The following is a 137,010-nucleotide window of genomic DNA, read 5'->3' as shown; positions in this document are numbered from 1 at the left end:
TGCTTTGGAACTCTGCTTCCAAAGCCATTCCACACTAGTAGGTGGCCGTGCTATTTTGGATGTATGAAAGCACTGCAAGGCTTGGAAACATCCATCTCATTCCTTGACAGTTCAAGCAGAAATAAGTGGCTTGACAGAAGGTAAATGGAAAAAAACCAAAACCCTCACGTTCATTCTTCTAGGAACTGGGTTTAGTGGTGATTTCAGAGAGTCATGGAATCACAGAATGGTTTGGCTTGGAAGGGACCTCAAAGATCATCTGGTTCCAACCCCCTGCCATGGGCAGGGACACCTCCCACTAGCCCAGGTTGCTCCAAGCTCCGTCCAACCCGTCCTTGGACACTTCCAGGGATGGGGCAGCCACAGCTTCCCTGGGTACTTAAGGACATCTTAGGAAGCAGCAGGGATACAAAGGCAATAGAATGGCTAAATAAGACTCTGCATGAAAATGGGGCAAGTGCAATTTGTTATCAAGTGCCAGCAAAGTGGTTCCTCCGGCTGTGAGGACAAAATAGAAGCCCCACAACAGATGAGGAACGTCGAGTGGGAAATTAGGAGTCTAATTGGTGTCTTAGGAGCCAGATGAGTGAAATGACCTTTGGGTGCTGGCAGCACCAGTGTCTCAGAAAGCACTGATGGGTATTGGCCCTCAGCAGCAGAACCAGGATCCTCCCCAGTCCTGTCCACCAACCCCAGGGATTTGCTGGGCTGGATGGAAGAGGCTGTGTGAGACTCATGCAGATGAATCACCCACACAAACCTGAATCCCCACCTCGCACACGGACTGAAATTTAAAACAGACAAGAGATTATTCCCAGCCTGGTTTGGGAGCCCTGCTGACACACAGAGCCTTCGGAGCGGCAGGAGGGAGGAGAAGAGCCTGATCCAGGTGGGCTCCAAGCTGGCAGCTCCCAGCAGTCCGGGTGCCTCCGAGGAGCTCTCCTGCTCCTCGGGCAGCGTGGGCTGAGGCTTTGCCACTCCACACACCTACTTCCTGCAATCCTGGCAATTACCAATCGTGTAAAACCCAGTTCCTGACGTGGCTGACTCAGCAAGGGCTTGGCTCAAAACAAACACATCCGAGCAGGAGCTGCAGCCCGGGAAGAGGCGACGGGCGGCACATGAAGAGACAGCGGCGGCGGCGGCTTCGGGGATTTTTAGCATTCTGGGTCCAACCTGGCTGAATTCCCGAACTCCCGGCTCAGCTGTCCCCAGACTCTCTCCTTCATCCTGGTGGGCGTGGCAGGCACGGTTCTCCGAGTGCTCCAGCAGCTTCTCCTCTGCGCCCTCGGACCCGGGGCTGCTCCGACACGGCGTAAGTCTCCTTCGCATTCCGTTCTCCCGGCATTTGCCTTTCACGGCGTCGCCTTCTACATCCCCCTTCGCCTCTATTTCCTTGGCTCCTCCGGTGGGACTGAGTCACCGTCTCCTTCCCAACCACCCACTGGATTTTCCGGCGGTGCCCCTCCGCAGAAGGTGGCTGGTTACCATGGCACCCGGGTGCCCTTCTGTTCTAGATGCCAGATTAGATCTGTTCTCATGGTGACTGTGCCTTGCTGTTCCTCACCAGCACACGTTTAACGAGCTCAGACACCGTGTTCCTTCTCCACTCAAGGAGGAGACTCCTTAAGATCCAAGACGAGCCAACTGCTCCTTACCACAGCGTGGAGTCTGCATTTCCTGCACTACCAGCCTCTCTGTTTTCCTTCCAGCTACGGGAACGGGGCAGGAAGAAGCTGTTCCTGCTGCGTGGCTCGCTGCTGATCCCGTGGCTCAAGTCCAGCACCTGCCTGTGAGGAGTCAGCAGGTCCCTTCTCCTCACTGCCTTCCCTCAGCATGGATACCTGGCGCAGAGGGTCCATCAAGTCCACCACGTTCTTCAGACGTTTCTCCCTCAGGAGGCACAAAAAGCTGGGCAACCAAGTCATCATCCTGAACCAGAACAGCCACACTCTGGACACTGACAGCCAGAAGAGGGAAGGCTTGAGGGATCTGAAGGACAAGTCTGACTACCTGTCGTGCCAGAGCGAGCAGAACCTGGCCAAGGCACAAGCCCCTCCCAAGCCTCCCCGGCTGTACCTGGACAGTTCCAGCTGCCCCAACATCATCGACCACACCGACTCCCACTCCGACATCTCCTTTTCCGACGCCGCTCAGTACCACAAAGGCACTCAAACGCACAAGGACCAGGCTACGGACCACGGGACCTCAGAGGCAGGTTCCCAGAACGGCACCACTCTTCCCGACCTGGCTGACCCCTTCCTGTCCTTCAAAGTGGATTTGGGGCTATCGCTCCTCGAGGACGTCCTGCAGACCCTCAGGAAACAGAACCCAAGAGATTATGCCATCTGAAGGTATTTATCATTCACCACATCCCATTTCCCCGATGCTGCTGCCGGTTCCTCTGATCCCAGCGGGAGGAAGGATGCTGGAGCATGCCTGTCGTGTGTGGCCTGTTTTGTTGCCCTCGCCTCACCCACCACAGACCATCCCTGTCCTTGCCAAGGAATCCTCTGGAGCAGAGCTCAGGTGAGAGCACTGTTTCCACTCTTCACCCCGGGAATCTCCCACTCCGGACTGTGCGTCTCCTCCTCAGGGAAGAACGGCACCGTTTGGGAAAGACTTGTTATTTTGGGGATGTGGCTGTGACACTGCGGGGCAGGGACACCCAGGGACTTGGCATGGATCCCTTGTGGGACAGCAGGCAGCCTGCAAGGAGACAGCAGCACTGCACCTCAAAGCCACAGGTGTGGCAAGGGCCGAGAGACGGGAACTGGGGGTTCTTCTCCCACCGTGTCTGGATGTGAAAAATCAAAGCTGTTCCTCTTCTTTTTTTTTTTCTTCCTCCTTGTGGGTTTCTTTTTCCCCAGCTCCAGTGCAGTTGGCACTCCCAGCCTGGAAACAGGTAAGCATCCACTCGTGCTCGTGATAGAGCACCAGCAGTGGGTTTATCCTCCTGGCAGGGGAGAGGAGATGTCTCCACACACTGCTGCCTCACGCATGCACTGAGCTCCCAGCTGTACAGACGTGGAAGAATAAATGTATTTGTGACTGGAAGTGTCTGGTTGCCTCATTTAGTTGGTCAGAAGCCACAAAAAGCCAAGGCACCAGGAGCACAGGGTATCTGGAGTGGCCCAGATCCATCCTCCCCGGCACTGCAGGTTTTTCTGAGGGAGGGGAAGCAGCGTGGCTCTGTTTTTCTGGGCTGGGGGAAGGAGAGAGCTGCTGGGACTTGATTTTCCCCAAAGGAGAGCTCACACAGCTCAGGGCAAGACCCGGTTCTCCACCCCTGAGCTGGAGAGCAGGAAGGGCTCTGCCAGGCTGAGAACATTTCGGGGCAGCATCAGGGCAAACTGCTAAAAGGACACTGCAGAAACTACTGCAGTAGTCACCAATTCTCACCTTTCCGATAGGCTAGATATTAGGGCTCTTTTAAAAAACAACAATAATAAAACTTCCATGCCCCCAGATAACCAGGAGCTTTGGAAGTGGCTACAGCAAAGTGCAGGGACATTCCAGAGCCGGCACAGCCGGCTCTCACCCTGTCAGATTCACCTCTCAAAGCCTGGTAATACGAAACAAACCCTCTGAAACCTCCAAGGAGCTTAGAAAAGGTGCAAGGATGCCAGGCAGGAGGCTTTTCTCAGGGCTGAGGAGCGCTGGCAGGGAGATCCTGCTGAAGGAGCAGGGAAAACCTTCCCAAACCTGAGTGCTCCATGCCGTTGTCGTGACAAAACAAGCTCCTCACTGCGCTGCACGGCCACTGTGTGCTCTGAACCACCACACAGGCATTGCTCTCAATGGCCTGGAGTAACACTGGCCAAGCCACAGCTTTTGTAATCCAAGGGGAAGTCGCCTGCTTGGCTCCAGCAGCTCTCCAGGAACTGCTGGACAACGTGCACCCGTGGCCGTAGGAGAACGAGTAGCCTGCGACTCACTGCCTCCTCCCAGCACAACAGTCAGCCTTGCTTCCACACGAGAAGCACTTCCAAAACCCCTGCTTAGGGTCTGATTGTCCTTCACCTGCAGCTTTTGGCACTCAGCATCCCTGTCCCAGGCAGGGAGCACCGGGATGACCGTCCCAGAGGACGAGCGGCGAGCGCGTTGCCAGGAGAACGCTGCGGGTCTTGGGCTGTTTGCTGAAGCAGAGCAGGGAAGGAGCTGCCTTTGCACGGGGTGGGAACAAAATGGGGGTGGATTCAGACAAAACCAGGGGGGAAGCAAATAGGAAGCGAGGGCAGCTTGAATCGGAATGAGGTTTGTGCAGCTCGGAAGCAAGAATGTGGAGTCTGATGGCTGGGTGTGAAAGGAAGAGGCAGGAGCAACAGGGATCTGGAAGCTCATCCTGCACAGCCCAGAGCTGGAGAGGGCAAACTAAGTCAGCTGCAAGCAAAACAGCCAAGAGGAGCTATTAGCACACTAATCACCCTGTGGAAACATCCTGGTGGATGCAGCAGGAGCAGGATTTTGAGGGGGTCTGGAGCAGGTGCTGGGAAAAGTGGGAAGCAGAGCAGTTTAGAGATGCAAGGCTGCAACGTAATCCCAGAAACTGCAGTTGCTTACAGAAAAAAAAGCAGCAGAAAGGACAGCCAAGCATCAGCAGTGCAATTCCTGGGAAGGATGCATGGCCCTGGCAGTGACTCCTCCCCATCCTGAGAACCAGGATGGGATTGAGGAGGCTGTGCTGGGCAGAGGTGGGTCACCATGAACCCCTCCTGCTGCTCTCCCTGCTGCCCCAACCACACTAATCCTTCACCACAGGCAGACACTGCACTTCCAAAATAACAGCCTCTGGGCATGGAAACAGGCCAGGATAAACTCAGGGATCTGAACCCACACAGGCTGGAATCCACCACCAAGCTCCAACTGCAACAGCAACACCCTTTGGCAGGAATGAGCCAGTTCTCACTCTCTCCTAATGAGAAATTCTCAAATAAAGTGGTTTGGAATCCTTTTTTTTGCCCCAATTTCCTTTCTACCACTCTGGTCCCCTCTCTGAATCTCCCGTGGCTGCAGGACTCTCCCAGATTCTACATGGAGAGAACAACAACCAGGCATTCTGATGTATAAATGCCAGTACTATAAACAAAGTACTGGCAAAAACGTCAAGAGTGAACGTACTGAACAATCTCACAGGCTTAAAATATTTAGGGAGTGAACACACAAAAGGCTGATGGAGACACACAGCTTAAGGGCACCTGGACAGCACGAGGCAGGAGCCCTCTCAGCAATGAGATTTCTGAATCTTTATACCACAGGGAAGGAGGAGAGGAGGGTAAGTGTCATGTGAAGTTTGAACCAGGTCCCTTCCCACCTTCCCAGCCAAGGAACTGGCTAAGTAAGCCAGAAGACATGCAGCTTGCACTCGGAGTAACCACACTGGTGTGGAGGACCAAACCCAGACAATGAGGTCTCTAGAAGGGTATTTAGCCTGATATTGCTTTCTCCTCCCTCCTGCAGACCCTAAAATTAGAGGTTTCCTTCCATCACTGATATTTCCTTCTCCTGTGAACGCAGTGAGTAACCAAGACTGCCTAAAAAAACCTTCATTTCAGCAGCTCCCAGCCAGAGAATTCCCACAGTTAACACCTATTAACAAATCCCAGCAGAATGGCATTGGAGGCTTTGGGCTGAGCAAGGAACATCCTTGTTCTTCACTTGGAAGACAGTGAGTGTGTGAAGATCCAGTCATCCAAACAGCTCCAGTTCTCTTTAAAAAAGCCACTGGTCCAGCACAGAAAAGCTGGTGGGAAAGCCAGGCCTGGCATCAAGTGTTTCTCTGCAGCTCATATTTGCCCATAAGTACAAAGCACACTGAAATTTAGGTTGCTGTAGCAACGAATTTAAATACCACAGCCCATGTCTCCTTACCTGTGAGGTCCTGGGCTGGCTGGTGCTGTCAGAGAGGACAGTGCTGGGGTGGCTCCGGGGCTGCCCCTCCAGCCAGGAAATCTTCAGAGGGTTGTTTATCAGGCCAACTTCATTCTTCACAGCCATCTCCTAGCAAGGAAAATATCCTTCCATCACCACCTGAATTCCAGGCCCCGCTCCCTCACAGGTCCCTAAGGATCACTTTCCCATCTCAGACCGGTCTCAAGGCCAAGTGGGGCACAAACAAGGAAGATCCATCCCTGGAAGTGTCCAAGGCCAGGCTGGATGGACCTCTGAGCAGCCTGGGCTAGTGGCAGGTGTCCCTGCCCATGGCAAGGGGTGGAACTCGATGGCCTTTAAGGCCCCTTCTGTTCCTAAACCCTTCTGTGACTCCATTTGTTAAGATCTGTTGCAATCAGATCATCTTTAAGGCACTTTTATGGTCCTTCTCTGCACTGAGCACAGACAGAACATACCCCTGCCAGATCTTCAGATAAACAGGTCACACACAGTTCTGGGCTGGTTTTCCTTTTGATCTTTTGGATGTGAGTGAAAGAACAGGTGACAAGGAACAGAGGCTCCTGCACAGAGTAAGTTAATGGAACTACTAAAATTAAGGGTAACTGATGACTTCTGTTCCCACAACAATAATTCACAACGTGAATTATTGAAACTCACAGTGAGCCAGGACACTTTGATTTGTTTTTCACTGCAAATGCCTGGTATCTCCCCTAAAACACAAAAGCCCAACTCCAAGGTAATTCACTTTCAGTGGGAGCTGATTAAATGCTTGGTGCCTGATTTTTCAGGCACTGCCTCTTCCCTCAGCCTGTTCCACGCACAACCTGTTTATGTGCCTGGTCTGCTCCGGGTCTGTGCCTCCAGCTCTGCCACTCCCTTCATCCCTCTGTGCCTTCAGACTCTCATTAGCCTTCTCCACTGCCTTAATGACCTGGGCTGTCACCCTGTGACCTGTCCCCTCCTGTGACATCCCCCCCCCACCACACCCAGCTGGGGCTCTGCACGCTCACCGCCGCCTTCACCGCAGCAAATTCCACCACTGCACTCCCAGTCTTCCTGCTGGAGATCACCAAATTGAGCACATCCCCATACTGGTAAAAAGAAAGAAGGGAAAAAAAAAAGTTAATTACATACCCAGGAGAGACGTGGAGTTCATTTATTAAAGGAACACAAAGAGAAAACGTGTGTTTTCACAGGCATGATGTGGAGCTGTCACCATTTCTGTCCCACATGATGCTTCCACCAACCCCAACCTGCCATAATTTCTGTCCCTCCAGGAAACAATCCTAGAGAGGCACAGAGCAACACACTTGGCTTCCAGCAAGCCCCAGTGCAAGAGGGATGCTCAGCTCTGAGCCAGAGCTACAGGAGGCACTTGCAGGGAGGGAAAATAAAGCTGCCACGCTGGGACTAATCAGATCAAAGGCTTGTCTGCTCCTGTCTCTGCACTTCCCACAGCAGGGCAGAGGTGTTAGCTGGGAAACAGCTCCCAGCTCACAGATCAAACTTGGTTCAAAGGTTGGAGCTGATGATCTTGGAGGTCTTTTCCAACCTAATGATTGTATGAACGTGTTGATGGTTTCTGAAAACTGCATGAGAAAGCTGAACAGAGGCAAAAATCAGCCACCCCAGTTTATATCTCACAAGGGCCTGGAGGGACAGGACATGGGGGAATGGCTTCACACTGACACGGAATAGAGTTAGATTGGGAAAAAATCCTTCCCTGTGAGGGTGGGGAGGCCCTGGCACAGGTTGCCCAGAGAAGCTGTGGCTGCCCCATCCCTGGAAGTGTCCAAGCCCAGGCTGGACGGGGCTTGGAGCAACCTGGGATAGTGGAAGGGGGGTGGGACTGGATGGGCTTTAAGGTCCCTTCCAATCCAAACCATTTCATTGTTCCATGATTTTATGATATGCAGCTTCCCAGAATTCATTATCCTTATACCAGAGAGCAGGGGAAGACCCAGCAGTAGGAAAGTGAGTGTGAGACAGGACCTTTTGCAGCATCTGCAGCAGCACATCTTTGGAGTATCCCCCTCCCGTCTCATCTTCTTTCCTGCATTTCCATCTGAGCTGGGAAATAAAGACCAGGAGTTAATTTTGTCTGCTTGAATGCACTGCTGTGCTCAACGCTGCTCCCACCCCCTGCACATTCCCCACGTCTGCTATTTACAGCCACACTCCCAGGACTGCCAAGACAGTGATCTCAGCACGGGAATGAGCACAGGGAACAAACTGTTTGGGGAACAGGGAGAAACTGTTGCTCACTGGAATATAAAAAGATCACACTGAAAGGATGCTGATGGCTCTGTCAGGGTAATTAGCAGATGTCCCCCCGTGCTTAAAGCAAAAACAACTCAATTTCAGGCTCAGAAATCTGGAGCAGAGAGAGGAAAGGTGAGGGAGGAAGGGATTCTAAGGGCAAGGACAAGAGCTGTTCACTTGATGCATATTCCACAGGGGAATTTCACCTCCACTGTAAAAAGGGATGAGCCAGCTCAGCAGGGTTGAAGTGTCCCTTCTGTTTTCCATCATGTTCTGTAAGTTTACACCAAAATCCAGCTTTTTAAGAGTGTCTTACCTTGAGTTTAGGAGTTACTTTGCCTTCTGCTCCATTTCTTTCCTGCTTGCCTAAAGAGGGGAAAGGGAAAAACACAGATTGCAAGGACATGGGCGAGAAAATTCCTCGGCATTTAGCACAAAATCTTCCCTGAGATCATACATATGACAACAGCAAACACTTCTGGATTTCCACCAGACCATTCCAGCCCCAAAAGTCCTGTGCAACAGGAACTGCAGCACAGACTGAATATTCCATGGCAGCGTTTTTCCCCTTCTTGCCCAGATCAAGGCAAGAAACGATCAAGGCAAGAAACAGGTAAGTAAAAATACAAGCAGGAGACCTGGTAGATTCTGAGACATTTTTCCCTGCAAAAGGAAGTTGTCCTGGCGGGAACAACTGCGGAAAAATTAAGGGTAGACAAAAAGCAGGATAGCACAGCCTAGGAATTTAATTTGGCCCTGCAATTAAATACTTTATAATGGTACATTTATTGCAAGGGATCTCAAAGTGGCTTACACCAAGCAAATTCTCAACATCCTCCCCCAGTTTGCGAAAATTGAAAGAAAAATGAAAAAAAAAAATTAAAAATAAAAGGGGGGAAGAAAAAAAAAGATGTGAAATGAAGTTAGGAAAGGCAAGAAAATACAGGAAAAGCCTGGGGACCCCAAGGAGAGTTTCTGTCTCTGGGGCTCTGGTTGTTTTGTTGCTTGAACTTGCCAGATCAGGATTTTTTCTGGCCTTGTATGTGAGGGCTCCGAGCTGCCCTGTGCTCACCTTGGCTGTGCTGCTCCCTTTCCAGCCGGATCTGTTCCCTGATGAGCCTCTGCTGCTCCTCCAGCTGCCGGGAGCCCTCCTCCCGCAGGCGGATTATCTACGGCACAGGGAACACAGCACGGGACACCTGAGGCAATTCCAGGGCTGCTCCATGCCAGCAATCCCTTGGGTGTCCTGGGACACCCCTCCTGGGACAGCTCCAGCACTAAAGTGGGATGTTCCCAGTGACACCATCCCTCCCAGCCAGCAGATAACCAGGCAGTTGTTGTTGTTGTTGTTGTCTGCTGTGCAAAAGGAAAAGGGCAGGAAAAATAAACTCCCCAAATCAACACGTTTGCCAGACTGCCACAAAATCCCTTCTACCTTCCTCTTTTTCCGTGGCCAGGTTGGAACAACCTGGTCCAAAGGAAGGTGTCCCTGCCCATGGCAGGGGATTGGAACTGGATGAGCTTTAAGGTCCCTTTCAACCCAAACCACCCTGGGAGTGTGTGATTCACAGAGCCCCTTAATCCCAGAGCCTGAAGTCCTGCAACCCAGAGATTTGCTGCATCTCATCCCATAGATTTCATCAGGAAGGGAAAGAAGACTTGCAGCAATTTTTCCTCAAAAGAAGCAGAGAAACCTAAGAATGAATCATTACTTCTTCTTCTAATGATCTCGTTATCCCGATCTCCTCCTCTTCGTTCTCCTGGGACTGGGCCTCTCGTTCTCTGGCTTCAAGATCTGCAGAGAGGGAATTAAATAAAAAATAAATCCATTAATAAAATGCAGAACATTTAACAGAAACTAAAGCAACCCAAAGAGAATTTTAATTTTTCCCTGCTGGCCAGGGGAGGAGGGAAAGATCACAAACGTGGCTACACCTACACTGATGTCCTGGTGTCACTGCTACCTCTCCTCTGCCCCCACACATCAAAAGGAGTCTAACAGGCATCAACCCCCCAAATTCCCAGAGCAGGACCTAATTCCTTCCTTCCCAGAGCAGGGCCATCCCAGCCATGGCTGTGGGAGGAGATTCCAGGTGGCTCCTGCATTGTACAGGGCACAAAGAACCCAAAGCCATCAGACATGGATGACAGCAGGTTGATCACTGGGGGAGTTCCTGTGGGAGAAGAAATGCAAACACCCAGTTCAAGAAAACGGGAAGGTTTGGTTTTATTACCAAGCTTCACTTTCTTCCTCTTCTCATCGAGCTTCTGTGTCCTTTCTGCAGCCTGTTTCTTCGCCCTCCTCACCCTGTCATATGCTGCCTGCCAAGGAACCAGCACAACAGGGTGAAACTACAGGAACAGGGAGAGAAACTGGAAAGCAGGGAACAAAAATGACATCAGACATCACCCCTAGAAGTGTTGGAAGTTAACACAAATATCCTGAAAACACGAGAAGAGGCCCGAAGATCTCCAGATGGAAGGGTGAGAAAGTCCAGGAATAACTTCAACGTGTACTGGAGAGAACTCTGACCCATCTTCAGAGGTGGGAAGAACATTTTGGTTCCCTGAACATCCCAAAAGCATCTTTAGGGGCACTGGTGACAGCCCAGGTTGGCTTTGGAGCACAGTTTTACAACTAAAAAAGGTCTATTTGACATGAAATATTTATTCACGGACACGTCTGAGGTGCTATGAATGTATCAGATCAAAGAGCACCCAAGATCCTCAGCAGCAAAAACACACCAACATTAATTCAGCACTAGAGAGATCTAAGAACTGGGGTGAACTGGCAATTTCACTGACACCTGTTTAAACCAGTTGCTAATGTGTTCCTCAGCCTGCACAGAACCTCTGTGTAGGAGGTGAGCACAGACTGCCTCTCATATTACCTGCAGTATAGTTGTACAACTGTTTTTATCAACTGGAAAAAGCTGTGATTTTCCCTTTTTTTTATTCCCTTCCTGCATGGCAAAGGTTTGCTAAACAGTTTTTCCTTTTAAATATATAGAAGACCAAAAGTTCTTGGATGCCCAAAGCTGAATTCCCCCTTGGAGGGGGGGGATTAAAAGCTCTGCCAGTGTTTGAAAAGAGAAGTTATTTCATGGTTGTAGCTCTTATCACCTGAAATCAGCACACGTCTCTCTTCTGAGCTTATCTGCAGAGAGTTACTGGTTCATTTTTGGTCTGTTTTTATGAAAAGCTTGGAGCCTCAGCAATCACATCCAGGTATTATTCATTTGTCAGCCCCTGACTTGGAGGGAACTGCAAATGCACTGTTGCCATGGGAATTTGGTGTCCCTGAATCAGGGGTGGTTATCACTGATGTTATTAAATGGGATATGCTCCAGTCTAACATGTTATTAAAGACAGTATCTCATCCTTGGACAGAGCATCTGATCAGAAACAGAATGTTTCTCCCAGCTTTTGTTTGGCACCTAATATTTGATCTCATGGAGAAGCACAGGGAATGACAGCTGAGACTTGTATTCACAGATTCTCCACTGGAGAACAGAGCAGGACAGACAGGAAGAGTTTCCACCAACACCCCAAAATCCCACCCTTCCCAAGGGATGATCCTTACCCTGGCTGCTGCATCTGTGAGCACGGCCAAGGCCTGGGACAGCTGGTGGAAGATTTCCGCTGGGAACGAGAAGAAATGAGGGTAAGATGCAGGAAACCATGGGAGGCATCTGGGAAAGAACAGGAAAGACAATTCCTTACGGGAGAGACCTGCAGGAATGTCTCTCCAAGAAAGAAGAATCATCTCTCCAAAGCCAACCTCTGCCAGGGTCACCTCAACCCAAAGGGCAACATCTGTTACATCAGCCTGAGAGCAAATAAGGAAACAAAACCTGGGATTGTTTCATTTTAAGAAAAATCTTGGACACATGAACCTGATTTTTCTTACTGATTGTTTTTATCACGGGTTGCAATGTCTCCTTCATGGCACATTTAGCTGGAGCTCATAGTTTTCTTCTTCCTCTCAGTGCTTTTCCTTTCACTTCCTCTTGTTTGTGTACAAATAAATCATCAAGAATTCCTGCTTATGTCGTATTGGAAATTGTTATGTTATATTACAGCCATCTAGCCTTTAGAACTCTTTCCTTTGTCCTACTATAAGCACTGGGAAATTATATTTATTTTTGTGAAGATGAATTATCAGCAGTCTCGACGCACAAAAAAGAAACTAATTGCTAATTATGCAATTTCCATCTACAACAACCACTCCCTCCCTCACTGCAGGCAGCTGAAATTCCCCCTTCCACACAAATCCTGCCTGGCACATCACCACCTTTCCAGCCCGAGATCCAAACTTTTCATCTCACATCAACATTGCTGCTCCTCCTCCTCCAAGGTGACACAGATAAGCCTGAGGCTTCCCCACATCCTTCCCATCGCTCCTGCAGGCATCAAACCTCCCAGATTTCCCCTCAGTGCTGCTATTTTTTTCCCCCCACAGTTACTCTGGGAAGCAGGGCAGCAGCAGAAGCCAGACCTTGCTCAGCCTGGGTGAGCTCAGCTCCACAGCCGGGGCCCTTTCCCCGACAAAAACGGGCCGTGCCCACAGATAACGTGCTGCTGAAGTTTGGACTGTGGGAGATATGGGTGAAACCAGTGTCCAGCCAAAGGTCTGGGTTCAGGCACCACGTGGGAAGATTTTGAGGGGTGCAATTTGAGAGGTGCAATCCCAGTGCCAGCACTGACTCAACGCTGATGCTCCCAAACCCGACAGCCCTAAAAACCGGAGTTAACAGCAACGACAGCAGCTCTGAGCCCCGTGTGTGTGCGTGTTCCAGGTGACAGGCACCCAAGTATTCCCTCAGGGACACTGCTGAAGGGAAGCAGAGCTGCTTCCAGGAGCCTGGAGAGGTGAAAACTCCCAGGAGGAACTGCTGCTGGCGTCTCACCTGCCCGGGGGTTGTCCGGGTTCTTGTCCGGGTGGCACGTCAGGGCCTTCTGTCGGAACGCTGTCTTCACCTGCAGGGGCCACGCTGGGAGTTACTGGGGTGGGACTGGTTTGGGTTTGTCAAAAAGAAAAAAAAGCAGCTTGGAAAAAACAAAAAAAGTATCCTTGAATTGAAAGGGAATGGGCCCGGGACACTCGTAGGGCGGGAAGGTGGGTTTGGGGTGAGTCTGAGCTGAGGAGAACAAAGGGGAGAGGGAAAAAAAGGGGAAAGGGAAAAAAGGGAGAGGGAAAAAAAAGAGGGAGAGGGAAAAAAGGGGAGAGGGGAAAAAAAGGCGGGAAGGGGAAAAAAGGGGGGGAAGGGGAAAAAAGGGGGGGAAGGGGAAAAAAGGGGGGGAAGGGGAAAAAAGGGGGGGAAGGGGAAAAAAGGGGAGAGGGAATAAGGGGGGGGAGAGGGAATAAGGGGGGGGAGAGGGAATAAGGGGGGGGAGAGGGAATAAGGGGGGGGAGAGGGAATAAGGGGGGGGAGAGGGAATAAGGGGGGGGAGAGGGAATAAGGGGGGGAGAGGGAATAAGGGGGGGAGAGGGAATAAGGGGGGGAGAGGGAATAAGGGGGGGAGAGGGAATAAGGGGGGGAGAGGGAATAAGGGGGGGAGAGGGAATAAGGGGGGGAGAGGGAATAAGGGGGGGAGAGGGAATAAGGGGGGGAGAGGGAATAAGGGGGGGAGAGGGAATAAGGGGGGGAGAGGCAATAAGGGGGGGAGAGGGAATAAGGGGGGGAGAGGGAATAAGGGGGGAGAGGGAATAAGGGGGGGAGAGGAGGAAAAAGAGGAAAGTGGAAAAAAGGGAAAGGGGAAAAAAGGGAGAAAGGACAAAGAAAGGAGAAAGGGGGAAAAAGGGGAGAAAGGGGAAAAAAGGAGGGGAAAGGGGAAAAAAGGAGGGGAAAGGGGAAAAAAGGAGGGGAAAGGGGAAAAAAGGGGGGAGAGGGAATAAAGGGGGGAGAGGGAATAAAGGGAGGAGAGGGGAAAAAAGAGGAAAGTGGAAAAAAGGGAAAGGGGGAAAAAGGGAGAAAGGACAAAGAAAGGAGAAAGGGGAAAAGGGGGGGAAATGACAAAAAAGGGGAAAGGGTGAAAAAAGGGAGGAAGGGGGAAAAAAAGGGGAAGAAAAAAAAAGAGGAAGCCGTTCTGTCCCAGTGCCAAGAAATTTCCTGCTAAAACGAGTGGAGAAAGTTGTGTCTCGGCCCCACCTGGCGGACAAAGCTCGAGGGATGGGAATGCACAAGGAAAGCGCTGCAGGTGACCCAACCTCCCGCATAAGATTCCAGGTGAGGGAGAGACAACTCACTCCCAAACATCCATCAGCTGCCCAGCTGGGTGGAAAGGTCTTTCCTCGCCCCTTATTTCGTGCTACAAAAAAAGCCTTGGGATCATTTCAAGTATTTCAGATCAAGGACTGGCGCCCCGAATTCCATTTGCCGCTTTGTAAAGCCGCGCCGAGGCCATCCAGCTGGGAATTCTCTCATCCTCCCCTGCAGGGATCGGCTCAGCCGGGAAATAACCTGAGCTCACCCCGAAGCCTTTTCAGCTCATCCCATCCCTGGATTGTTCCCGTTGGGTGCTTCACTCAAGGGGAATTTCCAGGGAGCGGGTCGTAAACCCCCCAAAAATGAACCAGAAGCCTTACGGGCACCGACAGCACCTGGACTGACCTCTAACAGCTGGATTTTCGGATAAACACCGCCACTTTCCTTCTGGAGGCACGTAAATAACAAAGCGAGGGGAATAGCGGTCGCAGACCAGCTCTGCAGCCCTCCCTCTCAACCATTCCCTCCTCCAAAGGCGGGACTGAGAAGGCACAAGGGCAAACTGAGGGCAGTAACGCCAGTATCGGTAAACCCGGGATAAAATAAACGCCAACACCGGCAAACCCGGCCTTTCCGCACGATTTCACGGCCCCGGCCCCGCAGCAGCGCCCCGGGCAGCGGGAGCGCACCGAGAGCGCTCGGAGCAGCCGCTCAGCTCCGCCCCGGGCAGAGCGCGGCACCGGGAACATCCCGTTCCCGAGGACGCCGGGACAGGGAGGGAAGGGGCCCGTCCCGAGCCGTCCCGCGCCCACGACCTCCTTCTCCGACGCCTTCTCGCCGACCCCCAGCAGCCCGTAGAGGTCCAGCTCCAGCAGGTCCTTATCGACCGCCATCTCCGCGTTCCCCGGTGCCGGTCCCGCTCCCGGTGCCGCTCGTTCCCTTTCCCGGTGCCGCGGCCGGGCCGCGCCGCTCGATGGGTAACGTAGTCCCCAAGCGCTGCCGCGCCGCGCGCTGGCCCCGCGGGCGGACTACAATTACCGTGATGCACCGCGCGCCCCCGCGGAAGGGCACGTCTGACGGGCGCCGCGCGCCGCGTGGCGCGCCGGGTGTTGTAGTTCCTTTGCGGCTCCTGTGAGCGGGAAAAGGCGGGAGGAAAACTACAACTCCCGTCGGGCTGTGCGCGAGAGCCGGCGCGCCCGTGACAGCGACTTCATCGAGGGAAGCCCGTCCGGGACTTGGAGTCCCAATGTCCCCCCCCACCGCTGGCCATGTCCCCAAGTGCACAGACACATCCACGCGTTAGATCCCTCCAGGGGTGGCGACTCCATCGCTTCTCCGGGCAGCCTGTGCCAGTGCGGGGTGCTGCGAGCCCAACTACAGCCCGTTCCCAAAAGCATCCTTGTTTTTGTTGTTCCCAAAAAGCATCCATCTCAGCCCAAGGCACGGCTCCTTCGGAAATTCCTCTTGTCTTCTTATTGACCTAAAATGCCTTCCTTTTTTTCCACGCAGTTCTGAGTAGGAAGCACTAGTCTATCCAATTATTCCATTACATAGGAGATGGAGTTTTTTCAGTCTTTATTCGATTATTGTAGAAGGATTTATGTCCTTGCTGGCTGAAGGACTAAGAGCCTTCAGACCATTTATTTTAATCAGCAATATTAACAGACCTGAGATCATGAAGAAAACTGGGTAAATGTGAATCCAGCAAAGTGTATGTTTGGGAGATGTTTTCTAACCTAGCAGTGCAATGAAACCCAAGAATTCTGGGTCTGTCTCCATGGAGCTTCACCCAAGGAGAGAAGGAGCCTTACTTGTCATAGACTCATAGAATGGTTTGTGTTCAAAGGAACCTTAAAGCCTGTTCAGTCCCATGGGCAGGGACACCTTCCACTATCTCAGTTTGCTCAAGCCCCGTCCAACCTGGCCTTGGACACTTCCAGAGATGGGGCAGCTGCAGCTTCTCTGGGAAATCCACTCCAGTGCTTCAGCACCCTCACAGGACAGAATTTCTTCCCAGTATCCCATCTAACCCCACCCTCTGGCAGTGGGAAGCCATTCCCCCTTGTCCAGTGACTACAGTTCCTGATGAGTCGCAGCCCTGGGTGTGCTGAGGGCACCTGTGGCCATCGTGGTGCCACCTCGGGGACCTCCCTCTGGGGCTCCATTCTGGAGTCCCCTCCTGTGACACCATCTCACCCTCGAAGACACAAAGTCTATCTGCTGACACGTGTCCCCAAACCCAGCCACAGCACCCCGGCCCTTCGGGGCTGTCCCTTTGTGACACGGGCGTGTGACGGGGCCGACCTCACCCGTGACACGGCGACATGGGCCGTGTCAGAAAGGGCCGTGTCCCAGCATTCCATGGAATCGGGATGGGGGCACAGATCTTCAGTCAACCCCGTGGGGAGACTGGTGGGCGGCAGGCCCCGCGTGACAACACCGCTGCTGAGGTGTGGGACGGCTCCGAAGGGACGAGGCGCTGTGGGATTTTTTTGAGGGACGCGTGTGCGCAGAGAGCCTTTGTGTCTCTTGCAGGGCGAGATGTCATCGAAGGAGGACTCTCCAGAGCCGGGCACCTCTGCTGCCAGCACCAGCCAGGAGCCACGGGATGGCAGCGAGGAGAACCCCGCCTGCCCGGCGTGCCGGGACATCGACACCAAGTGCTCCAGCTTGTGCTGGCACTGCTTCTGCCGCTTCTGCCTGTGGGACTGGAGCCTCGGCGACGCCGCGTGCCCCCAGTGCCAGCGGCCCATCCGCCACACGTACCCCCAGCACGTGGCCCTGTACCACGAGGTGCAGGACCAGGTGTACGACAGCAAGCAGAGGCAGCTCGGCCGCTCGGAGCAAGGCACGTGGAGCCACTCAGGACACAGTGGCAGCAGCCACGATGAGCCCCCGGAGCAGGGCCAAAGGAGGTCCTTGAGGTGGAACCGTGACGGCCACCAGTGGTCTCAGCACGCCCAAGGGAGCAGCTTCTTGAGAAGGAGGAGGCGTCGGCGGAGAAGGAGGAGGCGTCAGTGGAGAGGGGATCGGGACAATGTGCCCGGCGAGGGTCGAGCTCCAGGGTCCGAACAGGACACCTCAGACTCCTCGTGGGGGAGGCGATCCCGGCATGGGTCCCGCATGCCACGGAGCCAAGATCAGCAGGGACAGGCACGGGGCCGCCGCAGCAGACAGAGGTGGCGGAGGAGGAACAGGGAGCGATCCCACGGCTGGCGCAGGCAATGGAGCAGGTCCCGCAGGCAACGCCGGGACACCCAGACATCGTCCTCAGGAACGGAGCCCCACAGTGACTCCTCGAGGCAGAGGCACTGGAGGAGCAGGAATGCTGGTGAGCAACGAGCTCCAAGGCACCAGCAGCACATCCCAGACTCCTAAGGGAGGAACCGGTACCGGTGCAGGACCCAGAGCCATGCAGGGCACAGGACCCAACAGCCCACCCTCCCAAGAGGGGAAAGGCCACGCTCAGTCCTGGCACAGGACAGCCCAGAGTGTCCAGCCAGCCTTCTGTGATCTCCCAGCATGGAGCCACCAGATCCTCTCTGGGCATCCCGTTCCGGGGTTTGACTCCCTCCGAATAAACAAATGTCACTTTAGCCAGCGCTTCCTTTATTTCCCTTTGTGCTTTTTGCTGTCTCAGGAGCCTCCACAGGTATTTTGGAGCACCCCAGGCCGTGGGGGTGCCTTGGGTTGCCCTTATGAGCCCTATCCTTTCCCTCTCTGTGCTCCCTCCAGCCCCATCATGTGCCTCTGTGGATCAAGGAAGGAGCAGGGGGTTCTCCCCACATCCCCACGGGCTCTTCCCCTCTCCGTGCCCCAGGATTCCACAGCTGAATTTGATTTATTTGGAATTTTTTTTTTTTTTTGCCTTTCCTCCAATTTTATCCGGGGAAACTTTGCTGGGAAAAGCTGGAAGCCCTTAGCATTTTTTCAGCGGAGCCACGCCTTGGTACAGGAACATTTTCCACAAAAAAAGGTGTAGCTGATGCCACTCAGTGCTGGAGGTGCCCGAGCCCTGCCCCAGGGCCAAAACTTGCCCTTCACTTCCCTCCCAGCTGTCACCCAGTCCCTGTCCCTAAATGCCAGCCTTTGGAATCACCCCAATAACCTGCACTGTCCCATTTATCCCTAACTTGGGATATCAGTGTAGTTGATAATCTCCCTAAATGCACGTTCAGCACGTGGGACATGGATTTTGCCAATGGATACGTCCTGTGCTGGATGGAAGGAGGCTGATCCCACTGGATCCCTCTTGCACTGCTAGAAATAATTGGGAACAGAAGCCATAAAATTCAACAGATGGTGAAAAACAGGACCTGGGGCTCACAGGGCTCAGTGCTGAGCTCTGGAGCTTGTGGGCAAGGATCCTGGATGTCCACATCATGCTCTGGTAGAGCCACTCCTTTCCTTGAGTGAATTTATTTTTCTTCCACATAAACCTGCTTCAAATAGATCCGGAGTTCACCCATTTTCCCAGATTATCCTCAAAGGGGGGCTCTTGCTACCAGAGACTCCTGGCAAACACACCCAGTGTCCGGTGGGAGAAGCAAGGAATGCCGGGCACAGGAGGGGGCCACGCACAGGAGCAGAACTATCCTGTTAATTTTTCCCTGGATTTACTTTTCTCATTAAATCCCAAACTTCCCATTTGGTGTAAGCTGAACAGAGCTGTCCTGTTTAGTTTTCCCTGGATTTACTTTTTTTTTCACTCAGTACAAAACTTCCCATCGGGTATAAGCTGATGTTTGTTTATCTCCCCGGAAAATCCACTCCCTGGCCAAGGCAGCCTCTCTGAGCACCTTGCCAGGGATCTGGAAACACTGGATGTGTCCACCTAAACGCACTCACACAAATATTTCAATGGGAAAACCCTGGAAAGATACAGGTGAGCATTCATTGTGGGTGGATGGTGGTGGCAGAGCCATATTGCTGTTATTTTCGGATAACAGCGAGTAAGAAAACTCAAACAATTTTTCCTGAAATAAAAAAAGAAAAAACAACAAAATAAAGGCTCTTGGAAAAGTGCAAACAGTCTGGAAGTGTCAGGGAAGAGCCTGTGGCCAGCGCTGCTCTCCGAGGTCACCGTCCAGGAGCTGCCCAGGCTGGATTCAGGAGGTCTTTACGAACACGGGCACCTCGGCCAGGCTGGCAGAGTAATTCCTGAGGATGGTGCCTCCATCAAACACACGGGCAGAGCTGGTGTCCAGCCAGAGGTGCCCTTCTCCAGGCAGGAAGACATCCCTCCACGTTTGTCCTTTTTCTGTTATGGGAGCAACCAGGACCTGCAGTGAAAAAAAAAAAAAAAAGAAAGAAAAAAGAACTTTAGCAGGTGGGATTGGGCGGGATGTACGTGTGGGGATGAGATGGGATTTCCAGGGAATCCTGGAATGGTTTAGATTGGAAGGAACCTTAAAGCCCATCTCATTCCACCCCCTGCCATGGGCAGGGACACCTTCCACTATCCCAGGTTGTTCCAAGTCCCGTCCAACCTGGCCTTAAAACTATTTTCCCTTGTTTTACGGGAAAAGCGGTATCCAGCATTCTGAGACTATTGATTCCTGCTAAATGATTTCACTTCCAAAGCTGAAAGAGGTTTCCAGGGCCCTGAATAAGAGTTCTGTGAAGAAAGCCAAGCTTTTCCAAAAAGGAAAAACCCCAAACCCACATCAACCAGCTGCTTTGGCTTGGATTTAAATCTGCTTGACTACGAAGCTCCGGTTTGTGTTTCGGCAGAGCTGGGCTCACAGGATGGTGCAGAATTCCCACCTCATCTCCAATGAGAAATTCATCCTCTATGGTGAAGGCGGTCGGATCCGTGGGGCTGAGCCACCAGGCTGGACGGAAGATGGGGTGTCCCAAACTCTGCCACTCCTCGCTGTATTTGAGGAGGAGCGGCAGCACAAAGTCCCGGTGCCTCTGGATGCATTGGCGGGTCAGGTTCAGGACCTGCAGGGTCAGAGGGAAATCCATGAGGAGTCTGACATCCAGGAAACAGCAAAGCAGGCAGGGAAAAATGAAAATAAATAAATAAATATTTTTTTTTTTATATATATATTCCCTTGGGAAGAGAGGTGACTGAATTCCAATGTCCTGATCAAGTTATGGCAGCCAACAAGGTACAAACAGGGCTGATATTGGATATTAATTTATGTGGGTATAAATCCATTGATAACAGGTTTAACTCAATTGATAATGCATATGAATCCACTGGATTTAAATGGTTTAAATCCACTGATAGTGGATGTGAATCCATTTGAATTAGATCCATTATCAATGGATATAAACCCACTGTATTTAAATTTTTTATAATGAATATTAATTGGATTTTAATGGATTTAAATCTATTGATAATGAATATAAATCCATGAGATTTGAATGGATTTAAATCCATTGATAATGAATATAAATCCATGGGATTTGAATGGATTTAAATCCATTGATAATGGATATTAATTAATTGGATTTAAATGGATTTAAATCCATGGACAGTGGATACAAATCCAGTGGATTTACATGGATTTAAATACACTGACAGTGGATCTAAATCCATTGTATTTACATGGATTTAGATCCCTTGATAATTGATATAAATCCTTTGGATTAAAATGGATTTAAATCTATTGATAATTGGTATAAACCCATTGGTTTTAAATCTACTGATAACGGATACGAATCTGCTGCATTTAAATTGATAAAATCCATTGATAATGGATACGAATCCATTGGATTTAAATGGATTTAAATCCATTGATATTGTATATAAACCCCTTGGGATTGAAATGGATTTACATCCATCGACAACTGGATATAAATCTGTTAATTTAAATGGATTTAAGTGGATTTAAATCCACTGATAATGGACATAAATCCTTTCCATTTAAATCCCTCAGATTTTCCTCATGAGAGAGCCGGTGTCATCCTGGTCAGGGTCAGGGATACACACCCAGGAGTCACAGCAGAGCCAGGGTGGGGACCCGAAGGCCATCACGGGCAGGAAGGTGACGATCTGCAGCCACCGCACGAACAGCTCCGGGTCCCCCGTGGAGTCACCGGCCAGGCTCCCTCCTGCGGGAACACAGGGCTCAGTGGGGCTGCTCAGGGGCCTCCCACGGGAAAAGGCAGCTCTTGGGAACACTTAGAGCCCCTTCCGGCGCCTAAAGCCCCCCCTGGGAGCCGGAGCATCCCTGGGAGCCATCGCTCCAAAAACCTGCCCCAGCTTCCCTAGAAACGGCACGAGCCGAGGGCTCTCCCAGCCACCCACGAATGCCCATTTCCCCCAGAGGCTTTTCCCAGCTTTTGCAGCTCTCAGAATGTTGGGACACAACCCAAGGGGCCACGTGCCCCAGTAGCAAACACCCCAGCCCTCTCCATGCAGGGGGACCTGCGCTCCCGTCCCGCTTCCCTGGAATAAGCCGAGGGGTTCAGCGTCCGTCGGGGTGGGAACTGCCGTGCTGGGATTGCCTGAGCCACATTTTCTAAGGAAAACAGGCTAAAAATAGAGGCCAAATTGAAAAAACTGCTTCCAACCCCTATTTAGGGGCTGTTATTTAGCTCCATTCTCCAGGTCTGAAACCCCGTCCACTCCAAGAAAAGGGGCAACAATCCGCTTGGCCCTGATTAGAGGTTGTTTCTTGCCTTTTATAATGTGTTTATTTAAGGATTTCTCCAGCCATTGTGCTTTGGGGCAGAAAGGCAAACTTGGAGCAGAGCTGCTTGAGCTTTAGGAACATCCACTCCCCAGCCAGGAGCCTGGGGATGTGGATCCTGGCTAAGGGCTCCCTCCTGGCTGTACCGGGTGGGATTTAGCCCAAGCCAAGCCCTGTGGGGGTGGGTTGTGGTGGAGCTCTGCAAAGGGCATCCCCAGAGACCCGGCTGCTGATGGGGCTGCCTGGTAATATTTACAGCATGTTCTTTTGTTTTTAATTCCTCAGCTGATTCCCTGGCAACGTTCATCCCAACCAAACCAGCGGAACAGAAAATCGGGCAGCAAAGTGCTCCAAGCCTTCCCCTAGCACACCTAAGGTGCAAATGCACCTCCTGCCTCGAAAAACTCCGCAAAAATCACCGAGGAAAAGGCAGAAATAGGGAAAAAAACCAAACAAATCCTTACCTACAGTGTCAGGGATGAAGAAGTTGTAGCCCAAGAGGCTGTAGTGCAGCACGGAGGGGATCAGCCCCTTCAGCCCCGCGTGGCTCCAGTCGGAGCGCAGGGGGCTCATCTGGACGAACAGAGGGAGGTGACTGGAGCTGGGGAGACAAAACAAACCCTTAGAGGTGCTTGGAGGGCTCACAGGAGCCGAAATTCCACGATGCCTGGCTGGCTTGGCAGTCACTGGGGTCAGATAGAGAATCCTGGAATGGTCTGGGTGGGAAGGGACATTAAAGCCCACCACCCCCGCCATGAGCAGGGACACCTTCCACCAGCCCAGATTGCTCCAAGCCCCATCCAACCTGGCCTTGGACACTTCCAGGGATGGGGCAGCCACAGCTTCTCTGGGCAACCTGTGCCAGGGCCTCACCAACCTCAGATCCCACACGGATCATCGACTCCAACATGCTGCCCTAGACCACCCTCCGTGCCACTTCCCTGGGTGCTGAGCACTCCTGGCATCCCAAGGACATCCCCTCAACCATCCCCCAGGCACTCACACACCCCTTGGCTCCGTGTCCTCGGTACCCACCCGGCCCCGGCGCTGACGACGGTGCCATTGCCCAGTGTCGCCAGTGCTGCCGCCAACACCCTGGTGTATCCATCGCCTGCCAGCTCGGCGGGAGGTGGGACATCCTGCTCCAGGAAGGAATTACCCTCGACTCCCTCAAAGGCCACGTGTGTGGCCCCCAGCGCCTGCCGCAGGCGCCGGGCACGTGCCAGGTACCAGGCCAGCGCCGCCTCGCTGGTGACGTTCAGGCGGGCACAGAGCTGCCCCTTCCAGGTGGTCAGCAGTGGGATCTGAGGATGAGGACGGAAGTGGCTGTTAGATCCATAAAATATCCTGCTTATTCCAGGGTGTGAGGCTGGGGGATGCCGCTCTGCCCCCGCGCTGCGGCGCAGCACGTGGTGTCAACCCTCCCTCAATTCCCCCCCAAAAACCCCCCAGTGGGTGGAAACGTGGCTCATCATTAAACTGACCACAAAAACAACAAAAAAAAATGGAGCTGAGGGATTTTCTGAACATGGGTAACTTTTTAAAATCTTTTGGAAGTGTGGGAATTTCCAAGCTGCTTCCGTAGGAGCCAGGAGAGAAGCTGCTCCCCACAGCACTGCTGTGCCCCAGCACAGGGGCACTGGGCTGTTCCCCCTGTAAGTAATAAACCCGAGGGGGTTTATCCAGTGCTAATTTTTGGGGTTAGGGTTGAGGGGGGTGCTGTATCCCGTACCGTGCTGCCCCCAGGTCGGGGCTGGCGGCTCAGCCAGTATCCCGCGGCCTCGCCGCGGTGCAGGGATTGCAGGAAGAGCGGGGAGGTGATGCTGGCGTAGGGGGACAGAGTGATGGAGAGCTGCAGAGGCTCCACCAGGGCCGGGTCCTGCCTCTTCCTGCGCTCCGAGGGCACGTGCTCCTGCGGGAGGGAAAGGCAGGGAGGGGTGGTCGGTGGGAGCGGCGATGCCGAGCTCTCCGTGGGCGCGGGGCGCGGGGGGACGCTCTTACCGCCGCGGCCAGGATGGCGGTGCCGCGCTCCCCCAGGGCCACGACCCCCTCCTGAAGGCCGTGCCGCTTCAACCTCCTCACCAGCGACCTCAAACCTCGCTTGATTTTGGCGGCGGAACCCTCCGGGCCGTGGTACCGCCACATCGGGGACCTGCGGGGTGGGAAAAGCCGGGGTGGTGTCGCGGTTTTGGGCCGGAACAAGATGCTCCGGGCAGCGACCTGGGGCTCCCGGGAGGATGCCCATCGCCGGGAGGAGGGAACACCCACCCCAGGAGCGCCGTGTCCGGCCGTGCCCGTGCCGGCCCCGCCGGGGGGTTGCCCCTGTGCCGGTGCGCGGCCGCCACGTCGGTGCCGATGCAGAGCAGGTACCGCAGCGGCTCCGCCCGGCCCGCCGGCGTCTCCAGGCAGAAGTGCCGGTGGCTCTCCAGCGACAGGAGCAGGGGCACGTCGGGCGCCACCGTCACCGTCACTCCTGGGGGGAGGAAAGGGGGAATTCGGTGTCTCGGCGAGCGCCCGGCTCCTCCCAGTCCTGGCACTTGTGCGCTGCCAAGACCTCCCCGACTGATCCCACCGCAGATCCAGCCATGCCGACCGTCCCCATTCTGTTCCTGCTATTCCCTTGTAGCCTCCAAAATGCCTTTCAAGGGCTAGATTTCTCCCATTCCTGCCTTTTTTTGCTCAGCATGCAGTGGCTGCAGCAGTTCAGGGTGGCTGCAGCAGTTCAGGGCAGCTGCGGGTCACTGGATAAATTTGGGGGAATACCCAAAGTTCAGTGCTCTGCAGAATAATCCCAATGTCCACCCAAAAACGACAACAGCAGCTGAACTCCTGCCTGAATCCAGCATCCCACAGCAGCAGCAGGGAGCTGTGAAGCCACTCAAGCGGAGATAGAGGAAGCAGCAATGGGCACAGACTTAAGAAAAAAAAATCCCAGACACGTGAAGGGTACAGGATGTCCCCGGGGTGACCTGGACCGTGCCATCCTCAGGCACTCAGGTTCAATATCACAGCCTTTCCCACAGGGATGAGGCGGTGTGGGATCCAGGCAGTGCCACATCCTGCTGCCGGTTGTCATTACGTTTGTAGGGTATTTAATTCTCGGAGGCATCTACGCCGCTCTTAAACCAGCTGCTTTAGAGGTGAGGAGGGGGATGGGGAAGCACAGGGATTGAAGCCATAGGACAGGGGACAGGGAAGGCTGTGATTACCTGTCGAGCCCAGGAAGTACCTGTCCAGGACAGGCCCAAAGCCGTCGGGGTTGGCGCCGAGGTCTCCGCTGACGAAGGGCTGCGCGGGGCTCTCGGCGCCGTTGAGGGGCCAGCGCTGGGCACGGATGCTTGGCCCGCCGTACCAGGAGACATTGGCCATGGAAAAGCAATCCTGCAACCGGGAGAGCATCGTTAAAGAGCAAGGAACGCTCAGGGTGAGGAAGAAAGGTCAGGTTGGGTGAGGCCGGGAGCAAACTGTGCTAGTGGAAGGTGTCCCTGCCTGTGGAATGGGGTGAGCTTTGAATTCACCTTCAGGAGCCCAGCTGGGAAATCTGTTTGGGGTTTCTTGGTTTGTTTGGGGTTTTTGTTTGGTTGTTTTTTCTTTCTTTGGTGCTTTTTCTTTGTTTGCTTTACTTCTAAGTTTGTTTTACTTTTAAGGGCATTAACCTTTCTATCCGCTTTTCCCAGAGTTTCTGGCACGAATTTACAGCTGCAACTGCCCTCACCTGAGGGAGGCTTTAGCCCTCACCTCGATGGCACCACGGCATCCCTGGAGGGACACGTGCTCTCTCCCAAGGCACAGCTTCCCAAGGGCTCATAACAAGAATCTCCCTCAACGAGACTCAGTTTGGGGGATTTGGGACACTTCTCATAGGGCTGACAGGACCCTGTGCCCGGGGACATCCCCATCCTTGACCCGCCTCCTGCCAGAAACCATCCATTTTCACTTCAAAGCCTCTAAAACTTTCTCCTTTCTGCCAAGTCAAGGGATCAGCAGGACTTAAGAGTCCGCGTGACTTCCCAGGCGGGACGGGTTTCCCCGAAATCCCGAGGATTTGGGGCCGTGGAGGGAGGCTGGGGCAGGCAGAGGAGACCTGAAGAACCCCAACTCAGCCCACCCCCTGTTTATTCCCAATCCCAAGGCTTCAGAGCCTCCTGGAGCCCTGAGCTTGGGGCACAGAGAGGTTAAGTCTCTCCAAGAGGTGGGGAGAGGAGATGTAAATTATTAAAGTGGAAACCCTGGAGGCTCGGAATAGATGTACCAGGTGTCAGCTGAACTCATTACACCAGCTGGAAAAGAGGGAAAAACAGCCTGTCCTAAACTCAGATTCCTCTGGATCATATTTTCCAATGGTTTGTTTTTTTTAAAAAAAGTGGGGAAAAGCCTCTTCTGTCTTGCTCATCCTCTCGTACACCCCACACCAACGCCAGCAAAGGGGACCCAGCCCCGTACGCAGGGGTTGTGCTCAGGCAACACCTTCCACCCACCCAAAATGGTGCCAACAGGTGATTTACGGCTAAAGGGGAACAATCCCCTGTCCCACACCGCCCCATCCTGCTTTCCTCCCTGTCCTGGGGGCTCCCCACAACCGGACACCTCGCTCTGACAGGGTTCCTCCATCCCCTCCTAACTCTCCCTTTCAGGGCCTGCTTTCGTTTAACCGAGGGACAAAACAGGGAATGATACCAAAAATAAAGCCCCCCTCAGTGGGTTATTCCCATCCCATGGGAGCTGCCCATTGTGTCTGCGTTGGAATGGGCCTTCCCGAGGTTCTCGCCAGCATTGTCTCCAGCAGTTATTTACTCCATATAAACAGTGTCTCCATATAAACACAGTGCTCCCACCCTGGGGTCACCAACACGGCACCACCAGGGCCCCCTGGGGCTTTGGGGGGCTCAGCATCAGGTCACGATGCTGCCAAAAGGCTTTTCCCACCCAGTCGCTGGAGGCTGTGGGAGCTGGGGAGCTCCATGGGAGCTGGGGAATCCTGCCAGGCCAGACCCTGCTTGCTTTGGCTCGTTGGGCCCCGAACGATGCCGAGCTGGGCAGGGGGGTCCCCGTTACCTTCAGCGTCACGTCGGGGCGCAGGGGGGTCCAGCGGACGCCGTAGCACTCGGTGCCGGGGGCCGCCGGGGGCTCCAGGGAGAGCCGGAGCTCGGCGTCCTCCTCCCAGGAGTAGCAGAACTGGCCGCCGTCGTGCCAGCAGTGGTCCCGCGGCGGCGGGGGCTCGGCGGCCGGCACGCCGCCCACCGCGATCGCCGCCACCGCCCGCCCCGCCGGCAGCGCCCGCAGCACCAGGGCCCCGCGCCGGCGCTCCCACAGCATCCCGCTGGCCCGGCCCCGCAGCACCCACTCCTCCGGGGACTGCTCCAGGGCCTGCCAGGAGATGATGCCGATGGTCATGGCGAAGAAGACGGCCACGCCGAGGCAGCCGACGGCGCCTTTCCAGGGCTCCGTCATCTCCCTGAAGCCCAAGGTCCAGTTGGACTCTGGGATTTGGCCGGTGTGGCGGGAGAGGGGCATGGCGATGCTCCGCTTCTCAGCCCTCCTGCAGCGGCACGAGAAAGAAAAGCCTCTGGGGTTGCTCCGAAAGATTCCCTGGGACCGCTCCAAAAGCATGTACGAAAAATTAATTCCATTAAAAAAAAACGGTTTAAAAAGAAGGAAAGCTGCAGCTCTGTTCTCTCTGCACCGATCCGAGGGTAAGAGGGGTCCCTTCCACAGCCTCCTCTGTGGCAGATCCCGCTGCTGGGCTCGGTGATGGAGACTCAGCTCCCAAAGCCTGTCCTGGAGCCAGCTCAGCCCCTTGGCACGGCTGACAGCACCCACACGGTGACACCAAGGAGGAGGACACGCGTGGCCCAGAGCCCGGGAGGGAGATGGGGCCATGGCCGGTGGGAAGCGGGGCTGTTCTCCAGCCTCTGCTGATCCCTGGGGTTTGGCATCAAGTCACTGCTCCATTTGGAAGCAGCAGCAAATAGCCAGGGGTGCAGGAAAATATCACAGGATGGTTGGAGAAAAGGGGGGGGGGATGCAACATCCTCTTTCCATCTCTCTTCCCTGGAAAAGTATTTGGATATTGCACAGAGCAAAAAACACCCATGGGCAAGGTCCAGGTGCTGGGTGAGCCCAAGGGAACGGGCACCTGGTGCTCCCCCAGGTAAGGGGTCACCTGTGGTGACAGTGTCATGGGGTGGCACTTGTTGTTCCTGCACCTCAGGGTGCCCCCCCATCCCGCTGCCCGACGGCAGGTTGGGAATGGTGCCGTCCCCCCTGGCACAGCACACCCACCCCTACACCCCCCACCGCCCCCTCCCCACATTTCTTTACCTGAAGGCAGGTTCAGAGATGCTGTTGCAGCCTCTCAAGTCTCCTCAATGATTTTTCCCGCCGGTTTTCCCGCCGGCAGCAGGTTTTCCTCCTGTTTCCCAGGGCAGTTTTCCCTCCTGGCTGCATCCGAGAGCCGAGGCAACTTGATCCAGCCTAACCCAAGAGCGTTACTTAAGACCAGCTCCCTCCCTCCCACCCGCTCCCCTGCAGCTTGCACGTAGCCACAGGTGGCTGCTCATCAGAGACAGGGGCAGGAAATTAAAAATAATAAGTTTTAAAGGCTTTTTTTACAGGGGAATAATTTTAAAGGGTTTTTTTTTGCCGAGTTTTCGAGGTGGCTCTGGTTGAGCCTTTACCACGCACCTGTGAACCCACACGTGAGAAGCCCTGGCAGCGCTGAGAACTCCTTGTTCTGCTGCTTTGGATTTTGTGCTTGTTATTGTTATATTTTTGGGGATTCTATCCCTGTTTTTTACCTCACAAAAGCCACTGGACACCCCTCAGATCATCTCCGAGGCTGCCAAAACGGGAGCTGCAGGTAAGGGTGCTGCCTGCACCCCAAAGCAGAGGGAAGCAACTTCCTGAGACACTTGCAATCCCCATCAGTGCAAAAAACTGGAAATCTGGGATTTCCATCCATTTTCCATGCCCCAGTCACCGTTCACGCTTATCCCACCCTGCCTACAGGTGATCAGGGAAGACCTGGGTTTTCCAAGCAATATTACAACCCGTTGGCTGCCAAGATATAAAAAAACCTGGGATTTAAAAGCAATTCCCCATCGTGCATCCAGGCCAAACCCCGACAATCCCAAGCCCTGAACCCCAAGGCCAAAGCTCTGCTCACCTCTGATGTTGTTGCTCTTTGGGAAAATCCCAGGACAGCCAAATCCACCAGGAAAATTCTCATCCGTGGCTCAAGTAATTCCCTGGAGGGGCCTTTCCCCATCAGGATCAACTTTTCATTCCAGCTGGGGCAACATCCAGTGTGGGATGGAGGGAAAATGGGTGGATGGTGTCAGGACAAGCCTCTCCCTGGGCCTCCAGAGCAGGAGAGAAGGATGGATCCAGGATAAGGAGTAAGGATGAGTCAGGCTGCCCCAAAAACTTGGGTGTGAGCTGTGAGACAGTGATGTCCATCCCAAAGGAGCTGGGAATCCCCTGGGAACACGGATCAGGAGGGGTTAAGCAAAGCTGTAGGAGGTAGAGCAGGGCTGGGTGAGAAGCACTAACTGAGGAGGTCACAGATCCCGTGGGACCCTAAAACAAGTTAAAATTAAGGGAAAAACATCCAAAAAAGAAGGAAGAAGGGGTTCTCCTTCCACCAGGGGAGTTACAGGCACTCGGGGTGCTCAACACACCCCACGACCTGGAAAAGGGGAACAAGTAGAAGTGAATAAACCCCATGGTCATTCAGAGCTGTTCACCCACGGCATCATCCGGAGCTGATGGAATTACTGGTGTGGGATTTGCCACCATTTTACGAGGCTTTATAGGTCCATGTGCCCCAGGCAGGGATCAGTTTGGCTGCAAAACCTTCAGAAACGGGGCAGAGGAGAGAAAAAAAAATAAAGATCTTTGTGATGACCTGGAGTCCTGGTGCACTGGGAAGGATTAATCCTCTGTCCAGGGGAAAGAAGGGAATGCAGCAGCAGCGTCCAAAAGCTGCACAGGGATCTGCAATTCCCTCTTTCCCACCCCAAAACGGGCTGGGGGGGGGCGACTAACGGTGGTGTTTGGCTGCAACAGCTCAAGGCAAAGCTCTGTCACATGGCCCACGATTAAATCACATCCATGGGATGGCAGAGGGGCCCCCAAGGTGGGATTAGAGAAACCCCGGGATGGGGGGTGGTGTCCGGTGGTGCGGATGCAGCGGGATAAAAGGGGGAGGGGGAGTGTGGAGGGGCCAAACCCAGGTGGGATCTCAGGAAACAGGGGGAGATTTTTTAAAAAGCTTTTCTTAAAAAGCATCTCAAATCCCGGGGAAAGAATCCTGCTGGAGGTTTCAACAAAATATTTGGCCAAGTTTGGGCACACACCCCCCCCCCCCCCCCCAGCGCTGCACGTGGGCAGGGTTTGGGCTGAGCCCTCTTCCCTCCCAGAACTGCCGTGTTTTGGGAGGAGGAACAGTTTAGGGAGTTTTCCTGCCCCTCACAGATCGCAGCACGAGGCGGCTCCCGCGAGCAGCAGGAAGCCTCCCTTCATCTTCCTCACACTGCCAAGGAAAACCACTTTGCCTTGGCCCGTTACAGGAAAAAAACACCATCACTTTGGGGTGGCTCCTGGATTCCAGGAGAGTGTCCTGCCCCCCTGCTTCCATTAGTTGGAGTTTTGTTATACACTCTTAAGTCTCCTCCTATGCAAAGTGGAGCATCTTTCCTCCTTTCCTGACTTTGCAGGGCTGAAAGGACCTTAAGTTTCCCTTTTAATATCCCCCGGGGCTTTCCAAGCTCCAGGGATGCTGAGGGGTTGTGGGCAACCTGGATAGTGGAAGGTGTCCCTGCCCGTGGCAGGGGGTTGCAACTGTATGGGTTTTAAGGTCCATTCCAAACCAAACCATTCCAGGATTCTGGGATTTGCCAGCCCTCGAGGCTGTTTGGGATGCAGCACCAATAGGTTCCCGGGGAAGGATGGAGTGGGAGGCTTGGAAAGACATTTAACCCACGAGCACCAATAAGCAGAGCTCGGGAATCCAAGCTTTTTTTGGTGAAACACCCAGAAAACAGGGATTAAGGGTTATTCCCCCTGGGATTTAGGATCAGCAGCCCCTAAGAGAGGCTTCCTTCACCGTGTACCCTGTGGATCACACACCACATCCTTTAAGAGTCCTGTTGTCACCTTTCAGTCTGGCTGGAAAAAGAGAGACCACGGAGAGCCACAGGGATTTTCCATGTGTGTGGGGTTGCACTTGGGAAGGACCAGCCCTTTCCATCAATATTTTCCTACAGCCTTGAAGCACCAGAAATTACAGCCACAGCTTCCCAGCAGCACGGCCAGACCCTCCAGGGGAGGCTGGTTTGGGGTTTCATAAATATTAATGTTTAAAAAAAAAATAATAAAGGAAAGCTGTGTGGGTTGGCCAAGAGCAAAGGAAAACTGGTGGGAGCAGCAAAGCCCTCCAGGACTTGGCATCTCTCCTTGACTTTCCCCAGTCAAGTGGAGCAGCCTCATCCCAAACCCTCCCTGGGGGGATGGATTCTGTGGTACCAAAAACCCCACTACTCCAAAGCCCCACTTTTTATCCATTTTCCCATGATATCCAAAAGCTGGGAGACACAGTGGTGAGGCAGGGTGGATTACCTGAAGCTGGAAGCATGGATGTACATGGATATACTGTCCTCCTGCTCTCCCAAGGTTTGTCTCATGGGAGACGATGCCTTCAGAATCCGTCCCGGGAATAAACCAGCCGATGTGCTGGGGTGGGTGTTCTCCGTCGGTTTTCCTTCCCCTTGCAGTTCCCAGTCTTTCCTTTCAGTGCCAGCAAAAGCCTTTGGCTGTGCTGGAATTCTCCACGCCTTAGGAAGCCTTGTGCTTCTTATTCTGGCTGGGACATTTATCGCTTTAAAAGCAAAAAGAAGCAAAAAAGGGTGATACGGCTCCAAAACACCCAAATCTCAGCCCAGATTTCCTCCTGGAAAACAATCCCAGATTTCCATGAACTCCACAGCTATTCATAAAGCAACAAATGAGCAGCAGGACTTGGAATGACAACGGAGCTTTACCAACAGGAACAGCCCTTGGAAGTGACTACAGGACGACTGTCCCTTCCCATCCCTATCATGTCTCCCAAACCAGGAGCACCTGGATACAGAGGGGCTCTTTGTGTCCATCCACAGCCCATCCGTGCTTTCAGGGAAGTCTCACATGGAGCAGCAGATTTTAGGGAGAGGGTGGTCTGGGGGACAGCCCAGAGCACCCACAGTCACCCATGGATGGATAATTTTCTAGTTGGAAAGTCCAAAGCTCCAGCTGCCAACTCTGGTTGGTGCTGATGGGATAGGAACAGCCCCCGTGTATCCCTTGTCCCCTCTCCCTCCAGGCACAGCCCGATATTTTGGGGATACCCAAGACGGTGAGATGGAGGCAGGGACCAAACCCTAATGCACAATATTCCCTAAACTTGCTAATGTGGGGAGAGAGGAGCCCGCTGTGCCGAGGAAAACCCCTCCATGGAGCACTCACCCCTCTTGCACTCCCAGACTGAGCCCAGGCATCTTAAATCAAAGGATTGTTGTAGCATTCAGACACCCTCAGTGTTCCTGCTCTGAGCTCAGATCCCTCAGAGTGGGGTGGAGGTGCTGATTTGGGGTGTCCAAAGGCAGCACCTGCTTGGGAGGGGCCGTTGGCAGCTCCACTCTCCCCATAACCCCAGGAACGGGGCTGGAGCTGCGGCAGGGCCAGATCCATGTGCTGCTCCTCCAGGAAAAGCCTTCAAAAAGCCTGAACCATCTATTTTTTTTCTTAAAACAAGGCACAGCTGCTGACAAAAGCTGTGGCTGCCAAGAGAAAGCAGCTGCACCCCATAACCTCAGCCCGTGATTTCAGTCTTCCAAAATCCCTTGGTTTTCCAGCAAACCCTTTGGCAGAGGGGTTAAGTGGGGATAATGGGGAGGCTTGACATGCCAGGGAGCTGCTGGAGGTGACCACAGGCGAGGGAGCTCTTGGAAAGGACCTTTCTGCTTCATCTGCCTCTCCCAAGCTTCCTAGAAACCTGCTGAGCGGATTCGCAGCCCACGTGCTGCCAAACCCAATCCCGGCCCTGGAGATGCTGTCTGGGAGATGAGATCAAAACTCTTCCTGTGGAGCTGAGCTGGAAAGGTGCAGGACAGCCTTCCTGACACCCACATGTCCCCAGAGGAGTGACACTTCCCAGCTACACACAGGAACACCCACCCAGGGGATCACCGTGGGATACCCCGGCTCCGTCCATCCCTCTTCCCTGGGGGGGTCATTAGCAGCCCTGAAGCCCTGTGCTCCCTAAGGACAGTCGTGGTTCTTTTGGGAGAGCTCCAAGGCACACCAAACCCCAGCCCTCGCTCCCGGCTTCCATCCCAAAAATGCCCTGGGGTGTAGTTTTGGTGGCACAGCCCTGCTGGGCAGGGAGGAGGCTGCAGGTCACACATCCCCACGGAACCAGCGGCTCCAAGGGGCTGCAGGGGAGCTCTGGGCTCCTCCTCTCCAGGGAACTGGCTTGGACTCACCTCCCCGGGGCTCTGAAGCTGCAGGCTCTGCTCTGAGGAAGGCACAGATCTTCCTCTTCCTCCCCTTCTTTGTCTTTTTTTCTTCCTCCTCTTCTTTGTCTTTTTTTTCCTCCTCCTCTTCATTTTCTTCTTAGTTCCCTTCTTTTTCTTCCTCCTCTTCTCCATTTCCTTCCTTGCCCAACTCCTGCACACCCCCCACCCCACCCATTTAGGATTTATGGGGTTACCCCAGTGCTGCCCCCCAGGATCCACACAGAGGGAACCCCCCAGACTTGTCCCCACCCATCACAGATGCTGCATCCTGAAGATTTTATACCCGGAGGGGAATCTCCCCCCTGGAGAGCCAACCAGGGGGGCTTCCAGTAATTAGCAATTACCAGCCCTGACGAGCTCCCCTGGCCTCTCCCAAAGCAGAGCCCGGCACTAATGAGGTTTTGTGCTAATTATAGTGGGCAGGCAGGGCCAGGAGTCCTGGTGAGGGGCTGCAGCAGCTTTTGGCTGGAGACCTTTCTGGATTCCTTGGGATATAAAACACACTGGGGTTAATCCAGGACAGCAATCCCAGCCGTGCCCAGCGCCCCTCCATTCCCAGGAGTGCTGGGGGTGCTGTTCCAGCACTGGCCCTGCTTCCTGCTCACGAGCTGGTCCTTTTTCATCCATCTCTTGGAATAATTCCTGCTGAATATTGCAGGATTCTGCCGTAGCTGGCATTGCACTGACCTGGAGATCGAGCCAGCAAAGGGAAATCCAGCCCTTTGGACAAACCTTGGGGGGATATTTGGGAACTGAGCAACGTGGGTGAGGCACCCAAAGCCTGTGCAATGACAGACTTGAGCATGTGTCCAGCATCCCAGCAGGGTTTAATCCTTCTTAAACTCTTCTCTCCCCATCCCAGCAGCTGGCTCAGCACTTCCCAAATCCCTGCCAGGGCAGCAACACCCACCCCAGCTGCCCAATCACAAACCTCAGCCCAGCTCCCACCATTCAGCTCCCTTGGGAATGCTATAAGCTCTCTAAAATTAAACAAAAAAAACCCAAACCTTGTCCAGCTCTCCCCCTGTGCAGAGCCCTGAGCGAACTTTAATTCCCTAGATTAAACATAAATCAATAAAAATTGGGATTTTAATGAAGGTGCTGGGAAGGAGCAGCCACAAATTACTGTCCTGGCTTGGCCCCCTCATGAGGCTCCTTTTCCCCTCAAGGTGTATGGACAAAGGTGGGATTTAACAAACCCCTTGGAGGGAAGCCCCTCAGACAGACCCAGGAAACACTTTTGGAAGCTGCAGGGTGTCCAAGTGGGTTCCATGGCAGGTTGGGGATGTGGGATAAGTGGTTTCCCAGGCTGTGATGCTCCAGGGAAGCTCTCCCAGGCACGCATCCAGCCATTCCCATCCCTAGGGATGGAGGGACCCAGGACAGCTCGTGGTGCTTGGGCATGGGTGGAGGGTAAGGGGGATGCCCAGCCCTAATTTAAGGTGATCCCACAACACTCACCCCTTTGCTTCTGCTCCCTGAGAGGGACCCAGCACCCTAAAAATAACCCATGGGAGCATCACAGGTGCTTGGGAACTCGGCTTTTATTGTCACAGGACGCAGCAGCAGACAATGGGGTCGGTCACAACAGGGGGGACAAGGGAGAGGTCACACCACAAGGTCCCAGCACAGCCACCCTGAACAGCCACAGAGCCCCAGCACCGGCAGGGAGGGAGGGAAACGTGAGCTGTGACCTGGATCCTTCCCATGTATTTCCTGCCCCATCCCTGTGCAAACAACAAATTATCAGCCCGTGGTGATTCTCCCTTTGGGAACAGGGAAATTAATGAACAGACACGGGGGTCCCTGCAAGCAACAGCATTTGTACCTCCTGGAGTCGGCTCTGTCGTGTCCTTGCTACTGAGTGGCAGGGCATCAACGGGAGAAGCTGCCCTGGGAATGCTGCTCTTCTGGGATGGAGAAGTGGGATCTGAGCCTAAGGGCTCGGTGTGCATCCGAAATCTGGGCAGGTCGATTTGCCTCCCCCAGAGATGGGCTGCCCCGGCGAGGTGGAGATGTCAGGCCTGGGGTGACTTGGAAAGCAGGGAGCAGGTGGTGGATTCAGCAGGGATGGAGCATCTGCTGCCCTTCTTCCAGGGTTTATTTACAGTCTCACTAGAGGAGAGCAAGCCAAGGGGCCTGAAGTGTTAAAAAATGGCTTTTTGGAAAAGCCAGGGATTAAGAGGCTTTTCCCCCCTGCTGTAAACAGATCCCTGTTTGCTGTAACGTGCTCGGGGTTCCAGCCGGGTGCAGCCGGTCGGGAGAGGGGCTCCAGCAGCCCCTCCACAGCCGCCTCAGTTCACAAATCCAGGGGAAAACCGGGATGGAAGTTCAGCCCTGGCCTCTGGCAGGGGCTGGAGATGGGCAAACTCAGCTGGCCTGGTTCTCTGGGGGACAGCAGTGGAGGCAGAGAGGGACACAGCCCCCTGTCACCCTCCTCCGTACGGTGCGAGGGTCTGGGGGCACTTAGGGGTGGGAGTGGGCAGGGATCACCCCCGGAGCAGCTGGATGGGCTGGCAGGGTTTGAGAATCCAGGGGGGTTTTACCAGCCACAGCGGGCAGCAGAGGCAGCAGGGTCCATCCCCAGGGCAGGGACAGCTGGTGGCATTCCAGGAGCCAGCGCAGCCCTCAGAGTCACCCACTGTGGGGGCTGGATTTGGGGCACAGACAGACACAGCCAGCTTAGGGCAGTAAGGAAAGACCCCCTGGATGTGCCTGTGCTGGATCTGAGCCTTGCCAAAACACAGCTGAGCCTCCAAAGGTCGGCCCAACATCACTGAAGTCACCATGGGCCAAGGTGCTGCTGACTGCAGCCATGCAGGAGGGGGAAGAGGGAACAAAGGGGTCAAAGGGATGAAGAACATCTTCCCTGCTGGCACAAAGCCTGTTTGTAAGAACCCACGGGCTCTTGTATCCCAATCCCACCCTCCCCACTCTCCACCTTCCCCTTTGGGGAGCCGGCACAGCCCCACCAGCCTCCCTTGACCCTGGGGCTGGAGCAGCAGGATGAGCCGTCCCGCCGTCCTGGAGCCAGGACACTCACTCAGGGATGTAGTCCCTGAAGGAGTTAAAGCTGAGGCTCCGGCCCACAGAGTTCAGGGTGGAGCTGGCCTGCATCTTGGGAATCTTCTCCATCAGCTTGGACACTGTCCTCCTCTTGAAGGAGCCCGGGGAGAAGTGCCCCTGCCTCAGCAGCTCCTGGTAGAGGCTGCTGAACACGGCCACCGGCTCCTCGTAGCTGTCCCGGGTGGAGATCTCGTAGAAAGGAAGCTTCAGGGCTTTGGAGAGGTTCTCGCCGTCCTCCGTGGACACCATCCTGTCGAACTGCAGGTCCTTCTTGTTGCCCACGATGACGACGGGGGGCTGCTCGGCGCCGCCGCTGCGCTTGGGGCTGGCGTGGAGGTGGTTGATGAGGAAGCAGAGCCGCATCACCTCGTCGAAGCTGCACCGGTCGGTCACCGAGTACACCACGGCAAAGCCGTCGCCCCACTTGATCTTCTCCTCGATCTGCAGGGAGTCCTCCTCCTGCCGGGGCAGACGGGCTCCCGTTAACGCCCCTGGAATTCCAGCACTGCCGGGCCGCGACCCGGAAAAACCTCCCGAGGGCCCCGCGCCGTCCCCGGGAAGGGTTTGGCTGTGGGTTCGCGGAGAGCAGTGACCTGCAGGCAATGCCTGGGGCAGGGACGTGGTGGTTTGGGCAGTGTGGCAGATGGGGATGGCCATCAGCCTTGTCCTGGCGTGGGTAAGGGGGGAATCACTGCTCCCTGGAGCCACCAGGACGCTCCACCAGCAGAGTGGTGCCACGCGCCAGCAACGGGAGTGTGGAAACATTCCCCTGAAGCCACACTGTGACTGATGTTAGAGAGACATAAATTCACCAAAACATCCTTTTTCTGAGATGGACACCACGAGGGGTATCCCAGACACCACGGATTAAGGCCAGTGGGAGAGCGGGGATGGCCTTCCATGGCAGGTTGCTCTGCTCCAGTGGTGTTTTCCCGGGCTCTGAACGGCCTGAGCTCACCTGTCCTGCCGTGTCAAGGATCTCAAAGTGCACCATCTCCCCGTCAATGACAGCCACGTGCCTGTAGATCATTTCTGGGGGGGACAGACAACAAAAGGTGTGTGAGAGAACCCCAGGGGAGCAGCCACAGCCCGGGTGGCTGCGATGGAGCCGTGGCAGAGAAGTGGATTTTCACCTGCTGCATCCCACAGCCCTGTGGCCTCTGTTTCAAGACCACATCTTGAGCCAGCCCATCTTTCCATGCCCAGGAAGGGCAGCCCTGTGCTGTGGCATCAGGCCCAGCATCTCCCATGGCACCAGAGACCCCAGGACATGTGGATGGCTGAGGGGGCAGCAGTGACCAAAGCGTGGGAGCAACATGGGGTCATGGAGCAGCAGAGGGAAAATGGATAATAATAATAACAACAGAAAGGGAAAAAGGGATTGAGGAACCAGGGAGAGGTCAGGATGGCTGGGGGCTCTGCCCATGGCTGGTCTGGACAAGGAGGAACAGGAGGGAATGTGGTGAGTTCGTGACAGTTAACTCTGTGACAGCATCAAGGAAAAGGAGTTTCCCTACCTAGAGTTGGATCATAGTCTCCAATGAACCTCCTGGTGATGAATCGTACGGTCAGTGCTGGAAAAAAAAACACAACAAAGCCTGTTATGGTTGTCAGATCAAACTGCAGGGAAACATCAGCTGCCTGAGGCAGGAGGGATGGAGGATGGATCTGTGGGGAGGATGAAGCAGGGATGTAGAGGAGGAACAGAGCAGGAACCTGCAGAATGGATGGAGCAGGGACCTGTGGGAGGGGTCCCATGAATTTCAGCCCAGTCTGTTTAACCTGACCCAGACACAGCATGTGGAGAAGGGAAGGCTGCTGGCACCGAATTTCATGGAATTCACCAAAAGGCCAAAGTGGGAGGAACACAGGGCACGGCAAACCAGGATCTCCTCCCTAGGCCAGCCATGCCTTGCAGGAAAGCAGTGCTGGAAGTGACACCAGGAGCTGGGAGAGGAGCTGAGCCGGTGTCTGGAGGATCAGCCCATTCTCGGTTCTCACATCCCCTCCCTGCTACGCCTGAGCCTGGGAATTCACATCCCTGGGATGCTGGGCACAACTGGGGACCAGTTTCATCCTTGCAAGGCCTCCAGCACCCCAGCCCCTTCTGATGCTGCCACAGCACCAACACAGGGATCTGCTCCTTTGGAACGATTTTTCCTCTTTGCAAGGGCAAGGAGCAGCAGGAGCAGCCACAGCTCGGGCAATTAAACCCCCTCATCCAATTACAGGTTTCCCTGTGCCAGAGCCAAGCCAGGCAATTCCCAAATTGCTGGCAGGGTGAGGGCTGCTGGTGCCGTAGCCTTGCCCAGCCACTCCATCAGCACAGCAAGGGCTCTCTCCTGGCTGCCTCTCATCAATCCCAGCCAACCAGGCTGAGGGATCCAGACCCTGGCTCCAGAGCAGGGCTGGGAGGTGGGCAAGCTCCCTGGGCACTGCAAAAAACCTCCACGGGCTCCTCAGATTTTCCTGTGAGAGGCAGGAAAAGCTTTGCCATGGTGCAAAGTCTCCAGACAGGAATTTCCAGCCATGGAGAGAGTGGCACCGACGCCTGGGGGGAAATTTGTGGTTGGGAAGCTGAAGAGAGTTCAGAAGCACAGGTGGAAGTGGTTCCTGAGCCATTCAAGGTGTTAATGATGGTAATGGAGATGGGAGTGAAAGGCAGTGGAGAGGCTGAGAGCTGGCTTGGAAAGGCAACAGGAGTGGAGAGGGAAATTAGAGGAAAACGAGTGGGAACAGGGGAAAAAAGAACAGCCAGAGCAAGGCAGGAGTGCGGATCCAGGAGGGAGAGGATGGAGAAGCTGCACACCAGGTGCCAGCGCAGCAGGGGGAAGGGAACAGAGCAGGAGTGTGATGGGAGAATAACGCTCAGCAGAACCAGGATGTGATGAAAACCCCTCCAGAAACACAAGGGGGGGTGTGAAAATCCAACACCAAGCCAGCACGACGCTCCAAGCTCACCTTCCCTGTGCAACCCGGGGTCAGTTTGTCCCATCTGGCCATCAGCAGATGTTCCCAGTGTCCTGTTCTTATAGACCCACACCAGACCAGTCAAGATCTGTGTGCTTGTCCCAGGAATGTGGCATCCCACCTAAGTCAGGCTTCCTGCTCCACCAGCCCCAGCAGCTTCTCTTGCCTCTCACAACCTGCCCAGCTCCTGTTTGGGGGATTCACCATCCCCTCGCCCCCCAATCCGCCTGTGGGTTTAAACCTGCCCAGCAGGGAAGGGATTTGATGGGAAAAGCAGGTAATTTAGCCAAACTGCTCTGGGGAGATAACCAGGGATCCCTGCAGGAGGCACCTATCGGCACCTTCAAAGAGGCAATGGAATTATCAGGGGGAGTGGGACGAGCCAGGCTCAGTCTGTAGAAAGCACCTGATTGTGTGTCATATGTCAGGCAGCCACCCAAAGCTGGAGCACATGCTGTGGGGATGAGAAGAGGAGCCAATTAGATTGATTAAAAATTGGCTGGAGCGCAGGAACAGGAGCGGAGTTGCCAATGGGGGAAGCGGCCGCAGGCAGAGCGGCCGTGGCCACCCAGCCTTATAAGGAGGTTTCTTTCCCCATCCTGAACATCAGTAACCCCGGGGAGGGCTCTCTGAGGAGAGCCCCAGAGCTGAAAGGGTTAACTGTGCATAGAACCTGGGCTCCAGGGATGGCTGTGGGCTCGAGGGGTGATTTACCTGCCACGGGGAGGGCTGGGCACCTCGTGTTTGCTCCGAGCGCCTGCCCACGTTGCTGCCCTGTTTGTGCTGCTGGGGAACGGTGTCCAGCACCGATCCATCTTCTGTCCACGTGCTGCAGCAGAGCTCTGCTCTGGATTATGGCAAAGTTTACGCTGGGCAGCAGCAGCAGAGGATAACACAAGCCCTGGCCGGGCTGCGTTTCCAGCTCCCGAGGGTGAGATCCTTAAACCACAGGGCTGCCCCCAACCCCCCTTCCTACTTGGAGGGTCTGTGACCTCAGATCACCACACCCTGAAGGTTTCTAAACTGCTCCAAAAAACCCCAAACTCTTTCTGAGAATTAAGGAGATTTTTTTCCCCTCTTGCAGCTGCCCAGATATGAGTTACCCTCCGGTTGTTCCCACCCCTCGGCTCTCCCAGCCTGGTTCTGTTGTCCTGCAGGGTGGATGCAGCAGCTTGTCCTGGTGATGCTCCAGTGTGGGGCCCACTCACATCCTGGGGGCTGCTCCCTGTTCCTGGCACACTCCTCTGCAGGAGCCACGTATCAGTAACCTCCCTGTGCCCTGATTCCATGCCCTCTGTCACCATCACACGGGCAAAAACCCCGCTGCTGGAGGACACGAGTGTTGATGGCACCAACAGAAGCCACAGCTGAGCCCAACTGGAGGAACTTTTAAAGACCCTCAGCACGATCCCACCCGAAGCAGGAGGCGCAACAGACCCTGCAGGAAGGGCCTGAAGCTCCCAGGAATCTGCTCTGTGCCGGGTGGGATCGACACCAGCAGGAAGACACGTGTTCAGGCCGGGGTGGGGGTGAGCCAAAGGGTCTGTGTGTGCTGTACAGGCTCCATCTGCTCTGTCGAGGCCAAATACTGCCCTGGTGCTCTGGGTACTGCAGAGCTGAGCCCCATCCCGTGCTCCCGTGCTGCTCGTGGAGAGCTGGGAGCTGCCTCCTCTAATTCAATCAGGGAATTATAATTTTTCACTAGTGCCAGTTGCTGTGCACGGAAAAGCAACTCCAGCGGCTGCAACAGCCGCCGGTGCTGCGGCACCTGCACAGGTGATGCCTTTTCCAAAGGGGCAGGACATTCCCTTTCCCCGAGGACGTGGCAGCTTGGCTGTGTCCCAAAGGCTCCCCCAGGCTCTGCACGGGTCACGGATCATTGCAATAAACCGGTGCGGATCCACATGAATACACACCTTCCCCTGCCTCTGACCCCCTCCCGGCACGCTGGGTGCCGCGGAGGGCACCTTTGCCCCCAGGAGCTCACAGCCCGGGGTAGAGGAGTGGGAAGGGGGAAAGGATGATCCCCAGGAAGGAACACGGCGAAGGAAGGAGCTGAGATGCTCCCGGCAGAGCATCCCGAACCCCCGCCCCGACGGGCGCAGACGGAGAGCGCCGAGCAAGGCGCAGGGAAAGAGACTTTTCCTGAAGGAAAACAGCCTGGGCGCCGTGCAGGAGGCTCCGCAAAGCCGCTGCGGGCGCCGGGAATGAGCGGCGAACTCCCAACACCTAGGAAAGCCCAAACCCGAGCCCAGCTTTTGGGAAAGCTCTCTCGGTCAGCGATGTGCCACCCGGACCCACCACTCCCGCGCAGCCCGGGACCCCTCGGGCACGGGAAAAACCCCCGAGGGACGAGCCCCGGCTGCGAAGTGTCCACGCGGGGAACTCGAGGGGAGGGAAACTCGGTGCCCTCAAACGCCATGGGCTGGGGGACACCGGGATTACGTTCCCCATCCCGGCTTTCTAAGGGACACGGGAGGGTCGGTCCGTCTGCCCGGGAAGAAGCCAAAGGGGAGATACCGGGGGGACGCCTGGGGATGCCAGAAGGGTACCGGGGGATGCCGGAGGGATAGCGGAGGGATGCGGGGATGCCGGAGGGGTGCTGGCGGGAGATGCCGGGGGGACACCGGGAGGATGAGGGGGAAGCGCCGTCCTACCTGTCTTGCCCACGGCGCTCTGCCCCAGCACGACGAGGCGCAGGGTGCGGGCCGGGCTGAGGCTGACGGAGCGGCGCAGGGGCCGCGGGAAGCTCATCCCGGCGTCGGGCCGGGGCTGCCCCGGGCTCCGCCGTCCTCCCCGGCGCTGCTGCACCGGCTCCGCCCCGGGGGCCGGGCTGGGCTCAGCCCCGGCTGATGCCGCCCTCCTACTCCTCGTTCTCCTCCTACCCCGTCCCGGAGGCTCTTCGGGAATCGTAGCTCAGTTTTCCCGCACGCGGCAGCCCCGGACCCCTGGCAGCCGGCCGGGAGAGCTGCTCACCGCAGAGGGGCAAAGACAGGGCTGGATGGGGCGTTCAGCGACCTGGGCTGGTGAAAGGTGTCCCTGTGCATGGCAGGGGGTGGAACTGGGTGGGCTGGGTGATCCTGTGATCCTGTGATCCCACGAGTCTGTGAAAGTGAGGAAAGAATTGGAGAAGTGGTGCAACAACTCCCCAGCCAGGCAACCACGGCCAGGGTGCTGCCTGTCCCCAAATCCCTGCCTGAAATCATTATTTCCTCCACGTCTGTGCATAAGACAAATTAATAAAGATGAGCGGAGGTGGGTCAGCCTCAGCCTTTCCCCTCAACCACAAGCAGGGAAAGGAGTGAACCCCGGCTCCAACACAAACCACCGACTAAAATCCCCATGGATATCAAAGAGCAAGGACTTCACACCAGGCCTGGAACCAAACTTAGTGTGTTTTGGTGCAGCAGCATCACCAGGCTGTTAAACACCAGTGTAAGGGTGTACCCAGGAACAAGGTGTGCAGATAACGAGTAAACAGCTCAGAGTAGTACCTGGAGCAGGCAGGGATGTGTCTTGGGTGTCCTGGAAAAAAGGGAAAAGCCTGGCAACACCTCAGCTGTCTCCATCAGAGCCCGGGACGCCGCTGGCCTGTGGGGTGCAGATCCCAGGTGACACCAGTGCTGCAAACCCCAGCAGAAGGGACCTGGCCAGGAGTGTGGAGCCCTCAAATGCCCACACCAGGGACCCAGTCCCTTTTCCAAAGGCTGCAGCCATTTCTCTGGCACAGGGATCTCTGTCTGCCCATCTCAGGTGACTTGGCACTGGTGCTGGAGGGAACATGAACCCACCTGGTATTTATAGCCCGTATCAGATGTCCAAAGGGAACACTGCTGGTGCCTATGAGACATCAGGACTCACCCAGGCCTGGAGGGTTATCAGGAGCACGGCTGCCAGCAGGATTAGTGCTGGAGAGGGGCCCAGGATAACACAGGGGCTGCTGTGGGGAGCCTGGAGAGAGAGCAGACTTCACCCAAAACCCCACTTTGCCATCACGTGTGTCTCCCTGTGCATCAGCCACCGGCAACAGCCCTGCTCCAGCTTCTCCAAAGACTCATGGCTACATCTGGGGCCCAGAAAACACCAGCAAGGCAATAAACCTCGGATTTTGGGACAAAAGCTGATTCCCAGCTGGGGAACAGCAGGGTGTCAAGAAAAAGAAGTCTCCGTTATGATCCTTCCCTATTTTTAGCCCCGTTTCCTACGGAAATGAGATGTCTGCAATCAAGTCCTCTTCTTGCCTGATCCTCTGCAACACCAGTTTTAATACATTGCCTGATTTCAGGCAAATGAGGGATAAGCCACGGAGAAAATCCTTTTCCTGCAAGTTGCGTGACAAAAAAAAAAAGGCCAAATTTCACGGAAAAGCAACCCCTGAGCTTTTTGGAAGGCAGGGACTGGCCAGCAGGTCCCTGGCTGGGGGATCCAGAGTAACAATTCCTGCTGCTCCAAGGAAGCCAGGCAGTCACACCTGTACACCTCTGCCTGCCTCAATTCCAGGTGCATTAACAGGGCACAGATTTGCAGGGATGAGGGAACAAACAGACAAGAAGCACAGAGTTAACGTGGAAGCCACCTTGGGAAAATCACTTCACCTCCCTTTACACCACCCCCAGGACCAGGCTGGATTGGATCACTGTGACCCTCCAAATCCAATACCAGCTGCTCCAGGAAAATACAGCCCTGGATTCTTTAGGGAAAGGTCGGTGTGGGCCCTGCAGCTGGGAGGGGGTTGTGTCCCTGACAGCACATCTGGGGACTGCCCAGAGAAACTCCTACTCCTCACGCACGGATCTCCCTGGCGTGGTGGGAGCCACATGTGTGTTCCCACAGGAACACTCAGCGCCACGTCCCACGTTTGCCAGGGAACATTTGGCTGGGTGACAGTGGAAACAGGACTTTATCATCTGCCATCACTGAGTAAGCCACCTGTGGCAGAGCCAGGTGGGAGAGGTGCAGGGGATATTGTTTTCTGCTGAAATATTTGCGGCCGGGCCATTCCATACTTGCTGTTTTATAAAGACATGGAGTCTGCTCTGGGAAAGAGGCCAGGGGCTCCCATGAATCACGGCCCTGCAAAAAAAAAAAATCAGCTGAAATGAAAAGCTGGCCTAAAGCAAAGAACCAAATCTCCTCAGGCTGCAGTCTCAGATCAGGGGGATCCTGTTCTGTACTCCAAACCACTTCCCTACTGGATCATCAGCTATTTGACAGCTGCCAAAAAAACTGAACTTTGTTGCTTCTGAAAGACAGCAATGGTGTGTTTTTATTTAGTAAAGGGAAATAAAATAACAGCAGTCCCTTTTCTCTGCATTAGATGATCCAAAGGCACGGGACGCCAGCAAGTCCATGCGGGAGCCAACTCCAGTTTTCAAAAACGACCAAGGCATCTCAAAGTATCTCCACAAGGTTTAGCTCCTCTCCTGAGCCTCCATTTCAAGGGCTCAAACCTGTTTCCAGCTCATCCATCACATTTAATTGTCACTCACTGATGACTGCACAGACATTCCCGTGTGCGGCTCGGCTGCCGGGGGAGTTAATGCCAGATGGAGCCATCAGGGAATGCTCCCCAAGGATAAAACCAAAGCCATGCTGCCCTGTCAATAAACACATTTTGGGTTGTTACAGCAAACCCAGCACCCCCAAGGGTCCTCTCAGCCTTCAGGCCCTCACCTTCCTCATGCCCTCCGTGGACTCGCTCTGTTCCTTCCGAACCCGATCCCTGGCCCTGCTGCAGCTGTGAACCCATGTTCACATCCAGGATGAGGCACCAGGAGCAGGGACACGGATCCCAGTTGCTTCTCCACGTGCTATAAATAGCAAGAGGGAAAACAGATGAAAGGCCCTGAGCCCCAGCACTGCCCGGGCGCTCTGTGCGGGATTTGCATCAGCCCAGACCCGCTAGGGAAGCATCCCCTTTATTTTCTTAATAGAAGGCTGGTTTTTAGGCCACAGGAGATGATAAAACCTCTAGCACAAGAAAAATCCAACCAGCACGGGTTCCTGGTATCCCATTCTGTCTGTCACTGAAGCGGATTCCGAAGCGTGTCCGGATCACGCTGGGAAAATAAATCTGGCTCCGCATCAGAGTTCAAAGACGCCTTCACAAAGCCATCAGGGGAAAGAAAACACACGGAAGGGACAAATTAACAGCATTTCCCCCCCGCCCCAGGGCCTGAACAACATGTCCCGAGAGCTTTCCAAGCTGCTTTGCCACTGGATAAACTCCGGCAGCTCCCGGGGCTGGCAGAGCGTGCGATCCACGTATCCTAACGGAGCTGCTGAAATCCCTTTGCTGCCCTGTGGGTCCCCAGAGGAGTGTCCTGCACTTAGTTTTTCCACAGGAGCCGGCTGCTGGGAAGGAGGGCACTGCCACAGACCACTTCTGCCACACTCCATCAGGCTCCACAAACAATGGGGCTCCTCGCCGCAGGGAGTTTCCCACCAAGGGAATGGCTTTGCTTGGGAAGCTGGTTTTAGAACACAGAGCAACGTGCCCAGGGAAGGGAGAGGAACCCCGTCGTGGAGGTGATTTAAACCTCCAGAAATGCTGCAGAAAGTGATCCCGTGGGATGACCAGAGGGGCTGTTTCCCCTTCAGTCACGAGGATGATTCCACTGTCAGGATGTGAAACCCCAAGTCCAAGCCCCTCTGAAGCACAGAGGAAGGGGGGAGGTTGGAACAGGATCAGCCTTTGAAATGATGGAAACCTCGCTCTGAAGCAGCTGGACCTGAGGGGGAGGGAAAAACCTGCAGCCACAAAGGAATTCAGGTGCCACAGGCCACTCCTGAAAGGGCAGAGGAGGAAGTCAGGGCTGGGCTCAGCACACAGGAAATTAGGGATTCAAACACCTCCCTTGGCTCCTCCGGAGAGGGGAGGGCAGGAGGGACTCTGGGAGGACACACACCTGGGATCCAGGGAGCAGCAGGGCCATGGATCCACTCAGCTGCACCCGGGTGTTCCTGCCCAAAATGGGGGGATGCCAGAGCGGAGCCGGCAGTGCAGCAATGGCACCTCCCGAGTGATTTCCGACAGCTATTCCCAAGCAAACCTTGCAGCTGGCAAGAAAACAACGCTTCCTCAGTATGGGAAATGTCAGAGCTGCACAGCCAGTTGTCCTGCTGCCGCGGGAGCGCTGCCGGAATTCTTGGAAAGCACGAGAGGAGCAGCACAGGCAGCGGCTTTGTGGCCAGCGGGCAGGGATCAGCGCTGGAATTCGCTCAGATTCCCAGCAGATGCCCTCTGCTCCGGCTCTCCAGCCTCCTTCCAGGGGGGACAGACGCCACAGGGGTGGCCAGAGCCCAGGCCTGGTTCTCGTCTGACCCACGTGGATCTAACTCTGGGCAAAGGATCTCGAATTCCACCCGGATCCGACGTGATGTTCTGTCCTAACAGATAAATTCCCACCATGAATCAGTACAAACCCGCTTTGGTGAGGAATTCCTCTCCCTTAATTATGTAAGTGCTATTTAGCACCAGGAAGAGGGGCACAACACATGAAGCCACAGGGAGACCTGTGACTTCTCCACGGAAAACCAGGGATCTCTGCTTCCACCTGGAATTGCAAAATGCCTTTTTTTTTTTTTAAATTCCCCTGAAACAAATATTAAGATAATCCCCTTTTCCCTCGGTCTTAATGAATAATTCCAACAAAAAATGAACACTTTGCTCTAATCTTGTATTAAATTTTCAAACAAAAAAACTTTCTGATAGCGGTTGATTTTCTCTTCCCGCGTTTTTCTCCCCCCAAACGCTGTGAAACCACCCTGATTTTGTATAGTATCTCACTTGGATCAGAATCACATTCCCAAGGGCTTTTTTGGGGGCTCAGTTTTACAGAACTTAAGCCACTTGCTTTTCTTTCGACTCCACACGGGCCTCTTCCCTCCACTTTTCCAAGCCCTGAATCTCTTGTTATTTCCAAGCGTTCCTTCCTATCTGGGAAGGACAGAACATTCCTGCTACATCCCCTTAAAGCCAAGACATGCTGTTTCTTAGCCCCAGCACCTAAACACAGAGGGACTGAGGGTTTCCAGTCCAATTCCTTCAGCTGCTTCTGCTGTGGATTAGGAACAGCCTGTATCCGGAGGAAGGCACCTCGTGCCAGCCCACAACACCCTCTGCCTGCTGCTGGGGTCTGTGGGCCCACTGGAATCACACCTGTGGGAGAAGGGGAGAGGTGGGAGATGATTTTTGGAGGGGTCTCCCTGCACCCCTTCAGTTTTAAGAGCTTGGGAACAAGGATGTGATGATCCAAGCTGTCCATCAGCTGTTCAAAACTGGGCATCCAACCTCAGCAGCAGGGAAGGAGCAGCATTCCCAAGGGCTATCCATGCCAGAGGATCCCAGATAGGAAGGGGTGAGTCAGCCTCTGCAGATCCAGCTCAACCCAGGCCCCATGTGGATCCTCCTCTGGCTGAAGTCAGGGCAGGTGAAAAGCAAACTGGCACCTCAAGTGATTTCCTGAAGGAATGGTGAGATTGGACACCCAGGACAAGCCCCAGATGGATCAAAACCTTCACTTTGTTCAGCACAGGGTTCTGGCAACCTCAGTCCCAGGAGGAGCCACTGTGGCAGGGCACAAGGACACCAAACATGGATTTCCTCCCAGCCTGGAGCAAGATGCTCCCTGGAGAAGTGACCAGGTGAGCAGGGCCTGTTATCCCTTCCCGTGGTGACTGTAGGGAATCCCACAGCTACCCCCAAGAGCCTGCTGAGAAACTCCATGAGAATCCTTTTCTGGTTGATACCCAGCCCAGAAACCCACAGACCTTGGCTGGATACACCTGGATACACCTGGCCTTGCATGTGCTGCTCAGAAAGGGACAGTGCTCAACAAGCAGGCAAGGAAACACACTCAGTAGGTCAAAACCCAACTCTGAGATAGGCACAAACCCCTCCTGAGTGACTGGTGTCTTATTTTAAAGTGTTACACACGCAGACAGTGCAGTGCTGCTCACCTTCAGGAGGGCAATTTTCCAGCTCCATTTCCCACTGCCAATCCTTAAGAAGGATTTTCACCACTTGCCACCATCTGGGAGTAGATTTGGGGCCCTGCAGTCACCTTGTTTCACAGTTCAGCCCCGTGGGCTGTGGGCATTCCCTGAAGCCACACAATGCCGGGAATTACACGACCAGAGCTTTTTGAGAGCCTTGAATTCCTAAAGCTCCCAGAGAGGTGTGGAGGCAAAAGGATGCACCAGGCACGAAGAGGCTGGGCAGCCAGCCATGGATCCCAGGTGTTTAAAACTTCCTGGCAAATAAAAACCACCGAGGCTGAAATGACAGTTCAAAAAAATATTTCATTATTTTGAAAAGACAGCACGTAGAAGTTTCCATTTCCCACTGCAGCAGCAGGTCCAGAACTTTCCAATGCTGAGGCAGTTTTGTTTCCATGATTGCCTGGAGCAATGATGATTCCCAGCCACACCTTCCCCCCCCAATCAATCAGGACAAACACGGGTAGATTTCGATGGTGTTGATCCGGAGGACGGTCTGGGGGTTCCTAATGACTGGAAAAGAAGGAAAAGAGGAAAGAAAAAAGGATCAGGATCAGGTGACAGCACAAAGCCAGTGCCCACCCGGTCCCAGGGCTCCCATGGGACTGGGGCAGTCTGGTCAAGGCTTTACCATCCATTCCATACAAAAACAGCCATAATTTTCCCCCCCCTCTCACAGAAGGGAGAGTCATTTGGCAACCAAAACCTGCCACAGGACCCTGTCCAGGCTCGCTGGTACCTGTGACGACACATCCAACGTTTTAAGGCTTTGGGAAGAGAGAACAGGATGGCTTTCCAGCCCAGGAAGTTTCTTGCCAGCAAGGTCAGGGAACACAAGGTGCTGGACTGAGGGGATATTAAACCCTGGTGCTCCGTGGGCACACTGGGGGCAGTGGGCTGGGCCCCTCAACAACCTTCCTCAGACCCTTGTGCCATAATACCTCCCCCTCCCACATCCAGCACCAGCCAGCAGGGAAGGAGATGTGTCCTTTCCCTCTTACTTTTCTTCCTCTGATAGTTGTGCCTCTTCCAGAAGCGCATGTGGATTTTGGGCCACGACTCCGTCTTCTCAATCACTGTGGCCTCCACACGGACCAGGTCTTTCCTTAAAAAGCAGTTAAATAACAAAGTGATGCTTTTAATCTTCCCCTTCTATTGGGAAAAGAGACACAGGGGTAACACATTCTGCCTGACAGAGCCAGATCCTGCCTCCACAGCCCAGATCCGTGGAAATTGGAGAGTCACCGTGGGAGGACAAAGGCAAACCCAAAAGCCTCCAGGTGCTGTACCTGGCTCAGGTGATGTGACAGTTCACAGAGCAGAACTTGCCAGTCATGTGAGGGATGAGATCACTCCACCTGAGTGAGAGGAACCTGCAGGAACTTGTGGGATTGTAGCAAGATAAAACTCCCCTGGCACCTTCGGGTGATCTCACGTGTCCTGCTTTGCTTTTGGGACAGGTTCAACCCCACCCACAGCCCCTTCTCCTGGTCAATAAAAGAAATCCTTCCTCCTCGTCTCCTGGTCACCACACAAGTCCTTCCTCCTTCTCTAAAGCATCACAGACAGCTGGAAAAAAAAGTCTCACCTGAGGAAGTCAAGGCAAACGTTCAGTGCCCTGGGATTCATCCCACTGTTTCTGGCAGGAACAACAGCCAGTGGCTGCTGGAGCAATTCCCTTCTCCTCCCACACACCCCTTGTGCCTCCCACTCCTGGTCTGTCCTGTTTGTTTAGCCCAGTTTGGAAGAGCAGATGGGGACTCACTGAGGATTCCAGGTACTGCTCTGGGGGAGCTCAGGTGAGATCCCTCAAAGGCTCAAATTATTGCTGGATCTCATCTGTGCACACAACAATTCCCAGCCAGCACACACCCTTCCTCCCTCAGCGTGGAGACCAAGGGAATACAGCCTTTACTGCCTTCACAGGTGAGTAAAACCAGAGTAACTGGACACACACCAACACCTCCTGCCCACCCAGGGCTTTGCAGAGCTCAGAGAAGAGAAAACCCCCTCCTTCCTTCCCCCCCGAAAAAAAAATAAAAATAAAAGAGCTCTGGGCTGTCCAGCTGCTCTCTGAAAAACTCCAGATCTGGAAAACAAGGTGGTGGAGGCAGGACCAGCTCCCTGTCTGCACAGCTCCTCCTCTCTGGATAGGTGAGAATCTCCAAAAAAGAGCCAGACTGGAGCTCTGGCCAGGGGGGGTTTAGTCAGAGCCGCAGGGGAGGAGGAGCAGCCACCCTTCCGTGCACAGCACTGCAGAATGCCATTAAAAGCTCGTTAACTTTGCCACAGGAAGACATTTAAAGATCATTTTGCTGACAAACTGCTCTGTCTGCGCTGGAGGGGGGGCAGAGGGGGAAGCCCATCCAGCCTAAATTGCTCCAGCAAGGTCACTGAGAGGCCAAAGGCTTCAGACAGTCACAATCCCTCTTAAAATCCACGCCGGGGGTGTGATTAAATCAGAGATTGAATCGTGGAGGGAGGAGGAAACCGATATATCTGCAGTAAGTGACTAACCCAGAAGAAAACAGATGAAAAAAAGATCTAGATTTTAAGAGACCAGTGGGTGACCCTGACATCCCAGCTCCAGGATGTGATCCAGATTCAGCACTGCTGAACCACACACAAGCCCTGAAACGCTGGAGGGAGAAACCAGAGAGTAAAATGCACTCACAGCCGTGGTTTACCACTGTAATTTGGGAGCTAAACTTCCTGGATTCAAGGCCATGGTGAGTCCTTCTCTGTTGGACACAGCACCAGGAACTGCTGGTGAGAGGCTGAAGCACAGCAGAAATCAACTTGCTGGTGAAGAGCACGTGAGCAGAAAAAAAAAGTTCTGAGCCAAACAGAGCCCGAGGAAAAAAAAAAGAAAAAAATAAAAATCTCTATCAAATGTTTTAGGTATGACTGGAATGTCCATAAAAATAAGAAGGGGGTCACACATTTCCCAGAGCCCGACACAGCTGGGCCTGCTGCCTTCAGCAGCAAAATGTTTTATGGCAAAGCACGGGGGTGGGATTTTTACAGGAGGTAAAAGAAACCCATGCCTGAAATCTCATGGATCTGAGCTGGGCTGAAAGGTGTTGTCATGAGGCAGAGGAAAAAAAAAAAAGATCCAGGCAGGCTACAACCCCACGGGATCATAACTCTTGGAGGTCATAATTCCAGCTGCCAAGCTCGCTCCCTGCAGGACTGAATCCCAGCCTGGCTGGCTGTGACAGGAACAGCTCCGTGGCCTTCAGCATTTCCACTGCAAAAACGGGCAGGGAGGAGCAGAAACAGGTTCACCTAGAGGGAAAAATTCCCCATCAGCTGTGTTTTGCCCAGAAACAAGCCAGACTTTCTCATGGAGGCACCTTTCCCCTCCTCTCAGGTCTAACACGGGCTCGTGCCCTTGTGCCAGGCAGGGCATCCACTGACCAGGACAAACAGGGAGCCCAAGGGATTCCAGGGATTCCAGGAGCCAGCCAGGAGCTCTCCCAGAATAGCCTCCACCACGCAGATATGGGTTGGGGCACTGCTGTTTTTTGGGGGTTTAAAGGAGTGTCATCCCGGGAGGAATCAGAGGAACAAAGCAGGGCCAGCTGTCCCAAACGTCTGGGAGCTGAGGGGGTGAAGTGTCTCAGGCACTGTGAGCACTCACTGGGGTGTTTATTTACAAAAGGACAGAAAAAACAAAACTGCCTGTGATCTCATCCAGCCTCTCCTCTCCAAAGTGTCTGTGGTTCAGGGAATTGTGTGGGAAAACTGCAGTCCATCCTGCTGGTGACACCCTTCCCTTCCTCCTTTCACCTTTCCCTCCTCCTTTCCCCCTTCTCCCTTCCCCTTTCCCTCTTCTCTTTCTCCCTCTCTTTCTTCTTTTCCCTTCCCTCAGCCATAACTGTACCAATAACTCCTAAATACCACCAGCCTCTGAGAGAGACTCAGCAGTGAAACCACCTGAAAACCAGGTGGTTTTTCTAGCCTGAACCTAAAAGCCACCAAGAAATAATTCCCAGGTGTCCAAGTCCCTCCTTACCTGGCTGTTCTTTGCCACAGTTAAAGCCAAGCCCACAGCCAGGGCTTCCAGGTACTCTGAGCACCTGCAATGCTCCTTATCCTGTGTGTTTTCCCACTAAAACCTCCTTTCCCAGGGAGAACAACAGGTCAGGACTTTGCTTTTGCTGAGTAATAACACCTGGTTCACATCCTCCTTCCTTTTGGGAAGGAAAACACGGAGGGACCAAGGGGTTCTGTGCAGCAAGTCCTACAGCACTGGGAAGGAGACAGTGCCAAGGGATAAACTTCCCACAAGTTCTCTGGTTGCTGGATTATGTGACTGAGAGGAAGGGAAAATTAGGAACACTAAAAATTAAGATTGAGGCCTGCTGGGGCAAGGCAAGGGCAAAAGGAAACAGGTTAAAAACCCAATTCGGATTAAGGGACAGAAAAGGATTTCTGGGGTATTTTCAAGATGACTGCCACCAAAATTAGGGTAAGGGAGTGAACAGGTTGAAGAGCAAGATTTCCTGGTAGTTTGTGCAAGGAGAAAAAGATCCAACTGAGGTGAATATCCCCCAGTTACCTCAGGACTGGGACTTGCTGCTCTCTGGGCACTGGGGAGGGAGAGAGTCAGCAGAGGCTGGTGAGCTGTTTTATTGGTGACTCTTTCAAATGGGCTGGGAAAAAGAGCTGATAAATCCCAGTTTCAGGGAGTGCAGAGCCCTGAAGCTACAATTAAATACAAAAATGTAAGATAATTCCTTTATGAAGCATCTTACCCCAGCAGTGGCCTTCCAATGAGCGTGAAGTCGTCAGCACCAACCAGCAAAACCTGGGGAAAACAGATCAGCCATAAATCACTGCTCGTTGTCCCAAGAGAAATGCAAACAGGACCTTCCAAATCCTACAGACATAAAGGAGTCAGGCTGCTTAAAAACAGCAGGCCTTCCCACATTTCAAACCTGACACTAACTAGAGGGGTGGTGGGGAGAGAGCTGTTAACAGGCAAGAGACAAGAGTCATTAGTCTTCCAGAGAGCTCATCCCACTAAAACATACTGCAAAGTATCTTTCTCCATGATCAGAACACACTGAACCTCTCTGTCCTGGCTCAACAGCAGCTGTAAAAAAATATGGAAAGCAATCAGGGATGAAGAATAACCCGCCTCCTGTGGGATCTGGACAAATGGCAGCTCCTAAACCATTGGATTTTTACAGCAATTTTTATAGCAATTGCTGCAAATCCCAGTGGAGAAACATTTGCCTAATTCTCCTCCATAAGGCCTCAAGATGGGAAATAAAGAAATGAACATCTGGAGGATTCACCACCCCAGGGACCTGCTGATTTGGGGCATTTCAGTCACTACCTCAAGGAACAGGCAGGATAAGAGAGGATGCAGTGGGAAGAGGCAGCGTTTCACAGAATCATTGAGGTTGGAAGACCTTCAAGGTCGTGGAGTTCAACCATCAGCACCACCACAGTCCCCCCTAAATCATGTCCCAAAGTGCCACATGGAGAGCCATTTCTCCCAGGCTGCCTCCTTTCCCCCCCAAATCCTCTGGCAGCTGTTAAAACCTGCACAGAAATGGTCCAGAGAAGTTCTCACTCTGGTTTTAGACCAGAAATTGCCAGAAAAATCCCCAAAGGGTTCTGGTGTTAGGCAAGTTCTCACCTTCACTCCCATCCAGGCCTTTGCATTCTGAGCTGGCTACACCACACAAGTCCCTCCTCTCTGTTTTACAGGGATGTGGGACACAGCTGAGGACACCCCTAAAAAGGTGCCTCAAAACTGGGCTTTGAAGCAGTGGACCAGCACAAAAACTTCCTTAATTACCTGCTTAGCTCTTACAACCAACAAGAACATGAAGGCAGCAGAATCCCACTCCACAATATTTCCTTCCAGTTTGGATTAATGAGCCCTCTGCAAGATCCTGCTGGGTATCCAAGGCTGAGGATAAAGGCATGATTTGGATCCTGGCAATTCTCCCTCCACCTCCACCCAGCCCAGTCAGATAAGGATCTTGCAGAGCCCTGAGGAGTGACAATCCCCCTGGGAGCCCTGCAAGGACTTAGAGGTTGGACTCTGTGATCTTACAGGTCTTTCCCAACCTAAATGATTCTGGGATCTGAGGTGCTGGAGTCTCAAGGCAAACAGAGGCTTTCGCTGCTGTCTCTGGAAACAACAACTGTCATTTCCCTTTTTTTTGGAAGAAGTTTGGACAACAAAAATCTGTCTCCCCACAGAGCCTGGCACGACTCTGCCAAACAGAAATCACAACCATATTATCACTAACTGAAACTGGAACGAAACTAAGGGATTGGAACAGAGCAAAGAGCTGGAGCGAGGGCGGGAGATCCCACAGGGACGCGGGTTTAAAACCGGCGGTGGGTTTTTGCCTCGAGGGGTTGCTCGCAGGGAACCTGCATCACCTTTTCCAGCCGGATCCGGTCTCCACACTCAGCCTCCAGCACGTTGTCCATCATGATCAGGTCTTCACTGGTGACCTTCCACTGCTTGCTGGCGAAGTGGACGACGGCGAAGAGCCGCCCGTACTCCCCCGCCGAGATCATCCCGTTCACCTTCTGCACCAGCTCTGTTGGCAAACCACGGGGAGGGAGCGGGGCAGGACCCCCAGGGAGGTGGGAAATGCTGGTGAATACTAACCCAGCCACTCTGCTCTCCCCCCCCCAGAACTCTCATCTCCCGGGAATCTTTCAGCAAAGGATCAACGGCAGTGTTGTTTTCCAGGGGTGCTTTCTTAAAATCTTAAAATCCCCTTTCCTAAAAATCGATGCCCTATTTGTATTTTAGGTGCTGGCAAACCCACACGTGAGTAAACATCTGGTATAGACACTGTGTAGCTACTCTACACTGCTGACTCTCTGCCTATTCCTCAGGTATCCCAAAACTTGCTGTACTTGGATATAAAGCTCTTGTCCGTGATGCCTGCATTTGGAGGATTTCCTCCAAATTCTCTCCATTTTCGAGTAATATGCAGAACAGCCCAGCCACTGACTAGTGTCTAAAGCATGCAGGAACATCGGGAAGGGCTTGGCAAAGTACCAGGGAAAAGGGCTCTAGCATATTACAAAGCCTGGCCTGGGAACTTGTACCTGCAGCAAGGACAAGAGAGAGCTGTCCCTCCCTCTTTCCCAGAAAAAAATCTCTCCCCACATGCCCACAGAGTGGTGCCAGGAGCAGGACAGATACCAGAAACCAGGTCCTGCACATGGATAAACACTTTCCGTGATCAGCTTCCTGGGCAGTATCTCCAAACCCAAATTTTATGGGAACACCAAAAGGTGTTGCTCAATGACACCATCCCACTGCCAAACAGCAGCTTCCCACCCTCCCGGGCTGCTCAGAAAAACAGGTTTTGCCTCACTGTCCTAAAAAGTGGCTGGATCTTTTCTTTTCTTGGTATGTAAACAGAACATCCCTTTGGGACAGACAGGAATCCAGCAGCCAGGCAAACCCAACCCAATCCTTGCAGGAACACTCGGAAAGGGTCCAAGTTTCAAGCCAGAGGATACAAACTGTTAAAGGTAGAGGCAGGAACACGAATTATTTTTGCAGGGTAGTAGTAGCTGCTGCAGCTCCCACCAGGATAAAGAGCTGTTGATAACTCTTCCAACACCTCCAGTGCCAGGAAACATCAAGTGATTCCTGGCTTAGATCTCGGCGCCACACGGAGCAGCGACCCTTCCTAAAATATCCACAGCCACCAGGAAATAAAAGGCAGAACTGAAATGCTCTCACTGCTGTTCCCTTTGGATAAGCCCAGCCAGGAGATAACGATGCAAAGCTCATCAGCAGCAGGAGGGATCCCATGAGAATCCATCAGGGATGGGCCCCTGCTCCCCACAGGGCTCCAGGGACTCAAACTGAGCCGTTCGTGGTTCACTCCTGGGTTATGTCACACACAGGGACAGACTCCCATCTGTCACTTGAACGATCCCAGGAGCACAAAGGAGGTAAAAATCAGGATCAAAACAGCCTGTGAGGAGACGTGGAACTCCTTTCCTTATGTCCCATCCCTGCAGGTCTGTCCTGTGCCCACCATCCAACTGCTCCTCCTGGCTGGATGTTCTGTTTTATGCAAAAATATACACCAGCTCTCCATGTGCCCACCATCCAACTGCTCCTGCTGGCTTTGATTTAGCCAGTAAATGGAAAATAACTGGTTTCTCCTGTCCAAAAAAAGGCTTGCTTCATGCCTTTTTCTGTTTGGTTTTTTGTTTTGTTTTTTTTTCCTTCAGATATTGTGTGATGTGTCCTGCCAGGTGTCACATCAGGTAAGATTTCTCTGGGAATGCTACAAGCCACAAGCATAAACTAAAGGCAAATCATATTGTACCCAAATCTCCAAAACCAGCAGCTGGAGCACAATTCCAGTGTCACTAAAACGTGTGAGAAATAAGACAAAAATGTGAATAACACAAACTAGCTCCAACAGGATCTATGCTCAATCAGGCATCAAGGCAATGCTGGAGGAATAGACTTGAGACTTTTACCTGCATGATACTTGGCTTCTTCCACTGGATCTGGAAGTTTTGGCACTTCAGGCCACGGAGGTGAAGACAGGGAAGTTTTGGCAACAAGACTGCAAATGACAAGGTAAAATTCACTGTAGCAAGCAGATACTGCCAAGAGATGTAAAACAGGGGGAGGAAAGAAGGTAAAAGGAGTGGAGTAGAAATGGATTTTACTCACAAACACCTGACCAAAAGGCATCAGATTACAGTTAACAGCTAAGCAAAAATCCGTGATACCACAAAACCAAAAACTTAGATTTCAAGAGGAGGGAGATTTGCCTTGGAAAAAGTCCCCGAGATGACCACAAGGGCCTTGGTTTCTGAAATTTGAACGTTTAGCAGATTAAGTAAATACCATAGTATTTACTAAATTTAGTCAGCACCATCCCAAAGGAAAAAGCAAATACCATCCCCACCATGAGTGGGTGGTTCATGTTTTCCTGCGTGCCGAGACCCGCGCTTTGTATAAACAACACAGGATGCACCAGCTGCAAAAAACATTCAGGAATGAACATGAGATCTGGCAAAACTGACTCAAAATCAGTTGCATTCCACTGATTTGCTCTGTAACACCCAGCAAAACATCCCAAAGGGCTTCAGTTTAACAGGAACTCACGGTACCTGTGAGCACATGACCACAAGCACTGAGGCCTCGTGGGGTTTAGGCAGGATTTGGGGGTGCCGTGCCAGAGGTGGAGATCCAAGGATCTCTGATCCATGAGGATCAGCGGGAAGATGCTGCCTCCCGCAGAGGGAACAGTACATCCTGCTATTCCCTGCTGCAGGAATTCTCTGCTCCTGCAGTGTCCCCTCCTGGTGGCAGCCAGCAGCACTCGGTCCATTCCAACACGAGGAATGGAATAAAGGCATAACAAGCAGCTCCCAAAGTGTTGGAAACAGCCAAGCCTGGAGCTTCCAGGTGTCCTGCAGTGCTTGGGCCCTTAATCCCACCTGACTGTGCTGCAAGTCTGGAATTTACTGAGTATCACACCCAGGATGGTTTGGATTGGAAGGGATCTTAAAGCTCATCCAGTCCCACCCCCTGCCATGGGCTGGGACACCTTCCACTATTCCAGGTGGCTCCAAGTCCTGTCCAACCTGGCCTTGGACACTTCCAGGGATGGGATAGAAATAAAAAAAAAACAAAACAAAACAAAAAAAAGGGAAGAATCCTTCTGGGAAAGGTGACTGAAGGTAGGTAGAGTCCAAAACACTGGGAAGCAACAGAGTGACCAAGGGGCAGACAATCTTCCTTCCCAAAGGAGAACCAGCTGCCTTCCCCACCCCACTGAGACAGATCAGCATCCCAGGTGGGAAGAGGCACAGTGACATGACTCTAGATCAGCATTCCAGGCGGGAAGAGGCACAGTGACATGACTCCTCACCCTTCCTGCAGCGACGTGCTCTGGGAACTCCGGTGCCGGACCGCGGCCGAAAGCAGGAAGGCTGAAAGGGAGACAGGGAAAAGAATTAAAACAGGCAGCAGTTACTGGGCTTTTGCAGAATCCCAGGATCACTGAGGTTGGAAAGGCCCTCCCAGATCCTGTGCCTGATCCCCACCTTGTCACCCAACCCACAGCACTGAGTGCCACGTCCTTGGACACCTCCAGGGATGGGGACTCCACCACCTCCCTAGGCAGCCCCTTCCAAGCCCTGACAAGCTTCCCAGCCCAGCTAGGAAGGGGAAGGCTGATGGAGTCTCTGTTTCCACCATCTCCTGGATTTTGCTGAACGGTTTATACCAGCCTGGGAAAAACTATGTCAAGCTGATTCTCCTTTTTGGGCTGTTCGAGGCTGATACTGGGAAAGATCTGAGCGGCTCCTTTCACCTCTGCAGCAGGGAGAGCTCCAGGGCTCATCCATCGGGTGCACAGCAGGGATACACCAGGGCCAGGAGCCGACAGTGGAGACCCTGATCACCTTCCTTCCTTCCTCCATTCCTTCCATCCCAGCAGCAGGAAGAACTTTTTCCTTCCTTCCTTCCATCCCAGCAGCAGGCAGAGCATCTTCCTTCCTTCCCTTCCATCCCAGCAGCAGGCAGAGCATCTTCCTCCCTTCCCTTCCGTCCTTCCATCCCAGCAGCAGGCAGAGCATCTTCCTTCCTTCCCTTCCATCCTTCCATCCCAGCAGCAGCCAGAGCATCTTCCTTCCTTCCCTTTATTCCTTTCATTCTAGCAGCAGGCAGAGCATCTTCCTTCCTTCCTTCCTTCCATCCCAGCAGCAGGCAGAGCATCTTCCTTCCTTCCCTTTATTCCTTCCATCCCAGCAGCAGGCAGAGCATCTTCCTTCCTTCCCTTCCATCCTTCCATCCCAGCAGCAGGTAGAGCATTTTCCTTTCTTTCATTCACTCCTTCCTTCTCAGGAACAGGCAGAGCTCCTTCCTCTCCTTTCTTCCCTACTTCCCAGCAGCAGGCAGAGCATCTTCCTTCCTTCCCTTCCGTCCTTCCATCCCAGCAGCAGGCAGAGCATCTTCCTTCCTTCCCTTTATTCCTTCCATCCCAGCAGCAGGCAGAGCATCTTCCTTCCTTCCTTCCATCCCAGCAGCAGGCAGAGCATCTTCCTTCCTTCCCTTCCGTCCTTCCATCCCAGCAGCAGGCAGAGCATTTTCCTTTCTTTCATTCACTCCTTCCTTCTCAGGAACAGGCAGAGCTCCTTCCTCTCCTTTCTTCCCTACTTCCCAGCAGCAGGCAGAGCATCTTCCTTCCGTCCTTCCTTCCCTCCATCCCAGCAGCAGAGCGTATTCCTTCCTTCCTTCCTTCCTTCCCAGCAGCGGGCAGAGCTCTTTCCGTTCATCCCAGCAGCAGGCAGAGCTCGCTACTCCCCTGCTCCGTGCCCCGTCGCCCGTCCCGTCCCGTCCCCGGTCCCCCCTCACCTCCGGCCCGTCGCGCTCCCGCCGCCGCCATCGCGGTGACCCCGCGCCGGACACGGAACCGCAATGGCGGGGCGGGGGGCGGGGCCACGGCGGGCAGTGGGCGGGGCAAAGGGAGGGCGTGAATGAGCGGAGCGGTGAAGGGGCGGGGCCACGGCGGGCAGTGGGCGGGGCGAGAGGCGGGGTGAATGAGCCGTGTCGCGAAGGGGCGGGGCCGCGGCCGTTGTGGGCGGGGCGTCGCGGCGGCCATGGCGGCGGAAGCGGCGGAGCGGCACCTGGAGCTGCTGCGGGAGGAGCGGGAGGCGGAGCTGGCCGAGAGCAGGCACGGACCGGGACGGGGAGGGACCGCCGGGGGCACGCGCGGCCCGGGGGAGGGTGGGGGCGGGCACCCGTTGTCACCCGTGGGCATCGGAGGGACCCTCCCCTAGGACCCACTGTCACCTACGGAAACCCTGGGGGACCCTCCCTTGGGACCTGCTGCCACCCGTGGGAATCTGAGGGACCCTCCCCTGGGACCCTCGTTCACCTGTGGAAACCCTGGGGGACCCTCCCTTGGGACCTGCTGTCACCCGTGGGAATCTGAGGGCCCATCACCCAGGACCCGCTGTCACCTGTGGGAAACCCTGGGGGACCCTCACCTGGGACCCTCTGTCACCTACGGAAACCCTGGGGGACCCTCACCTGGGACCTGCTGTCACCGGTGGGAATCTGAGGGTCCCTCCCCTGTGACCCGCTGTCACCCTTGGGAAACCCTCCTGTCACCTATGGGAACGCAGGTGTAATCCCGCCTTTCTAACCAGCCCCATCCCAGTAGGAAACCACCCCACAGGGCTCTGATCCATGGGGAACCCTGCTGGACTCACCCCTGTAGGGCCAGCTCGCCTGTAGCCATCCCTCTTAGACCTCTGTGTTGGGGGTGCAGACCCTTACCCAGCCATGAGGAGAGGGGTGCCAGGAGCCAGGACAAGGTCATTCTGCTCTGTCACCTGGAGCTTTGATTCTTGACCTCATCCCCATGGTGTTCTCGCCCCTGTGTGATTCCCAGGGCATGGCAGGAGAGCGTCTCCCTGAAGGAATTGCAGCGGAGGGGCGTCTGCTTGCTCAAACTCCAGGTCACCAGCCAGAGAACCGGCCTCTACGGGCGTCTCCTCGTGACATTCCAGCCCAGGAAATGGGATTCGGACTCCGAGCTGCCCTCCAACAGCTTTGGGCCTGGTAAGGGACATTCCAAAATTAAAAAAACAGATCTCAGAATCCTGGAATGGTTTGGGTTGGGAAGGGACCTTAAAGCCCACCCAGTCTCACCCCCTGCCACGGACAGTAACACCTTCCACTATCCCAGGTTGCTCCAACCTGGCCTTGGACACTTCCAGGGGTGGGGCAGCCACAGCTTCTCTGGGCGACAACACGTTTCCCGCCCTTCACGCTCTCCAAACTTGCCTTTGCAGGGGACATCGTGGGGCTCTACGACTCTGCTGGGCAGGGTGACCCAGTGGCCACCGGCGTCGTGACCCGTGTCACCTCCAAGGCAGTGACCGTGGCCCTGGAGGAGCCCCGGGATGGGGAGCTGGGCCTGGACCACGAGCGCTCCTTCCGCCTGCTCAAGCTGGCCAACGACGTCACCTACAACAGGCTCAAAAGGTCAGGGCTCCCCCGGGGTCCCTCTGCTCAGGGGCGGGGGAGCCACGGGAGAACTGCCAGCTTTGGTCCCAGACACTTCCCACTTCATTCACTAGGCTTGGTTTCTCTCCTTTCCCATCTCATCCCTCTTGCTCCTAACAGCAGCTCCACTGAGGGGAGGCATCCACCTGCCTTTTTGTGCTGCCTGCTGAGGGAATCCATCCCGGGATAATTCAGTTGGATTTGTCATGCTACAGCCTCATAACAGCCTAAATTCACTCACCTGCTGGCTGGTCCTCCTCTTCCCTTTCCCTCTCCAAGCTGTGTATTTTGGTCTGGTTGTATCACCTCTGGCACTCCCTGGGTTCTGTGTAGGGCCTTTTCCATCCTGGCAGGAGGACTGAAGAGTTCTTTGCTGGATTAACATTCTGAAAAAGCACATTTGGCTGTACCAAGCTGGAATAACGGGAAGTGGAAGCCTGACCAGCGCAGGGACGCGTGTGGGAACATTGGGGGATGCAGGAATTAGGTGGGATCAGTCTCGTGGGGGAATGTTGTTCAGCTCTGGAATGGTTCCATCTGTGCCCACAGCCTGTCTCTGGGCCCTTGGGAGTCTCCAAAGGAATTCCTGTAACCTGGATATTCCCTTCTTTGGCAGAGCTTTAACTGCACTCAAGCAGTACCGTGGTGGCCCGGCCTCCGACCTGATCGACGTCCTCTTCTTTGCTTCTGCTCCCAGGGCGTCCAGTGACACAAGTAAGGATCCTCTTTTTCAGTCAGGTTTTATGGGCATTCTTGGGAACTGCCCGTGGGAACACAAATAACTCGTGCTCCACGTACAGTTTTTATCCACACGTGCAGTCACTCGGCTCCAGGAAAGGCCCGAGTGTTGAACGTGGCCTTGAACACTCAGTGTTCATACTGGTTTGTACTGGGCACGTTTCCCTCATAGAAAGAGCCTTGGAAGAGACTCTTCAGCTGGTTAATGCTTCCCTTTTCTCAGAGCATGCCAAGGAAAGCGGAGTTCTGGCGTGACAGGCAGGATTTGTGATGGGGGAATCAGTTTGCGCACATTCACGAGCCTGAAATCCAATCCAGTTTATGAGGAATTTCTCATTTGCTTCCTGCCCCAGTCCCATCCACAAACTCCAGAGATGAGAAACTGCCAGTGCTGCTTCTCTGTTGCAAACCCAGTGACTGCCTCTGTGGGAATTAAGTGGCTGTTTGGAACAGCATGGGAACACTTGGATTTTTATTTTTACAGCCTTCTCGTTGCGTTCAGCCGAGTTGGAGCTCTGGTTTCATCCAATACTTAATGCTTCACAGCTTGCTTTTGCCAACAGCCGTCCAAAAAACTGGATATAAGTAGAATTCCCCTTTGTTGTGAGTCTTTGGAAAAAAGAAAAGGTGAAATTACACAGTTTAACCTTTCAGAGAAATCAAGGGGAGACCAGCCCCCCTGATCAACCCTTTTGGGGGCCTTGGTGCACTCACAGTTTTTGATGTGAGATAAAAGAATCAAATTTTCGTCTTTTAACTTTCTTAGCAACTCTGCTTTTACCCTTGAGGGAGCAGAACTGCCTCTAATGAGGGAAAACTCCTTCTCACGGGATTGCCAAGCGAAGCAGAGATGAATTTTACATCTCCCCAGCCCAGGCAGTATTGATGGACAGAAACATTCAGTCACATTAGGCAGGCAGAGGAGATGAAATATGAGAAGGCATCACCTGAGATCAGTAAAATACTCTGGCAGGGTACAAAGGCCTTCCAGTTACTTACTCCCCTTAGAGCTGCTTTCTACCCAACTAGAGATATTTTTTTTTAATTGAGGTTAATTCTAAGTTAAAATAAATTAGATTAAAATATTTTAACAGTATAATGTGATAAGTGATAAATATAATAAATAATATATAATATACCTTATAATTACATTGTACATTATATATTATGTTGTAATATAGAATAATATAATATTAAATACCAATATAAAATACTAATGTAAGTATGTATTATATATAATATAATTAATATTTTATATATATATAATATACATATACATATATATGTATATATATACGTATATATAAAATATACATATATACGTATATAATGTATTATATAATATAATATAATATTATATTATTTATATACATAATATATATACACGTATAATTATATATGTATGTATTTATATTAATATAAATAAAAATAAACATAAAATAAATAGTAATAATATAAATATTAATAATAAAGGTAAAAGAAATATTAAAATAAAATCTAAATGATTTATTAAAATAAAAATATAGATAATTACATTTATATGTGACATTTTAAATCATAAAATTATATGTTGATTTCAAAATTAAAATTAATTAGATTAATTTAGATAAATCCCTACCCAGGAATTAAATAATAATAATAATAAGTTCAAATAGATCCTTGAACTGCCAGCCTGCACTGAGCTGAAGTGCTGTGACACAGGAGGACACAAAAAGCTCCCAGGTGCTTCTCCACGTCACAGTGTCTCCTTTCATGACCCAGCACCCATTAGCCTGGTTTCTCTGGGAGATGCTTCCCTCCCTCTGTGCCATCCCATCCATTACCCGATCCCTAACAAACCCATCAGCAGGCTGAGTCAATAAGTTCTGTACAGCTCCTAAAATTGCCTGTCTAGACACACATCTGTGTCAACACCATTCTGGGATGTGATACAAGCTCGCTGCAATCCAAAGCCAGAAAGCCATAGGAAGGAGTGAGGGAAAAATCAGCTCCAGTGAGCGAAACGTGTGGCAGCAGAAGCCTAAACCTGATTTATTTTTTTTTTTAAGTGTGGGATAAAAATTAGAAGCCTTATTTTTCAAGCTGGACTTTTAGGTGTGTTCTGACGCCGCTGTGCATTTTAGTAATTAATTATCAGACACCAGCAGCCTAACCCAGCACGAGGGCCAAGTCCTTTCAAAAGACTTCAAAATGGAACAGTAAACATCCTTGTCCTAGCACAAGAACACGAGACAGGCTGTGGGAGGAACAACCTGTGGGACAGTCAAAAGAACAGGAAGGTGTCACCACTGGGTAGCTGGGATCTGCACCTGAGGGTGGGAGTGACACAAAGCACTCTCAGAGCTCACCTTGCTGCCTCCAGAAAAGTTCCAAGTGGGAGAATAAGCTTTCCAAAAAGGCAAGCTCTGAACTGAGCGGGATTTTTGCCCTTGTCAGACTCCCTGGGAAGCAGAATCCGGGCGCTCATCCGTCAGAAATGCTCTGCTTGTGTCTCTCGCACTCTGGCCTGCATTCGTGGCCCTGCTGGAGCTTCCACACCCAAAATCTCCCCCAAGCATTCCTTCCCCTGCTCCCACCATCCACGTGGGACTCCTGGACCCCAGTATTTTGGGAATGGGGGGAATGTGGAGAGGCTTTGCTTGCCAGCAGAGGCCAGCATTGCTCTGCTTGCTGTGCTCCCCACGGTCATCCAAGCGGGGCACATCCCTTCTCCCTCAGGAATCCTGGTTGTGCCTTACCTGTGAAGGTTACCAGTAGCTGCCAGCTCTCTCCTGTGATCCTGGGCTGGAGAAAGTGAGGAATGTTCATTTCTGTTCCCAGGAACTGGCTCCAAAAAGGCCTGGCTTGTATTTAAACCTGCCCGTGGCTGTAAAAACATTTGAAAGGAGAAAGAAGGAGGAAAAAGGCCTGGTTAAAAGGCAGGAATGTCCCCAGTAAAAGCCAGCTTGGCACTGGAGAAGCACCAGGGATTTAAAGCAAGACTTCCTTGGGCTTCTTGGCACAAGTCACTTGCAAAAAATCCTAAATGCCCCTTGTCCCTCGGCCACGTGACACCTCCTGTGATCACAGGGGGTGTGGAGAGGCCCCGAGGATTTCTGGGGGAGACTGAGCCACCCAGACAACTCAGATGCCAAATATTTCCCGGGGAGAACAGGGAAGGTTCCTGATTCAGGCTGAAGTACCCACCTGGACTGTGTCCAGCAGCACTGGCTGTAGTGAGGTTGTGCTGTGGAGGAGCTGCTGTTGGGGTCTGGTTTGCTCTTGGTGCCTCCACACACTGATGGTGAGGAATATACTGTGAAGAGTGCGCTTTCCCCATCTCTTTTTGGTGCAAAGACCCCTTTTCCTGGGCTTGAATATCACCCCCCAGCCTGCTGCCTCCCCAGAGCAGAAAATCACCTCAGTCCCTGGAAACGTTGGAGAGCCAACCCCGATGGCCAAGGTGGTTTGTTTTTTCAACACTACACCCCCTAAATCACGCTGTGTTTCAGGGCAGAATCACCTGGCCACCAGTGAGGCACGTCCCTGCTGGGCCTGAGGGTGCAGATTTCCATCCCTCCTCTCCATGGCCTGGTTGGGATCTGGGATGGACAGCCTCGGGCAAAGCAGGAGGCAGCTGTGCAGAGCTGATGCCCAGGGGTAGAGCTGGGCTAAGAGGTTCAAATCCTAAACCAATTCCTCATGGAGTCCTCTGGACCAGCCCTGCTGCAGTGGATAACCTGCAGCTCTACCTGGAGCCCAGCTGGTGGATGGAGAAGAGTTTGGAGGAGCCCAGCATCCCTTAAGAGGCTCTTCCCTCCTCCTCACCCCTTTGCCCAGCCCAGGAGAGGCACATTCCCAGGCTGCCCACACAGCAGCTCCTGGAAGCATGTGTTTGGAAGGGATGAGGGTGGGCACAAGCCTGGAGAAGCTCCTGAGCTCATCCTTGAGCAAGGAAACATCAATGACTCCCACGTCCCGGCTGTTCCTTCCTCACTGTGGGAAATGCCTTTCAGTTTTTAAGCTATTCTTGCTGCTTCCCCAGCCCATGGGATGTTTCCTGGTCTTCTCTCAGTCGTTAGCACACTCACCCAAAAAATTATATATAAACCAAGAGGCAGATTAACAGCAAAAAGTACCTTTGGCCCCAATTCTCCCTCCCTCACCACCTTTTTAGTGGGAGTTTTTTGTTTGACCCAGACACCTCGTTTAGTTGTGCTGCTTCAAAAGCCAGGGGTCCCACACAAGTTCACCTGGCTAAAACCAGGGGAAACTTCCCAGTTTTTAATCCAGCCCTTAATGCAAAGAGAGGGATAAACCACATGATGCCCAGCAGGGAACCATGCCCAGAGATGTGTCTTATATAAGCTTTTGTGGGAACATTATTTTCGGGAAACCTCAGTGTAATGAGTCATCATCTCTGCTGTAATTAACTCCCATAATGAACAAGGAGATTAGCAGCAGGATTAGGGGGGGGGATGAGAATAAATTTGGGCCTAAATGAGATAAATCTGGGAGGTTAAAAAGCAGCTTGTGAGAATTGGGTCTCTGCAGTGAAACCAATTCTCTTCCGATACAATTTGCATATTGTTTTTCTCTTTGTTCCCTTCCTTATGAAAGCTGAAACCAATTTTAGTTTTATCATTTAAATTGCTGTTCTTCTTATCTTTTCCTGCCTTCCTTGGTGACCAATACAGGGCTGCTATGTTCTGCTCACAGACTCTGTAGGTTTTCCTGCTGCTTTTTCATTAGTGCTGTGTTGGGTTTAACGGCAACGGGTGTCATTTGTTCCCAAGATCAGCTGTTTCCCTCCCAATTTCCACTGAAGATTCCCTAAATATGCTGGCTAACCTGTGAAGCAAACCCAGAGCCTCCTCCACAGCCAGGAAAACCCTCCTGTTTGATGTTAGAGCAGCTAAATTCCTCTTTAAAAAACTGGGAATTCTAACACAGACTGGCTGTGTTCACAGCTGAATGCAAAAATATCAAGGATGGGGAGGAAATGGGGAAGGCATGGATGCAGGATGGACAGCTTGTTTGTTTTGGAAGCATAACAAGCCTTACTTTTACATGCTGGGGTCTTTTATCCCCCTCAGTGCCTTCCTCCCAAGTTCCTCCTCACTATGAAATGGATTTGGGCTGGCTGCAGAGAGCTTCTTGTATTCCTGGATTTGTGCTTCTCAGCCAGCTCCCAGTTAGGGCACAGGTCCCAGTGACCCTCCTGCTGTGTCCCCAGAGCCTCTGAAGTTTTTCAATACCTCACTGGATGAATCCCAGAGGGAAGCTGTCTCCTTCTCCCTGGCCCAGAGGGAGCTCGCCATCATCCACGGACCACCCGGCACAGGGAAGACCACGACCCTGGTGGAGATCATCCTGCAGGCTGTGCAGCAAGGCCTCAAGGTGAGGGGCAGTGGCAGGGCTGGGGTGACAGTGACCACCTCTCCTTGTGTGGAGTCCTCACAGCACCCCCCAGTATCAGAAGGGACCTGCAAGGAAGCTGGAGAGGGACAACTCGTCAGGAACTGGAGTGGTGGGACAAGGGGGAATGGATTCAAACTGAAAGAGGGGAAATCTAGGTTGGATATTGGGAAAGAATTCTTCCCTGTGAGGGGGGTGAGGCCCTGGCACAGGCTGCCTGGAGAAGCTGTGGCTGCCCCATCCCTGGAAGTGTCCAAGGCCAGGTTGGATGGGGCTTGGAGCAACGTGGGCTAGTGGAAGGTGTCCCTGCCCATGTCAGGGGGTGGGACTGGATGGGCTTTAAGGTCCCTTCCCACCCAAACCATTCTGGGATTCTATGATTATTGTGCACACTCAAGGGCTTTGTGGCAGCTGGAGCAGCTCCCACAGGAGCTGTGCTAATCCAGAGCCTGGCTGGGCTTACAGGGATCAGGGACTTTCCCACCAGCTCTGATGAGGTGCTGATAGAAGCTTCAAAGCTCAGGTTTGCTATTTATTGTGGACTCTACACTAGTGCTGCAAAGCCAGGTGAGAATTACCTTTGGAGCCTGGAGGCCCTGGAGATGCCAGTGGTTTATTCCCAATAGGTGCATGTTGGTCTCCCTCTCTCTGCTTCCTCCTGCTTGGACACTGCTGCTCCAGGATTTTGGTGCCCTTGGAGGTACCAAGCAGCTGGTCTCTTCCCTGGCAGGTGCTGTGCTGTGCCCCTTCCAACGTGGCTGTGGATAACCTGGTGGAAAGGCTGGCCAGCTCCAAGGCCCGGATCCTGCGGCTGGGACACCCCGCTCGCCTGCTGGAGCCCATCCAGCAGCATTCCCTGGATGCAGTCCTGGCCCGTGGGGACAACGCCCAGATAGTGGCAGATATCAGGAAGGACATCGACCAGGCCTGGGTACGTGGCCCTGCAGCTCATCCCACACATGTTGCCTGGCTGGCAGCACCCCATCCACAGTCCTCCCTAAAATAAGGGACAGCTCTGCCACTTCTTAGATACCTGTGCTCCGGGTTATCCCAAAAATCAGCGGCTAGAGGCAAGTCAGTGACTAGTCCTGACATAATCCAACCTGCACACCCTGGTTAAACCAGGTATTTGGGGGTTCAGGATACCACAAGCCCCCAGGGATGCTCATTTTGGATCCTCCTGTGTCCAGGCAGGGGGTTTGTTGGTGAGGACAAAAGGACACTTCAGGGGCGAGAAAAATAATGGCAAAGTGCAGGGGACTAAACAGCAAGAGCTGGGAATGGATCCAGAGTGGCCTGGATTAATCCCATTTACTCTGATTGGAAGTTAGAAAATTAGATATTAGGAAGAAAATCTTCCCTGTGAGGATGCTGAGGCCCTGGCACAGGCTGCCCAGAGAAGCTGTGGCTGCCCCAGCCCTGGGAGTGTCTAAGGCCAGGTTGGACAGGGCTTGGAGCAACCTGGGCTGGTGGAAGGTGTCCCTGCCATGCTGGACAGGCTTTAAGGTCCCTTCCCCCCCAAACCATTCTGGGATTCCGTGATCTCCATCTGCTGGAAGGCAGAACTCCTCCTGGCTGAATCCCTCACGGAAGTGGGAGAATCACAGTCCCTGCTGCTGTGCCCTGCCCCTCACATCGTGTGTCTGGCATGGTTCCTGCCATCCTCTTCACCAGAGAAACATTCCCATCATTAATTCACTTCCTAATGAGCTGTCTGCCTGTCCTGACACTCCCTCCCACTCTCAGCCACCTCAAGTAGAAAGCAGAGCACATTTAAAAATGCATCTTTAATTTCTTCTTTCTCAACCTAGTTTTCCTAAACTTAACTTAAAAAGTAGCTCCATTCTCTGGGATGAGGTTTTGATACTAAGTTATTTTCCCTCCCCTTCTGGTGACAGCACTGTCCAGAAGCCATTTTTTACTTCCTAATTTATTTTCCATCGTGATTAATTTTGCTTTTCCTCTCCTTGGGAGACATTTGGAAAGCTGAGGGTTTTTTCACTGTTGATTCTCCATAGTAGAAGGGAAATTAGGGAGAAAGCAGAGCCTTCAGTGCTGAGGTCTCCATCTGCTTCCTCCCTAGGAAGAGGATCATGGTGATGGGAGGGAGGAACTGGCCACCAAGGCTTGTAGTCCAGCTTGTTTTGAGCTGCCCACAGTCAGATCTGTCAGAGAACATGACCCTGACTCGTTCCATCTCTCTCTCTGGGAAGCAGAAACCTCACCTCTGGGGTCCTGGCCCATCTTTCCCTCCTCCTGCCTCAGTTTCTCCCCTGCCACGTTCCCTACTTGTCCCTGTAATAATTTCTTCCTTTGCCATTCCACACTTTGACTCTTCTCACTCCTCCCCTTCCTCACAACCCCAAACCACAGGAGGGCCAGTGACAGAAATAAAACCCTGTGCTCTCTTTGGGCACTTCCTGCCCCTTTGTGCCTCCCTGCCCTCCTCAGCTGGCTTCAAGCTTCCCAGGATCTCAGCTCCTGGATGCTCTGCACCAGCAAAACTGCAGCCCCACAGTACCTGAACAAGAAAGGCAGCACAGGTCCAGGTCCAGGTCCAGGGGGATGAAGCAGGTAATCCAGGAAGAAAACCAGGCTCAGCCTGGCCTGGCCTTAAATACAGCTCCCAGACCAATGAGTGGGTGGGTGGGGGCCCAGATGAGACAGGTGGGGACAATTAGAGCCTCATGGCACCCATGGAGCCCTAATTAGGAATGGGTGAGATCCAGTCTGACCATGTGCCAGTCACCATCCTGTGCTCTGTTCCCTCTGGAATGTGCTCCCTGCTCCCTAAGCTGCTTCCAGAGCCCAAAATCAGGCAGATGTTTGGATCTGAGTGCTACAATCCATCATCAGAGAACAGTTGCTGTGGTTAATTTATTCACTGGATCTTTGCAGCAGAACAGACATTCCCCTTGGCCCTGCTGGCACTCTCAGCTTGCCCCTCTGATATTCCTGGTTCCATCAGGGAGGAAGTTGATGCTCATTTGCTTTGTTCCTTCAGCTCAGTCCACCTGTCCCTCAGGTCCAGCTAAGGAAGAGGTGCCTGTGTGGTCAGGGATCTGCCTCTCTGTCATCTCCCACCTGGAATTTCTCATCCCATTTTCACTCCACTTGACAGACACGTGAAGGTTTCAGAGTTTTAAATACCTACAAGTTCAACAGGCTGAGCAGAGGCTGCAGCATGAGCTCATCCACGTTAGACCCTGGAAAATCCATCCATCCGGAGCGTGACTGTAGGAACAATCAAGCCTTATTGGTTTGGCTCCATGTAAAAGCTTCTGTCTGCAACACTTCATCTTGATTATCAAGTCATTACCTCCAGGGAAATTATCCCAGTTTCCCTCTGGGATTGCTCAGGGTGCCTGCAGCGAGCCATAGCTGGGCTGAGGTCTTGTGGCTGCTGGTCTGGAAGTGCTGGTGCCCAGTGCTGGTGGTTTGATGTGTTAGATATATTTAACAGGGCTGCTAAAAAAAGCCATGGGCCTGTCTAGATGCTGCTCTGAGTCAGAGCAGCCCAGAGCTGCTGGTTTGAAATCCCAGTTACCCTCACCCAGCAGAGGCACGAGACCCCTCTTCCCAAACATTACCTCCTGCTCCGTGTCCAGATTTGGCAGGTCACAGGCTTGGGCTGTTGGATGGACTGAGCTGACCAGAAACAGTTGGTTCCATCCCGATTTTTCTGTTTCCTAGGCAAAAACCAAAAGGGCCCAGGACAAGGGAGAGCGGAGCCATTTCCTGGGTGAGATAAAGACCCTGAGGAAGGAGCTGAAGGAGCGAGAAGAAGCTGCCATGGCCTCAGCCCTCGGCCACGCCAGCGTTGTCCTGGCCACCAACACAGGTGTGGGATCTCCTTGTCCAGGATTTTTACCTCCCTTTGCCAGGACTCAGGCAAACCACGTGCCCTGCAAGGGTACCTGGGGGAGCTTGTCCTGCCCCAAGCTCTTGGGAGCTCAGGGGGGTCTCCCAAAGCCCTCCACAGGGGGATGCTCCCAGTTTGCACTCTGGCACAGGGGGTTGTTTGGCACAGAACACGTGTCTGGAGGGGCCTTTGTTAGCTCTGAGTAGGAGCTGGGAGTTCAGTGAGTAAACAAGAGCTGCTGGAGGTGTGCAATCTGCTATTGATTGCATAAGTCACGTGGAATTGCTTCCCTGCTTGGATTGTTTCCAGAATTGATGGAATCCAACACGTGTTTCCAATGCCTGCTCTCAGTCTGCCTGTTGTTAGTGCTGTGATCACCCAAGTGATTATTCCTGAAGTGGGGAGACATAAGATAAACCTTAGTCCCTCTTGGCCTCACAAAAGTCCTTAAATATCTGTCTTTAAAAACATAAATTATATATATTTATTTTATATAGTATATATATATTATATACTTCATTATATATAATATATAATAAATTACAATGTATTTTATAATAATTATAGTATATTTTATAATAACAACTTATAATAATTATATGTATTATAATAATTATAATATATTATTATTACAAATAATATTATATATTATAATATAGTATGTTATATGTTGCATAATATATAATATATGTTTATATTTTTATATATATAATATTCTTATATATTAATTTTAATATAAATTTCGTATATTCACTTTTAATTTATTAATTACTTATTAAAAACAAAACAAGAAAAAGTGTGGTGTGACACAGGATTTAGGGAGCAGATCCAGGTATCCATCAGGCATCTGCATCTACAGGTAGGAAGGTAATACCCCTGCAGTCGAGGGGGATGTGAGTGGTTAAAGTTTAACACATGTTAAAGGGCTTTTCTAGCTCAGATGTTTAATACTCCACTTATAATCTTCAGATTTAATTGCTCAGGGATCATTTCCTGAAGGGAAACATCAGTAATTTTAGGTCATAAAAAAGAACTCATGGGGCAAGTTACTGGGGTGAAGGTTAAAGGAAAGATAAGTATTCCCTTTATTCTCTAGGATTTGGCCTCTCCCTTCTTTTAACCTTGCCTGGAAAACGGGGAGGTTTCCTTTTTTTCCAGCAAAACTGGTATTTTCGGGGGATCAGCTGTGATTTTTCTCCTGGGGCTGGGGCTTCCCAGCTGGGGGGTCTGGAATTCTGCTTCAGAGAGAGCTGGTGGGCGAACCAAGGGGTTGGATTTTGTTAAGCAGTGGTGGGATTTCTCTGGACCCGTGGGATTGGGGGGAATTCTGCAGCCCAAGTGCTCTGCCGGTGGCTTCAGCCCAGAGAAAATCTAATCATGGCAGCACTCGGGGACATGAGTGGCCTTTAATTAATGGCAGTTTAATAAACCCATGGCTGGGAGGGAAGAAAACCAGGCCATGCTGGTACAGGCTGGTTTAGACAGGAGGAAACTTCCATTTCTTCTCCTTCCACCCTCGGCGTGGCCAAAGGCATAAGTCAGGTTATAACTGTGCCCCTCTTACCAGAGTGGATTCATATAGGCTGGAAAAACAGCTTTTAAAGGAAAACAGGGTGTCTTAGATGACAAGCTGTAAGATCTGAAGTGATGCAGAGGTGCAGAGGCAGCAGGATTTATGGTGGCAAAGCCAAATCCCCCCTCTCAGAGCTGCTTTCAAAGGAGGAAAGCAGGAAGAATAGCACAGGAGCTTTGGGAAAAAAAACACCTCTGTGAATAAAAATCTTCTCTCCTGGCTTGCTGGCTTCTTAACCCTGCTCTCCTCCTTTTGCATTCTTTTTCCTTATGATTTGGGTGAGATTTTGATGCCCCTGACATCCAGATTTCTGATCAATGCGTGGATCGGTATCAGGTAGGTCTGGCTTAGAGCAGGTTGTGTGCCAGGGTTATTTGTTTGATGTTACAAACGGGCTTCTGATACTAAAAATTAGCCCTTGCTGTGGTGGCCTGGTTACTTGTCCTGTGCTTTCCCTTCTCCCAGTGCCATGAGGAAGGACAGAGTGGCACAGCCAGGGGGTCAGCAGGGCAGAGGAGTGGGGGCTCAGCCCGTCTCTCCGTCCTGGGCTGTCCCCCACTTCTCAGACTGGTGGAGCTGCAGTCCCTCACCCTTCCAGTGTTGGTGATGAGGAGTTCTGTTTGCACTGGGGGGGCAGCAGGAAGGTGGGTGTTCACTGCTCTGCTCTGGGTGAAGCATTCCAGGATCTCGTTCTCTTTGGCTGCTGTTTTCCAAAGAGTCTTGGAAGCTTCTGGGCCCAGATGCCGGGGGGAAAAAAAAAAGGGGACAAACAGGAATTGGCAAAAACAATCCTGACATACACATATCAATGTATACGTGCCTGGCATGGGCTGCAGAGCTGGATTTCTAAATCCCTGCAAAGAAATATCACTGTACCTTCTGCTTCCATCAGGTGCCTCCTCCGACGGCCCGCTGAAGCTGCTGCCCGAAAACCACTTCGACCTGGTGGTGATTGATGAGTGTGCTCAGGCCCTGGAAGCCAGTTGCTGGATCCCTCTGCTGAAGGCTCCCAAGTGCATCCTGGCCGGGGATCACAAGCAGCTGCCCCCCACCATCGTCTCCCACAGGTACAGTCCCAGCTCCTCCTGTTGTTTTTGTGGCCCAACGCTTCCGAATCCTCACCTGTGGAGATATTTCATAATGGGATTATTTGTTGGATCTCCCCCTCCCCACCCACCCACCCAGGGGCTGGTCACGCTGCTAGAATTCCATCAGAGCTGCGTTACAGATGGTCACTGCTGGAAGTTTCGTGTGGCTCCATCCCAGCAGGTTTCTCCTGGGAGGTGGTGCCTTTACCTGCAGCTTATCCCAGCCAGGGAACAGGGAGAGGCCCTGTGTCTGCTGGGCAACTGCCCCGGGGCTTCCAGGGCTCTGAGTTAGCAGCCAGGGAGAGCAATCCCACAGGAAGCCTTTGGCTCTGCTGTGGGATTGCTGGGAATTCTCAAAGGTGTGTGTGCCACCACAGTCCCTGCAGACCAGGAGAAGCAGCACAGAGGCTGCACAGATCCCTTCCACCTCCTCCTGTAGGTAATTCCAGAGCTCTCCTGAAGGCCCCGAATCACCTGCCACCTCCTCTTTGGTTCAGGGAAAGGGATGAGCTATTTCCAGGGATGATTCATGCGGAGGACTCCAACCCTTCCTCCCACCTTCCCCTTCTCCATTGATGACAGCGGGCCTGGAGTGGGTGGGCTCCTATTTTGGGGTCTAAAGTGAGCAGGGATGGATCCAGGCTGGCAGGAGGCTCGGCTGTTACTACACCAGGGGAAGTCAGCCCTGCTCAGGCAGGAAGCTCCTGTCCAGCAGGAATGCTGGGGTACTCCAACTGCCTTCCTGTTGCCTGCTTTTTCCTCCATGGATCCAGCATTTATCACTTATTATCATCAGGTTTTTTTCCCTTGAGGCTTAGGGAATGTTTGGTGGAGAGTCTGAAGGGTGCTCCTCTTGCTTTCTGACACATCTGGGGCTATCCCAGGATGCAGAGGGTATCCCACCACACCCCTTGCAGTCCACTCACCTGCATCTTGTCTATGCTGGATGATTTCTCCTGAGAGCTCTTCCCAGCAATGGCAAATTCCAGCCCCTTCACTGGCAGCAGCTTCAGACCTCCATCTGGATTTTGGCCCTGTCCCAATGGGCACCTCAATGCCAGGACACTTCCTGCAGTCTGACAGGAGCATTTGTTTGCTGGTGTTCATTTGAGCCTTCATTCCATCCTTTCCTGGCAGCCCGATTAATTCATCTCCACATCGAGGCTCTGATTTATTAACTGTACTCCCTGCAGATATCAGCAGATATTTATCAAACCTCTTGCTGTCACAGCTCATTTCTTAGACAAACACTGGGGTGTTTTGCTGCTTGTTTGCTAATGGTCAGTCTGGGTGTCTGCACCATCCCAAATCCTGTCGAGACTGAATGGATCTGCTTTCACTTTGCCACTGAAGAACAAGTGTCAGGCCTTGGGTTCCTCTGCCAGCTTCCACAGCTGGAATAGGACATGCTCCCCTCCTCCTTTATATTTGCAAGGATTAAAAAAAAACAAACCCACAATATCCAGGGAAAAGGGGGGATTCTGCACAGCCTCACTACTGCTTTACCTTTCTGTGAAACCTCTTAAAGCTTTACCAGGTGGAAAAACCCAGGGCACAGAGCAAATACTTTCTGCATCCACAACAGCCTCAGCCTGGTTTTGCCATCCAGGAGCAACGGATGTGCTCCTGGATGCACATCCATTAATTAACCCTGTTAATGTGGAGTTCTTGAGGCAGGAGAACACAGTGACATCCTCCTCCAGGCTCTTCCATCCAAATTCAGTGTGTGCTGCAGAGATCAGTCACACCAGCATCTCCTGTCTCAGGGGTGAATAAGAAAAGGGCACACTGTGCAATCGTGTCTGTCCAACCTTTTCTCCCAGTTCTCTTTGTCTAAAGCAGCTGATACGTAAAAAATGTCTGCTCAGGGCACTTAGGATTTTGTTGGCTTAGAAATCAACCGCTGCAGGAATTAATTGAGTGGTAAAATAATAGAAATTATTAACAGGTGAAATATTCTCGAGCAGTTTAATTCCTCATTATTAATTCAGCATGTAGCATCACGTAGAGCCCTGTGGTGGGAATGGAGCTGGAAGGGTATGGAAGAGCATTATTCCTGAGGCTTGCTGGGAGATTTAATGGATGTTTCACCTGAGTGCAGACAGCTCTCCCTGCTTAAACTCCCCCCTTGCCCAGGAGATTCAGGGTCTGTGGGAGGGATCAGGCAACATGACAGCACCTTCTCATTCAGGAGCAAAGCTAATTTCTGGTAACTGGAACGCATTTCCCAACCCCCCATCCTGCTCTGTCCCTTCACTCCAGCCCACCCCTGGCAAACTGCTGCCTCCCACATCCTGCAGCTGTGTCCATTCAGAGGTTATTCCCCATTTTTTTCCCCTATGATCCAGCAGGAAGGAGGGCTAATGAAACCCAGCTTCTTGGAAAGATCTGTCCTTAATTTTCCCTTCTGCAGATTTAGTGACTTTGCAGTTCTCTGGTTGTATTTTCCAAGTACCTGTTGGGAGCGTGGCAGGACTGGCCAGTACCACAACAATCCCTCACTGTGGGGCTGGAATTCCCAGGGCAGGGATTGGATGTGTGCTGTGGCCCTTAGCCTTGATGGAAATCATTCTCCTGAGCTGTCCTCTATCATCATTTCATCATCTTTGTGCTGGTTCATTGTGTCTGGCAGCAGCCAGCACCCCCTCACTGTCAGGCACAGTATGAAAAATCTCTTCATGCTCACAAAATTCAGGCACAACAACTTCCATCTTTCTTCCTCAGACGGTGCCTCCGGCTGGTGCTTCCAACAAACCCTCTCTGTCAGTGAAGGCAAAGCAATTAAGCTCCCAAAAGGCTAATTTCATTAGGATTAATTTGTGCCACAGGGCCTCTGCCAGAGGTGATGGGGTTTGGTGGGTGATGAAACAACGATCCCTGTGTTAGCCTGGGGGGAGCGGCCAGGGAAGGATGAAAACAGTGGAGCAGCAGGTGTCTGGGTGAAACATCAGCAAGGGCTGGCTGTGTGGACACCAAGCATTCCAGAATTTGGAGTTGAGCTCTGATCCTAATACACTGGGTGATGCCGACACCGTGGCTGAGCTTGTACTAATGCCAGTGTAGCCTTATGCTGATGGATCACAGAATCCCAGAATTGTTTAGGCTGGAAAAGACCTCCAAGGTCTTCGAATCAATCTGTGACAGATCCCCACCTTGTCACCTGGACCTGCCACTCCGGTTCAGTCGCTCCTTGGAACACCTCCAGGGATGGGGACTCCACAGCCAACACTGCACCCTCCTGGCACCTGTGGGTGAAACAGGGGTGACAGTGCCACCCCAGCAGGGCCACATGAGGTCGCTGAGCAGGGTCTGGAGTAGGTGCTGCAGGTGCTCCAACAGCATTCCAGCTTACCCATCGGCAGCATTCCGACTTACCCGCCGGCACCGACGGGCGCCATTCACGTCTGTCGCCGGGTGCTGGTTGAGCTCAGCCCAGCGCGGGTCCCGCCCGTGCCCCGGGCCCCCTCTGAGGTGGTTCTCCCCCGCAGGGCCGCGGCCCAGGGCCTGTCCCTGAGCCTGATGGAGCGGCTGGCGCGGCACTACGGGGAGCGGGCGGTGCGGATGCTGACGGTGCAGTACCGCATGCACCGGCTCATCATGGACTGGGCCTCCTCGGAGCTCTACGGCGGCCGGCTCAGCGCCCACCCCTCCGTGGCACAGCACCTGCTCAGGTGGGGCGCTTGCTCTCTGCTGGCACCTGAGCTGAGGTGTCCTCCTCATCCCCTTCCCCAAGGGGTTTTCTGTTCCTGCTGTCCCGGCGGTGGCGTTTGCGTTTGGTCCTTTGGTGCGCTGAGGGAATGGTAATTGAGGGAGGTTTGTCCTTTTTTGCTGCCCGACCAGAGGTCAGGCAGAGTTCACAGAATCATAGAATCAGCTGGGTTGGAAGGGACCTCCGAGATCATCAAGTCCAACCCTTGGTCCACTACCGCTGTGGTTACTAGGCCATGGCACTGATGCCACATCCAGTCTCTTTTTAAAAATCTCCAGGGACGGAGAATCCACCACTTCCCTGGGCAGCCCATTCCAATGTCTGATCACCCTCTCTGTAAAGGTTATCTTGTGTGTGTCCTCCTTTGGCATGGGAGCGTGGAATCCCGGAATGGTTTGAGTGGGAAGGGACCTTAAACACCATCCAGTTTCCATGGGCCCACCTTCCACTAGCCCGGGTTGCTCCAAGCCTTGTCCAACCCAGCCTGGAACGCTCCCAGGGATGGGACAGCCACAGCCCCTCTGGATACTGCAGAGCATTGTTACCTGTCCCTTTCCAAAAATCCTTGTGCAGGGACCTGCCAGGTGTCTCCTCCACAGAAGAGACCACCATTGCCTTGCTGCTCATCGACACCGCTGGCTGTGGCCTGTTTGAGCTGGAAGAGGAGGATGAACAGTCCAAGGGGAATCCAGGTACCGTTGCTTGGGAAATGCCATTGCCCAGAATGGATGGTCTGAGGTGCTCAACCCTCCATGGGGCCCCACATATCCCAGAGGTGTCCCCCTTGGGGAAGGTGGGGATCCAGGGAGCCTTGCTCAGCTGAGGGATCATCCCCCTCCATAAATCCTCAGGCTCAAAGAACTCTGAGCTGGACCAGAGTGGCCATGGGGCCGTGGTGACAATGTCCAGCGTGGGGGTGGCCAGCCCGTGTCCCCTTGCAGGGACATTCCTCCATGCTGAGGACTAGGACAGGGTGGAGGATCCCTGTGGCGGGTGCTTTACACCGTGGAAGGGCAAACAGCAGCAGGCAGAGCACAAACCTGTGTTGGGAAGGCTGTGGGCAGGGCTCAGAATTCCTTCCCAGTCCTCTGCTCCTTCCATGAAATCCTGTCTGGCTCTTCTCCAGGGATTTTCCTAAGACATCAGGTTCCTGCTGCTTTTCACCTTAAAAAAATAGGTTTCATTATGGAGCTTGAGCATAAAGTCAGGCTGGAAAATACGACAGTTTTTACCAGTTAAAATACCTTTTACCCCACCAGCATTTTAGTGCCTCATTTTTCCATGCACCATTCCCAGGGCCCCACTGAACAGTGACAGGCTCTTGTCCCCTCACAGAGAGCCCAAAAGCCTTGTCTGAGAGAACTCAGGGATTTGGAGCAGGGGATCAAAAGCACAGCTCCCCAGGTTTGGGAGGCAGCCTCTTGGCACAGCTCGCTGCAGTCTTGATGTTTATTGCTGTGTTTTGCTGCAAAGCAGAAGTCCAGCCAGTGAACCAGGGAAATAATTCACATTTGATTTAACTTGTCCCTTTAGATCCCTCTGAACCAGGCACCTTTCCTGCTGTTTGGCAGAGCTCTGGACCAGGGTGTCCTGAGCCTCTTCTGCTGTTTTAGGGGCTGGAGCAGGGTCTCCCTGAGCCTTTCCAGCTGTTTAAGGGGAGGGAGCGAGGTCTCTCTGAGTTTTTCCTGCTGTTTTATGGAAGCTGGGCACGTTTCTCTGGCCTCTGGTCCCCCTGTCACACTCTGTTTCTGCCCCAGGGGAGGTCCAGCTGGCCGGGCTGCACGTCCAGGCCTTGGTGGACGCTGGTGTGAAGGCCAAGGACATCGCTGTGGTGGCTCCCTACAACCTCCAGGTGAGCTGTCCCTCTCCTGGCATTCCCCCTCTCCCTGCACACGGAGCACCACAATGTCCCAGAGACTGGCAGAGCCAAATTTAATCAGCATTTGGGGCCAACTCCTCCACATTTGAGCAGCTCGAGGCCGTGGTGGGAGGAGATGTTAGTTAGATGCACCATCCCCACCCTCAGGAATCATCACCTGACTTCCAGGAGGTGCAAGCAGGTTTGGGAAGAAGGGATTTCCCCCAGATTGTGCCATTTTAACCCTTTTCACCCCTGTCTTTCCTTTAAAAGCTACCTGTGGCCTGTTTTCCAGGTGGACATGCTACGAGAGCACCTTTGTCACAGCCACCCCGAGCTGGAAATCAAATCAGTTGATGGTTTCCAAGGAAGAGAGAAGGAGGCAGTGATCCTGTCCTTTGTCAGATCCAACAGGAAAGGTAAGAGCTCGCTGCTGGAGCGTGGTTCCATGGGGAATGGGAAGGAAATGGGAAGGAAGTCGTGCAGCCAAGCACTGTGGTTTGATTGCAGTGCTCTAGGACTTGGCTCTGAATGGAATTACTGGCAAAATGCTTCCTTTTCAGCCTTTTTTGTTTAATTAATGAATATATTTGCTGTCAGGGTTGCAGAGGAGGCTCCCATGGTACAGCAGGTTCAAAGGGGCTGGGACTGCTCAGTTCGGAGGTTTTCTGGCTCTTGAGGCCTCAGAAATGATTGAATGAAGCAATAAGAATGATGATGATGATAATGATGATAATAATACTAATAATAACATCACATCCCATTAGCCCCACATTTACTGGAGTTGGGGGGTAATTTACTGGGTTTGGAGCCAATTCTGGGTCGGTTCCCTGCAGGAAGCAAACAGGAGCTGGCATCCCAAGTCAGGCACGGAAAATGCAGCTTTTGGGAGCAAAATCTAGAGCGGAAAATCAAGTTCTTTCCTATCAGCAGCTTCAGAGAAAGTTAATAGCTGGAAAAAAGCTGCTGCCCTGGGGGCACGAGGCTCCTGTGGGGGAGTGGAAGGATTTTGTGGAGCGCTCCAGGACCCCTCTGTCCCGTGCAGGGATCAGTGCCCTTTCCAAAGCCACAGGAGGCACAGCCCTGCTGCCCTGCCTGTGCTGCTGAAGGTGAAATGCTGAGTGCTGATGGCAGGAAGGGGGGGAAAAAAAGGAGGGAAAGTACGCATGGAAGGAGGAGGTACCTTTTTTTCCAAGCCTAGAGGAAGAAAAGCAGCGTTGTGGGGAGAATGGAGGTGGGGACAGCACTAAGAATAGTCCTTATCCAGGAGTGACTCACCCCTGTGCTGGTGGGAGCTGGTGTCCCAGGAAGGTGGGTGTCCTCAGCCCCTTTCCCTGCACAGGGAGCAGCCAGAGCTCAGAAGTGGGGCAGGAATTGCCTTCCTGGGGGCACAGGGAGGCTTTTCCTGCATGGGGTACAAGAGATGATATTGATGCTCTCTGAGTCCCTTGGGAGAAGTCCATAACCTCTTGCAGCTGCGTTTCTCCACTCAGAGCAGGCCAGGGACCTTGACCTGTCCCTCTGCCACCATTCCTGATCCAGCAGGAAACCTTTTTCTTCTTTTCAAAGGAAATTGTTCCCTGTGAGGGTGGGGAGGCCCTGGCACAGGTTGCCCAGAGAAGCTGTGGCTGCCCCATCCCTGGGACTGTCCAAGGCCAGGTTGGACAGGGCTTGGAGCAACCTGGGCCAGTGGAAGGTGTCCCTGCCCATGGCAGGGGGTGGGACTGGATGGTGTTTAATGTCCCTCCCAACCCAAACCATTCCAGGATTCTCTAATTCCCAGATCAAAGGAGTTGGACTTGCCCCTCTAGCCAGGCTAAACCACATCAGAGGAGCTGGGAATGGATCTCCGAGCTCCAGAGCCCGGAGAGGGGCTCACCCTCACCCCATCCCTCAAAAGCAGCACAAATTAGGCTGCTCAGGCACGGCAGGAGCAGAGCCAGGCTGGGCACAGCTCCGGTGGAGGCATTAATCTCTTCCCGACTGGCCTCCTCTCTATTCCCTGGAGCTGGAAGCTCGGCAGCCGCCCACGCTCCCCTTCTCGCTGGCTGATCCTCCCTGAGTCATCCCAGCACTGCTGCTCTGTGAGCAGAGGAGAACCTCCCCGAGCTCCTAAATGGCTGTTCCTCTAGACCCTCCAAGGACGAGGGAGCTCTGTAGGACAGGGGGAGGTTCTTTACCTGCAGTTCCCCCTCTGTCGCGAGGTGAGCCTTTTCCACGCCGCTCCAGCGTTGCCTTCGCTCCCAGATCCAACCTGGTCTCGTGTTGTGGGCCAGCCAGGGAAACATTTCTCCTCTCCACGTGCCTTCCATCCTCTTCCCTATCCCAGGAGCTCAGTGTGGAGCCCTGGCTCTGGCTGCGGGTGGCGAAACACAGGTAGAATGAGGAATGGGATGGTGTGAGCGGGGACCCCGTAAACACCGACTCCCACCCTTCCACCAAGCAACCCTTGGGTCACTGGGACCGGCCCCTCGCCTGGATCCCTCCCTCCCACGGCCCTTCCCGTCCCTGTCCCAGGTGAGGTGGGTTTCCTGGCGGAGGAGCGGCGGATCAACGTGGCGGTGACGCGGGCGCGGCGCCACGTGGCCGTGGTGTGTGACAGCCACACCGTGGGCAGCCAGCCCTTCCTGCGCCGCCTCCTGGACCACTTCTCCCGCCACGGCCACGTCCGCTCCGCCTTCGAGTACCTGGATGACCTCGTGCCCCAAAACTACTCCGGGAAGGGCCGGGGCGAGCGGCAGCAGGGCCCGAAACCGCCCGCGGCGTCCGGCCCCAAACCGCGGCCGGCTCTGGGCGGGAAGCAAAAGGCGGGAGCAGCAGCCGGAGCTGGGAGCCAGAAACAGGGAGCACGTTCCTCCCGGAACACCGCCGGAGCTGGGAGAGAGGACTCAGGGACAAAGGATGCCGGGGACAGGTTCAGGGCCGCGCTGGTGGCGTTCCTGGCGAGCGGCGAGGTGCAGCTGGATTTCCCGCCGTCCCTGAATTCCCACGACCGGATGCTGGTTCACCTGCTGGCAGAGGAATACGGGCTGCAGCACCTGAGCTCCGGGGAGGGCCGGGACAGGTACATCAGTGTCCGTAAGAGAGACCCCGTGGAGCCCCCCGAGCCGCCCCCCGAGCCCCCGCAGCCCCTTCCAGAGCCTGAGCATCCCAGCGGGAGCACCCCTGTCCCTGCGGAGCCGGGGGGGAGCAGCGAGGGCTCGGGGAAAGTGGACCTGAAATCCCTGCACCTGGAGAGAGTCCAGAGGGAGAAAGCCAGACGGGAGGAGGCGGCGGGAAGGAAGGTGCGGGAGCCCGGCACCAGCAGCAGGAAAAAGGACAAAAGCGAAGCCAAAGGTAGGTCAGGCTTTTCCTAACCAGCACAATTAATGCTCTTCCTTGAGCGAATCTTAATCCCTGTGGGTTTGCTCCAGACCTTGGGATTTGCCTATGTGCATGAAGCATGTGGCTCTTGGAAAGCTCCCTGGTCCTTGTCAGAGGGGTGGGAACTGGCAGGAATGTGCATCAGTTGGCTACAGCGTCTGGGGAGAGGGGTTTGGGTACCTGGAGGCACATTCCTGAAGTCAGAAGAAAAACACTGGGGACCCTTTCCCAGGAAAGAGGCTCAGGGGTTCCGTGGGAGACTCCCAAATGCAGAGAGAAGAGCTAAGGGGGTCCACACTGAAGGAAGCAGAGGCAGCCCAGGCTGTGGCTGTAGGTGGGTGGGTTTGTTGCCAGTCCCCATTCCAGGTGTCTGCTCACCTTTCCCAGGAAAGCCGGCGGTCGGGAGCGGAGCAGGAGAAGATTTCGACGCTCTGATCTCTGCGGCCATGGAGGCTGACAGGACCTGTGCCTTCCCCCGCTGCAAAGCCTCTGTCACAACCCTGGGCCAGCTCTGCCACCACTGCCACCGGTGCTACTGCCTCAGCCACCACATCCCTGAGGTACAGCAGGGCGGGCTTGACCTGGGAATGTTCCCTGTGCAGCTCCCTGGGCAGGGTTTCCTTGCAGGGGGTTTCAGCAGGGCCCTCCCTGTCACAGTCTGTGCTGAGCTGCAGGTACACAGGGCTGCCAGGTGCCACACCTGGGCTCTGCCCACCTTCTTTCCCTCTCACTTTGCCCTTCTTTGGCATTTTCTGGCATTTATACTCTCAGGCCACCGAGGCAGGGAGGAGAAATGGAGAGGCACAAGCTTAAGGCAGTGACTCAAGGGAGCTTAGACTCGATTCCCAGCCCTTTGCAGATTCCCTCTGCACCCCCAGGGGTGATTTCCAGCCCTTTCCAGATTCCCTCTGCATCCTGGGGACGGCTCCCCAGCACGGAGAAGTGCTGCCTGGTCAGCAGTTCAGAATTCCCTGTGCCCCTGACCCTCCTCCCACAGCTCCCAGGCGCAGTTCCGTGCCCTGTGGAGCCTCCTGGAGCTCAGCAGCCCTATAAATCCTTGGCACAGCTTTTCCCCCTGTCAGGAGCTATCTGTTTCCATGGCAAAGAATAGCTGTATTTATGGTCACTCACCATCCGGGGGGATGTGAATTTATGTCCTGCAGAATCGCCTCTCCCTGCCGAATTGTAACGAGCCTCCAGTTGTAGGGATTCAAATCCCTGTTGGACGGTTTTCCTTGCTTTTTAAAGCCCATCCCTTTTCCCAGATGTTATCAGGCTTCGATGTGGAATAGCCCCGGGGCTTTTGCCACGGCTCTCTGGGACCCCAGTTCGTGGAAACATAAATGACTTCGGGATGGACCAGGAGAAGGGGTCAGATTTTAGGATCTCACCTGTGGGAGATGATTCTGGTGTTGGATTTGGCTCCACACCCCTCAGACACGGCCAGGGCTGGAGCACAGGCTGGGCTGGGAGAGCTTTGCCTGCACAGAACGAGCTTTATGAGGGTTTTTTAACTCCACTGCAGGAGACAGATCAAATTACATGAGAGGAGCAGATCCGTGGCTAAAAAGGTCTCTTATTCCCCAAATTACTTTTCCCAGTTCACTGGAAAGGAAGTGGAAGGAGCCACTTGAAACATCCCAAAGGATGATTTACTTGCCTGGGCAGAGTCCAGTAGCAGAAAAATCACCTTTATGTATTTTGTGAGAGGAGCTATAAATGATGGTTTAACAAAATATATAGTAATACATAAGAATAAGTAATAATATTAAGCATCAATTTATTATTAAGAATAAATAATGATAATGAATAGTAAACAAAAATAAAAATTAATATATAATAGTATAAGCAGAAGGAGCCACTTGAATCATCCCAAAGGATGATTTGCCAGCTGTGCAGTCCGGGAGGAGAAGAATCCCCTTTATATTTTGTTCTAAAGCATAAATGAGGGTTTAATAAAATACATAATAATAAGAAATCATTTATTAATAATACTAAAAGGTGGATTATAATTAACAATAAATAATGATTATAATATCTGATAAATCTATAAATTTATATAATTTGAAAATAATGATAAAATATAAATATTAATAAAATGAAAATTAAATTAAAAACTAAAATAAAACAAATCTATGTGTATATATAGTATTATATATAATATATAGTATTATATATAATATATAGTATTATATATAATATATGGTATTATATATAATGTAATAATAATAGATAACAATAAATATAGATAATAAACAATAATTAAAAATAAATAAGAATGTAAATCATGGTTACTAATGATAGGAGATGGTTTTAGGAGGATGGGAAGGTGGAAGAGGAATTCCACGCTCCGGGAATGAAACCCCCTGGTTCCCAGGTGGGTGATCCCTGCCCTGCTTCCCAGCTGGTGTCCGTTCTCCCCCTGCAGGTCCACGGCTGTGGGGACAAGGCCAAGGCCCAGGCGCGGCAGCGGATCAGCAGGGAAGGGGTCCTGTATCCCGGGAGTGGCTCCAAGGACAAATCCCTGGACCCAGCCAAGCGAGCCCACCTCCAGCGGCGCCTGGACAAGAAGCTCAGCGAGCTGACGAGCCAGAGGAAGGGCAGAAAGAAAGACAAGGAGAAATGAGGGACCTGAATCCCGCTTTTTTAACCTCAGAGCTGCCGCTCAGCCCTCCCAGGCCGGAGCTGCTGAGCCCTGGGGGGAGTGGGGGGCTCGATTTTGGGGGGGACACAGCCTGGAGCCAGGGGCTGGGGAGGGAGAGGTGCTGTATTGTCCTGGTTATCCGTATGGACACGGTGATGGATGTTCACAGAGGCTGGAGCTCACGGTTACAACAGGCATTAAACACCCAAAGCAATGAGCTGCCACTGTCACGTCAATCCCTGAGGCAGCAAAAGATGGATGTCTGGGAGCAGGAAGGTGGGAGGCACCAGAAACCCCGGGTGACCCTCTGCTCCGGGGAGGGTGACTAAGGAAATGGATGCCAGCCCAGCAATCCTCTGGCACTGCTTGGAGTGACCCGGCATGTCCACACCACAGCCAGCACAGCCCAAACCCTCAGGGCTGTCCCAGCCCCTCACACCCAGGAGAGGGGCTTGGCAGGGGGCTCAGCCCCGCTCCGGGCTTGCATTGGGATGGGCATGGGGAGCTCCTGGGACACCAAGGTGCACTGGGAACCCCACAGCAGCTAATAAGAAAATTTTCCCCCCAAACCTCGGGGCCTGCGAGTACTGGCTGCGAACAACTTCCCAAAAAAAACCTTCCTCAGTCCTTCAGAAAAGCTCATCCTTCCAGCCCCTCCATCCTTGGCTCGCGCCTCGGTGCCTGGGGCCGGCCGTGCGTCAGCCACGGAGCGATGGCACCAACTCACCTGGCAGCAGATGGGACAGGGGGGCTCCTGGAGGGGAAGGTGGGGAGGAGGAGGAGATGGAGCATGGGAGAGGGAAATCTGGGCATCAGTGAGCAGAGACAGGCACGGGAAAGGAGCCGGAGGCAGAGGGGTGTGATGGAACAGGGACATCACAGCCCTGTCCCAAAGCCAAGGTCAGGCAGGACAGATGAGAAGGGAAAAGTGTCACCAGCTCACGGGATAAGTCACCTCGGAGTCACCTTTAATGGGGGGAAAACGGCTAAATGGCTCATTCCCACTTTTTCCCCCAGGCAGCCACATCCCAGCATGTGCTCGCCCCGCGGCGCTGCTTTCCTGGCACACGGCCCCCAGCTTTCCCAGCCTGGCTCCCCACCAGCATCCTGCAGGCAGGGAAAAGCCGAGGCTCCAGGCAAGGGGGGATGCGGCCCCAGGGCATCCCCTGCCACGAGAGGCTCCAGCGGAGCCCTCTGCCTGTCACCCTCGAAACCTTGGAAACCAAGTCCAGCCCCCTCCTTGCGGCCAGCGGAGACGGGCAGGGATTTACTGCGTGGGAAAACAGACGGAAGGAGAAGCCATATGTAATAACAATCGCTTTTTCTGCTCTTATTGCTCCCTTTCTCCGTTCTCACTGGAAACATTCCGTCCCCAGCACGACACACCGAAATCCCTCTTAAAAATCCCCCCAGGATTGCCGCTCTCGCCGAGAGGAGCCACGCCGTGCTGGCATTTATCACCCCCCTCAGAAAACCCCACATTCCAAAGGAATCCCCCCTCTCCCGTGCAGCCTTGGGGTCCGTGTTTGAGGATTCCACCAATTTTGAGGCCGCTGGGATGCTCAGCCTAGCCATCTGGGGAGGTTCTGGCTGGTTTTGGTCCATCTGGGCTCCTTGCCAGTTGGTCTGTCCACAATCCCCATGTGTGGGGGACCCAGGAGGGCAGAGATGAAGCCACAGAGTCGCTCCATCCATCCTCGGGGTGTTTTAGGCAGGAGCTGCCCCTCTGAGGTGCCACAGAGTCCTGCTCAGCCCCTGCTCGGCGGCTCCTGGCCCCGCGGTGCCCGGCAGAGCTGGCGTCGGGGTGCAGCCCCCCCAGGAGCCCCCCTAATTCCTGCGGAGCGGGTGCCACATGGACACGGGCTTCCTCAGCGTGGCCAGCATCTGGTTCCAGTGCGTGGTGCCCATCCCGCTGGCGGTGGGGCCGATGAGCACGTGGCCCGTGTTGTCACCGCGCCCGTCCTCGCCGCTCTCGGCCACCGTCACGCGCAGGGACAGCTCCTGGGGGGCACGACAGGGGTGTCACCACACACCAGCCCCCAACCCAGACACGTATCCCCGTGCTCTTCCCAAGTGCACACACACACAGAACGTCCATACTCCCTCCACCCCATAAATTCTCCCCCAAAACAGCTGTACCCCACATACAGCCCTCTGTGCCCCCACCCTCTTCAAGCCCACTCCCCGCACTTGAAACCTCCCCCAAATCCCCCCATGCCACTATATATACACACCTTCTTGTACCCCCATACTTACACATCCTCCTATTTTTCCCCACATCCCCTAAATCCAGATATGCCCCTGTCCACATACACAGACACCCCCCCATACATATGCACACCTTATATCCCAGCCCACACATCTACATCCCCCCACAAGAGTCCCCCACACGCATCCCCCCCACCAGCCACTTCCACACATTCACATCCCCTCTGACAGCCCCCACACATCCACATCCCCTCCAAACAGCCCTCCCACCAATCCCCCAAAAGTCACCCACACCCACATCCCCCTAAAAGCCCCTCCCCATGTCTGCTCCATGCCCTGCCCCACTCATACACCCCCAAACCATCCCTGCACACCCCTGGCCCCCACAGCTCCCAGGATCCCCCCAGAACCCCTCATCCTCCTGGAAACTCCCCACTGGAGGATTTGGGGAGCTCGAGGAGCGGTGGTATGTGCCCCAAGCTGGGCCAGACCTGGAGCACGATGGCCGGCACGGAGAAGATCATGGCCTCGTTGAACACGGGGTTGGTGTCCCCCCTCTTCACCGCCGTCTTCTTCTTGCTGATCTTCCTCCCGTCCTGCAGCAGGTACACCTTGACGAAGGGATCTGCTCGAGAGGTGGGGGAGAGACCCCAGGGTCAGTCACACGTGTCCCCAGGGACGTGGAGAAAGAGGGGGGACCCTCTCTAGTGGCTCTTCCTCAGCGGGAGCCGCTCCAGTAAAGATCTGTGTGGTCAGTGGCACAAACCAGGGCAAACCTCAGCCCAACACAAGCCCCCCGTGCCCGCCCGCCCCCCCCCCCAGCCCTCTCACCTGCGGTCACCTTGCCGTTGGTCCACACGAGGTTCTTGGCCTTGACCACCACCACCGTGAGCCGCTCGGCCGTGGGCAGGTAGCTCAGGGAGAGCAGGATCTCCCCCACCGTGTCCACGGGCTGCGGGACACAACGCCCCGTCACCCACCGACCCCTGGGAGCCCCCCCCTGAGGTGGGAGACGGGGCACCCCCCCGGCCCCGCTCACCTTGCTCATGTCCTGCAGGTAGAGCCAGGCGTTGAAGGGGCGCGTGGCCAGGTCCAGGTCGGAGAGCTTGAGCTCGGCCACGCCGGTGCTGACGCTCCTCTCGTCCTCGTCGATGCCGAAGACGGAGAAGCGCAGGCTGTTCTCCTCCAGCGCCGCCGGATCCAGCGGGATGGAGAAGCGCTCGTCGAAGGCCACGGCGTAGGCGCTCCTCTGGATCTGCCACGGGAAGGAGGGGTTGCCCTGGCACCCCTCGGGTTTAGGGGCCACGTCCAAGACCCACCTTGTCTCTCCTCACGGGAGCTGCGAGGAGCGCGTGGCCTCGGGGGGCGAGGGCATCCCCGAGAACAACGAAGCCAGGGAGGGCATCCCCGGCCTGATGGAGCTGGGGGGTCCCAGCCTTCACAGGGATGAGTTATTTCCCACCCCACCACAGCAGCCACTCAGCGACTGGGGTGAAAATCAGGGCTGTGACCTGCCCCCAACGCCTGTTAATTTTTCTAATTAAAAAAATCGAGGTTGGTCTGGTGCTCTCAGATCCATCCAGGCACCCTGAGACCTTGGATGTGCATCTGGCTTGGCCACATCGGGCTCCAGGATTTTGCTGAGGGGGTGTAATCCCCAACCCCACTCCAAACCAATCCCTGCCTGTGCCCAACGGGAATGGTGCCTTTTGGCTGACACTGTCCCCATGTCACATCATTCCCTGGGAGCAGAGGCAGCAGCAGCTCCCGGGGCCCATCCTGAAGGTGTTGATCCCAAAGCTGTTTTTTTCAAACCCCTCCATAAGCACCACCAAAAGCTCCGACTGGGCCTTCATCTGTGGCCTGGGGGCAGCCGAGGACAGAGTGCTGGTGAATTATAAATAATGATGCTAAATAATAAATACCTCCAGAGCAAAAACGAAGAGCCTGAGATCTGGATGGAAAAACGGTCTAAAAGGGCACTGTGGAAATATTTTGGAGGCAGCAGAGGGTGTGTGTGGGTGGAGCAGCACCTCATCCCCCGCAGAGGGGTTTCTTTGGTGGGATGAAGATTCCAAATAAATATCCCGATTAAATCAAACTGGCTGACCCTGAGCTCTCCAAAAAGCAGCTGCTGAAGGAAAACTGAGGCTCCTGCTTTCTGAGACCAGCTTTCGGGGTGCTTAAAAAGAGAAGTTTTGCCCCAAATCCATCCCCGGTGGTGGACCTGACATTGCAGCCACATGGATCTTTCTGCATGGAGAGGGAAAAGCTGTGGCAAGGAGAGGGATTGCAGGGCCTCTGGGGACTCAGGGGGCTGTGGGGACTCAGGGGGCTGTGGGACCATGGCAAGACACCAAGAGCACCTGCCCAAACTGCCACTGCCCCCCAAGTTCCACCCCAGGCCACTTCTTCCACCTCCCACAGCATCCCCAGCACTTGGAGCAGGGCAATTCAAGCAGGAAAACTGCCACCAGCCACGCTCAGAGATGACAAAGTCAGCCCAAATCCCAGCCAAAGGGGAGACACCTCTGCCTATGCCAAGCCTCTGATGTGCAAACCCATCTGGGACACCCCCCAAAATCCTGTGCCAACTGCATCCAGTCCGGACGCACCGGGAGCTTCCCACTCCCAAACCCCCGTCACTGCCCTGGGAAGCTGACATCCCCAAAATCCCATGCCAACCATATCCAGCCCTGGCATGCCTGAAGTCTCCTAATCCCAAACCCCAAACTTCCCACTGCCCCAGGGAAGCTGAAACCCCCAAAATCCCGTGCCAACCGCACCCGGTGTCTGGAGCTCCCTGCTCCCAAACTCCCACCACTGCCCTGGGGAGTGTGCCCAAGGGATACTGCCACCCAAAATCCCATGCCAGGGTTCTGTGGGGGACCTGGGGGGACTCACCCGGGAGATGCCGACGATCTGCTCGGCCGGGAGGAGGCTGATCCGCATGAAGCAGGACTCGAACCGCGCGTCCTCCTTCTCCAGCAGGTCCTTGCCCTGCAGCAGCGTCACGTGCAGGGCGGCCGCCTTCCCGTCGTACTCCATGGACACCTCCACCTGCCCCACCGTGAAATCCTGCCCGAAGTTGTTCCCGATGGACGAGATGGAGTTGAGGGAGTCGGCCGAGATGGATTTCTTCAGGGGGCCGTAGTGGGCCAGGCCCAGGTCTCTGCCCATCAGCTCCAGGCTGCCCAGCTCCTGGATGCTCTCCAAGGTGTCCTCTGCCCTCAGGCTGCTCCTGCGGCTGGCAGCGCTCTGACCCGGCGTCCGCTGCGAGCCCGGGGCCAGCCCTCGCTGCCAGGGAAAGGAAACCAGGCGATGCCATCCCGTCCCTCCAGCTGGGCTTCTCCGGCGCCTCTTTGGATGCCTCCCGGCCCCTGCCTGGCCCCAAGCTGCTGCGGCAGCGAGCCCGGTGCCTCCCGCAGCTCCCAGCTCCGCCGATCCCCCCAAACGCTCCACCAGCACCGGGTCGCCGCCCGTGGCCGTTCCCGCTGGGAGCCAGGAGATATTTTCACCCTTCCAGTATCCCACACGTTGCGAAGGGAAGGAGACCAACCCGACTTTCCCCCCTTTTTACCTTGTGCCTGACGTCCGGATACGCGGCTCCGTACTTCTGCTCCAGGTACCGGTAGTCATAGTTGGGGAAGGGGGAAGGGGCCGGGTAGCTGCCGGAGCGCCAGAGCTTCCAGAGGTTGATGGCTGCGATTCCCAGCAGCGCCAAGGCGCCGGCGGCGTAGAGCCCGATCTCCCACCGCGGCGGGCTGGAGGCCACTGGAGGGGACAAGGGACTCCGTGAGCTCGTCACGACCCCCGGGCTGAGCCTTCAGACCCAGCCGCTTCCACGCCAGGAACTCGGCTCCGAGCTCCGAGGACGGGATGGGCCAAGGGGGGATAAACCACAGCTCCCACCCGGGTCAGGCAGCGGCTTTGCCAGCCAAAAAAAATGACAGTCCTGGCTTGGCTTTCTCGGGAGGTGACGTGCTCCTGCTTCCCAGCCCCGCTTCCCAGCGAGTGGCTGCATCACTCCCGGGGTGCCGGGGGTCCCTTCGCCAACTGCGGCTCCGTCCCACCGACAGATGTGCCCCGTGCGCATCTGCATCGCCCTCGCTGCCGCCTGGGTCCCCACGGGCTGGGGATGCCAGGAAAATCCAGAAATAGGGGAAAAACCAAACCCAAAAGCTGCTGGAAACGGGGGCAGAGCCCCCCGGGTGCTGCTGGAGCGAGCGGGGAGGGAGCGCCGGGCTCGGCAGCGATGCTCCAGCGAGCGGTTCCTGCTGCATTGCACCAGCCTCCATCACTCCCGCGCGGAACCGACACCGGCCGCTCCGGGGAGCGTAAAAACAGCGGGAAAAGAAAGGATTTCTCATCCCAGAGCGCTGCCGGGGAGCCCTCCGGCATCGCGGCGCGGCGCTCCCTCCTTCGGAGCCGGAAAAAGCCCAAAGCCGGGCTGAACTCCCACATCGCATCCGAGCACAGGCACAACCTGCTGCTCCCCCCAGCCCTCCTCCGGCAGGAACGGAGGAAGGATGAGCAGAAGGAACTGACTATCTGCATCCAAAGCACCTAATCCGGATACCGGGAGCAGCCCAGAGGGATCTCGGGGGTTAAACCTCGGGGTAAGAGCCAGGCCCTGCTTCCTCCACCTCTCCTCAAACCCCATAAGGACTCTGATTTATCCCTGCATCCTGGCTAAGGATGCTGGAGGAAGAAGTCAGAGGTTTCCTGTGCCAGAGTTCCCAGGCTCCTGCTACGACAGAGGGGCAAAACTCGAGAATAAAAATAAAATTGGCAGAATAATCCTTTACTGGCGCCTGCTTCTGAATTACTCCAGGTACAAAAATCCCAGCTGAACTGCAACCTGCTTCCTCCTCACTCCTGCCCCTTTCTGAGGGCTGAGCACTGAAACTTGGGGGCTTTAAGGGTTTTCCCCACGTTTTAGGAAACTAAACCCCATATCTTGGAGGCTTTTAAGGGTTTTACCCACGTTTTGGCAAACAAAATCCCACAGGCGTGTGGAGCAGAGGGTTCTCCCGGTGGGAAGCAGCGAGGACCAGCCATCCCCTCCCAAAAAAGACCTCGGTGTGAGCCCGGCCAGCTCTGCCCCAAACCCTCCCCGGGCTCTCTGGGGAGGACTCACCGCTGAAGCGGGACCTGCTGACGTGCCCGGTGTCCATGGCAAACGCTCCCTGCGAGCGGGACAGCCTGGAATGCGCGAGACACGGCCTCAGGGCGAAGGCAAAATCGTTCAAAAATCGAACGCCTTGTGATTTTCCTGCAGTGAGCGTTCCATCACCGCTCCCCCTCCGCTGCTCCCGGCCTTGGCTCCTCTTCCAGGCGCTGAGCAAAGGCGCTGAAGCCTCTCAGCCGGCGGCAGGAGCTGGAGGAGGGATGGAAACCACTTGGGAAGAGGCAGAGCCGCTCGATTTACCTCGTGAGTGTTTAGTGGGTGACATTCCCAACCGGAATGTCCTCCCTCCCGCAGCCCTTAAAGCCCTTTGCTGCTTTTCCAGCTTAAATCTTTCTTCTCCTCCTGCAGTTTGCCAGACTCTCCCGAGGCTCTGCCCTGGCCCCAGGTGAGGGGGGCAGTCCCACTCCCCAGTTTTGGGGTTGCTGCAGGTGATGCCATTCCCCAGGAATCAGCTCCCACGGTGGGAAAGCTCCGCCACCTTCCCCCCATGAAGGGGTTTTCCCAATCGAGTCATACGAGAGATCCATCCTAATGGAGGGAAGCTGCTCCTCCAGGCAGATCCCAGTGAAGGCACCACGGATGCCGAAGGGGATTTATCCAGGACAACTATTTCCTGCTGTACAAAGGGGGTTTGAGATCCCCCAAAACACCCAGCAAGCAAATCTAACAGGAACTGAGCCAGAATGCTCCCTGGCATCCCAGCCAGGAGATCACAGCCCATGGGATGCTGACATGATCCCACAGACCCCCAACCTCAGCACTGCACCTAAACCCTCTCCCCACCCCCCTCAGAGCCCCCTCTCCAGAATTTCCACAGCCCCAAAGCCTACTCATGGCACGGGAGAAGGAGCTGGGTTGGCCTCAGATGGATGATCCCGCAATATTTGGGTCTCACTCTCCAGCTCCTCTCAGGTGCTCACAGCTTCAAGCACTGTGGGGTGATCAACCCTCCCCAAAACCATCCAGGCTTGGATTTTAACAGGCAAAGGTGGGGCTGTCAGTGTATTATAGAGGAAAATATGAGCTGTGCTGGCCTGGCCTGGCTGGGGACCCTCTGCAGGGACACACGGTCCATTTTTGGGCTAACAGGAGGGAGGGGGGGGTCCCGAATGCAACCCAAAGGGACAGTGAGGCTGAGGTGGGGCTGGGAGATGCCCAGCTCCTCCCCAGCCTCCTCCCACCGGCACAAACCTCCCCAGGCGACCGATAAAACAGGAGTAACCCGGCTGAGAACGTGCTGAACTCGTGTCACACACGGGCTGAGCTCAGCTCAAGGGATGCTCTGCTGTTCGGTGCTGAAAACTGGCATCCAAACAGAGCAACACGATGGAGATTTGCCACCTCTTTTTGTGCCCTGAAAAGCTCCCATGCCCAAGCAAGGGGCTTTGCTCCTTTCCACGTTCCCCAGTGTTTGGGTTTTTTTAACACGAAAATAGCAAAGTTTTCACGACCGACTCTTCCTGCAGGAGGACAAACCTCCTCCATCTCTTCCCAATTTCTCTTGGAAATTAAAAAGAATTCCTGATTTTCCTTGTCTTTCAGAGCTTCTCCCCTCAAACCCTCCTTCTCTAAGCAGCAAGTTAAGCAGATTTCCGAGGCATCACCCGGAAAGAGACTGCGGTGCTCAGCTCTAGGATGAAATCCAGAGGTATTTTCCTGTTAGGAAAACAGCATCAACCTCTCCCGAGCGAGGAAACGGAGGTGGAGGTGCTCGGGGAAGGATTCATGGCTTTTTTTGTAAACTAAGCTCTTCCCCGGAGCGTTTCACTGAGCTGCTCTGACATCCCCCTGACCTGCTGCTCAAAATCCTGGGAAATCAAACCTGAGGGATTTGGAAGGAGCTGGCACCATTCTCCCGCTGCCGGCAGCTCAGGGATAGGTGGATTTCTTACCCACAGACCTCAAGACCAGGGTGCAGAGCCCTGGTTTGGGGTAGAGAGCCCCAGAACAGGGTGCAGAATCCCAGAACAGGGTGCAGAACCCTGGTTTGGGGTACAGAGCCCCCTCCATCCATCCTAACATCCCAATACTCAGGGCCAGGGCAGCTTTGTTTTCCTTGGGAGCTGCTGCAGACCTTGGGTTCCTTTTCCCGCTTGGAGGGGCAATAAAACAGCTGGACGAGGAGAGAGAAACAGCATCAAAGCCGTGTGTCCCCCCTGGAAAAGGGGGTCCCCCCCAACCTTCGGGACTTGTCACCCGGCTGCTGTTCTGGCACCACCACCAGCTGAGGCTGCAGGCACAGAAACCAAATTGCTGGTCCCAGAGCAAAGGGACCAACCTGGGTACGACCCCTCCCCGAGCACGCTGCAGTCCCCAAATGTCCCAGTCCAGGTTCCAGCCATCTCCCTGCTCATCCATCCCTCCCTGCCGTGCCGGGTGTGCTGAGCCCGGGCTAAACTCGGCTCGCTGGTGCCACTGGTCCTGCGGCTGTGCCCACCCGGGCGGGGCTCTGCCAGCCCCTTCCATCCCCCTCCTGCCCTGCCTGGCCTCCATCCGCAGGGCACAGGAGTGGGATGGAGTTCGCTCCTGGCACGGATAAAAAGACGCATCCCAAACTTGCCAAAACACAAGGATTTGGGCTCCGCGCTCACCCACCGCCCTCCCCGGCCCCTCGCAGGGGACCCATCCCACCCCCACGGGCACCAAAACCGGCGGCCCCCACCGCTGCACCCCCCGCACCCCCCGGTTCCTCCCGCCGCGCTTTACCTGGACAGGTACAAATCCTCGGGGATCTGCGGGGATCCTCGGGGTGTCCGCTCCCACGGCGGGGGGAACGCGGCGACCGCCGGGGTCCGCCCGGCCGGCGGTGGGGACCGGGCAGAGCCCCCTCCGCTGCCCGGGGGTCCCCGAGCTCAGCCCCGGGATCCAAGGAGCTCCTCCCTCCCGGGATGCTTCCCGCCGGTGGGTACCGGGCGGGACCCCCTCTCCGCTGCCCGGGGGTCCCTGCGGGTTGGGAGCTCAGCCCCGGGATCTCCGCCCCCCCCGCCCCCCAACCCGGGATGCTTCCCGGCCGTGCCAGACCGGGAGCGGCTCCGCTCCCTCGCCCAGCCCAGCTCGGGGCGGAGCCGGGCGGCACTGCCCGCTCATCCGTGCCATGAGCTGGGCGGTCTCTGCGCTCGCCAGACCCTCCTCGGGGTTTGGCTTAACCCGGCCTAAACCCCCCCCCGGGCAGAGCGGAGCGGGGGAGAAGCGACTTGCCGGTGTTGCGGGAGATGCTCTGCCCTGCCCGGGGGCGACGGGCCTGGGCACCCAGGGGAGGGGATGCAGGGGTCTCTCACTCTCGATTTGCCTCCCAGGTTGGCAGCTTTCCTTAGGAAGTTGCGATAAAAACCCCCAGAAAATCACCCCAAACCCCACAAACCCACCCCAAACCCCAGCCAGGAGCGTGGAGGGACAATGCCAGCTCCCTCATCCCACACCAGAGACCCTCCACTGCCTGCAGGCAGCTCTGGGCACAGGGAGCTTCCCCAAATCCCACTTCCCACTGCTCAGGGACCCCCTGCACCTCTGCATCTCCAGCTCCTCCTCCTCGTGCATCCTGATGAGTGTTTCTCTCCATGGGGACCCACATCCCCTCCCAGTGCCCCCCAAAGCCAGTGGGATCATCACCCCAGAGCCAAATCCTCAGGTCCCAAACAGCTTCCAGCTGGGTGTCCCTCCTGGCCATGGGGACACCTGGGGCCATCCAGCAAGGTCTTGAGAAAAAAACCCGTCAGATCCTCTCCCTCTGCAGCAAAAGGTGGAACCTTTTGGGATTTGGCCCAAAAAGCCCCTTGGGCAGTTTGGACACCAAAGGCTCTGTGCCCACCACACCTGTGACACCGTGACCATCGGCCACACTGCCCCTCCACACCATCCCAGGGGATCTTCCCTTTCCCTGCCTTCACACCCACGTTTTCAGCCACCTTACCTCAGGTGCCAGGTGACTTCCAGGGCATTAAGGAGTTATTTCAGACAGCAGGAGAATCGCTTTGCTTGGAGAAAACGGAATAATTGCAACTTTGCAGGGAGAAAAGCCCACGCACCCTGAGCAAAGGTGGTCTCAGGGGCCACGGAGCAGTGTGACATTCCAGAGGAGCTGTAATTCCCAGGAACACCCAGGACAGTCAGCCACAGGGCCAGCTCAACCCCTGCTGCAGCTCCCTGCTCCAGAGGGAGGGCACCACTGGGACATGGTCCCACAATCTTCCCGGTGGGGAGTTCATTTTCAGGGAAAAAACAGAGCAAGTTTCAACTGTGCCAAAAACATCACCTGAGTGGGGGGAGCTGCCTCATCCTGCAGCCAAGGGTCCTTTCCATTGGGCTTCCTGGCCCTTCTTCTGGGTGTAGCTGGAAAACAGCAGGCCGTGGTCCTTTCCCAGTTCCCAAACTTCCTCTGCATCCCCAATGATGGGACAGGGTGTCCCCTCCAGGGCACAGCCCAGGACCCATCACCCTCCTGCAGGGCTCCAGCCTCAGGGCAAAGGTAACCCCCCCCCCCCCCTCGAGCTGTTCTGGACAGGACAGGATTGGGATGAGGTTTGGAAATCTCCAAAGGGCACCTGGATTTATCCAGCCTCACACAGGCACCAACTCACCTATTAAACATTCCTCCCTTTTGAAGCCAACACTTACCTTTGGTCAACATCGTTACGAAGTCAGGGTGTAACCACAGGTGGGACAGACCTGTTCCAGCTTCCTGACCCAGGAGAGCTGGATACATCTGTGTGTGGAAGCAGGAGCCTGCCCCCTCTGCCCTCTTCACAGGGATAGTCCTATTTTAGGCCACCCCAAACGTCATTCCCATGAGGCCTGTTGGCTTCTCCCCATGAGGCTGCTTGGAGCACCTCGAGGTGATCACAAAGGGATTCCTAAATCCAGCTGAGTTTGCTGTGATCAGAGCCCACCTTTTTCCCTGAAAACCTGGACATGTTCCTTACCTGGAGGCGCAGCATCCATCATCCATCCAGTGTGCTGGGGGTGGGGACGCAGCCCGAGCCCCCTCAGCCCCCCAGCTCCACGTGTGACATGACAAGAGGGGACCCAAGGGCACATGCTGTCCCAAGGAACACGCTGCACACAGGGCTTTATTACACGGGCAGGATCCACACTACCCCTGGGAGCTGTCAGATGGATGCAGGCGAGTCAGTGTTTCCTGTATTAGGTAAAAAGCTCCAGGATATTTCGGGAACAGCAGGGATTCCTCACCGGGTGATGCCAGCGCAGGCCCTCTGGTGGGAAGGGTGTGCAGTAACAGGTCCCCCTGGGTCACCTGACCACCACCCCAACAGGTCATTCAAGAATTCCACACTGCCCATTGACCACTTTTTATGGCTGGGAAGTACCTGGGACGCCAAAGCTGGGAAAAATGCAGGTGTTGGTTGTCATTCCCATACGAGACCAAACCGATCAAAACTGTGGATGTTCACCAGGCAGCAGCCCTGCAAGCTCCTGCCACTTCCAAAATCTGGGGTTACGCCCTTGGAATTACACTGTGGCATTTGTGCCGTTTTCCTCTGGATAAACACTTCCTTGGAAAGCACCCTTTGGCAGCCTGATTGGACCAGAGCACTGAAGCAGTGACAGGGTGACACCAGTGCCCGGGACCGCGCCGCGAGAGCTCAGAGCAGAGGGTACAGAATCCACGCTCACTGGAGCTCTTACATTTTGGGAATGTAACCTGGGGGATAAAAAAAAAGCAGCCCAGCTTTCCAATTCCTTTTCCAGGATGCTGAGTCACCAGCAGAAACACTGCCTGGCTCAGGATGCTCAGACCTCCCCGGCCACACCGTGCCAGGGACGACACGCTCGGCCTGGGCCCGCTGCTGGCAGGGGGGTGGCACAGGGACAGAGGCCGGGCGTGGGACTGCAGGGAACAGCTTTTCCAGCTGGACTCAGAGATTCCTCACTCCGGAGCTACCCCGGGAGGAAGAGGGCAGTGATGAAGGGTGAGTGTGCCAGAGCCCAGGAGCGAGACCGTCCTGGTGGGGACACAAACCCAGCTGAGGACGAGGCAAATAACTTCAGACTGACGGAGCAACTCCCGGTTTCTGCTTGTGACACATTTTACTCCGCAGAGCGAAGGCAGGTTGACCTTTCTCACTTCACCTTCCCTTACATTTAAGAGATGACCAAGACTAAAAGAGAAATTAAAAATAAGAGCTAAGGAGAAGCTGGCCTGTCTCCCCAGAGCTGTGATACACCACGAAACTACCACAGGCCGCTCCAGGATGCTGGAAGTCAAGTCAGATCCCCCATGGAGGGGCTGGACCAGCAGTGTAGTGTGGTTCATCCTGTGCAAGGAGCAGCTCGGTCACAGGGCTCGGTTCACCCGCGTTCCTCTCGCCGAACACTTCGCCCAATCCTCCTCCACAGCTCCAGGTAGTTTCAGCAGGAAGGAAAGGACTCATTTCCCGTGCCTGGTCTCTGCACAGCCCAGAACAAGTGTTCCTAATGCCCGAACGCCCCGTGGAACTCTGGGAACAGAGCAGCAGATCCCTGTGTGCTGTGCTCCGAGCCCCCGCCTCCACACCCGGTCTGGAGGACACACAGCACCCGCTGAAGGTCCCTGTTGTGCGGCGTTGGCTCTGACTTCCCTCCACACAGACCTTCTCCGACGACAGGAGGAGAAAGGAAGGGGGGTGTCCGTGCCATCCTTCCCCCCCCAGGGGATTCCCACACGCTGGAACGCTAACAATGACAATTAGGAGTTAGGGTGAGGTCGGGACTGTGCCCCAGGCCCGCTCGAGCACCACGAGTTCCCGTCAGCCCCGCGGCTGCTGCTCAGAGTTTCCTCTCCCGGGCTCTGTTCCCGTTGGGCTCATCCAGCGGCGCCGAGTGCCGGTCCCCGTTGCTCAGGCACTTGTCCTTCTCGTGCCTGTGCTCCTGCTTCTGCCGCCGGATCTCCTTGTACCGCAGGGTGATGTCCCTGCAGCAAACACACAGCACACAGTTCCAGCCTGCAGCACGAGCAGCAAGGAAGTCTGCCCTGAATGAAGCTCCCTTGGGATCACTTAACCCACTGGAGCCTCCGGCTGACATTTCTACAAGTGCTGATGGCATGGGTAGGGACACCTTCCACCAGCCCAGGTTGCTCCAACCAGGCCTTGGACACTTTCAGGGATGGGGCAGCCACAGCTTCTCTGGGCAACCTGTGCCAGGGCCTCCCCACCCTCACCGGGAAGAATTTCTTCCCAATATCCCAACTAACCCTGCCCTCTGGCAGTGTGAAGCCAGTGCCCCTTGTCCTGTCACTCCCTCATATGCAGAGTCCCTCTCCACCTTCCTTGTAGGCCCCTTCTGATACTGGAAGACTACCAATTCCTTGAGCCCTGTGCAGCTGCTTTCCATGGACTTGCTCAGAGCAGCATCCAAACCAAACACACATCACTTGGCTCCCTTGTCCCAGTGCTGGGACAGCTCAGACAACCTCAGACTGTTCTGGTAATGAAGCTGGAAACACCTCAGTCTAGCATGGAGGGAAAATAAAACCCCAATCCCATCTCCCACCTTCCCTCCCCTGGGAGCACTGGTGCAGTCAGGCACTTCCCTGCTGCCTCCTCCTGCAGCAGCATTAACACAGGCAGGGCCACAAAGCTTCCCAGAACCCCAGACTGGTTTGGGCTGGAAGGGACCTCAAAGGCCAACTTGTTCCACGGGCAGGGAGAAGGTGATCCAGAAAGAAAACTTCTAGGGCTCAGGCACAGAGAGCTCCCTGTTCATTTAACAGCTGCAGCCACCCAGGAGAGCTGTGCTCCCTCTCCAGTAACAACAGCACATTTGAGGAGGGGCTGTCGAGCAAACCCCCCTAAAACCCAGATGCAGCACATCCCACCCCACTGACCGGATGAAGAAGCGCCAGGCTGTCCAGGTGAGCACCAGGATAATCCCCAGGATCCAGCACTGGGTGATGTAGAAGGGCAGGGAAAGTGTGAGTGTGTAGGGATCGTACTTGACCACGATCAGGAACTCCGTGGCAGTAATAGCAGCAACCAGCCAGGCCTGCTGGCCCAGCTTCTTGTGGAACTTCCTGCCAAACAAACACACAGACAAGACATTTCCTTGCTGTCAGATGAAGGATTTGGAGAAACCTCCACAAAAGTACAGCTGGGAGAGCAATTTCAGTCAGCTCTGCACAGTTCTGAGAGTCTAGTTTGGATCACACACGCGTTAAGACAACTTTCATGTTGGTGTTACTTTGGTTTCCTCTCAGAGGCTCTGAAAACACACGAAAAGTTAAACTTCATCCCCATGCTCAGGTAAATCCACATAAATCAATCATCTGATCAGCCTGAGACCAGCAGGTGTTCAGGGTACGGTACCAATGGGGAGCTCTGCCCCTGGATTTCTTCTGCAAACCTCAGCCACGCTGCCTTAAACATATTTAATCCTTCTGGGATTGCATTCTGGAAACTTAATCTCTTCCCAAAAAAGGCATCCACTCCGGGGCTCTGATGTAATGTAAACTGGATTTTTTTTTGTACCTAATGGTTAATTTTTCTGGTGTGATTACATTTCTGCCAGTGGTACAGAGGTGGCTGAAGATTAATGAACCTAAATTAAATAAATGGGATTTCTGGTTCAGAAAGTCACCCCTGGTGACAAAAAGGCTCTTTTCCTTTAAAAACTAAAAGCTTACTTAACAAAATATTGAAAGTAAATTTTTTTTTTTTGGTATCCATCAGATATGTCTGTAGTCATTTACACCCACCAGACACCAGCTTAAAGTTAAAAACAAAACCAGAAAAACCCCACAAAACATACAGTCATGTATAAAAAAATCCATATACTTATACATAAAAAAATCCATATAGTTATATATATATATATATAAATATATAATAGTTGGTAGGAACCATTTCCATTTGTTTTTGTAAGCAGTGAACTGGAAAAAGAAATGCCAAGTACCCCAAAACAGCAAAGAAATACAGGATAGGAACTAAAATTTACTGCTGCAGTAGTAAAGAGTGATGGCTAAGTTTTATTATTACGAAATACTAAAGAAAACTCTCACGCAGACTTTGCTGTAATCAAAATTTATGGAAAAATGGAGTCTAGGAAAGGTATCAGCTGTATTCCTGGTTATTAAAGAAGTAAAAGGTGATGGGAAGGTCTCAGGAAGCCTTATTCCAGGTAACTAGAAATCTGGGAAATCTAGGAAAGCTGCTGACCTGCACCAGGAGGATCCTCCTCTTCCCTTATCCACCCATGTCCTTTTGGGGTTTTTTCACCCCAAGGCATCCATTCTGCTGCCTCTCATATTCCCATTGCTCATATCTGCTCCCATCCCTTTGGACTGTCAGTGCCTGGGAAGGGATCTGAGCATGGAGACCCAACAGGGCTTCTCCTCCCTCTCCTGAATCCAGGGAGTCCATCTCCCACCACACACACAGCTTCTTACACACCAGGCCCAGAGTCAGGTTTGACACCAATGAACAGTTCAAACTACACCAAATCATCCAAAGGCACTGGGAAAAACAGGAAATAAAGGAAGTGTAGGTGACTGTTGATGCAGAGGGGACAAGTGCATTCCATTTGAAAGGTCTCCTGCCTGGATCACCTCCATGAAAGGCTTCAGAAACTGCTCCAGGGGGTTCAGCTCATGTGGCAGATTAAATGGGCAAAGACCAGCCTTAACCACTGGCAGAGAGATAAAAGGAAGCAGCAGATGTCTCCCTGGGAATTCCAGCTGTTCAGATGATGAGGGCAGTTTTCTGCTCTCCTTCTTCCTCTGCCATCAGGGGAACAGATGACAGACAGAATTAAAGGCAAACCCTACACAAGAGCCAGGCAGATCCTAAAGCTGCCTGGAAGGAAGAGACCTGGTTTCCTGCCCTCCTACTCGTGGGAGATTTTAAAGAAAAGCCCTTTTTTCACGTGATGAGTGAGATTAAAATTCCTGGCCTCTGTGCAGACTCCTTGGAAGCGACAGGAAGACTACAATCAGGAATGTAAGATGAGCTCAAATGCTACAGACTGCTGCACCAAGACATTCCTGGTCAGGAAGATTTCACACATCCAGTCCTCAGGAACTCGGAGGCAGCGTGTGGGTCAGTGTGGTGTGTGAGGGCTGGAGGGCAGCTTCACCCCTCCTCCTGGGCTGTGGCAATTCCAGGGACTCCACCAGCACTGTGCTCAGCCCAAGGTCCTGCAGGCAAAGCCCCAGAACTGTCTGCAGATCCTCAGAATCCTGAGTGGGAAGAAGAGTCTCCATATCGGAATTTCACTGCTTTCTAGACCCAGCATTGCAGGGTTGGTTGAAGAGATCTCATTCATTTATTCCAGACAATCCTATCACCAGCAGGCAATGCTTCTGTCAAGGCCAATGGAATATTCCAATCTCTGAGCGTTAAGTTTCCAAAAGGAAAAGGTCAGAAGGGTTTCCCACGTGTTGTTAGCTGGGAGCCCCTGGTACAGCCAGCTCTTCCCAGCAGCTTCTACCCACACAACCACGGGAAGAATCCTAAATGATCCTGGGTTTGAAACGACGTGCAAGTGAAGGTGGTAAATGGGGGCAGATTTTCTCTGCCTGGATGGCCTGGAACACACAAAGGAACTGAAGGCTGGTTGCAAAATCAGGTGCTCAGTTCTGCAGGACCAGCCCGATGTCAGCTCTGGAGGGGGCATCAAGCAGAGCCAGGAACCTCAGAATCTGGGGGGGGGGGGGGGGGCAGTTCCCCACCACAGAACATGGCAGGAGGTGGGGGCAATGATGTGGATATGCAGCTTGGGATGAGTTTCTCCAGCTTGTGGAAAGAACGGCCCCAAAGGGCCCCGGGAACGAGGCAGCGGTGACAGACGGCTCTCCCAAATGTCAGTGTTATGCCATGTGGTTGAACTGAGGGCAGAGGAGCTTTTCCAACCCAAACACAAGGCCCAGAAGATGAATGGAGCTAAGGAGAGGAGCTCAGCAGCGAGAGGCAGAGACCTCTTCTTACCTGTGAGTTGGAGGCACGTCCCAAACCAGTAGGTCCAAGGGCAGGGCAGCTGCCACTGCGGAATGTCCTGAAATCCGACTAAGCAATGTGGGTTGGCCCTTCTTCCCAGTTCTAGGAGCCAAAGCCTTGCAAGGGGAACTGATCTTCAGAGAGTGTTGGAACCCTAAATTCTGAACACAGACACTTTTTGGTGTTGGTCAGCGACAGACAATGAACACCCCTGGAAGCCAGGCGTGGCCTCGGGCTCGGGATGTGGGCTCAGGCAAGTTGTGACATTAAAAGAAAAGGTGATATTTGAGAAACAAAGCTTTCTCAGCTCTCACATGGTCTGCAGAAACAAAAGCAGCGAGGACAAATATGATGCTGGAGTGGGAACAGTCTGAAGAACATGCACTTGTGTGTGTGGTGCTTCACCTGCAGCACTTGCTACCGAGGGCCTCTGACCTGCAAGAGGATGCCAGGAATGCTCCGGAGGGCCAGGGACCAGTGGGAGAACACGGCTCAAGGAAAGAAGTGCCCTTAGGAATCCCATTTTTTAATAGTTTGGGCCCTGATGTCCTCGGAGGGCACGTCCAAGGACCGCAGTCCCTGGCTCTCAGTCTGGAATTGGAGCGCAGCGCTGCCCTGCCCACGAGCCAGTGGCACTCCAGCTCCTTCACACATTCCATTCTCCACAGAGAGACCCTTTATGAAACACTGAGCTCAGAACAGTGCACACAGAACGCCCTTAACAACAGCTGCCCTCTGACCAGGGAGAGTGGGACCTCCAAAACAAAGGAACACAAAGCAGATGCTTTGGGATTAGGCCTTTTTTCGCCCCTGACAAGCTGCCTGAGATGGATGCCAACAAGCCGGAGCAAATTCCAAACAAAGCACGTGGAGCTGGACATGGGAAGTACAGAGAGGTTGGGCTTACGGGTCGTCCATGAAGTCGTAGATCTCCCTCATGGCCACCCCTCCCACGTTGACAAAAAACACCAGGCGCAGCAGGACCAAGTAGTGCTCCGGGGGCATCCACAGCACAAACTTCAGGTAGAACGTGTTCAGCTCTGCCAACAGAAACTGAGAGAAAGGACATCTTAATTACACTGAGAAAACCTGGGTGGGTGAAGCCTGGAATCCCCCCCCACTTCCCAGTCCTGCTCCGTGTCACCGAGTGAACCACCAGCAGCTTCAGCAATCACCACCCACAGCTGGGATTTTAAATGTTTTCACTGGGTTGGAAGAGGCTCTAAAAATCACAACAGAAAGCTGGGAAAGCGCTGCCTGAAATTTTGAGCAAGTTCTTGACCTCCAAATAAGGAGCTTGAACTGCAAATTCTAAAGGCAACGACTTCTCCTTCCGCTGTCACTTAAAATCTGGCTGATGGATAACAAGAGGAATGAGCTGCACATCCTGGGGTGGGGGGGAATTGGTTTGTGTTTTCTTTACACAGTTGTGCAAATGTCACTCTCAAAGCCAGCTTAGGTTGGTTATAAATTATATATATATAACTTGGTTATAAATTAAGAGCAAAACGTTCCCAAGTGGGCTGCCCTGGCAATGTGCTGAAGGGAGCAAAGAGACACCAGACTGTCACTTCAAAAGGAATGATAACAAAGGGCATTAAGCATTGCTTAAGCCAAAGGAGTGAGCCAAAACCTGAAGCTGCTTAGAAACTGTCAGCTCAAGCTGAGTTTTGCTAAAAGAAACGTAATCCCACAGCCCAGTATAAATTCACTGGAATCCCTCAGCTGCTGCAGCACCTAAACCCCAGTGTCTTCAGGGTGCAACCACTAACCATTTGGGGAAACATCTGTTTTATTTATACAGTTTTTTCCTTCTCCCACAAAGTAGGGGAGCCTCAGCAAGCCTGGTGTGCCGTGTGAGCTTGGCCAGTGTTCCCCTGCAGCAGAAACCAGGGACTGTGAGCTTGTTCTAGCAAGTTCTGTATTAAAAATACAGAGTCATGTCCTGAGCCACAGAAACTGGTTAATGCCCTGTGTCACTATAAGCATCACAGCATGGTTTTTAGTTAAATGTCACAGTTGTTGGGTTGAAATAAGTTTGAGTTACCCAGAGCAGAGCCAAGTGACATCCCCCAGATGGCACAAAGGCCAAAGTCCCTCAGGCTGGGAAAGGGGCAGGAGTGGGGAAAAAACACTCAAACTGCCCAATTAACCCTCCCTATCAGTGTCATGTGGGTGATAACTTCTGTTTCACAGTCACAGGTATGAATTCCAGATGCTGCATTCCCATAATACGAATCCAGCCACTCAGGTGCTAAGTGTTCAGCGAGACACAAAAAAAGAAAAATCTAGGATAACTGAATTATTTAAGCCTGTATAAAAATGTTATTTATGTATATTATTATTTTAAAATTATACACAATATATATCTTAAATATTATTACTTAAAATATTATATTTTTTAACTATTTAAGCCTGTATAAACATACTACCAGAGGCAGTAGTGTGCTTCAGGAGCCCTGCTCTGGGGAGCTTGAGTACGGCCCTTTCCAGCTGCATTGTGACCCATACCTGCACAAAACTGAGGGAAAGGAGCCACTCACACCCCAAACCAATGCTTTTGGGGGCAGAAACTTGATCAAATGTGTGCAGACCCCAGTTTGTATCACTCACAGTGCCAGCAACAGTGTTCAGCAAATATCTGTGCCATGAATCTGTCACCTGTCCCAGAGACACGGACACATATCCCAGTCCTGTGGGATTGGGAAGCGATCCCTTCTGGCCTCAGCTCCAGGAATAGCACCTCCCAGAAGTGCATCCCGGGTCACCCCCTGTGCTACAAACCACGAAACCAAAGGGCAGGAGGGCCAGAGAGGTCTCCTCACCACGAAGATGATGCCACAGACGGCGAGCCACCTGCGCAGGCTGGACGCCGGCTTCCACTCGAACTTCACCCAGCTGTAGGGGGTGAACTGGAAGACAATTCTCTTCATTTTGCCCCTGGAAAAAAAAAAAAAAAAAAAAAGCAGGTTTAATGAAAAGCAGGGAAGAGACACTGAGCAGTGTTTCCATTTCAGACACCAACTCGGGGCTGAAAAATGCCTGCGTTTACTCCATCAAAATCACAATTTAATGAGGTTAACTCTGAGTTAGAGAAGCTTGTTATTTTAACTATCAATTTAAGCTTTAATATGCTACATCCACTGTTGTCAGCAGTTCTGCTCTGCTCAGCAAAGACACTACAGAGCACGATGGGTCATTACTGGTACACGACTATAAGGGATTTATTAAAATTTAATTCCCAGTGTCCCAATTCCTGTGAAGTTCTGGTTACCAGGGAATGCACGAAGATGAAGCAGATCCTTGCTGTGAATGAGAGCATGATCTCAACTTGGATCCCTGCCTCTTCTTTTAACAACTGCATTAAATAAGCCCACTTCCACAGGATGCCCTCATTCCCCGACATCAGGACACGCAGGTGTAATTCCAACAATTCCACTCTCAAGTTAAATAAAACTCTCCAACCAGCCTCCCTGTAGCAATAAACCACTGGATCCCCAAGCCATCTGAACACCCAGGAATCCTTTAATCCACGTGAAGCCAAACGGAACAACCAAGATCTTGAGCACGGGCCCCACCTTTGTGCTGCGCCCGTGGAGTTCCTCCCCCCCCAACTTACTTGTAGGTGGGAATGTTCCAGAGTCCTTGCCACTTGTATGTTTTCAAGGAAAGCCAGGACAGAGTCTTCATCCCGCAGTAAATTCCTAACCCATTACACAGGATCACATCCATTATCCACTGGAAGGAGAAAGCACACGGTGATGCCGGGGAAGGAACAGGGAATCACTACAGGTACAGCTCCCCTTTCGAAGGAGTGGGGCACAGAGAGTTAATTCCAAAAGGTTTTTTGAAGGCAGAATAGCTTTGCCTGGTGCCTTCATACATAATGCATTGACTTTTATAAATACTGCCATCATTCCAAGCAAATCATTCCAAGCTTGGGAAAGAGCTTCAACTGCAAAAACCCACATCAGGGCTGTGTGCTCTGACTGCAGAGAATTCTGATCACTCTGGCACCACTTTACACCTCACAGGAAAACAAAGCATAATTTAAAAAGGGGTGTCCCTTTAAGCTTGAAGGCCCCTCTGGCTTGGAAAAATACACACAAGCTGTACTTTAGGACAAGAATACAAACCATAACTTGCAATGACCCCACAGTTCTTCAGTAAGGCCAAACATTTATCTCTTAAGATCTTTTTATAAACCAGATACATTCCAATCACAGTAATATTTACTGCTTTCAGAAAGGAGAGGTTTGCAAAGAAGGAAAAGCTGGACAAAAATTGCACTGAGTCTGGTCGTTGGGTTTTTTTCCTAACAGGCAAGAAAAATCGTCCTCTGAAACTTTATACACCAAGTTTTACCTCTCTCTGAATTTCAGACTTCATGGTTTGTGCCCTCAGCAAATATTTGAAAGTGTTCAGCTTTAGATTCTTTCCCCGGGCATGAAACGAACCCAAACAAAATATTTACCACGTGCAAGGGCTTGAAACCCACAAAATTATAGAAACAGTGGCAAAAATGCTACAAAACACACACACACATGATCCGATTCAGCTCTTACCACATCCTCCCCCTCCCTATAAAATATATATATTCCCATATAGACAAATAAACCCCGACCCCTGCAGGGATACGTACGTGATCCCACCAGCATTCACTGAAGTTTGGGAGCTGGTGTTCCAGGCTGTACTCCAGGAACTCAAACATGACACTGATGATCATGCACATCCACCAGTCCCGAATCATCAGCGTCTAAAGGCAGAAGAAAAAAAAAAAACCCAAAAAGCCTTTCAAACACCCACAACAGCTGCTCAAAACCATCCCAAAAACGACTTGCACAGCAGAGAGAGAGAGAGAGAGCAGAACCAGACACCACTCACCTTAATGCCCCTTAGAAACCTAAAAAACAGAGCATTCCACAAATCCCGGTCAGACTCTGCTCAGATTTAGAGTCTTGCAACGGCGTGTGAAACATTATTACTTTTCATTTCCCTGACTTCCAAACTTCTGGCCTCAGAACACAAAGGGCAGACACGGTGTGGGGTTTTTTTTTCCACCAGTTATTTGTACAGTTGAAAATCTTGTTTCCTGATTCTTTTCTGAACGCTGGAGACTCAGGACAATTTGATTTTCATGCTCACAGGCCTTTCAACTTTACACATGTTCAGCACAAGAGACAAAAGACACTGAGGGGAATTAACTCTCCCCCAGGCAAAACCAGCACAGAAATGGAGATGATGGCACAAATCCCAGCCCACCAAAGAACAGAGGCAGGTAAGATGGGATTCAGCAGGCAGGGAATTAGGTAAATGGAGGGAATTACTGGGTGCTCGACCACCACAGGCAGCAAGGTTCTAACACTGCTCAAAAAAAGGCTTTTCAGAGCCTTTTCACGGGCTCTAAATTACTACAAAGCCAAAATAATTTCTGATGAATAAGGCACATTCATTCCCAACATTGCTTTTGAGATCTGGGGAAAAACCCAAACACATGGCCCACCTCTGTTTATTGGGACAACACACTCAACCCTCCAGCTTTTAAGAGAGAAATATGTTAATATTTAGCATATTTAACAGGCAAATGTGTTATGACCCAGAGAAAATCCAGCAGCCAAGTTTCTGTCTAGCTGAGCAGCCCAGGAAAAAAAACCCTGCGGGGTTCACCTCGATCTCAGCCTCTTTGACAAAACCCAGGCTTCTCCCAGACCTAGATAAGAACAGCTCCACTGGCATATGGAATTCTATCCCATTTCAGTGCCTCAGGAATGTGTTACTACTCCCCTTATGTCCTGTCGTCAGGCACTCACAATTTAGGCATTATAGCAGGGGTTTTTTTAAAATTTAGACATTTTTCCTCAGTATAATTTATCTGTAAAAATAACCACGGAATGTTAACTGAAATGCTGTTTTGACATTTAAGTTTCTAATTTGTTTGTCTTGGATGAGAAAGATCCAAGTTTTCCAAATTTATCACTCATCTCATTAACAGAACAAGCCACCAATAGGCTGAAGTCCAGGTCTCCCCACGCCCAGCAAACTCACCTTTGCTTATGGGGAAAACCCCAAACCAACCCAAGAACACATCTGCACTTTTGAAATGAAAACACAAAGCAACAGCTCCAGCTCTGTTTTTAAAAGAGCTGAGTTTTGTCAGATTGTTATTTCTGGTGGGCTTGTGGGTAAAAACCCACACAAGGTCTGCAGGGGGGCAAAATCAAGTGAGTTAGTAAGTCCGCTCTGGTTAAAAAAGATAATATTTAGACCAAAATAATCAAAGCAAACCACGTGTTGAATGTTTTGCAAGAGACAAGCACAGCTGGAATTTCTTCCACAGTTGGTTGATACTGACTAAAAAGTAACAAGAATTAAATCTCTGCCCATTTAATGGTTTAAAATCCTGATTTGATGCCACTGGGAAAGCAGCAGTAGCAGCCTATGAGTGTTTGGGAAGAGCAGACTGTCACTGCCTGTCCCACACTCCACTTCCAAAGGTCATTCCAGCATTTCTTGCCACAGGAATAAAGGTCTTTATTGATCTGCCCCAGAATGAATCCCAGTGGATGTAACACAGCTTTGGCCAGGAATGAGGTGGCCTAACATGGGCAGGAGAAAGGACAAAAAAAAAAAAGGGGGAAAAAAAGGCTTTTCCTGTATTCCAAACACAGCCTGGGGATAACTGACCAAGGCCATTCTTACCTTCAGGTACCAGCCAAAAAAGTGAGCAGGAACAAATCCATCCAGCTTGTCCTGGAACCCAAGAACAGAGTGTAGGTCATTACACTACAAAAACAGTCGTTTGTTTTTTTTGTTCCAAGAAAAATGCAGCAATGGACTTCTGTTGTTTCACACATAAACACTTGATGGATTTTAGGAGTGTTTGTTCCCAAGTACAGCGATGAAACAAGCTAAGACAGCAATTCTGTGGGGCAGCAATTGGGATTAGGATAACGTTGGTAGAGCAGAGACCACCTCTTCAGTGCTGAACTGTCCTGTTCCTTGCCTGATGTGAGGACAGAAGCAATCAGAGAGCTGCAAATAACCATAATTGCTTTGCCCCTGAATTTCAAGTCTTCTGTTTGCCAGCAAAAAACAGCCACCTGATGGTTCCTGGCACTCAGAAAAGTGCAGCTTCTGTTGCTGGAGCAACCTGGGTTAGTGAAAGGCACCCCTGCCCATGGCAAGGAGTTGGAACTACATCATTAAGGACCTTTCCAACCCAAACCATTCTGGGATGGACTTTGTGCCCCGAGCTGACCGAGGAGAAGATTCTTTAAGCACCCAAAGAAATCCAAACTTGACATCAACAACCTGAGAAAGAAGGGCTGTCAAACAGTTCACCCCTGGGCAATCAGGTAATTAGGATCCAGAGACACATCTCCACCTGATGGACAGGGAAGGTCAAGAGAAGGGAAATAAGGCAGCTGAAGAGCCAGTCACGGCCTGTGCTGTGACTCAGCACTCAGACAGACTCCCAGCTGCACTCTGAAGAGCTCAGTGAAGCAATCTTTTAACAAAAAAACCCAGACTCATCGAGTTTGTTCCTTACCCAGATGTTGTGAAAGGGATCTGTCTCGTTGCCAGGGTCATAAATAAGGCAGTTGCCCCCGTAGTCTCTTTCTGGCAGAGGAACCCCTAAATGTGGGTCAATGTACTTCATGAACTGCCTCCCATCCTGCACAGTCTGCAAAGGAGCACACAAACAAGGGGTACATGTGAGGGATTCGTGCACAGAAGGTACAGAGAGAATTAAGACCAACGATGATCTTCAAATTGATCTGTAACAGTCCTTGAAATACATCCGGGTTTTGAAGCCTCACACATGTACCTGACTCTGAGCCTCTCCAACCCTACACAGTAAAGGGAAAATGCCTACAGAATGACCTTAATATTTCTTAAAGATGAGAAATCAGCGATCCTTAACCCTGTTCCCTAAGGCATTGCTCTGAGCCACCCCATCCCTCCCAAAACCTCCACACAGCTCACCCTTCCCAACACCCCTTTCCAGTCAAGGACATGTGAGAGGCTCGAAGGAAACAGCAAGAAGAAATTACCCAAACGACCCAAACCTATTAAAATTTGCCTGCAGATCAGCCACACACCTGCTGAGCATTAATTTCCCAGTGAATTTGTGGTCAGGGGTTTCACCCCAGAAGCACTGGGACAGGCAGCAAAGCAGGACAAGGCCAACATTAACTGACAGAGCAATAATAAAATTATAGAATAAACCCACTGAGACAAGGCTCAGCCACGAGCCAGCTTGTGTTTGCTGTAAGGAAGTTCAGTCACCTGCAGGGTCAGCAGAATTTCACCTTATTTAAACCTGGGCAAGGCAAGGAGGTATTTTTAGAAAGAGCTGAGCAACAACAGGGAGTTCCTTAACCACTAAATCTCTGGTCATACCACGTGCTGCCAGGGGAAAGCAAAGCCATTCCAGGCTTTTCTACTGGAATTCACAGCTACACCAGTACAGGCAAGCAGAACAAGAAATGCTGGAACCAAAGGAAATCTCTGATGACATGGAAAGGGTTTGATCAATATTAAAACCTTGTTTGCAAAGCAAAAGCCCTACTCCAGCAGCAGGCAGATCCCACACATCCCAATTCCAGCCTCACTTCCTCAAGTCATGTGGCCTCTAAAGGCCAAACTTTTTTTTTTTTAAAAAAAGCACATTCCTCATCCTTCTCTCACCTAAAATGATTTTTAAGGCTGCCTGATGAGTATATTGGCTCAAGACATTTCCTCAAACTTATGCCCTTCTGAGAAGTGATGGAACTGTAAAAGTCAGGGGGAAATTCTCTTTACTAAAGAAGGACAGGATATGCTAAAATGTGGTAAAAAAAGAATATGGTAAAAACTGCTTTATTTGGAAGCACCAATGGCATGTTTTTCTAGAAAAAGCCTCCTCCTCAGCTCCTGCCACCAGACAAAGCTGGGTGTGAAGGTCTGGTTTATTGCAAAAACCCCAAATATTCAAAGCACCTGTCATTCAAGGCCAAAGGTATTTCAGAAGGTGAAACCAGCTGAATTCCCCCCCCAGGTCACAGCAGGCCCAGCAGAGCAGAGACTGGATGTGTGAAAAACCAACTCCTGATTGTTTGATCTGAACAAGAACCAGCTCACCTAAGAACACTTTACCCCAGTGTTCTGGGCTGAGGGCATCTGGGGGTCAGAGCAGGTGAAACATTTTTATATCATAATTTCCCTCAGCTCTCAAGTCTCTTTAAAAAGCCCAAAGATTCGATTTCACAAAACTGAAGAGCATCTCCTGCTGTCAGTGAAAAAAAAAAATCACACCACGAAGGGGTTGATCTCCACAATAAAGTGGCATTCAGGAACTGGAGATCTAAGTCACTTACCTGGAAGAGGATGAAGATGAGGAAGAGCTCATACACCACACTGACACACAGCCAAAACCTCCAGTAAGCTGCAGAGAGAGACGGGGGGGATGTTACAAAGTTTTCAATAAACCAGCAGTTAATTACTCATTTACTGCAATATCACCAAACATGGAATCCTGGAATGGTTTGGGTGGGAAGGGACCTTAAAGCCCATCCAGTGCCACCCCCTGCCAAAGGCAGGGACGCCTTCCACTAGCTCAAGTTGCTCCAAGCCCTGTCCAACCTGGCCTGGAAAACTTCCAGGGATGGGGCAGCCACAGCATCTCTGGGAACCAATTTCGTTTCAAGAGATGCTCCCACCAAGAAGTCACAAATCCCAGCTCCCAAGCACGGTGTTCCCCACCCCTCCTGAGGGATACAGCCAGAAAGGACCTTCCACTCCTACACAGGCTGCTGTGCAAGCTTGCTGGAGTGGCTCAGGCACTGACCTGGATCTGGGAGAAGGGACCAGGCTCCAGAACACTCCCACCCAACAAAACACTTCCCAGTTAGGAATCAGAATCCAGCAGTCCTTGGAAAAGAACTAGATCCTTCCTCAATGTCCTCCTTGATCTCAGGTGCCCTGACCTGTCCAACCTCAGCTCAACCAGCCCGGGCATAGCCACTTTTGGAAGCCCAGCTTTTGGCCTGAAGACGGGGTTGTGCCCTCACGGGGCAGAAAGCATTTCAAAATCCCAAGGACAATTTCACTTTTACTTGGAATTAAATTAAAAAAAATAACATCAAAGGTTTTAGCTGGTTGCAAGGCATGTGAGGTCACCTGAAACTCTCCACAGCAAAGGTGATGCAAAGCTCAGCTCTGCAGAGCCCGGGGCTGCTCTCGCCCTCCCCAGACCTGTGACTGTGGATCTTCTCACGCTGAGCAACACCAAAGGCTGCCCAAATTACAGTGTCTGCACGCTTCCAGCTCCCTCCTCAGCACCTCAGATCTCCTGACAGGCTCAGCCCTCGGGTCACGGGCTCTCTGCCTGTCCTGGGTGGAAGTTTTGTGCTCCGTGGGCTTGTTCCTGCTCCGCACAGAGACTGGTTTGGCCTCTGTTCCACCAAGTGACTTCTGGGCTCTGAACTCCCCACCTGCCCTAAGAAGTCGATGCAGAGCCAGGGTGGGCACACACAGAGCTCCAGCAGTTTTCCCCATCCAGATCCAAAAATTCTACACCAGGTAATTCAGCAGAGCTTGACATTCCAAGTGGATATTTAAATTCAGAGCTTCTCAGGGGTTGTTTGCACCCAAACCAAAATGTGCCTGTGCCCAACTCAGCCTCAAGTAGAAAATAAATTATAAAAAAAAAAAAAAAAAACAAAACAACAAAGAAGCAAAAAGAAAAAGAAGAAAACCAACCAAACCTACCGACAAATCCCCCACATTGTTAAAAGCAGTCCCTGACAACCTGTTTTTGACACCATCATTAAAATAAATCAAAATGTGAGAAGGTGGGAATGTTTTTTTCAGCAAAAGTGCTAAATTAGCGTCATCAAAATCACCTACTTGACACTTCTGGAAAATAAAAAAAAAATTTAAAAAAAAAAATAAAAAAAAAGAAAATGAAAAAGGCAGGTGTGGCCCTCAGAGAACAGCAATTCAGAGCTCTGTGACAGCTTTCACCCTCTTGTCCTTCCAGAACACAGCTTAGGAAAAACCAAACAGCCAAAAAAAACCCCTCCACTGGTCACAGGATTCTTTGGAAGAGAGGAAACTATTCCCAGGCTGGCACCAGGTTCAAGCCAGCAGGGAGAAATAACCTTTCATCACCACACTTCTCCCTCCAGAACCGAGCAGAGTTTCCTTCAAATGTCACTGCCAGATGCCTGAAAATGCTGCTTTTTCTAACCCATAAAGCCTTGTAGGAGAGAGGCTTTAACACTGCTCACAGACAGGAATGTGGGTCTGAACCTGATGGAGGCTCAGAAAGCAGAGAAACCTAAATCCTTACCTGAGCTTTTCTTCCTCTCTATTCACATGGTTCTGGCAGCTGCTGAATATGCTCAGCAAAAATCCATAATTAAAAACTAAGATCTGGCTCTGCTTTAGTGCTGTGACAGAGGTCCCTTAGAAGTTTTTAACACACTTTGTATCTGTACCCCAGAACCACCACATTTCCAAGGCTGCACAAACACTGTTCCCTCTCCCTTCCTGGACCAGCTGTAAAGTTATTTTTGGCAGATCTCTTAATACTTGTTTTCCTTAAATTCACCTGCCATTTTGCCTTCTTCCAACCAGGGCTTTCCTCCTGGTTAAGGAGGCTTCTGCTAAGCATTGACACACCTGAAAACCCAGTGATTCCTGGGATCCAACACCAAGCTGCTGCCATTGCAGGGATTTGGGAAGAGGACATCAACACGTCCCAGGGAGCAGAGGGCACAACCAAGCCTCTTACCTGCTTCTGGTCAGAGCTTGGCCCATACCACCTGAAGGGCTAAATGAGTAAAGAAACACCAAAATCCCAGTTTGGGTTTGCCCAAGCAAAGCACTTCTGCTGGAGCTGTGGATGCTGAGCAGAGGTGGCAGCTTTTCCACAGGCAGCTGAGGTCCAAAGCACCACCTGTGGGAGCTGGGAGCTGCCAGGACTGGGAGGCTGGGACACTGATTCTCATCCCAGCCTGGGAGGGCCGCTTTATACTCTTAAATGTAATGTCTGAACACATTAAACGCTGCGTTAAGGCAGAAAAAAAATCTGAGTTAAAGGCTCAGCTCGCCCTCATTTATTCCACCCAGCCAATTAGGATCACTGTCCCCAGAACAAAACACTCATGCAGTGAGTACCCAGACTCCTGAATTGTCACAGGAGCTGTCAGGAAGGGGCAGATCACTGCTATTCCCTGGATAAAGCCCTAATGAAAGGATTTTGCACAATTACAAGGCTGCTCCTTCCAGTGCCACCAGCGGCCTGTGTTTTGTCCCCACCTTCCTGCCTGCTCATTCCCAGCTATTCCAGCCCTCCACCCCCATGGGTTACTCAAGAACCTCACAGTTTACTCCCCAGACAGCTTGTGCTGTCACACACGATGTGTTAAGTCCAAATAACTGCTGGCAAAGGCTGGGAATATTAAAAGCTACTTCTTGGGGCATTAATAACTGCCACGGAAAATTCCTTCAGAATGACAAACGTGGGCATGTTATCTTGACAAAGGCAATAAAGCATCCCTGAGCTCCTACAACACCAGGCTGTTGGCACGTTCACAGCTCCAGAAAGGAGCTGACAGTGAGAATGAAGAGTATCTTTTATTTGCAAATATCAGTGAGACAGGCTACTGGTGCTGACAGCACCCAGGATTAATTTTACTGTTAAATTAATGTCACTCCCCAAATTTGGCCGTTCAGCCACCAGCAAATGGACCCTCAAGCAGAGCTTAAGATCTGTCCCCTGTGCAATTCTGCTCCCTGGGGTTAAGGGAGTTGTTCCTTCCTTGCCAGGAGGTTTGGATGGAACCAAACAAAGCCGACGGTTCACAGGAAGGAAATGGAAAACGGGGTAAAAGCAGGGTAAGTTGGTAAAGTCTTGCCTAGACAGTCAGAGCTACTTATTCCCATGACAGTCCCACATTTCTGGATTACAGTCAGGCCATAATGGAATATGCCCATGTAGCAAATTATTAGTTAAACTGGAGAAAAGGGGGGGTTGTGTGAAATCAGCAGGAAAACGGTAAAGCTGGATGAAGCCCCTGGCTAAAGCTGCCATTGCTGGGAATCCTAAAAGGGTGGCCAAAAAAAGAAATAAAGCCACCACTCTGGACAGATGCCATTTAGGTGGTGGCTGGGATCAGTTTCCTTAATGGCCTTAGTGAAAAGTAGGTTAATGACACACAGCAGGGAAGGCAGGGACAGCAAGGAGAGAACCAGATGATCCCAAGGGACTGGAGTGACAGAGGAGCTCGTAACACAGCTCCACACTCCGGAACCGGGAACATTTCCTGCCACCTCATCAGCTGAACCAGAAGGATTTGGGATCACCTGCCAGTCACCGACACCCAGCCGTGAAAGCAGCACGTGGAACATGTGAAGAGGGACATCAAGGCTCTGCCAAAAATACTGGGAAGCATCACACCCTCCCAAAAATCACAGCTGCAACATCCTGCAGGTCTGGGGAGCCACTTGAAAGCAGAAAACTCAAAGCACACAAAGGAGGACTGCCAAAAATGTTACACTGAAGGGGAGACCAGAAGCCAAACTTGTTGCTTTAGCAATGTTTTTTTTTGCCTTAGCAAAGGCAAAGGTGGGCTGTGTGTAAATAAATCTGGTGGATAAACCCCAGTAAGAAGAGATATTTAAACACAGTAACAATGTTAGACAGAAAATAAACCAGAAAAAACATAAACCATCTCTGAGCTAGCCATAAATTGGACTTTCCCCATCATCAATTTGTACTGGTTTGTTCTAGGGAATAAAACCAGCTTCCACCCCAAACCCACCGATGTTCTAACCCTGAATGCATCCAAATATCACTGGTGTCCTTAAGAGGAGTAGTTTATTTTATAGGAGGAACCAGAATTAACTGTAACAGGAGGAAAGATTAAAATCTGCTATTTAATAAGGCCCCAGAAATGCAAACTTAATAAACCCCCCAGGTTTGCAGAGGGCATTGCTCTGGAACCACTCCTGCTTTGCCTGAAGTTTTCTGAGGTGTCTGCTGGTTCTCATTCCTAAACTGGAGGGTTAAATTCTTGGCATAAAAAACACTTAAAGCTTCACTGGGCTGCAGGAGAGCCCAATGCTTTCAGGAATATTATTTAAGCCCGTATAAATTCCCTTAATTCTTTCTCTTTCAACGATTCACATCGAAAAACAGGCAAAAGATGGAAGATATTGAAATATTTTCATGTTTCAACCGCTGCTACATTTACGTGGAAGAGGTTTGTGTTGGGCTTTCAAACGCTTTCAAGACTTCCAGTCTTACAAGAAGTCTTTAAAATCATAATCAAGGGCTTCTGATCTCCCAGTTTCTGGGGATAATGGACATGGAGCAAAGGGAGCAGGGGATACACAGTCACGAGTACAGAGAGGAGGAAAAAAAAAAAAACAGAGCATAAACAGGGGGAAATTCAGGTTTCAAGAACCTGGCAGTTCACACAAAGCTTTTCACTTAACAACAGGAAGCCAAAAGGGGAGATCCAAGCAAAGGCTCTGTGCTCCAGGCAGCCTGGAAGCCCGGCAGGATGGAGTGGAGCCGGTGTGATAAGTGTGATGATAAGCTGATGAACCCCTGGGATTGCTGAGGTCACAACTCACCTCCTCTGCAGGCAGCACAAACACTGAGCTCCCCCACAAACCAGGCAGCTCGTCAGAAAGCTCAGGGTGACCCAAGGAGCAAGGAGGATTACCTGGGTGAGGCCTTGAGAAGGGTCCATCTTTAGCTTGGGTCACCCCGAAACACAAGAAAACCAAAATGCTGGCGACGATGCCTCTGAAAGGGAAAAGAGAACAACCTGTTTTATTGCTTCTTCCTCCTCACACCCCGTGTCCTTTGATGGGAGAAACGTCTGGGCTTTTGTTTTCGAACTGCTTTTGTTTTTGAGCTCCATCATAAACAGATTCAGAAACCACCCAGAGAAAAAAACAACCCAAAGGGGCAGTGCCTGAATCCCCAAGAGTCAAACACCTCCTTGTGTCTGTGAGCAGCTTTTATTCCCACCAGGTCACAGAGACACTCGGGGTTTAGCAGTGAGAAAGCTCTCACTGCTCCACTAAACTTCCATGAAATTTAGAAACGAGCTGTTAGACTTGTCCCCGCTCCAAAACCAGCTTCTTAATCAAGCTCAAGGCAAGGAGGAGCTTACAAGACCACACCAGCTGTTTCAAGGGCTGGAACTGTAACACAGAGCCTAAAGAACATGACAGAGATATCAAATAAAAATAAATTATCAGACCAGGAGCCCAAATATACCAAAGGCCCACAGCCTTGGACATGTTCCATTGGTTTTAATGGATTAAGTGGCACAAAGCGATCCAAAAATGCTCTTTTTAATACACCTCAACTCCCACTAGATCCTGCTGTCTCATATCACCTGCCTAAGTGCTGGCTGAAGGGATGGATAATTGGGAAATAGCTCATTCCCTGTTTGCAGCAAATGATGCAACCCCTGACTGCAAATGAAATGGCTCAGCCTGCGGGAGCCACAGAAAATGCCCAATAATTCTGCTGTCAGAGAGAAAAATGTTGCAAACCAAAAGCAATGGGAGACTGTTCACACTTTAAACGTGTCAAAAATTCCATTCAAAACAGAAAACTGAAGGATTTACGACACTTATTTTACAACATTCACCTCCGAGTGCAAATGTTTGTGCTTCCTGAAAATAAATATGGGGTTTAGTTAACAGATGTAACTCAGTTACTTTGCTTGCTTTAAACACTGGGAAGCTCACCAGAATTAGCTGCTGAATGGACCTGTGAATAGACAGTTCCATGGGGATTTCCAGAGGTCTGGATGGCAAAACCCTTTCAGCTGATCTCAAATAATGAGAATATTCTGCATTTTGAGTCATAGTTGTATTTGTCGTGGAACAGCCTGCACTGTGTGAGGTGTGACAACCCCACCTCTGCTCACAGCCTGGACCCCTCAGCCCATGGGTCGTTTTCCCAAAGCTCCAATTCAAATCCCGAATTCAAACCACCACAGGAACTTAGCTGTGCTCCTTCTAAAACCCATTCCCAGCCCATAAAACACGCTGGAGATTCAGATATATTAATTTACTTCAAGTTCACCACGGCAAGTCTGGAAGCAAATCCCAAATTCTCAAATAGCCACATCGTCTTCATTATATTTTGGGGGTTTTTTTGCAGTGGTAACTAAATTTTCCCCCTTAACATCATTAATCTGTCTCCTCAGGAAGCTTCCAAGGCCTGACCAGCAGCCTGGCCTAGAGGCAGGAAGGCTCCAGGACCTGAGAGGGGGTTTCCTCTCCTCGCCTGGATGGACACACAGGCAGTGGTTTTCCCTGAGCAGCAGATCAGGAAGGCACGAAGCAGTAAACCTGTGCCTGCAAAAATCATTTCAGCACTCGACCAAACAATGAAGGGAGAACCTGGCAGCAGCTTCACTGGTACAAACAAAGCTCTTGTTTGTGCTCAGAGTCGACTCAGAGACACGGGACAATGAAGCCTGTCTGTGAGGAGCTGTGTAAGGTCCTTTGTCCTGGCTCCCACTCCCTTGTCCCCTCCTGGGCTGGAGCCACGCTGGCAACAGCTGGTACGACCCACAGGCCCTGGAAAAGGAGGTCTGGTCTCTTTGGTACCTCAATTCCTCTGTGGGGGTTCAGCCCCAGCAGCTGGAGATCACCCACAGATCCCTGGATGCGTCCCCACGGAAAGCAGGGATTGCCAAAAACTACATAAGAGACATTTCATGGCTTGAAATTCAACTTACAACCCTGGAGCACACAGGTGCTTTGAAACCTGAATGTGTTTTATATGGGAAAAAATAAAAAATCCATTTTTTTCCCCAGGATGCCTTGCTCAGCATTCAAAATATTTGGGAGCTGTGGATTTCTTCCACAGCCATGGTGTGCAAAAGAGGTGCTGAATGTTCATTTGGCTTCTCTCTGAGATGGAGCTCAGTCCTGTCCCTCCCAAGTGCTTGAACAGAGGACAAGGGGGCAGTTGTCAGTCGGGATGGGCTATTCCAAGGAACTGGGGGGGAATAAAAGTCCCATGGATCAGACAGGTCTGCAGCACAACACCTCTCTGCCTAACAAAGGAAATGTTCCACTGTCCTTACAGCAGAGGCAGTTTAATCACATATATAATAGGATCACATGTGGGATCCTAATGAACTCCTGATTAGATCTACATATAAAAGATTTCCATAAACCCTACCATTAAAAGAAATAATCCACCTCTAATTGTTTAATTGCCCTGGCCTGCTGCAGGAAGGAAAACGTCTCTGGGACGTCAGACAGATGCAAACACAAATCTCAGCTACAGACACCACACCCCATGAGCTCAGAGGTCCCTGCCCTCACATGGGTTTTGTCCATCACTTCTCCTGTGACTTATTCCATGACACCACCACTCATCCTGCTCCTGTCAGTGACTGGATGGAGCATTTTTATAGGGTAAGATAATCCTGATTTTACAGGGAGAAGGTGGGAGCCTCACATGACTCCAGTCTGGGAAACTGGAGTTTAGTGCCAGCAAAATTTGGGAACTTCACCTCAATTTACTGCTCTGAGCACCTTCTGCACCTCAGCCAGAGCATGGAAACAAAGGAGGCTGGAGGGCTTGGAAGTGTGTACTTAGGATCTGCACCTACCCCCAAACACTGCTCCACTGTCAGTGTGCAGGAGGTGGAAATAAAACCCCATGACAGCTTCAGACCCTGCTCAGTGGTGCCAAAACCACTCCTGGTCATTAGGCAGCAAGTGTTCCCATGAAGTACCAGCACACAGGGACAGCCTCGTGCTGGCCAGGATTTGAAATCAAAATACAGCTCAGCATCAGGACTGACAAAGATCTCGGGCCGGGATAAGGGATTTTGAGTTATGGAAGCAAAAATAAAAATTCTGTGAAAATTTGGGCCTGTGGATATACTTATGCACGCTGTGACCATCTCATCCTGCTCTGAAATGCCTGGTTTTGTTCAGACATACACTTAAATATATCTTTTTCTTGTTCAGATTTACACTTAAAGAGCCAGGAACACTCTGAGAGCAGCAGGCTCCCAGATGCTGGAGAAGGGAAGGTACGGGGATTGAGCTGGAATCCTTCAATTAGGATGGTGCTAAACTTGTTGTAGCACCTCAGAGAGCTCAGTAAAGAGGCTCATAGAGGGACTGGGATTGGGGCTGTCCTGTGCAGGGCCAGGAGATGGACTTTGATCCTTGTGAGTCCCTTCCAGCTCTGGATATTCCATGATTCAACTGAGACCAGAGTTCCCTGAAAATGGGCTCGGCATAAGGAGCATGTGGAACAGCACAGCCACGTCCACCCCTTCCAGGAATCAGGGCCAAGGCAGCAGGCAAAGCCTGGGAAAGGCCCACAGGACTCGTGGTTATGCCTGCACTGATCTTTAGCTTGGAAAAAGGGATAATCTGGCCAAGTCAACTACTCTTGGAGCTTGAATGGTCGACAACAGCCTAAGGGAGCAGCACGAGCGGGAACACAGATGTATAAAACATGAAATATTTGGAAGACCGTGTCCAATCCTCAGGATGCTGCTTTTCAAGGATTTTTTTTTTTTTTGTGACAGCCAGAATTCCACGGCCAGAGCAGCAGAAGTGACCAAAGCCCACTTGCTGCCCCTTCCCTGGTATGATGCTGTAGGTTGATTTTAACAGCCGGGCACGTCATTCCCCTCACTGAACAGGCAGAAAACAACCAGTGTTTCCCCAGAGAAAGGCTCACCTGCTGGCTAATCTTCCCTGGGTTTGTTTTGATTAAGGCAGTGAAGGCTCTAAGCTCAATAATAAGATATTCCACTGAGTCACCTCAGCTCTGTGTTACTCCCTGAGGATGTGTTATCACTTCTCCTTCAGCTTTTCCCCTTCCCAGCTTCCAACGGCCATTCCAGAGCATGTCACGCCTCCAGCCTGGACTCCCTCATTTAGAAGGGGGAATAAAATGGCATTTGTTCACACAGAAGCCTTCCAGAACCTTTCCCAGCCCCGGGCAGTTTCCAGCTTGTTCCATTTCACCCCCACGTGTAAAATCCCAGCACTCGGGTGGGCACAGGGCAAGTTCCACCAGCCCCAGCTCTTGTGTAACTGCCAGAACAACCAGGATTATCTCAGGAAATATCCCAACTCCTGCATCTCCAGGACAACAAACATTATATCCTGAGTCACTTCAGAAATGTACAAAAATAGGAGGAAACCCTTTAACAGCAAGAGGAAAAAAACTGTTATATTTAAGAAACCAGACTGGAAGAAAACAATGATTTTCACATTTCCAGCAAAGGATGCTTTGCAGTATATTTTTAAAACATATAATAATATAATGGCCAGTCTTCGCGAGCGAAGATTTTGGGAAAGGTCATTAACCCTTCCAGCCTGCGCAGTGGATTTTTTTAGGTGAGACACAGCGTGCGCTGAACTGAGCCCACCCTTTAGTCCTGAGGTTCATCTGCCGGGGCCGAGCAAAGCTTGGACAGTGGCAGTGAGGTCCCCAGGATGTAGGTTTGTTTAGAGTGACCTTCTCTTAGGTGGATTGCCTACCAAGGCTGACGAGCTCCACCTGCCCAGGGGGCCGGGAATCGAACCCGGGTCGCAGTGGTGAGAGTCAGGCACTCTAACCACTAGACCACCAGAGGCCCTGATCTTTTAAAACATACCTAGCTTTTTAAAACACCACTTTTCTACATACTATTTCTTCCCTACTGTAGTGAAAAAGAGGAGAAATTCAACCACACTGAATCAGTTTAAACTGCAGTAGAAGCAGACCACACACATAAGACTCATCTCATTCTTGTTTCCCTTTGGGCTACGAGCCCTCGTGGCAATTTTCAACAACAAACAGTGATCTGTGCTGAAATCCTGAACATCATTTTAAAAAAAGGCACTCGAGTCAGAGAAATTTAGTCATTTAGAAATTATGGTTATTTTAAGGAAAGGTTATTTTAAGAGAGGGGGTTTTTAAACCCCACCACACGACGGCCACAGGCGTGACAGTGACACTAAACTTATGATTGGTTTTGTAACTTTGTAAGGGTCCAGGCACTTCAGTGAGGGGAGTGCAGAGGCTCCAAAAACACGCCTGAGAACCCCCCCTGCTCGGTTATTTACCTCTTGGTGTTGTAGGCTGTGTCCTGGGGAGTCTCCTCCAGCAAGGTCACGTAGCCCAGCGCACACGTGAGGATGAACAGGACTGTTAAGGTGTGAGCTCTCCTAAAATCCAGAAGAGAGAAGATTGGCATCAAAAAGCAGAAAGAATTACATCTCCCCCCACCCTGCCAGTGCAGCCTCAGGAGGCCAAATGCACAGAGAGCAGGCAGGAATACTGAGGTTTTCTGTATTGTACAGCACAGGGGGCTGAATTTACAGTGGCACCGCATGTGAACTGCAGCAGCAACTTTGAAAACAACAGCACTGGATCTAAACACCTCCAGGTCTCTCCTCTGGTTTGGCAGGTCCATACCTGACAGTGCTGCTCTGTTTCACAGCCTACCCATAAAAACTGAAGCAGAGTGAACAGACCCTTAAGACTAACCAAATTCACTCCAAACGTGGGAATCACACAACAAAAACTAGTCATTTAAAAAAAAAAATATTTAAAAAATCTCTAAAGAAGAACAGCTGCAACTGTAAGAATTCCAGTGCTGCCTCGAGATGCCTGATTTCCAGGGATTCCTGCAGTTTCAGTGCACTGAGCACAAGGGGTTTGCATGGGAACAGCCTCGTCAGTAAAGCTGGGTGGTTATTCCACACCAGTAAAACATCCCCATCCGTAGGTTTATATGGATTTTGGCAAAGCACTCAAGAAGAAATTCTTCTGGCACAGGTTGCCCAGGGAAGCTGTGGCTGCCCCATCCCTGGAAGAGTCCAAGGCCAGGTTGGACGGGGCTTGGAGCAACCTGGGCTAGTGGAAGGTGTCCCTGCCCTTGGCAGGGGTTGGAAGTGGATGAACTTTAAGGTCCCTTCCCACCCAAAGCATTCCAGGATGACACACACCCCCTACACCCACCAATCACCACACAGTGAGCATTCTTAAAACATCCAAATCTTCTTCTACATAAAGTTAAAAATTCCCTTCCTAATGAGAAGCCATTCATTGTTTTCAGTGGAAAACATCTCCAGTCATAGATGGGAAGCATCTGGGCATGTAAACATGATAAAGGCTTGAGTTCTGGCTTAAAGGACCACAAGATCTGTTATCACAAAGGATTAAAACAACCCAGGTATACAGAACAAGCTCAGAAAGGAGAAAAAGTGTGAAAGAAGGTGCCTGTATGTGGCATATTTGGCTCTATTTCCATTTTCTTTATGTTTTTTAACCGCAGCTCACATTCCCTTTCCATGTCACTGCCAACAGATCACCAGGAATTTCCAAGCCATCCACTGACTGACCTTCAACCGACTCCCCAGCAACCCACCCAAAACTGCTCTGCAAGTCAAAGAAAGGCTGATTTTGAATGAAAAAATTCCACCCTAATCCAAACACCCCACCCTGGAAAATACCTCATAAGCAGGCACAGTCCTCTTCCTCCACTGCTAAGGGAGAGCTTGGCATTGAACACTATCCTTCCTGAGGGCACGGAATAACCAGGACCAAAAAAAAAAGACAAGGATCTGCAAGTGTTTTCACAATTAGCAAGGACTCAAGGTGTGAAAACCCAGGCAGAAAAGGTTTTGGAGCCCTGTGAGCTCCTGCTCGGCAGCTGCATCTTCCCGGGCGCCGGGACAGGTGATTCAGCCATGGAACACTCCTGTGACGTGATGCCTGTCCTGGATCCTGCAGGAGCTGGAAAACTGAACACCCTCCTCTCCCAGGAGGCAGGACAGCCGGGACTGAACTCACGCTCCAATCACACCACACTCTGCTTTTATATGTGTATATAATTGACATAAAACTCTTGTATTTTGATCAGCAAAGAGGTTACGTTAACTCGAGGCTATTTTTATATTTTATATGCCTTGTTTCACTGCTTATTTTTGAAACCCGTGTCTAAGAGGCTACAGAAATAAATCTGGAAATGCTGTCTCACACCTTACCATTTCACCACCTGAACACCTACACAAAATCAGTTCTTTTTCCAATGTGCCGAGTGTCGCACAAATTGCCAAAAAAAAAAATCAGTTATTACACGTCCTCACGTGGATAAACACCTTGAGAAACTCCTCTACCAGCACAAGGATGATCTAGTTCCGTTCCTTGCCTGTGGCACGGGGAAGGGTTGGTGCTGGAGAGCCTCATACACCCCGTTTTCCAGCTACTTTTGGTGCCACAGCCATCAATCTGAAACCCAACCAGCTGCCCCGTTTAGGGAGAAACAAGAGGCTGAACTCCAGCTGCAGCCAGATCCCCTTGCAGCAGGTTTTCAAGGTGGTTGGTCAGTCATGGAAAGGTGCTTTCAGCACACGAAATCCAGGATTGAAAGACTTTTGGAGACGGGTTTGTCTCCTGGGAAGAGCAAGTTGGCAGCTCTGATGGAGAGCTGTGAGTAGCGACACAGCGATGAGAGCCCCACATAAATCTACCTTAGAGGGGGAAAAGAACGGAAATACAGAGGCACACCACGTCTTCCCACAGCCTGGGAGGTAAAAAAAAATAAAACAAAAAGGAGCAGCACGTGGAAGTGCTCGTCCCAGCGAAGCCAGGATGGATTTCACGGCACAAAGGGATTGTTTTCATCTCCGCACACGCTGTAAAACAACACACCAGAGGAAGACAAGCTGAGAACATCCCAGCGAGGTAAGCACGGCAGGAATTACGTGGAAAGGCTTATGTTCTCCTGGCCTGGAGCCCGGGAGGCTGAAAAGAGCTGAGCTGGCCAGACCGGGAAACTTCCCCTCGGGATCACACAGGAGTTCGGGCAACACGCACGAGGCGAAGGGGGCACAAACTGCAGCCAGTTCTGGGAGGTTTCACGTCCAAAACTCTGCACACAAAAATATGTAAGGCCAGGGAGAGGATTTACAACAAACACACCGGAGTTCTAAAAAGCTGGAAAATTAAGTAGCTTAGTTTTCTGCCTTTCGATGCTGCATATGTGTCTCTTTCCCACTGAAAAAATTGGGACATTGAAGTGAAATAAATTAGGTTTGTTTTTACGAAATCCACTTGCCCTGCTCATTCAAACACGCAGCAAGAGCAATTTCAGCAGCAGCAGCAGCCAAAACACCTCTCCCACACCGCTGCTCACAAAAAAAGAAGTGGGTTTTCTTTCCCCGGTTAACGGGATTAAGTTTGATCCCAACTTCTCTTTTTCATGCTAAGTCATTCTCCTGTCACACGGAGAAACTGCAAGGAAATGACTATCAGCGCCTTTGTTTTCCAAATTAAGCCCGTGACACAAACGACCTAAGAAAATGGTTTAAACACCTCTTTTTTGGGGGGAGATTGGGGCAGATCCCTGGATGGAAAGGGGGGAATTAACACCCCGTTGGCCTCGTTCAATCTCCCACAAAGTAAAATCAGCTTGAGCAGGGGCCGCACCCTTGTTATCCACTGCTTGTTTGTCACAAATGACGCAACAACTCCATTAAACACAACAACAATCACTGGAACACAATGCAAAGAATTTATTTATTAATATTTTGGTCGGTTCTCTTAAGTGGAACGAAATTCCGAAGGAGAGCCAGTCTAGTTTGCCCCTTGGGTTTAAAAAGTTTCCTTAATTGCTGCTGCTGGGGAAAGAATCTGTCAGCAAACTCAATTAGTCCCATCAGCAACTTTTTCATTATTTATTTCTTCATTCCAAATAATGACTGTCATAAAAGCATATCTGAGAGAGGGTTTTTTTGTAAATGGATGTCAGAGCTCTCTGTACCCTCCACGAACCAACACAACCAGCTGGGAATTCTAAGAAAATATGGCAAACAGCAGAACAAACCCACCCCTCCAACAGCAGCAGAGGGTTTGTGTGAAGAATAAGACACAGGCAGACACACCAATTTTAAACCAACCAATATTTTGACACGCAAAATTAAGATCACAGTTGAAACTGTTGGGATGGAGAGAGTGCCTGGAAACCTTCAACAGAAATCCAACCATACAAACATCCCTGTTGGTTTTTAAGCTGCAGGCTGCGTTTTAAAACCTGTTTAAACTCTCGGAGTTGATAAAACAGTCCCTATTCTTAGAGCAGCCACACGTCTTGGGCACATCCACGAAGTCACACGACGCCGATTAAATTTCCCTACGGGCTCGGGACACTCCAAAATAGCACCGGGCATTTTCCTTGCCGTGAGCCGGTGCCTCTCCTCAAACAAACCCAGGGACAGGGACCTCCAGAGAACGAGGACCACCGGACAACAGCAAAGCTCTGGCAAATCAGGCGTTTTCCTTCTAACCAGGAGGAAGGACCAAGGTCTCCGATGTTTCCGAAGTTCTACAGAGCCCAGAAGTTCCCCAAATGCTCCAATTTCAATTATTGAGCATTTTCATATTTAAACCTGTAGGAATCTGTGTTCCAGGTGTTAGCTTAGAGCAGTTCCACTGGGACAGGTGACCAGGAATTACGGGTAACACACTTGAAGCACATTTTTTTCCCTTAAAACTTCGGGAGCACGTTTACAAAAAAAAGCACAATATAGAAAATTAACGCCCAGGTGGGGCATTAAACTCTCACAGGCTCTCTGCACAAAGATATTCCGTCTGCACTTCCAGCTCACTTGGCAGAACTATGCAATCCTATCCTTTCGGGAAAGGGCAGTGCCATTCCCATAGAACGCAATTCCCAGGACAAAGCTCCCCTCATCCACAAGCAGTGGGATTGCACAAGGCCTGGATGTCCCAGCTCCCTGGCCCTGCCAGCATATTCCCACAGGCTGGAAAAGCATGGCTGGGTGACCCAGGGCTCTGGAGCAACGTTCCCCTGCTCCAGACAAGCAACGTGCTCCAGCGTGGTGAATCCCAAGCAGGCAGTTCAGGGATTTTGGAATCCCAAAACTGCCCCCTTAAAGAATGGAAAAATCCACACAATGTTCAGTTCCCAGCAAGCTCAAGGAATGCTGTCTTGGAAGTGCCACAGCCAGCCTCCAGGAGAAGGCAGTCCCTGCCTGCCTGAGGATCTTCTGTCTCCCTAATCTCTCTTCCGGATAAATCCCCACCTCTTCCTCCAGACCTGCCCTTAGCAAATCCTGAGAGGTGTTTTCACAGATAAGAACAATCTCCATAAGGAATGTTTGGGTTTGAACGCCAATCCCATCTTTCCAAAACCAGCTGGTTTGCCCACACACATCCTCGTTTCCAAGGCCATCTGGGAAGACTCTCACAACACCGAATAAACCGAGAGGAACACGCCGGCAGAGGCTGCAAATTCCACGCTCTGTGCACCAAACAGGCTGAAATAATTCCCACAAACACTGTATCAGCCCAAAGGATCACTGCCATTCCCTCTTTTTGCCTTCTTTTCCTATTTATTTTAACTTCCTGAGCTCCACAGATCTCTGCTGCCACGCCACACAACCTTAGGAACATCACGCCCGTGTGATGGCAAAATGGAATTATTAACGTGAGAGACAAAAAAAACTCATTCATAATCAAGAGGTGACGTTAAACCAATCAAATCCAAATTAAAGTAAGGCTCAGGGAAAGCAATTAACCCACAGAGTCACAGCGTGGTGGCAAAGGCACATCTGGCACCTCCCAGCATCCTCAAATCACGACTGGGTGGATGTTTTCCTGGAAGACCTGCTTTTGTTGAAGGCAAGCTATGAAATGTATACAGAAGTCAAGACAACACAGAAATTTTAGGAGAAAAATCATACACAATGTCCAGCTACTTGATCCCTTCATCTAAATGATTCCTTCCCTTGGCATTCACTAGCATCAAAAGGAGCTGCCAGGCCACACTGACTGAGCAAGTTCCCTCAGCGGAGTATTTTCCAGCCCCGAGTCGTTTATGTGGAATAAGAACAGAGATATTAGCACACAACTGGTTTTCCAAAGTTTCAAACAGATCTGAAGAGCAGGAAGCCAGCTAGGAAGCTCCACCTTTCCCAGTGATCACATTTATATAGCAGGAAAATCACCTCTGCAAACTGAACTGCTCCAGGAATGATTTCTGACTCTGTTTACAGGTCCCAAATCCTTTAATTCTTCCAAACAGAGCAAGCCACGGGGGTAACCTCATCCCTAACTTCTGGACTTCGAAGAGAAGGTACATTCCATGCTTTTCCAAAGTCAGAGCATCCTCACAAATTCCCCTTTCCTGTAGCCACCTCCACATCACGAGAAGAGTCCCAAGGGTCACAGGAAGACAATAATTTCTCTGGATAATCTTTATACTCGTACACTTTAAGAACTGAGTCATTGCCAAAGGATACTCTGTCACGCACAGGGCAAAAGGAACACCAGGAAAAGCCTTGGGACTTCTCCAAGCGTTTAAACTCCTGCCTGCCAGCAAAAGTTACTAGGGAAAAGAAAAATCGGATAAACAGGGAAGTTAAGGAGCAACTCAACACACTTGTCCCTGCTGCCCTCCTGGAAGGGACCACCCGACACAGGGAAGCTCCTGAGAGAACAAGGCACATCCAGATTTCCAAATGAACAACCCACATGGACACACTGACTGCCTTACAGCATTTATCCTGGGATGACAGACAGCCCTGCCACCACCACGGACAGGTGCAACGAGGTGAGATCCTACAGCAAAAAAAATCAGCATTCTAAAGCCTCACAAAACACCTGGCAAGAGCCACCTGAAGTAGAGAGTAAGGAAAGGACACTTTTACCCATTTTCCATTTATAGGATGGCACCAGGACCCAACGATTCACTCGGCCTACACGTGCTGTGCTCTCCAGGGAAGGTCCTCTTGTCCCCAGGACCACGATGTGCCTCGGCTACACCCAACTGTCGGGGCTCTGCAGAGATCCCACTGGGATCCAGCAGCATCCCAGTGCTCCTTTGCAGCTTGCACTGGCAGGAACGTCACCTACTTCACCGGGATCAACACCCTCGGTGCCGCTGCTGCCCAGATTGGCAGGGTGAGAGCCAAGTGCCCTCCCCTCCCGCTCCTCCATGACAGGCTCCAGCCAAATCCCAGCGCCCTCAGCTCGTATTCCAAAGGAGCCTCTGCAGTGTCAGCTTGGTTTCCTTCACCAAGAAGGACGTGTGTTCAGCACAAGCAGAAAATTCACGTGTGTGTGCAGAGGGGATTTGTGGAACGACTCCAGCAAGGATGGGATTTAGGAGCACTTTTCCAGGTACAAACACACCACTTCCTGCAAGGACTGAATGCAAGGACAAAAAGCTGGTTTTCTCTGCTGGCCCAACACCGTCAGCTGTGGGTTTCTGCACCCGTTTTATGGGCCAAGACACATGAAAACACAACAGGACTGGGGCACGACAACTTCAGCTGTCTGCCAGGATTACTGGGAAGAACACGGATGGAAAAAGCCTCTTCCAAGACTGAGGGGGAGGGGAGAAGGAGGTGGGGTTCACACAAACAATGCTGGTAGCTGGAATCAAGCAGAAATGTTTGCCTGCAGACAGTGGGCCCCCAGGGTGCTGGAAAACACCTCCAGAGCACTCACCGAGTGGGATATGGGGAAGCTCTAAGGGTCCTGCTCCTGGAGGGGCTGGGACCAGGATTGGGAAAGGAGGTGACATGACCTAAAGCCAGCCCTGTTAAATTGCCAGGAAAACACCCTCAGCCTATTCCAGCACCAGTACCAGCTAAGTCAGAGCAACGTGAACAGCGGATAACGGGCAGTAACTCCTTTAATTTCCCCTGCCAGACCCCCTGCCCATATCCCATACTTCAGGCTCCCATAGATACCCCATTTCTCAGTGACCCCCCCATAGCCCATTCCTCAGCCCCCCATATCCAACTCTCCAGCCTCCCTTATCCTATTCCTGCATCCCCCTCGTATCCCATTCCTCAGTGTCCAGCAGCCAGACCCCCTCTATCCTGTTCCTCAGTGCCCCCTCCATATCCTATTGCCCAGCCCCCTCTATCCTACACCTCAGTGTCCTCCATCCTTCAGACCCCCCATATTATCCCATTCCTCAGTCCTCCCCCTCTATCCCATTCCTCAGTTCCCCCCCATATCCAATTCCTCAGTGTCCCCCCTCCCATATTTCACTCTGCAGCCCTTCCTCTATCCTACTCTGCAGTGTCCCCCCTCCCATATCCCCTTGCTCAGCTCCCCCTGTCCTATTCCTCAGTGTCCTCTCCCATATCCCATTGCTCAGCCCCCCTCTATCCTATTCCTCAGTGCCCTCTCCCATATCCCATTGCTCAGCCCCCCTCTATCCTATTCCTCAGTGACCCTGCCCCATATCCCATTGCTCAGCCCCCCTCTATCCTATTCCTCAGTGTCCCTGCCCCATATGCCATTGCTCAGCCCCCCTCTATCCTATTCCTCAGTGTCCCTGCCCCATATCCCATTGCTCAGCCCCCCTCTATCCTATTCCTCAGTGTCCCTGCCCCATATCCCATTGCTCAGCCCCCCTCTATCCTATTCCTCAGTGTCCCTGCCTCATATCCCACTGCTCAGCCCCCCTCTATCCTATTCCTCAGTGTCCCTGCCCCATATCCCATCCCTAAGACCACCCCCCATATCCCATTCTTCGTTCCCCCCCATCCCCGCGGAGGAGCCCCCGGCGGACCCCTCCCGCGGGGCGCCTCTCACCAGAAGAACGTGTTGGTGCCGTCGTCGTACACCTCGGACTCGGTGCTGCGGCGGTGGCCGCTGCCGTCCCGCTCGGCCCCGGGGGCTCCGCCGTTGGGATGCGGCGGCGGCGGCGGCGGCCCCGGCTGTTCCTCCAGCGCGGCCTTGCCCAGGGCCCCGCCGTGCACCCGCCGGTCGCCGCGCCTCATGGCGGCGGGTGGGAGCGGGGCGAGGGGACGGCGGGAGGGGACCCGGGGGACACACGGCGGGTCGGGCCGGGACCGGGCAGGGACGGGCAGGGACCGGGGGGGGGGGGAGCTGAAAGTGACGCGGCACGCGCGCGACCCCGCGTCGGCGCGTGCGCGGGGCGCCCCGCCGGGGGAGGGCGGGGCCGGGCGGGGCGTCCCCCCGTTGCTGGGGCAACCGCCCGTCGCGCCACCGGCGCGCCCGCCAGGCGGCGCCACCGCCGCCAGGTCACGTGTCCCGTCCCGTCCCCCCCCCCCCCCCCCTCAGGCGCCCCCTCATGGGGGGGTCCTGGTGCCCCTCAGCCGCCCCTCACAGGGGTCCCGGTGCCCCTCAGGGTGGGGGTCCCAGTGCTCCTCAGCCGCCCCTCACAGGGGTCCCAGAGTCCCTCAGGGTTGGGGTCCCAGTGCTCCTCAGCCGCCCCTCACAGGGGTCCCAGAGTCCCTCAGGGTTGGGGTCCCAGTGCCCCTCAGCCGCCCCTCACAGGGGTCCCAGAACCCCTCAGAGCATGGGTCCCATTGCCCTTTATGGGGGCACCCCCAGTGCCCTTCACAGGGGGCCCAGAATCCCTCAGGGTGGGGGTCTCGATGCCCCTCAGCCGCCCCTCACAGGGGCCCCAGAGTCCCTCAGGGCAGGGGTCCCATTGCCCTTTATGGGGGCACCCCCAGTGCCCCTCACAGGGGTCCCAGAGTCCCTCAGGGTGGAGGTCTCGGTGCCCCTCAGCCGCCCCTCACAGGGGTCCCTGTGCTCCTCAGGGTGGGGGTCCCAGTGCCCCTCAGCCGCCCCTCACAAGGGTCCCTGTGCCCCTCAGGGCAGGGGTCCCATTGCCCTTTATGGGGGCACCCCCAATGCCCTTCACAGGGGTCCCAGAATCCCTCAGGGCAGGGGTCCCATTGCCCTTTATGGGGGCACCCCCATTGCCCCTCACAGGGGCCCCAGAGTCCCTCAGGGTGGGGGTCCCAGTGCCCCTCAGCCGCCCCTCACAGGGGTCCCTGTGCCCCTCAGCCGCCCCTCGCAGGGGTCCCTGTGCCCTAAGGGTGGGGGTCCCGGTGCCCTCTCAGGGCAGAGGCCCTGATGCCCCTCAGCTGCCCCTCACAGGGGTCCCGGTGCCACTCAGGGTGGGGGTCCTGATGGCCCCTGACGTGGGTCCCTGTGCACCCCTCATGGTAGGAGACCCAGTGCCCCTCAGGGCAGGGGTCCCATTGCCCTTTATGGGGGGACCCCCAGTGCCCCTCAGCCGCCCCGCACAGGGGTCCCCGTGCCCCTCAGGGTCGGGGTCCCAGTGCCCCTCACAGGAGGGACCCCTGATGCCTCTGCGCCCTTTCCACGAAAACACACAAATGAAGGGGGAAAGAAATGAATAAAGAGAACAGTCATTTCAGCTGGGACAGCGTTGGGCTATGAGTGCACATACTCGGCATTTGCAAATTATGCCAGGGTTGTTATTTAATGCTAAAACTCTGCATCTCTCGGCAAAAGTAACCAAAGAGTGCTAATTAAAGAAAACGGCTTCCTTCTGCACGCACTCGCTTGAATTATTCAGGGAAAAGTGCTCTTTGCCAGACTGTCGTGTGGCTTTCAAGTACCCCAGACTGTGCTTTCCCATTAGCCTCATCCCTAATGCCGCGTCCGTCCCAATTCCCACATCTTTGTGCGATGAAACATTAAATACATGGCCAGATTTGCGTTTGCAGAAATGTGTTTTTCTGGTAAAAGTTTTTGTTCCCACCTGGAGAGTTCAAAGGCAGGGTGCTGGGTGCTCCTGTGCCCTCAGATCTGATGTGTTCTTAGAATTCCTCAGCTCCTTTCAGATTTTTCTTGGCCAGGCTCCTCACGCAGAATGTGACATGGATGGATGGAAAGATCAGGCTTTCTGGAAAGATCCTGACACGGAACCAAGCACCATGGAGGGAAGAGAACGCTCTGCAGGAGCAGACAAACAAAACCAGGAAAGAAATGAGAGGAAACATTTACAAGGCTGCAAGTAGTCAACATGACCTTTAAAGGTCCTTTCCAACCCAAGCTATTCCGTGGTTCTATGAAATACTGAAAGACAGCAGGGTTAGATGGGATATTGGGAAGAAATTCTCCCCTGTGAGGGTGGTGAGGCCCTGGAATGGATTTCCCAGGGAAATTGTGGCTGCCCATCGCTGGAAGTGTCCAAGACCAGGTTGGACGGGGCTCAGAGCAACCTGGTCTAGTGGAAGGTGGGGCCGGATGATCTTTAAGCTCCCTTCCAACTATAACCATTCCAATATTCTAGGATTCTACAAAATAAAGGAACCGGCCACGGGAGGGCAGCAGCCGGCTGGGTTCAGCTATCGTGAAGCACCAGCTCACAACCATCACTCATCTGTCTGTGAGGGGCTTTTATGGGCTGGCAAAGCCAACCATTCTGCCTGTTTGCCCTCTCAGATACAGCACAAACTGCGTAGTTGCCGCATCTGCGGGAGAAGGGTTTAGCCAAAGATTCCCTGAGAATCTGGAAAACTCCTGCCCTTGGAGATAAAACCAGTAAAACACAGTTCTGGGATATGTAAGGGACATTTCTGACCGCTGCACAATTCCCTCTCAACCCGAAACACTGGTGACCCCGTGATGCTTTATGAGACCTTGAGGCACTCACCTTGTTCCAAGAGATCACAGAATATCCCAAGTTGTAAAGGACCACCACAAGCTGCAGCTGGAAAGAATAGTTTGGAATTAGGAGAGCCTTTATCCCGAGGTTCTCCCAGAAGGATCATCTCCTTCTAAGCCAGGTATAGAGGAAAGCAATTCCCCTTCTAGGCTTCTCCTGGGTGAAAAAAAAAAAAAAAAAAAAAATCCAAGATGCAGGGAACTGAAAAGAGCAAATAAATCTTTTAGCACCATCCTGAATTAGGGAGGTGTTCCTTTGCACGCTCAGAAAGCATCACTCCCAGCTGAGGTGGCCGGGCAGCCTCTGTGTGGCTGGAGTGGTTTCACACACAGAAAGCCTCAGTGGTCTGTTACCTCTCCTCAGGTGGGAGTTACCCTCTCCACACCCAGCCAGGACTAACAGGTCAGGGAGTGCTGCTGGACCTGCAGCTCCAACACACTCAGCGTGGGTCAAACCGCCGCCCCAGGCGGCCGGAGTCCATCGGTGGGTTGGGGTGTGTGACCAGCCCCAGCAGCCACGGAGCTGATCAGACCTTAAATAATTCTCCCTGCTCACACAGGGTTTGTGTGGCTGCAATACCTCGGCACGGGTTCGAGCCGGAGCTCCACAACACCTCACGTCAAGAGGATTTTTCACCAGAGCCTGGCGGGCGCATCATCTCCCTCCCCGATTCCAGCTTTTCGTGCCGCCGCCCTCGGCCCCGGGCAGCACCACAGAGCAGTAAATGCAGAGGTGGTGCGTGGCACGAGGGGAGGGAAATACTGAAAGAGGGACAGCATCGACCTGGTCACCTGCCTTGCTGCAAAAGCAGCTAAATCTCGCCCAGGCAAAGCCGAATTCCTCCTAAACAGGAGCAGCGGCAGCGCAGTCTCCTCTGAGCGCCGTGAGATGCTGCAGGGGATGGATACGTCGCCCAAAGCCAACCTGCGGGCACACACTCGCCTTCCCCACCGGCTGGTGACGCCCACAGGCTTTCAGGACTGCTGCTGGATACCCACACTCTGGAGAGCAAAGTCCTCCCAGCCCTGCCCAGGAGAAAGGAGCCGGAGTGTGGGTGGAGCGACGCGGCTGTTCCATCCACAGGTAATCTCGTTTCCCTGGAACCAGCCGCGCTCACGCTGCAAAGGTCTCTGCTCTGCTGGCAGGTGGAAAGCGCTGCCTGACAGGGCTTCGCTCTCTGCGGGTAAACACACACACGCTCCCACACCCAGGGAGAGCTGCTGCCCATACAGACTGTTCTCCACTCCAGCCTATCCCTGTGGATCACTCCTGGGAGGGTAAAGGTCTGCCCCTGCCTTCCCTCTGCACTTGGTTTCACA

At 52.8% G+C, this 137,010-nt stretch overlaps 9 protein-coding genes and 1 long non-coding RNA gene across 14 annotated transcripts in view; 3 read left to right on the top strand and 7 right to left on the bottom strand.

Annotated features, from left to right (window-relative positions):
* The window catches only part of DNAJC17 (DnaJ heat shock protein family (Hsp40) member C17), a 16,370-nt gene extending 1,034 nt beyond the window's left edge, over nt 1-15,336 (bottom strand). Inside the window, exons 1-10 of the mRNA XM_064659907.1 lie at nt 15,179-15,336; nt 13,065-13,134; nt 11,738-11,796; nt 10,389-10,476; nt 9,867-9,949; nt 9,227-9,323; nt 8,471-8,520; nt 7,885-7,962; nt 6,903-6,983; nt 5,872-6,000 (exon numbers count right to left, since the gene is read on the bottom strand). Coding sequence (XP_064515977.1) covers nt 5,872-6,000; nt 6,903-6,983; nt 7,885-7,962; nt 8,471-8,520; nt 9,227-9,323; nt 9,867-9,949; nt 10,389-10,476; nt 11,738-11,796; nt 13,065-13,134; nt 15,179-15,256 — 813 coding nt within the window. The 5' untranslated portion in view covers nt 15,257-15,336. The remainder of the gene's footprint in view (nt 1-5,871; nt 6,001-6,902; nt 6,984-7,884; nt 7,963-8,470; nt 8,521-9,226; nt 9,324-9,866; nt 9,950-10,388; nt 10,477-11,737; nt 11,797-13,064; nt 13,135-15,178) is intronic.
* C6H15orf62 (chromosome 6 C15orf62 homolog) lies at nt 742-3,057 on the top strand. The gene is made up of 2 exons (XM_064659926.1): nt 742-1,315; nt 1,713-3,057. Exon 2 carries the CDS (start codon nt 1,837-1,839, stop codon nt 2,350-2,352), a length of 516 nt encoding a protein of 171 aa, XP_064515996.1. The 5' UTR covers nt 742-1,315; nt 1,713-1,836; the 3' UTR covers nt 2,353-3,057.
* A 917-nt stretch (nt 15,337-16,253) lies between the features above and the next one.
* LOC135416612 (filaggrin-like) lies at nt 16,254-17,959 on the top strand. Of its 2 annotated transcripts, none has more exons than XM_064659886.1 (2): nt 16,254-16,813; nt 16,877-17,959. In XM_064659886.1, the coding sequence occupies exons 1-2, from the start codon at nt 16,449-16,451 to the stop codon at nt 17,739-17,741; spliced, it is 1,230 nt and encodes a 409-aa protein (XP_064515956.1). In that variant the 5' UTR covers nt 16,254-16,448; the 3' UTR covers nt 17,742-17,959. The 2 variants fall into 2 exon arrangements, with proteins under 2 accessions (XP_064515956.1, XP_064515957.1); XM_064659887.1 differs by having other exon boundaries at nt 16,419-16,813; nt 16,899-17,959.
* LOC135416581 (SITS-binding protein-like) lies at nt 17,904-28,551 on the bottom strand. 2 transcript variants are annotated; one of them, XM_064659825.1, is made up of 11 exons: nt 28,331-28,551; nt 27,065-27,548; nt 25,219-25,390; nt 24,278-24,482; nt 24,011-24,161; nt 23,742-23,921; nt 23,045-23,313; nt 22,474-22,610; nt 21,307-21,428; nt 20,130-20,309; nt 17,904-19,645 (listed from the first exon to the last, which is right to left on the bottom strand). In XM_064659825.1, exons 2-11 carry the CDS (start codon nt 27,521-27,523, stop codon nt 19,472-19,474), a joined length of 2,049 nt encoding a protein of 682 aa, XP_064515895.1. In that variant the 5' UTR covers nt 27,524-27,548; nt 28,331-28,551; the 3' UTR covers nt 17,904-19,471. The 2 variants fall into 2 exon arrangements, with proteins under 2 accessions (XP_064515895.1, XP_064515894.1); XM_064659824.1 differs by lacking the exon at nt 28,331-28,551 and having other exon boundaries at nt 27,065-28,276.
* A 6,536-nt stretch (nt 28,552-35,087) lies between these two features.
* On the bottom strand, nt 35,088-42,676 carry LOC135416630 (ras-related and estrogen-regulated growth inhibitor-like). The gene is made up of 5 exons (XM_064659912.1): nt 42,255-42,676; nt 38,145-38,201; nt 37,586-37,659; nt 36,605-37,086; nt 35,088-35,700 (listed from the first exon to the last, which is right to left on the bottom strand). Exons 1-5 carry the CDS (start codon nt 42,349-42,351, stop codon nt 35,580-35,582), a joined length of 831 nt encoding a protein of 276 aa, XP_064515982.1. The 5' UTR covers nt 42,352-42,676; the 3' UTR covers nt 35,088-35,579.
* A 6,150-nt stretch (nt 42,677-48,826) lies between these two features.
* Nucleotides 48,827-60,107, bottom strand: MRPL21 (mitochondrial ribosomal protein L21). Its single transcript, XM_064659896.1, is given in 7 exon segments — nt 48,827-49,110; nt 49,599-49,702; nt 53,358-53,410; nt 55,009-55,172; nt 57,094-57,182; nt 58,500-58,560; nt 59,987-60,107. Coding segments are annotated over 7 exon segments (771 nt in total). The 5' UTR covers nt 60,018-60,107; the 3' UTR covers nt 48,827-48,841.
* Nucleotides 60,108-60,191: 84 nt separating this feature from the next.
* Nucleotides 60,192-86,094, top strand: IGHMBP2 (immunoglobulin mu DNA binding protein 2). The gene is made up of 15 exons (XM_064659793.1): nt 60,192-60,305; nt 61,029-61,198; nt 61,432-61,624; nt 62,262-62,359; nt 67,599-67,762; nt 68,511-68,711; nt 71,474-71,621; nt 74,108-74,282; nt 77,792-77,974; nt 78,586-78,704; nt 79,770-79,864; nt 80,166-80,289; nt 82,388-83,206; nt 83,621-83,793; nt 85,662-86,094. Exons 1-15 carry the CDS (start codon nt 60,232-60,234, stop codon nt 85,857-85,859), a joined length of 2,934 nt encoding a protein of 977 aa, XP_064515863.1. The 5' UTR covers nt 60,192-60,231; the 3' UTR covers nt 85,860-86,094.
* LOC135416665 (uncharacterized) lies at nt 72,304-82,392 on the bottom strand. The gene is made up of 6 exons (XR_010431662.1): nt 82,051-82,392; nt 81,149-81,275; nt 79,053-79,176; nt 75,230-75,490; nt 74,092-74,337; nt 72,304-73,945 (listed from the first exon to the last, which is right to left on the bottom strand). It is a non-coding gene; the product is annotated as an uncharacterized LOC135416665 (long non-coding RNA).
* A 1,087-nt stretch (nt 86,095-87,181) lies between the features above and the next one.
* Nucleotides 87,182-96,573, bottom strand: SYT12 (synaptotagmin 12). Of its 2 annotated transcripts, none has more exons than XM_064659879.1 (8): nt 95,983-96,573; nt 93,226-93,290; nt 91,666-91,859; nt 90,990-91,382; nt 89,125-89,340; nt 88,917-89,037; nt 88,577-88,710; nt 87,182-87,878 (listed from the first exon to the last, which is right to left on the bottom strand). In XM_064659879.1, exons 2-8 carry the CDS (start codon nt 93,260-93,262, stop codon nt 87,705-87,707), a joined length of 1,269 nt encoding a protein of 422 aa, XP_064515949.1. In that variant the 5' UTR covers nt 93,263-93,290; nt 95,983-96,573; the 3' UTR covers nt 87,182-87,704. The 2 variants fall into 2 exon arrangements, with proteins under 2 accessions (XP_064515949.1, XP_064515948.1); XM_064659878.1 differs by having other exon boundaries at nt 93,226-93,465; nt 95,983-96,572.
* Nucleotides 96,574-99,302: 2,729 nt separating this feature from the next.
* On the bottom strand, nt 99,303-133,130 carry PTDSS2 (phosphatidylserine synthase 2). 2 transcript variants are annotated; one of them, XM_064659870.1, is made up of 12 exons: nt 132,832-133,130; nt 124,317-124,418; nt 118,922-119,004; nt 113,561-113,628; nt 111,751-111,885; nt 110,901-110,951; nt 108,844-108,957; nt 107,821-107,939; nt 107,027-107,141; nt 105,109-105,254; nt 101,099-101,284; nt 99,303-100,183 (listed from the first exon to the last, which is right to left on the bottom strand). In XM_064659870.1, the coding sequence occupies exons 1-12, from the start codon at nt 133,017-133,019 to the stop codon at nt 100,039-100,041; spliced, it is 1,452 nt and encodes a 483-aa protein (XP_064515940.1). In that variant the 5' UTR covers nt 133,020-133,130; the 3' UTR covers nt 99,303-100,038. The 2 variants fall into 2 exon arrangements, with proteins under 2 accessions (XP_064515940.1, XP_064515942.1); XM_064659872.1 differs by lacking the exon at nt 132,832-133,130 and adding an exon at nt 125,709-125,728.
* Nucleotides 133,131-137,010: the final 3,880 nt, after the last annotated feature.

This window comes from Pseudopipra pipra, chromosome 6 (genome assembly GCF_036250125.1).
Source record: "Pseudopipra pipra isolate bDixPip1 chromosome 6, bDixPip1.hap1, whole genome shotgun sequence".
Classification (NCBI taxonomy): domain Eukaryota; kingdom Metazoa; phylum Chordata; class Aves; order Passeriformes; family Pipridae; genus Pseudopipra; species Pseudopipra pipra.
The sequence above is the reverse complement of the archived record's forward strand: the minus strand, read 5'-3'. Positions and strand labels throughout refer to the sequence as shown.

Excerpts from the sequence above, each read along its gene's own strand:
- LOC135416612 (XM_064659886.1), top strand. The coding sequence starts at position 16,449 with ATGAGTCGCAGCCCTGGGTGTGCTGAGGGCACCTGTGGCCATCGTGGT. Across the intron at positions 16,814-16,876 it reads GTGACAACACCGCTGCTGAG|AGAGCCTTTGTGTCTCTTGC; the intron begins GTGTGGGACGGC and ends GCGTGTGCGCAG.
- C6H15orf62 (XM_064659926.1), top strand. The coding sequence starts at position 1,837 with ATGGATACCTGGCGCAGAGGGTCCATCAAGTCCACCACGTTCTTCAGA.
- SYT12 (XM_064659879.1), bottom strand. The coding sequence starts at position 93,262 with ATGGACACCGGGCACGTCAGCAGGTCCCGCTTCAGCG. Across the intron at positions 91,860-93,225 it reads CAGCAGGTCCCGCTTCAGCG|TGGCCTCCAGCCCGCCGCGG; the intron begins GTGAGTCCTCCC and ends TGTCCCCTCCAG. Across the intron at positions 89,341-90,989 it reads AGATCGTCGGCATCTCCCGG|ATCCAGAGGAGCGCCTACGC; the intron begins GTGAGTCCCCCC and ends TTCCCGTGGCAG.
- LOC135416581 (XM_064659824.1), bottom strand. The coding sequence starts at position 27,889 with ATGGCCCCATCTCCCTCCCGGGCTCTGGGCCACGCGTGTCCTCCTCCT. Across the intron at positions 24,483-25,218 it reads GTACTTCCTGGGCTCGACAG|GAGTGACGGTGACGGTGGCG; the intron begins GTAATCACAGCC and ends TCCTCCCCCCAG. Across the intron at positions 21,429-22,473 it reads CTTCATCCCTGACACTGTAG|GAGGGAGCCTGGCCGGTGAC; the intron begins GTAAGGATTTGT and ends GTGTTCCCGCAG.
- LOC135416630 (XM_064659912.1), bottom strand. The coding sequence starts at position 42,351 with ATGAGCTTCCCGCGGCCCCTGCGCCGCTCCGTCAGCCTCAGCCCGGCC. Across the intron at positions 38,202-42,254 it reads GAGCGCCGTGGGCAAGACAG|CACTGACCGTACGATTCATC; the intron begins GTAGGACGGCGC and ends TTTTTTTTCCAG. Across the intron at positions 37,087-37,585 it reads TCCTTGACACGGCAGGACAG|GAGGAGGACTCCCTGCAGAT; the intron begins GTGAGCTCAGGC and ends CTGCCCCGGCAG.
- PTDSS2 (XM_064659870.1), bottom strand. The coding sequence starts at position 133,019 with ATGAGGCGCGGCGACCGGCGGGTGCACGGCGGGGCCCTGGGCAAGGCC. Across the intron at positions 124,419-132,831 it reads GGCACCAACACGTTCTTCTG|GAGAGCTCACACCTTAACAG; the intron begins GTGAGAGGCGCC and ends TCTGGATTTTAG. Across the intron at positions 100,184-101,098 it reads GCCTGGCGCTTCTTCATCCG|GGACATCACCCTGCGGTACA; the intron begins GTCAGTGGGGTG and ends TGTTTGCTGCAG.
- IGHMBP2 (XM_064659793.1), top strand. The coding sequence starts at position 60,232 with ATGGCGGCGGAAGCGGCGGAGCGGCACCTGGAGCTGCTGCGGGAGGAG. Across the intron at positions 67,763-68,510 it reads CTGTGCAGCAAGGCCTCAAG|GTGCTGTGCTGTGCCCCTTC; the intron begins GTGAGGGGCAGT and ends CTTCCCTGGCAG. Across the intron at positions 68,712-71,473 it reads AGGACATCGACCAGGCCTGG|GCAAAAACCAAAAGGGCCCA; the intron begins GTACGTGGCCCT and ends TCTGTTTCCTAG.